General features: G+C 44.5%; 2 protein-coding genes and 1 non-coding gene across 7 annotated transcripts; 2 read left to right on the top strand and 1 right to left on the bottom strand.

Annotated features, from left to right (window-relative positions):
• Positions 1-28260: 28260 nt before the first annotated feature.
• Cpm (carboxypeptidase M) lies at positions 28261-87607 on the top strand. 2 transcript variants are annotated; one of them, XM_057758196.1, is made up of 9 exons: positions 28261-28287; positions 28480-28642; positions 58460-58553; positions 70344-70516; positions 72298-72482; positions 74209-74379; positions 78696-78848; positions 82421-82569; positions 84381-87607. In XM_057758196.1, the coding sequence occupies exons 3-9, from the start codon at positions 58539-58541 to the stop codon at positions 84621-84623; spliced, it is 1089 nt and encodes a 362-aa protein (XP_057614179.1). In that variant the 5' UTR covers positions 28261-28287; positions 28480-28642; positions 58460-58538; the 3' UTR covers positions 84624-87607. The 2 variants fall into 2 exon arrangements, with proteins under 2 accessions (XP_057614179.1, XP_057614177.1); XM_057758194.1 differs by having other exon boundaries at positions 28480-28646.
• Positions 87608-92680: 5073 nt separating this feature from the next.
• Positions 92681-117676, bottom strand: Mdm2 (MDM2 proto-oncogene). 4 transcript variants are annotated; one of them, XM_057758118.1, is made up of 12 exons: positions 117493-117676; positions 117047-117207; positions 116818-116902; positions 112538-112612; positions 109333-109466; positions 108906-108955; positions 102737-102804; positions 102309-102405; positions 101483-101631; positions 96510-96665; positions 95497-95574; positions 92681-94528 (listed from the first exon to the last, which is right to left on the bottom strand). In XM_057758118.1, exons 3-12 carry the CDS (start codon positions 116896-116898, stop codon positions 93956-93958), a joined length of 1461 nt encoding a protein of 486 aa, XP_057614101.1. In that variant the 5' UTR covers positions 116899-116902; positions 117047-117207; positions 117493-117676; the 3' UTR covers positions 92681-93955. The 4 variants fall into 4 exon arrangements, with proteins under 4 accessions (XP_057614101.1, XP_057614103.1, XP_057614102.1 ...); XM_057758120.1 differs by having other exon boundaries at positions 117047-117152; XM_057758119.1 differs by having other exon boundaries at positions 117047-117120.
• On the top strand, positions 105207-105313 carry LOC130866680 (U6 spliceosomal RNA). Its single transcript, XR_009056369.1, has one exon. It is a non-coding gene; the product is annotated as a U6 spliceosomal RNA (small nuclear RNA).
• Positions 117677-144179: the final 26503 nt, after the last annotated feature.

The following is a 144179-nucleotide window of genomic DNA, read 5'->3' as shown; positions in this document are numbered from 1 at the left end:
AGAGACTGGACAGCTCAGAGACCTAGGCTAGAGCCAAACATGACTGGGGGAAAATCAATGAAATGATTCCTAATGATATTCTGCTACACTCATAGATTGGGATTCAACCCATTTGTCATCAGAGAGGCTTCATCTAGAAACTGATGGAAACAGATGCAGACCCACAACCAAGCCTTGAGAGGAGCTTCTGAAATCCTCTGGAAGCAGAGGAAGAAGGATCATAGGAGCCAGAGTGGTCAAGGACACCACAAGAAAATCCACAGCATCACTGGGCGATGGTGGTGCAAGCCTTTAATCCCAACACCCAGGAGGCAGAGGCAGGAAAATCTTGGGTTCAAGGCCAACCTGGCCTACAAGAGCTAGTTCCAGGACAGGCACCAAAGCTACACAGAGAAACACTGTCTCAAAAACAAACAAACAAAACAACAACAACAACAAAAAGAAAATCCACAGAATTAACTAACCTGGGCTCATAGGAGCTCACAAAGACTAAACCAACAACCGGGAAGCCTGCATGGGACTGACATAGGCCCTTTGCATATACGTTAAAATTGTATAGCTTGGTGTTCTTTTGGTTTTTTCTTAAGATTTTTATTAATGGTGTGGGTATGTCTGTCTGTCTCTCTGTGTCTGTGTAAGGGTAGACACACTTGTGTGGGAATGCCCAAAAGGGTCAACAGCTTCTGATCCTCTAAGTGCCAAAGTTAGGTGGTCGTGAGTCACCTGACTCTGGCTCTGGGAATTGAAGCTGGGTTCTCTGGATGAGCAATAAGCACTCTTAACCGCAGAAGCATCCATCCCTCCAGCCCCACAGACTCCTCATTTAGGAGATGGTCTAGTGTCCTAAGGAGGCAGATTTGAATATCATTTTAAAGAGGTCCAAATTGAACCAAGAGTCTACTAGATTATTTAACCAGAGGTCTCCCTACTTAGAGTCCGGAATGTTGGCTAGTTAAGCACACTTGCCATGCCAGTATTCAGCCTCTTGGAACTGCTCCTAGACACCAGTACATCTTAATGCTGCTGTGCTTCTCATCACAGAGACAGTCCAGAGAATGCCACTTCACTGTCCCGTTCTGCATACACCAATGAAGCCGCACAGCTCTGATAATACTCACTGGCATCCCGTGTATCTATGAGGGACTTTTCTGCCTTGTTTTGTGGTCACGAGCACAAACACATCCAAATCAACTCCGCTTAACTCTGCTCCCAAGTCCGGCCACTTCTTTTCAACTGTCTACTGCTCTCTGCGAGATCTTCCTCACCAATAAACCAATAATACATGGTATTGATTGTTGTCTGTTTGCTCCCTCTCCAGTCTCTAACGAGTCTTTCCCATTGCCGTGTTGCCCCCAATGAGTCACATCCCCTCTTCTTTATTAGGACAGGAAATGTCCTGTATACGACAGATTTTACTGATTGCCTTACACACAGAGAGGCTTCACACTGTGACTGAAGCCTCACACGTCTCTAACCCAAGTGGATGAGGTGAAGCGGGAGGACTTACAGAGAACAAGGCATTCCTGGATCTTGTTGCTTCAGTCACTTAGACAGAAAGATTACATCTGACTTTATCAAACCCAATGAATTCCAAGAAGAATTAACAAGGATTAATATGAATTAACAAGACTGGGGGTTGGGGGAGGGCAGAGATGGCTTAGCAGTTAAGAGCATGTACCTAAATTCAATTCCCAGCACCCATGTCCAGTGGGTCACAAAGGCCAGGGGGTGTCTGGTGCCCTTTGCTGGACTCTGCAGGTACTGCACACACATGGCATACACTCACCTACGAGAGAGAGAGAGAGAGAGAGAGAGAGAGAGAGAGAGAGAGAGAGAGAAGCATTTTGCGAGGAAGATGGATGGGGGCATGGGCAAAAGGACAAATGGAACACAAAAGAGGAAGAGTCTGGCAGGGAGGAATAGAGTGGGTACGGAAAGGGAGAGAGAACACAGAAAGAGTACCTCCTTAAATATGCCTTAACTGTGAAAGACATACACTAACAGCCGGGCGGTGGTGGCGCACGCCTTTAATCCCAGCACTCGGGCGGCAGAGGCAGGCGGATCTCTGTGAGTTTGAGACCAGCCTGGTCTACAAGAGCTAGTTCCGGGACAGGCTCCAAAGCCACAGAGAAACCCTGTCTCGAAAAACCAAAAAAAAAAAAAAAAAAAAAAAAAAGACATACACTAACTTGAAACAGCGAGGATATTTAGAAGTACCTAGTTAGTCATGAGTCTACTTTCACGCTGCAGTCAGATGTCCTGGGTCCGCGGGCCCTGGAGCCGTGCTCCTTATCATAGTGGTCCCCGGCATTTGTGGGGATCTCCAGGCGGGGACTAAAGAGCAGCACTGGAATATTTGCGGGGACTAGTACAGACCTACAAGCAACTGGGGCTGGGTCTGAGACTGAAGTCCCTGTCAAGAGCTAGAGGGCATGCGCGAGGGAAATCCTTAGAGGGCGCCGTCTTCAGGTCTCCTTATGCGAGGATACTGTCCTCACACTCGCTCTTTTCTTGCACAGAGACAGCAGTTATGTGAAGAACTCCATTTCCTCCTTTGGTTGCTACAGTCCACGTGAGTAGCTAGAAATGGATTGGTTTTTGTTTTTTTGTTTTTGTTTTTGTTTTTTTTCCCTGTTCTTCACGCAGGAACAGGTAGATTCACAAATGCTCATTCCTGTAAAGAAACCATATTTTAAAGTCTGAAATAAGGACACGGGCCAGGCTGACTTCAAGCCTGTAACCGGCGCTGTCACGTGGGACCCATGCTTACCGATACCGTGCTTGGTTCAACACTCTGCCAGTGCCACTGTGAAGTGATTAGTTTTGAACAATGAGCTTTTTCCATTTCCTGCTGATAGCAACACCATTGCACAGACCGACGAACATGAAGAGAGGGTGCCTATGTCATCTCACACCTTCAGAGGTTCAAGACTGCGTGGCCACAAATGACAATGGCCTTCTCACATGTTGTGGTCAAGGTGATACAGGCCCTCAGTATGCCAGTGACTTGGCCAAACAGAATAAGTCCTCTGTGGAAAAAAAAAAAAAAAAGTCACGTGAATAGATTGGCCTGCCCAAGGAAAGTGAGAACCTGTCTCTTCCATGATCTCAGTGTGGAAGAGTGAAGGTCAATGAGCCTTGCAGGCTCTCCTGCCTTCATTTTGTACTTGGCCCTATAACGGGACAGCGTCCATCCATTGTGGCACCTGGGTCACTGCTTCCACAACACAAGGCTCTCTGTTCTGCAAGGGGAAGGATCATACAGATAAAGAAGGATTATTTTCTCTTCAAGTTTCAGTGTAGCATAGCAAAACAAAATGAACACCATCACTTGCCGTATAAAGAGGACAGTTTCAGAAACACACCATTTCAAAAGAAACTGTAGATGGTGCGATTTTCTCATGAATATTTACAGGGATTCATAGTTAGACGTGTTCCCCCATTTGTTTTGATGTTTCTTGTGAACTAGGCCCATCCAACACCTACAGCTGACTGAGAAAAATGTATGAAGTTAATGCAGAAAGAACCAAGAAGGCCAAAAATCAATGCTTCCATCATGAGCCACTTATGCATTCGTAGGTTATGGGAAATGTGGGTCTTATTTTCCCAGATTTGCAAAGCCGACACCTATCAGAAAAACCGATTCTTACTTGGGCTGATTTAGAATGGGACTCAAAGTAGTACAATGACCGTTCATAGCAACGAACAAAGACATATTTGTGTCTGTATCTGAGGATGCTTGCAGAATCCATTCCACATCAGTAAAGTGACATTTGTTTTCACAGTTGTGTATTTTGCTGAATTTCATAAATCCAGAAGTGAACAGACCTTCGCTTGTAGAGAAACTAATATTAGGAAAGAAAGGATATAGCAATGCTGCCTCATTCCTTAGCCATCTTTGATCTCGCTGAAATCCCCATAGAGTCCAGCATCTCAGCATCTCAGAGGCCAGGTTTGAGCTCCACTTCCTCATCCTGGCACCGATCAAACACTGGCAAGGGAAGGGACTCATCAGCTCTCTCTTTGCCCCAAGATATCTCGCACAATAGCAATATTTTAGCACAGAGGCCAATGGGGTATGAAAGGTGGAATTTCTGACTAGGCAACAAAGAGTTTTCTTCATTATTCATTTATTTATTCTATTAGGTTTGGGAGTAGGCACCATGACACACATGCAGAGGTCACAGGATAACTGAGGGAGCCACATCTCCCCTTCTACCATGGATCCCAGGGATTTAACTCAGATCATCAGATTTGGCAGCAAAGACCTTTACCTACTGCCTTTACCTACCAAGCTATCTGTGACGGTTTGAGTGACAAGGGCTCCATAAGTTCCCATGTTTGGCAACTTGGTCTCCACTTGGTAGAACTGTTTGGGAAGGATTAGGTGTGGCCTTGTTGGAGGAGGTGTATTACTCGGAGAGAGCTTTGAGATTTCAAAAGCTCACACCATTCTCAGTTAGCTCTCTTTTTCTGTGTGTGTGTGTCTGTCTGTCTGTCTGTCTGTCTGTCTGTCTGTCTCTGTCTCTGTGTGTGCCTCCTGCTTCTGGATCAACTATAAGGTCTCAGCTATTGCTTTGAGGCCATGCCTACTTGCCTGCCTATTCCATGGTCCCACCATAATGGCCATGGACTCATGAACCGTGAGCCCCTAAATTAAATGCTTTCTTTTATAAGTTGGCTTGGTCATGGTATTTTGTCATGGCAATAAAAAAGGAACTGAGAGCCGGGCGGTGGTGGCGCACGCCTTTAATCCCAGCACTTGGGAGGCAGAGGCAGGCGGATCTCTGTGAGTTCGAGACCAGCCTGGTCTACAAGAGCTAGTTCCAGGACAGGCTCCAAAACCACAGAGAAACCCTGTCTCGAAAAACCAAAAAACCAAAAAAAAAAAAAAAAAAAAAAAAAAAAAAAGGAACTGAGACTCTGTCTCACCAGCTCTGAAACACATCTGAGTCTCTCTATGAAGGTGGGAACCTATGAATTGACTCTTTTAAAAAACTATTCTGTTCCCTTACTCAATCCTTGAACATGCATGGAGGACTGGATTTGTGGCAGTGACTCCTTGCTACAGCAAAGAGATACTATTTTTTTTAATTTCCTTATTTTTATTTCATGTGTATTGGTGTTTTGCCATGGGCATCAGTCAGTCCCCTGGAAATGGAATTACAGACCATTGTGTGTGCTGGGAATTAAACCTGGGTCTTCTGGAAGAGCAGTCAGGGCTCTTAACCACTGAACTGTCTCTCCAGTCCCTAGTCGTCTTCTTTATTTAACATATGTATGAGTGTTTTGCTTGTATGTTTTTCTGTTTCTTATGTGTGTGCCTGGTACTTGCAGAGGCCAAAATTGGAGCTGGATTCCCTGGAGCTGCAGTTAGAGATGGGTGTGAGTCACAGATCAAACCCAGGGCCTTTGGAAGAAGCAGCCAATGCTCTTTTTTTTAATTGATTTTTATTGAGCTCTACATTTTTCTATGATCCCCTTCCTGCCTCTCCCCTGCCCTTCAACCCTCTGCCAAGGTCCCATGCTTCCAATTTACTCAGGAGATCTTGTCTTTTTCTAGTACCCATGTAGATTAGATCCACGTATGTCTCTCTTAGGGTCCTCATTGTTGTCTAGTTCTCTGGGGTTGTGAATTGTAGCAGCCAGTGCTCTTAACTGTCATCTTTCTTGCCCCCCAGGACCCTACTCCAATACAACTTACATTCTAGAGCCTGAAGTGAGGTGTATAGAAGTTAATAGACAAAAGTTTAGGGGTCTAGGGATAGAGCTCCATGGTAGGGTGCTTACCTAGAATTTGTGAGGCTCTTAGCACATGCAACAAAGTATTTGTTTCTTTTATGTGTATATGTGTGTGCTGTATGTATTCATGTGTACCTGATCATGTATGAGCATGAGGTTATATGTAGTAGAGTACATGTGTGGGTGTGTTGGAGGGACACTGGATAGTTTTATGTCAACTTGGTTGGCACAAGCTAAAGTCATCTGAGGGGAGGGGATGGCAGTAGAGAAAAATGCCTCCATAAGACCTGGCTGTAGACAAACCTGTAGGGAATTTTCTTAATTAGTGATTGAAGGGGGAGGACCATTGTAAGTGATGCCAACCCTGGGCTGGTGGTCCTGGGTCCTATAGGAAAGTAAGCTGAACCAGGCCTTTAATCCCAGCACTCAGGAGGCAAAAGCAAGCAGATAGGGTGAGCTTGGTCTACAGAGTGAGTTCCAGGATGGGTGCAAAAACTACACAGAGAAACCCTGTCTCAGAAAGAAGGAAAGAAAGAAAAAAAGAAGAAGAGAAAGAAAGAAAGAAAGAAAGAAAGAAAGAAAGAAAGAAAGAAAGAAAGAAAGAGAGAGGGAGGGAGGGAGGGAGGGAGGGAGGGAGGGAGAGAGAGAGAGAGAGAGAGAGAGAGAGAGAGAGAGAGAAAGAAAGAAAGAAAGAAAGAAAGAAAGAAAGAAAGAAAGAAAGAAAGAAAGAAAGAAAGCAGGCTGAGCAAACCAGAGGAAGAAAGCCAGTAAGCAGCTCCCCTCCTAGGTCTCTGCATCAGCTCCTGCCTCCAGGTTCCTGCCCTGTTTGAGCTCCTGTCTTGACTTCCTTTAGTGATGAACAGTGATGTGTAGTGTAAATGTAAACCCTTCTTCCGACTCTGCCCAACTCTCTTTTGGTCATGGTGTTTCGTTGCAGCAATAGAAACCCTAAGACATCGTGGACAAACAGGAAAGGTGGGTGATGTCCCGATGCAGTTAGAATAGTGCAGAAGCCTCATGGGAAGCGACATGAAGCTCAGTCTGATAGTGATAAGGAAGGACTATGTAATATTTTAATAGCTAGATATTTTTAAATAAACCTTGACTTACTTTTAGCCAGTCTTTTTGTAATTGCTAATCTTAGAGCTCTAAACTTGAATATCATATACTTTATCTTTATGTCTTGATGTCCTTCTGTATATGTGTTGCTCTTATTGGTTAATGAGTAAAGCTGCTTTGGCCTATGGCAGGGCAAGATATAGCCAGGATGGAAGAGATATAGAAGTAGCTGCTCGAAGAGAAGGACCCAGAACCTTTCCAGTAAACCACAGCCTCGTGTCAATTTACAGATGAATAGAAATGGGATAATTCAAGATGTAAGAGCTAGCTGGAATATACCCCAGTCATGGGCCAAACAGTGTTGTAATTAATATAGTTTCTGTGTGATTATTCAGGTCTGGGTGGCCGGGAAATGAACGAGCAGTCTCTGCTTACAATGTCTTGTTCTCTATATGCCTTAAATAACTTATTTGGCTCTTTATAACTTAAAAAAAATTTTAGTTTTTCATTCTCTAAATATGTATTATTCTAATCTTTATTTACAAATCTTCACTTACTAGAATGATTTTTATCTTTTATCTTTATATTTTTGATGCCGTGAGACAGAACAGTCATATAGGTAGAACTCCCTCTTTCTATTTTTTAAATAAAATTTGTTGGACTTTTCTATTGTGAAGGAGTATTAGCATTTAACATTAATATTTAACAAGTATTTTGTAATTGTTTTAGGCCACCACAGGTCAGAAGTCCTGTATTTCATCTTAAAAACCCCTTTGCTTATTTGTTTGTATTTATAGAGGCCAAAAATATCTTTAAATTCCTTTAAGAGTGTGATGTATGTGTGTATATATGTGTGTGTGTGTATGTATGCATGTGAGTGTATGTATGTGTTTGTGTACACGTGTGTATGTATATGTGTGTGTGTGTGAAGCATATTGAAAAACATAGATGATATCTCTATCTAAAGGGAGGAACGATCATCTCTTTAGGCAGTGAAGCTTGACGGAGCCGATTTAACAGCTCTGTTGTGGCAACTGCTGTAGCTGTGGTTGAAATTTGTCAGTCTTTAAGAGTTGACCTTTTCTGTGTGTGCGAGTGTCACGTGTTATGTAAACTGTGTCAAAATTAAAACAAAGCAAAGCATTGAAATCATAACATAAAACATCTTTTTAGTTGGAGAAAGTTGAGAGGCTGACAGGAGAAGAGGGGAAGTAGATAAACAGAGAAACCCTTTAAGTTCCTTTAAGGAATGTCACTGGCTTAATTTTAGCTTTTACCTTTTGTATTTACATGTTAGGCTTTTTTCTTGTTTCTGTCACACAAGCAGAGGGTCCATCTGTCCCAGGATGCAGTTAAGGACATACTGAGTCTCATATGGGAGGGTCAAATCCCATATTCCTGAGCCAGCTTTTTGGCTTAACCAGCAGAGGACACTCTGGCAGCAGTGGCTGCTCTGTTTGACCTGAGAGGGGCCTTGCTGACCTATTAGCATGCAAGAGACAACTTAGGGATGGGGTTATAAAACCTGATGCATGGAAATGATGGGCAGTGAAAATAGAGACTTGAAGAGACTTCGATCTCTTGTCATCAGGACGTATTCTGGATCCAGGGCCTTTCCAGGCACTCTGCCCACTGCTGCTGCTGCTCTGGCCATCTCTAAGACCACACACTCACACACGCACACACACGCACGCATGCACACACACGCATGCACACACCTCATTAGGGCTAGCATGCACACACACGCGCGCGCACACACGCACATGCACACACACACACACACCTCATTAGGGCTAGCACACACACACCTCATTAGGGCTAGCATGCACACACACACGCACACACACACGCACACACACGTGCACACACACGTGCACACACACAAACGCACACACGCACGCACACGCACACACGCACGCACACACACCTCATTAGGGCTAGCGCGGCTGTCATCAGAGCTTCACAGTCACTGCTCTCTGACTGTGTTCTGTCTCTTACTCCATTTATCTATAAAATCTCCTGTAGTAGTGGGGCATTTAGCTCTGCTAAACGGGCAGAAGCCATTGTTGGTGATTTTACATCTGTACCATTAGACGTTTTCCTCATTCTTTGAAGCATCATGAAGTGAAAGCAGTTTAAGAACTGTCCTCAGTCCCCTACTCACCCCTGAGTCTGCTCTGGCATAGACTGACCAAATGTACAGGGCTGTTGAATCATAGTTGAATCAACTTTATGTTGTGGACCTAAACAATCTCTCAGCAGCTTCACAAGAGCAAACCCACCAATAGGAAACCACTTGGCCCTAGTAGGCGATATATATTTTTGTCTCTAAACACTTATCTATACCTCTCCATGCTTTTAAATTTATAGAACCTTTCTTAGAACCAGATGTTAGGGGAGATTTTCCTAGTGAAAGCAAGCAATTTTTCTAAGCATTCCAGCAATACACTAGAGGAACTAGAACACGGAAGCAAACAAAACATCCAGGGGGATAAATGTGTTCTTTAGAATCTAGCTGCCCCGATCATCCTGAGTGGTGTAACCCAGAATGACAAGCATGGCATCTACTCACTCATAAGTGGGTATCAGCTGTAAGTAAAAGTTAACAGCCCACAGACCCAGAGAGACTAGGTATCAAGGAGGACCCAAGAGGGGCGCATGGATCTATCTCACTGGGAACGAGAACTAGAGGAGCTCTCCTGGTTCGACTGGGGGTGGGTGGGCATGGGAACTTGAAGGATCAGGTTGGGGGTGGGCAGAGGAGGCCAGTATTGAGAAAGATTGTAGGAGGAAGGGCATTTTTTGGTTCCTGGCCACCCAGCTAGCTTAGACCCAAAATAATCACACAGAAATTGTATTCATTAAATCATTGCTTGACCCATTAGCTCTAGCTTCTTATTGGCTAGCTCTTACGTTAATTTAACCCATTTCTATTAATCTGTGTATCACCACGGGGCTGTGGCTTACCAGGTAAAGTTCCCAGAGTCTGTCTCCAGTGGTTCATGGCTTCTTTCTGACTCCTCCCTCTTTCTCCCAGCATACAGCTTATCTTTCCCCACCTAGTTCTGTTCTTCCCTGTCATAGGCTCAAAGCAGTTCTTTATTCATTAACCAATAAAAGCAACACAGAGACAGAAGGACCTCCCACACCAAGAGATGACTAGAAAGGGAGGCTTTAGGGAATCAGTAGAAGCCTAATACAAGGGAAGTTTCCATAAGTCTAGAAGGATCAGGCAGCAATGGATGCCATCCCCTGTGACTGGGTTGATGACTACCCTGGTTGTCATCATCAGAGAGCCTTTATCCAATGACTGAGGGAGGCAGATTCAGAGATCCATGGCCAAACATGGGAGGCTGCCACTTTTAGAGAAATTACAGAGGAGGGGTGGATTGGGGAGTTAGGGTGGGGTAGTAGGAAAAGAGGAGGAAGGAGAGGCTGCAGTCGGGACATAAAATAAATTTAAAAAACAATAATCCAGTTGCCCCATGTTTTACTACCAATTCTTCTTTGCCTCTTTCTTCAGGTGGCCCTCCTGACTGATTTTTCTCATTTCATCTGCATATTACAACCATACTTACTCTTTCTCCCAGACGCCAGTTCAACCCAGGCCAGTGACAGGGTCCTAAGGAGGAAGGTCCAGAGGATCAGAGACAAAGATGACAAAATGGGCAAGCTTGGGAGGTCTTGCACAAGCTGCACCTTAGGGCAACTGGGCTGACTGAGAAGTACAACGTCTTATATACTCCTTCTAAGGAAGAAGTGGGACAAGGTCGGAAGAAACTCTCCTGGCAGGCAGTCAATGGGAGGCATAATACAAACACAGGCATCTCAGGAACCTTACGATGGAGCACACAGTGGCCTTGGGACCATAGCCCCCTGTGGAGAGAGGGATTCTTACTATCAGAAGCCTCAGCTTCTCAAGACCCAGGCCCCAGGCCAATATTGACTCTGCCAAGCATTTTCCAGATTTGCTAGAAAAAAAACTGTTTCTTCCCTGTACATCAGGGCCTCAGGGAGAGCTGTGGACTAGCCTGGGTCTCAACAGGAAGGGATATGAAAGAAAGTCCTAGACAGTTCCTAGGTTTTGGGTTGAGTCAAGACAGGGTTGGGAACAGGTTTGGAGGGGGAAAGTTTAAGAACTAACATTTTTGGATAAACACAGTATGTGTAGCACCCTGCACACATCCAGGTCAAACTGGGCAATGTGTGAGTAAGGGGCACAACATAGCCAAAGATAGAATATGTGCATGTAAGTGACTGGCTTCAGTAACCATCTAGAGGGGAATCATTGAAGGCATCACTCCCTAGCCAGGAAGCCAAGGAACTGGGCACTACTGAGTTGGATGAAAACATAGGCCTGGTATGTCAGAAGACAAAAATGGTAGTACTTAAAGATCAGGTAGGAAAAACTGAGCCCAGGACAGAGGAGATACAGCAGAGGCAGACAGGTCTCCAGCAACTTTCACTGGAGCAGTCTGACAGCACTGGAAAGAGAGTGAGGGGCTGAGGGAGTGGTCAGCTCATCCTCCACCAAACAAGGTGATTCCCAGTACTGTGCTAAACCTGAAGTGTGTGACGTTCTTAGAAGTTTGTCTTTTTTTTTTTTTTCCAAAACAGAATGGCACACAGAACAGATACTCAACAACAAAAAGATGCCGTAAAAGCTTCATTGCCACCCACACAGCTCATAAACCGTGACGAGCCACGAAAGAACTCCTGAAAGACCAGCATTAATAATTTTATGGGGCAGCTCTCCAAGACATCCTGAAAGAATAACTAATAAAAGCAATTGTAAAAGGCCGAACAAAAATAGAAAAACTTGCTGGGAATAAATCATGCCTGGTCAACATGCATGTTGTAATGCTAAGGAAACAATCATAAACAGAGGGTGATGATGTCTGTGGTTACCAAATTCCAAATACAACAAATCCCATAACTTCCAAAACACTTGTCTAGAATCGTGGCCCACTTTTATGTGACTTGTCCACAAGTTGCTACTGAACTTGTGTTGTGTTCCATCTCATTCCACAAATATTTTTAGTGAGAGATAGGAAGAGCCGTGCTTGCTGCTGAAGGAGACAGAAATGAGTCACAAGCAGCCTGGGACTTCTGAAGCTAGCAAGAAGTCGTTCTGCCACCAGGCAAGTTACCACAGCAATAAGGACAGGGACTCCGCTTGTCTGGGTAAAGGCAGTTGCTGTTTTTAGGGGTGTACGAATAGATTCAAAGGGAAAGGAATGAACATGCATATTGGGCACACAGGTAAATAAATAAGTTAGTAAACAAACATTTTAGAATATGGTGGGATAAATAGGAAACTGTAAACAAAGGGTCATTGAATGAATTCTGTCAATAAAAGATTATTGAAAAATTGAGGTTTAAAGACTTGTTAAATAGACTTTCAACAGGTAGGAGACGAAAACATACACTGGGCACAGAAACAAGAGGAAAGTACTTTGGAAGGTGTTCAATCATGAGAAAAGTCCTTGGGTTCTTGAACAAAAACCTCTATGAACAGGGGCATCCTTTTCATCCATACTGTCTTGAGTTCATTTCCTACCACTGAACCAGGTATTTTATAGACACAGTATATATGCCAGCTGGGTGGTGGAACAGCGAGGGAGGAAGGGATGGGTAGGGAAGTGGCGTTCTCTATTTTCTTCCTCTTTTGACCAACATTGTCTTCTTCAGAAAGAGCAGTTGGGGTTAGGCCACCCAGACATTTTGTACAAGGGTTCTTGCTAGGTAGCCCCAGCAAGATTCCTGCTGTACACCCAGCTATGATAAGGGCAGTAACAAGCCCCATGTTCTGTAAACACAGAGGAAGTGTTCCTGGTTTACCACAGACACTTTCCTCCCTTCCCACTTTGGTCTGTTGGTTGGTTGGTCTGGCCATGTGGGGTGTCTGATTCGACCAAGCCACACCCCTGGCCTCCCAGTGTACTTTCATGGGAAAACAGAGATGGGCACCAAGGACACCTGAATAGTAACGGAGCAGATGGTAGCTCCTTGGAACACTTTCCTGTGAAATTCAGAGGAAGCTGAGACTCAGGGAGACATGAGCAGGAAAAACTGGAGGAAGACCATGTGTCTCCTGCCTTCGCCTGGAACTCTGCCTTAGAAATGTCCCCATATGTGTGGGAAGGATGAGAAGGGGAGGCCAAGGGGCTACACCAGTCACATGGTACTCAGGTCCTCGGACCAGAAAGAGCTTGTGCTTGTTTGAATGCTCCACTGAAATCACCTCAAAATCCTTAACAATTTCATTTTGCCTCACACACTGCAGAGGCAGAAGCTAGCAAGCTCAGGCCTCATCTGGGATCTGTACCTTTATGTGATCTCTTGACCTTTTCCTCCCAAGTGTGTCCAAAGGACAAAGGGATGTGGAGCTGACCCACGTGGTCTGAGGGAGGAGCAGGAAGCATTCAAACTTAGATTTCTAACCTTTGGGAAAACATCACAGGTCAACGATAGAGTGATTGCCTAGCATTCGTAAGGCCCTAGGCTCAAACAACCAAACAAGAACATCAATGAAGAATATGGGTGCTGGAGAGATGGCTCAGTGGTTAAGAGCACTGACTATTCTTCCAGAGGCCCTAGGTTCAATTCCCAGCACCCACATGGCAGCTCACAACTGTCTGTAATTCCAGTTTCAGGAGATCTGAAACCCTCACACCAATGTCCATAAAATAAAATTAAATAAATTATGTTTTAAAAAATACGATATACGGCCAGATGTGCTGTGGTGAATACCTGTAATCCCAGAACACCTGAGGCAGAAGCAGGAGAAACCTGAATTTGAGGCCAGAACGGGCCATAGAGTAGTTTCCAAGCTGTTTTGAACTACATGGTGAAACTTGATCTCAAAAAAGCAAACCAAATAAAAGAAAAATCGGGTTTATGTTCTGTTCTCTGATTATCTGTCAGGCATATTTTCAAAATATGACAACCTGTGACCCCAAAGCAGTCAAGTAACATGGACAGCTCCTGACAACATTGCCTGGTGTTCACTGGGCTAGAAAGACCCCTCAACACCACAGCCCTGGAGGCATGCACGCTCGATGGGGCAGGGATGAAGCCCCAGTTCCACATAGTCCACCATAGAGCACGGTCTCCTCTCCCCTCCCAGGGCTCCTGCAGAGCCTTCACTGGCACACACTCAACACGGAAGTATCCGTTCTGTTTCCACCCTTCCCCAGCTGGACACCATCGCCCTTTCCGCTCCAGCCCTAACATCCTCGCCTGGCCCTGCTTTGCCTGCCTGGACTCTGGCCGTATCCAGGTCTCCAGCTCTACTCCCCACTATGGACACAAGCTCCACCAGTGTCTGCAACCATGATGAGAAGCACTAGGTTCTGACCTCCTGGGTTTGCACACACAGGTCCTTTCTGAGATCTGGAAGCGCCCTGCTTGCTGGTCTCAGATCTCAGTGTGACTGTCATTGCCTCGGGACTCTGTATTGTTAGTACTTACTATTGTGCCACCGTGAACCAAATATCTGACAGCAACAACCCAGTGTGGGTAAGGTTTATATCGCCTTATATTTTCAGGGATGTACACCCATCATAGCAGAAAGATTCGGCAGAGCAGCTCAGTCCGTGGCAGCAGAAGCATGGTGATACAAGGGCCAGAGTAGAGAACAAAGAGCCTTGTGCGCACAGATAAGCACTGGAGATGCCAGGAAAGTTTAACACATGGCTCACCTCTTCCACGGAATGAGATGCGAAGCTGCTCTTCCTGAACCAGTGGGAATGAGGTCGGTTTACAACCTGGAGATCCTTTTGCTGTCTAATGAGACAGGTTCTGCCCTTATCTCCCAGAATTAATGTTTTTACTCATTCAAGACCTTTTTCCCTAAATTATTAAAGCATTGCTTTTAAACCATAAACTCACTCTTATGAGTGAGGTCACTTGTACTTTACAACAGCCTAAGGGACCTCTATGTTATCTTAGGGGCAGGTCAATCCCAGCACCCTTTGGGTACTGTCTCTGAGTCAACAGTACCCATTCTTGCATAAGAAGCCAAATGTACTTTATATGGAATCTCAATGTAAACATATCTTAAATTGCACATTTGGGGCTAAGTTAACTGTTATCTGAATACTTTTTTCCAAAATTATGCTGTGTTTAAATATGACAAAGCAAAATGATCTGGGACCGGCTCAGATGTCCTGATCCAGCTCTGGTTACAACAAAATTGGGCTGAGCCCAGGTTCATTCTTCCCCTGCCTGCTTGTGAATTCTGCAGGGAACCACCACAGAGCAGGAGGCAGAGAACAGCAGGAGTCAGTGGACAAAGCATCTCTGCCTCTGAAAGGCTCCTTCGGTTCCCCAAAATTACATGCCCACCTAGGGAGCAGGTGCTTAAAACACAGGTAGACCATTATAGATTCAAACTAAGAACATCTTTCCTTGGTGTGCTATTCCTCCCCCTACTCAGCATGGGGACAAAGCCACTGTGTTCTGACCATATGACCCAGAGGGTGTTACCTGCCGGATCCCCACTAACGCCCCTGTGTAGGTTAATAATGGAAACCTTCTGCCCTTGTTCTCCCTGAATCCCCCAAACCTGGCAGCAGAAAGAAGAAGCAATTCTACTCTTGGAGACCGGCCATTGTTGAGCAACTTCCCTTTATTGTATCACAATATTCCTGGAAGAAACACATTCTAGTGCCCAGAGAAACTGTAAGACTGTGGTTTCTTTGTCTGCTATCAGAGTCTAACGGTCAGTGTGGCGAGTAATTGCCAAAGAAAGCTGGGAATGAAGTAAACTCAACGAGAAACTGGAGCCACAGGGATGAGCTAGGACTCTCCACAATGGGCCAGAAATCATGTTGGCATCTCTCCCTCTCCAACCTCCATCTGAGTGTAGCTTCCAGGAGCTACAGACCACTCTGTCAAGAGCAAGCACACCTTGGCCCCGGGTCCCAGATGCTGAAGGAAGTTTGGTAGGATCTGCAGGGACTGCCACCCCACACTAACCAGGTAAGGCAACAAAGAACTGTCAGCCTAGTCGTCACAGCCCGAGAGCCTTGCACTGATCTTCTGGGAATAAAAAGAGTTGACACCTCGATACCACCTCCAAAACCATGAGCACAGTGTCTTTTGTGAAGCAAGTAACAGACAACTCCATAGAAAGGGGGATTCTGGACCCCCTTGGCACCTAAAACGACTCAGTAGAAACTAGTTCACTCCTTTTTCTAGCCTGGTCTGCCTGTTGCTTTTGAGACATAGTCTTACTATGTGGCCCTAGATAGTTTAGAATGGGCTACTGAGACCAGACTGGCCTCGAACTCACGGAGATCCACCTGCCTCTGCCTCCTTCTCCAGCTTCCTTTCCTAGTTTCTTTACTATTACAAATTAAAACAAGATTCCCTCTCCCTGACATCCAATTTTATACCATTAATAGAATGCTACATAATACATTAATCTCCTCAATAACTAAGTCCATGACCAGCTGCTTCCTATAATTCTGAAGGGGACAGGTTTGGACCTACGTCAGTTTTTCTTATGTTTTGTTTTTCTGGGACCACCCAGGAAACCAGAGTTGCAGTTTGGTTCAACTGAATAGCCTGAACCAAAGAAGTCCCTGGTGTCCTCCAGAACTGGGATTCATCAAAGAGTGTTGAACTGAGAATCTGGAGTGTTGGCATCAGAGGGATGTAAGAGAAAGTGACAGACACCGATTTCTTTTTTCCTACATGCAAGTCAATCATTCACTTCTGGAACACATGTCTCAGTTTCTTTTTGAGGCACCATCTCTTCCTCCAATTTTGGTCCTTTTGGTTTGAAAGTAGTTATCTCCCTTCTGGTTCAGAAGTTAACAAGTCCCAAGTCAGTGAGTTCACTAATTATAGTTGTGGGGTGGGCATGAATTCAAGGTCCTCCATAGCCCCTCCTGATCCAGTGAGTCCATTGTACCGATGGCCACAGTGGTGGGGTAGGCATGGGTACAGAGTCCTTGGCAGCCCCATCTGAGCCAGTGAGGCTCACTCTGGAACTTTGATTTGAGGAAAGTGAGCACTCCCAGTGCTGAGCCTAGCAGGTCAGTCCGGCTGGGAGTGAAGCCAACATGAGCTGAGCACCCCCTGAGGGACTGGGGGGTGCTCATCCTGAAGTCAGCTTCCCATTAAATTTCACAGTTGCTGTGCCCACCTGTGTTCTCTTACCTGAGCACCTACAGCATGTGAATAATCCAACAATTTGGCACACTTCTCAAGACACCTGCTGCACAATCCATTTAATGTTTGTGAGTATTGTTACTATGACTGCATGCACAAGACTGAACTTTGATCTTTAGCAGGAAGGTTATAACGTTGCATGGGGAAGTGCATTTTCTCCTTACTCTTCCTTAGTGTGCCTTGGGGATCTAGTTTGGCCACCAGACAGCTTTAGATAAATTTTACTTCCTCCTGTAGTCTAGGTCAGGATGTCCCTGACACTGGCGTGTAATAGTCATGTACAATTCCCACCTCATCCACTCAGGCCAACAAATGGGAAACAGACATAGGGTTTGCTACCGTTTTATTAAATATGAGATATGTTGGCTGGGAAAGCTGCTCAAAACTGCAAAGAGACCAAGGCTGGATGGCACAAACCTATACTTGGGAAGCCAAAGCAGGAGACTTGTGAATCTGAGGCTAGCCTGGGCTACATAACAAGACTATACACCCACCCCCTATCTCAACGAAACAAAGAAACCAGAGGTTTAAGAACTGTGTGGTTATGCACACCTAGAAAGTCAGCCCCCAGGAAGCTGAGGCAGGAGGATCTGAAGCTCGAGGCCAGTCTAGGCTCCATCTCCAACCTGCTTCTTCAACCCCCGTGCCCACAATGTTAGTAATAGGAAAACAGGCAGGGGGGTGGGAATTCTGTGTAAGGGGGAATCCTGGGTAGGTGGGAATTCTGGGTGTGTGGGAATCCTGGGTGTGTGGGAGCCTGGGTGGGTGAGTGGGAATCCTGGGTACGTGGGAATTCTGAGTGTTTGAGAATGCTGAGTGGGTGGGAGTCCTGGGTGGGTGGGAGCCTGGGTGGGTGGGAATCCTGAGTGGGTGAGTGGGAATCCTGAGTGGATGGGAATCCTGGGTGGGTGGGAATCCTGGGTGGGTGGGAATTCTATGTCCTTTCTACTAAATTTCCTGCAAACCTGAAATTACTCTAAAATTTGAGTTAACTTGTTTAAATGAGACAGACGCAAAACAAAAAAAAATAAAAAATAAAAACATCAAAAACTAGGGGAAAATACAAATTATCAAGTGAAAAAATGAAGAATTGGGAAGAAAACTTTCTCAAGAAGAAAAAAACATTCTGAGAGGCAGCTCAGTGGGAAAAGGCACTTGCCACGAAGACTGCCCACCCTGAGGTTTGTCCCCAGGAGCCACAGGGTAGAAGGAGAAAATCAACTCTTAAAATCTTTCTTCTCATCTCCACATGTACACATGTACACTCACATGTACACACGTTCAAACAAATAACTTAAGAAAAAATTAAATAGGTCAGCAATATCCACCAGAACAGGTCCAACTCCAAGCCAGGGACTTCTGCAAGAGGGGATCCAGACCAGGATTTACAGAAACAGGGCAAAGCCAGCAACCTAGGCCAAAGTAAGCCTGAGACAAAAAACTCCAAGGGAACAGAGCAAAGCACAGGAGTGCTGAGCTACCTCCAGGAAGAGGAGTAACCAACAGGGTAACTAGAACTGTGACACTGACTGTACCATGAAGAACAACCATCCAGTGAGCTTTGGATTCACTGACACCTAGAAGATTATTCAACAGAATCTCAGACAGCTCCAACCACACCTATTAGAGGAAAAGATGAGTAGAAAAGGTAAGATCACACACTACACCACAAAGAGTAACACAATACCAGTAAAACCTAAAGACCCTACAACAGCAAGACCTGAAAAACCAAATATGGATGAACCAGAAGAAAATGACCTAAAAAATAACATCAAGAGAATGTTTGAAATTCTTAAAGATGAAATGAGAAATTCCCTTAAAGAAATTGAGGAAAAGACAAACAAAAAAAATTGGAAGATATCAGCAAATCACTTAAAGAAAACCAAGAAAAAGAAATCAAACATATAAAAGAAACTATCCAGGGCTTGAAAACTGAGATAGAAACAATAAAGAAAAACAAGTCAAAGGAATTATAGAAATAGAAATCATGAGAAAAAGATCAGGAATCACAAACACAAGCATGAACAGCAGAATACAAGAAATGGAAGAGAGAATATCAAGTGCTGAAGATACAATAGAGGAAATAGATTCATCAGTTAAAGAAAACATTAAATCTAACAAAAGCTTAACCCAAAATATCCATGAAATATGGGACACCATGAAAAGGCCAAATCTTGCAATAATAGGTATAGAAGAAGGGGAAGAAGTTCAACTCAAAAGCACAGAATATTTATTTAACAAAATCATAGAAGAAAACTCTCCATACCTAAAGAAAGATATGCCTATGAAGATACAAGAAGCTTACAGAACACTAAATAGAATGGATCCAAAAAAAAAGTCCTCTCACCACATAATAATCAAAACACTAAACATACAGAGTAAAGAAAGAATATTAAGAACTGCAAAGAAAAAGGCCAAGTAAAATATAAAGGTAAACCTATCAGAATTACACCTGACTTCTCATTGGAGAAAATGAAAGCCAGAAAGTCATGGTCAAGCATTATGCAGACATTAAGAGACCACGGATGCCAGCCCAGACTACTATACCCAGCAAAACTGTCAATTACCATAGAAGGATAAAACAAGATATTCCATGACAAATTTAGACTTCACCAATAACTAGCCACAAACCCAGCCCTACACAAAATACTAGAAGAAAAACTCCAACCCAAAGAAGATGGCTACACCAACAAAAACACAGACAATTGATAATCTCATAACAGCAAATCCCAAAGAAGAAAGAAAACATAAAAATTAACATCAACAACGATGAAAACTAAATTAACAGGAGATAGCAATCACTGGTCATTAGTATCCCTTAATGTAAATGGACTCAGCTCACCTATAAAAAGGCACAGGCTAATAGATTGGATACAAAAACAGAATCCACCCTTCTTCTGCATACAAGAAACACATCTCAAACTGAAAGACAGACATGATCTCAGAGTAAAGGGGTATGAAAAAATATACCAATCAAATGGACCTAAAAGACAAGCGGGTGTAGCTATCCTACTATCTAACAAAATAGACTTCAAACTAAAATCAGTCAAAAGAGACAAAGAAGATCATTTCATATTAGTTACAGGAAAAATCCATCAAGAGGAAATTTCAATACTGAGCATTTATGCCCCAAATAGAAGGGCACCTTCATATGTCAAAGAAACACTTCTAAAGCTTAAATCATACTTTAAACCCCACACACTAATAGTGAGAGACTTCAACACTCCCCTCTCACTGTAGAATGAACAGCAGACTGTGTTCCTGCCGCCTGGCTCTCGGCCACCAGCTAGCTTTACCCAAAATAATTACATGGAAACTATATTATTTTAAACACTGCCTAGCCCATATCTCCAATCTCTTACTGGCTAACTCTTACATCTTGATTAACCCATTTATATTAATGTGTGTAGCACCACAAGGTGGTGGCTTACCGGGAAGGATCTTAACCTGCATCCATCTTGGAGAGGAGAGCTATAGCATCTGTCTCACTTCCTTCCTCCTCCCAGCATTCTGTTCTGTCTACCCTGCCTATCTAAGCTGCTGTCCTATCAAAGGCCAAGGCAGTTTCTTTATTAACCAATGAAAGTAACACATAGACAGATGACCCTCCTCCATCATCTCACCACTGGAAAGGTCAATCAGAATATTTCATCCAAACAGAAAAGAATATACCTTCTTCTCAGCACCTCATGGAACCTTCCAAAAAATTGACCACATACTCGATAACAAAACAAACCTCAACAAATACAAAAAATAATTGGAATAACCCAATGTACCTTATCAGATTACTATGGTATAAAACTAGACGTCAACAGCAATATTAATTCCAGAAAACCCACAGACACATGGAAATTAAACAGTGCTCACCTGAATCATCAATGGGTCAAGGGAGAAATAAAGGGAAAAATTAAAAACTTCCTAAAATTCAATGAAAATGACCACACACGATATCCAACTTTATGGGGCACAATGAAAGCAGTGTTAAGAGGAAAGTTCATAGCACTAAACGCCTATGTAAAGAAGCTGGAAAAATCCCACACTAGTGAATTAAGAGAACATTTGAATACTTTAGAACAAAAAGAAGCAAACTCACCTAAGAGAACTAGATGGCAGGAAATAATCAAATTGAGAGCTGAAATCAACAAGATAGAAACAAATAAAACAATACAAAGAATCAATGAGACAGTTGGTTCTTCAAGAAAATCAACAAAATAGACACACCTTTATCCAAACTAACCAAAAGCCAGAGAGAGAATATCCAAATTAACAAAATCAGAAATGAAAAGGGGGACATAACAACAGACACAGAGGAAATACAGGGGATCATCAGATCATATTTTGAAAACCTGTACTCCACAAAATTTGAAAACTTAAAGGAAATGGGCAACTTTCTGGATAAATATTACTCACTAAAATTAAATCAAGACCAGATAATCAAATTAAACAGATACTGCTGAAGAAATAGAAACAGTCATCAAAAGTCTCCCAACCAAAAAAAGCCCAGGAACAGATGGTTTCAGCACAGAATTCTACAAGACTTTCAAAGAACTAATACCAATAGTCCTCAAATTATTCCACACAATAGAAACAGAAGTAACATTGTCAAACCCTTTTTATGAGGCTACAATTACCTTGATACTCAAACCACAGAAAGACATTACTAAGAAAGACAATTACAGACAAATCTTACTCATGAACATTGATGCAAAAATACTAAATAAAATACTAGCAAATTGAATCCAAGAACACATAAGAACCATCATCCACCATGATCAAGTCGGCTTTATCCCACAGATGCAGGGATGATTCAACATATGAAAATCTGTCAACGTAATCCACCATATAAACAAGCTGAAAAATAAAAACCACATGATCATCTGATTAGATGCCGAAAAAGCTTTTGACAAAATACAACATCCCTTCATGATAAAGGTCTTGGAGAGAGCAGGGATACAAGGAACATACCTAAATATAATTAAGGCAATATACAACAAGCCAACAGCTAACATCAAACTAAATAGAGAGAAACTCAAAGTGACCCCACTGAAATCAGGAACAAGACAAGGTTATCCACTCTCTCCATATCTATTCAATATCATTCTTGAGGTCTTAGCTAGAGCAATAAGACACCAAAGGGAGATCAAGCATACAAATTGGAAAAGAAGAAGTCAAACTCCCACTGTTTGCTAATGATATGATAGTTTATGTAAGTGATCCCAAAAATTCTACCAAGGAACTTTTACAACTCATAAACACTTTCAGCAATGTAGCAGGATACAAGATTAACTCAAAAAAATCAGTAGCCCTCCTGTACACAGATGATAAAAGGGCTGGGGAAGAAATCAGAGAAACATCACCCTTCACAATAGCCACAAACAGCAATAAAATATCTTACAGTAATTCTTACCAAACAAGGGGAAGACTTGTATGACAAGAACTTTAAATCTTTGAAGAAGAGACCTGAAAGTGGAAAGATCTCCCATGCTCTTGGGTAGGCAGAATTAACATAGTAAAAATAGCAATCTTACCAAAAGCAACCTACAGATTCAACACAGTGCCCAGCAAAATCCCAGCAAAATTCTTCAAAGAGCTCGAAAGGACGGTACTCAACTTCATATGGAAAAGCTAAAAACCCAGATAGCCAAAATAATCCTGTACAATAAAAGAATTTCTGGAGGCATCACAATCCCTGACTTCAAACTCAGCTACAGAGCTACAGTACTGAAAACAGCCTGGTATTGGCATAAAAACAGACAGGAAGACCAATGGAACCAAATAGAAGACCCAGATATCAATCCACACATCTTTGAACACCTGATCTTCGATAAAGAAGCAAAAAATATCAAATGAAAAAAAGAAAGCGTGTTTAACAAGAGCTGCTGGCATAACTGGATATCAACATGTAGAAGAATGAAAATAGACCCATATCTATCACCATGCACAAAACTCAAGTCCAAATGGATCAAAGACCTCAACATAAAGCCAGCCACACTGAACCTTATAGAAGAGAAAGTGGGAAGTACACTTGAATGCTGTGGCACAGGGGACCAGTTCCTAAATATAACTCCAGCAGCACAGACACTGAGAGAGACAATTAATAAATGGGGCCTCCTGAAAACTGAGAAGCTTCTGTAAAGCAAAGAACACAGTCAACAATACAAAACAGCAGCCTACAAAATGGGAAAAGATCTTCACCAACCCCACATCAGACAGAGGAATGATCTCCAAAATATACAAAGAACTCAAGAAATTGGTCACCAAAAATTACATAATCCAATAAAAAAAATGGAGTACAGACCTAAACAGAGAACTCTCAACAGAGGAATCTAAAATGGCTGAAAGACACTTAAGGAAATGCTCAACATCCTTAGTCATCAGAGAAATGCAAATCAAAACAACTCTGAGATTCCATCTTACACCTGTAAGAATGGCCAAGATCACAAACACTGATGACAACTTATGCTGGAGAGGTTGTGGGGGAAAGGGAGCACTTCTGCATTGTTGGTGGGAGTGCAAGCTGGTACAGCCCCTTTGGATGTCAGTATGGCGATTTCTCAGAAAATTAGGAAACAACCTTCCTCATGGTTTTATTTTTAAAGGTTGATTGTGTTTATGTGTTTGTGTCTGTGTCTGGTCAGGTGTACACAAAGGCCAGAAATAGGCATCCGATCCCTTGGCAACAGAGCCACGGGCATTTGAAAGCCACCCAGTGTGGATGCTGAGAGAGCCAACCTCTGATAGAGCAGTCGGCTCTCTGTTCAGCCCCTGGCATTACAGTTTGAAAATGAGTTGATATTTTAGAGGAATAAAATTCTGCCCAAATACTTTACGTTTTTAAAATGCATATATTCCTTTAGCTGGAAAACCCACAATTAGGAACTTATCCTAAGGAAACAGACATGGTTGGGGAGTTTGCTGTGTCTGATGGTGAAATCCTAGCCGTAAGTGTGCACCTTGATCGCTCCTGTGTGTTCTACAATGGTTGCTTCAAGGAAGATAAAAACTTTTAAGTATCCCTGTTTACTTATAGTCATATTTTCTTGTGAACTTTCAAAAAGTTGAAAAGATTATGGAGGTGGCTCAGTAATTAAAGGCTCTTGTCACCAAATCTATTGACCTGAGCTTGATCCCCAGGCCCCACACAACGGAAGGCGAGAGCCGATGCCTGCAAGCTGTTCTCTGGACTCTGCTGTGCACACCTACACACACACACACACACACACACAAACATAATTAACTGAATGTAAAATGCAGGGTGGGGGAGGGAGGGAGGGAGGGAGGGAGGGAGGGAGGGAGGGAGGGAGGGAGGGAGGGAGACGCCCACAAAGTCTGGTCACACTGTTCTGTCCATTCTTGTTCGCGTCTGCTGGGCTGACCAGCCCCTAGCTGTAGTTCTCTCTGCTCCAATTGCTGCTACTGTTTCAGGGGCCTCAATGTCCTCAGCATGAATTCTCCAGCACCTTAGCTTTTCAGTTCTTTACTATCCCGCTTTTCCAATGACCTTTTACTTCCTCTCCGGTCCTGTGACTCACTGAAGTGACATTTAGATATCATCTTCCTTCAGAACTGTTCATCTTCAATGTCTCTGTGCTTTCTACTCAGCTTTGATTTTATATAAAAATGCCCCTCTTTTCAATTAAAAGAAGTAAGGGAAGAAAGTTGTTCAAAAATACATCATAAAAAAAAAAAAAAAAGGCAATGAGGTGGCTCAGCTGATGGAGGCACTGCCAAGCCCGGTGTAGACCTCAGTTCAATCCTAGGCTCCATGTGGTGGAAATATGACAAAGATTCCTTGCCAGTTGCCTGGCCTTTGGTCTCCACTGGCATTATGATCTGAGCATACACACACCCATTAACAAATAAATGGTTTTGGTTTCTTTTTAAAGAAAGGAAAGTTAAAACACTGCGGCTCAGGGATTACCAGTCAGCCTGTTTGAAAAGTGTCCAGCATTTTGCCAGGAATGGGTTTTATCCGTTGTACCTCCAAAGTTCCTACTTTTTACCTTTTTCATCTGCCTTTTTTTGTTTCACTAAATGATCTGTTTTCCCAAGGAAATAAGCCATAACTATATTCTCACTATTATGACTGAAAAACAGTTTATCAACTGGTCATGATATTCTTCATAGGGTAGGGAGGTAAGATGTCTCAACTCCAGTACTATTGATACTTCTGCCTGAATCTTTGCTGAGGCGGGCAGTGCGATACACTGGAGAGCAGAGGTTCTCAATCTGTGGGTCATGACCCTCTTTGGGGTCAAATGCCTTTTCACAGTTGCCTAAGACCATTGGAAAACACAGATATTTGCATTATGATTAATAACAGTAGCAAAATTACAATTATGAAGTAGCAACAAAAATTATTATATGATTAGATGTCAGCACAACATGAGGAACTGTACTAAAGGGTCGCAGTGTTGGGAAGGTTGAGAACCTCTGCTGTAGTCTTGACAGCAAGCCCTGCGGGAGCACCCATTGCCTCAAGGCCAGATGGCAGGAACACTTTCCCCCAAGTCCTCCAGGCATTGCCAAGAGTCTCTTTGGGAAATACTGCCCCAGAGAGAATCATCCTTGGAGACAGCTTGCTTATGTCAGACAGTTAGGTTTTATTTACTTTGTCAAGATTTGAAAACAACACTGATTTTGAAACTCTAACCTTCACGGTAAACACAACACAGTTTAAAATTACCTTTAAAGAAGAAACTGCAGGCTGGAAATATTCTTGTCTTTTCACAGGCAGCCCTCCAAGCAAGGGTGACTGTTTAAAAGGCAATTGAAAGAGCATAAATACCTTTTCCTGGCTTTGCCGGCCTTTTCAAAATCATGCCTAGCAATTAGCAAAACAAAACACTACCTTTCCCTTTAAATGTGTAACTCTTTGATTGCTGGCCAGGTTGGTAGTACCTGCTGTGTTTATTGGCTATTTAGATGGCTGCTTTAGTGTTGTTCTTGCCCATTCTTGATTTTGTAAGAGCTGTTAATTCTGTCTTCTGGCATGTCAATCAGCCTTTGTTGCTATGACAAAACCTGAGAAAAACAACTTACTAGGAAGAAAGATTTATTTGGGTTCAAAGTTTCAGAGGTTTCAGTACATACACTGTTGGCTGTTGTGAGGCAGGTCACAGGGGCCACTCAGCTCTTTAGAAGCAGGAAGCAGAGTGAGCAGAAAGGGCTAGAAACAAGGCATGTCCTCGAAAGGCTTGCCCCCAGTGACCTGCTTCCTCCAGCCAGGCCCTGTCAGTTTTCATCATCTTGAAATAATACCATCAATTCTGCACACACCAGTGGATCGATCCACTGATGAAGTCAGCCTTCACGATCCAAACATAATCCAGCCTTCAACACAAGGTTCCAATGCAAACCATAACATCCAGTTTGTTTTTTGTTTGTTTGTGTTTTTGGTAAGCTTTATGCCCGGTTTACTCATACAGAAACCATAAGTTTTTGTATTGCCATCGGTCGTTAGACATGGTTTTCCTTTAATCATTTCATGAAAAGGAAGGTCACCTCTGAAACCGTAAACTTGAGGGGGTTTTCTCTATTAGCCTAAACTTTTATTCTTGGCCAGCTTTAAAATTCTCACACTGAACCTTCTCTTTTCTTTCTCTCTCTTTTCCTCTAGAGCAGTGTATCCCAAACCTGATTGCAGGACAGTTCTCTGAACTCTGCTAAGGCTTGCAATGGGATGAGAGATCCAGAATTTTCAGTATGCTCTAGGTGACCTCAATGTCTTTAGACCACACTTGGGAACTAAGTGCTAAATCTTCCGGACTCCAGGCCTCTGATTCCGTTCCTCTGGCTGGTTCTTCGTATCTAGTGTGAACTTCCAGGGCAGTGGTTACAACTTTTCCTCTCCCCTTCCTTCATTTTCCAGGAATAGGGAGGGCAGTCCAAATCAAAGCTGGAGTCACCACCTCCCAGTCTCCAGCCACAGAGCCCTTACCCAGCGGTCTCAGCCTTCCCAACCGCTGCCACCCTTTAATACAGTTCCTCACCTGTGCTGAGCCCCAACTGTAAAATTTTTGCTGCTACTTTATTAGCGTAATTTTGCTACTGTTACAAATCGTTGTGTAAATGTCTGATAAGCCACCTATCTGATATGCAACCCCAAGGGGTCCTGACCCCCTGTTGAGAATCACTGCTTTAAACCATTTGTTCTTTTGTTATTTATGTGCACGAGGAACAAGGTGCTGCTGAGGAAGTCAGAGGACACCTGTGGAGGTCAGAGGACAAGTTTGAGGAGTCTGGTCTCTCCTACCTTTACACGGGTTTTGAGACTCAAAGTCCACTGTCCAGTTTTGTAACCCAAGCAATCTTTACCCTTTGAGCCATCTCTCCCACTCTCAAGGGCCCTTTTGTGCTCCGGGAAGGAAATTTCACCTCATCACTTTGGGTTGGGTCCTCTCGTCACTATTTTAAAAATCTGTTCATGAGTGCTATAACAAATCGGTAGCTTTTGAAGTTTGTTTTCACCAGACCCTGGCAGGCGTCGGTATTTCTCTAACAGGGTTCTGCAAATCCACCGGACGGCGGGACAGTGTATGTGGAGTATGTATGGGGAGTATGTATCAGAGCACGATAGCTCACGAACCATCATCAGATAAGATCTGTGTTCAGCGGTATGGTCTGGGTCACGATCCACTTCTCATCAGTTATGATTTGTGTTCTGTTTAGTGTAAACACAACCCATCCCATCCTCCCAGAAAGCAGCTTTTTAGGAAGAAGCGCCAGAACTGGCCTGAGGAATCCGAGTGCCGACACAAACTTTACCCTGATTTAGTCAGATCTCATCTACTATCTACTTTTGTTGGACATGTTCCTGTACCTCACAAGTTGGCACTTAAGGCGCGCGCGCGCGCACACACACACACACACACACACACACACACACACGTTCTTTCTCCCCACCCCCGGCTTCCCTAGTGGCAGCACAGGGCTGGAAGCCTGGCCCTCCTTGGACTCCAGGTGACCCGCACCGCCCACCGTGGGCACCGTGTCCAGCGCGACCGGCACAGTGGAGGCCGTGGGCGGCTTCTGTGCAGCGTCCGGGGCCGCGGTGGCCAAGGACAGGCCGCACGTCCAACACAAGCGCCGGCGGGTCGCGCACCACCTCCCACCCGCTTCTTGAACCCCGCGGGGCTCGCAGTCCCTGGAGCAAGGGTGGAGACCCTGCCCCAAAGGGGAGGGCAAGGAGCGGCGTGGGCGTGTCTGTGGGCGTTTCGTCCCGGGGAACGCCCCTCTGGCCGGGCTATAATTTTCCCGAGCTCCGGGCGGCAGCCGGCGGGCGGAGACGCGCGCCTGGCAGTGGTGAGACCGGGCATGCGGAAGGGTGCTGCTGCCGGGACCCGGGCGGGCTGTGGGGCCCCAGGGGCCGCCTTCACCTCGTATCTCGGAAGAAGGAGCGTGAAGCTCAGTTGTTTCCCGAGGGCCGGGAGGAAAGGTGCCCGCGCTTCCCCGGGGGTCCCTCAGCAGCTCTTTTCTTCTCTCCCCCATCTCTAGGACATGGACCTCGCGGTCCTGTGGCTGGGGCTTCTTCTGCCGGTCGTGACCGCCCTGGATTTCCGATACCACCACCAGGAAGAGATGGAGGCGTTCCTAAAGAGCGTTGCCCAGAACTACAGTTCGATCACGCACTTGCACAGCATCGGGAAATCTGTGAAAGGTAGGTCGCCTCCAGCGCACGTCCCCAACCCTCAGCTCCTGTTCAAAAGTTCACTGAATGGCAGCATCTGGTCCCCTGTCTGTGACGCTCCCGGGACGCGCTCCACGCAGGTAAAGCATACCTTGCCCCGGTCGTTGGTTTTGTGCTCTGTTTGTTGTTTTGTCCATTTTTGTTGTAAACAGTAAGGGGAGACATTGTTTATCTGAGAGGTGTATTTTCATTCCCTTGCAGAGTAAACAACTTCCTAAGAAGTCACTTTGATCTAAATCAATTCCTCTTTTCGTTGGCTTCCTTACACGGTGATTGGAACTGTTAACTACTGTTTCCTCTGGTTGCTTTTAAACCAGGCATTGCCATAGTTTTGCGGAGTTCTATGCATGTATATTTTAACCCTGTGGGTTAAAGTTATGAGAAAATGCAGTTCTATGACCGAAGGCAGCTTTTAGAATATATCCACTTAAGGGACACACCTGCTAAATAACAATGAATGATATTCTTGGAACTCTCATGTTTATCACTTATTTTGCTTTAATTTAGAAACTCTATATTCTCAGTGGAGGAAGCAGATGTGATCCATAGAAATGAACTGTTTTGGCCGGGCGATGGTGGCGCACGCCTTTAATCCCAGCACTGGGGAGGCAGAGGCAGGCGGGTCTCTGTGAGTTCGAGACCAGCCTGGTCTACAGAGCTAGTTCCAGGACAGGCTCCAAAGCCACAGAGAAACCCTGTCTCGAAAAACCAAAAAAAAAAAAAAAAAATTAACTGTTTGGGTTAAGACACCTAGACACCTAGATGGTGCTTGTGAAAATGGCTGGGACTCTCTGAATGTGACATGAATCAGCCACTCTGATCTACACAGAGAAATCCTGTCTTAAACAACCAAAACATAAAAAGAAGGAAGAAAGGGAGGGAGGGAGGGAGGGAGGGAGGGAGGGAGGGAGAGAGAGAGAGAGAGAGAGAGAGAGAGAGAGAGAGAGAGAGAGGAGAAGGAATAAAATGAAGGAAGGAAGGAGGGAGGGAGGGAGGGAGGGAGGGAGGGAGGAAGGAAGGAAGGAAGGAAGGAAGGAAGGAAGGAAGGAAGGAAGGAAGGAAGGAAAAGAAACTTTTCCTGAACATTTTGCCCTCTGCTGTGGGAGAGTGTCCTCAGCAAGCAGGATTTACTCTAGATTTACTTTCTTCTGTGGTCAGTAGAGACAACCTCCCCCAGAAGAGAGCAATGCGTCTTGGATTTTGTAGATATCCATCACATTCCCCTTGCTGCAATTACAAATTCAACTTTTTTTCCTATTTCACACTGTTTTGTTATTTATCTTTAGTAATTATGATTTGAATTCTCTTGATTTTAGACTCAGTTGTGTATATTTTCTTAGTCATTTGCTTCCTTGGGACAATGGAATACTTTATGGTTATTTCTGTTATACATGATGTAAAGCTATTGATACATAGCTCACATGCTTCTTAATAGAACTGAGTTTTTAAAGATTATTTAATTTTATTCTATGTGTATGTGTGTTTTGCTTGCATGTTTCACTACATGAATGCAGTGCCCACACACTCCAAAGAGAGCATCAGATCCCCTGGAACTGGAGTTCTAGCTGTAGTGAACCTCCACGTGGGTGCTGGGAATTGATCTCCAGTCCTCTGGAGAAGCCGCCAGTGCTAACCAGTGAGCCATCTCTCCAGCCATAAATGTTTACTTTTAAATTGAAACCCACACAATAGATGAGCACAAATGTACTTTTTACCTAGATTCGCACATAGTAGAAGGACCATATTGGACTAGAGGCTTTGAAGGAATTCTTACAACCTATTGATACAGTGTAGATAAATCTTAGGTTAAACAAGAGAAGCAGTTCAAACCTGATGACTGAGTTGGAATATTTTTTTAAAGGCACAAATATTTACTGTCTGTAGTGCATGTGTGTGTGTGTGTGCGCGCACATGCGTGTGTGTGTGTGTGTGTGTGTGATGGACTGCGTATTTGTTGAACAAAGATGAATCCCGTCTGCTGCTTGCCATCAAGTGTCCTCTTTCAGCTATAAATATATTTACTATAATTTCTCAGGCTTAGCTCTCTACACCTCACCAAATCAGTTTGGGACTATTGTTTACTCGGATTTTTTTTTTTTTTAATTTTCTGAAAAGGGTGTTTGTTTGGTTGCTTGGTTGGTTGGTTGGTTTTGTTTGTTTATTGAGGCAAGGTCTCGCTGTTGTGCCCAGAGTCTAGATCCCAGAAACCAAGAGACCAGGCCCAATGTCAAAGCAAAGAGTCTTTTTAATTACAAGTTAACTCCGTCCATCTGACATAGGGGGTGGAGTAGGAGGACCCCAAGCTGCAGTGGGGAAGGGGATATATTGGGAATAGAGCAAGGGAGGTGTCGAGGGGTCTGCTGGCTGAAGGATGCTATACCTGGAGGATGTGGGGGGCAGGGCGGCTACTGCAGTCCACTATTATCAGTAATGCATCTCCAGAGCCCTCAGCTAACTTCTGATCCACCCAGTAGTTAGAGCAGGGGCGGGGGCTCAGCACATTCTGCTGAGTCAGGGGCCTGCATCTTGCTGGGTCTTTTCTGCAGCCTATCCTGGCTGCCAAAGGGGGTGGGGGTGGGGCTGATTTAGGGTCTGGGCCCTTCACTCTCTAACTATTCTGGAACAGAACTCTGTAGCCCAGGCTGGTCTTGAACTCATGGATTTCTGCCTGCCTCTGCCTCCAGAGTGCTGGAGTTTAAGGAAAGCAAATCACTCAAAGATGTTAGAATGAAAATTTAGTTGACCTGGGTCAGAGTTCTAGAGATAGGCTGTACCAGCCAAATAGCCTAAGGGCCTGGCCTGGACTAGGTCAGATAGATAGCACAGAGGTTATCTGGACTGTTAGCCACCTCTGGTCCTGATTTCGGGAGCTTGAGGGAGCCTGTGGCTAGCTGGGTTCTTTAGATAACCAGCCACTTCCAGTCCTGATGGTAACGGGGCCTGGCCTAACAGATAACAGATGACCAGGCTATTAACCACTTCCAGTTTGCAGCTTTCTGGGTGGAAGAACATGTTTTTCATCTATCCAATTGGAAAGACAATCCTGTGTGATTAACATTCTTGGTTCCTCTGTGACCTGTGACCTCAAGGACCTCTGTGTCCCCAACAATGGTCCTCTACCTCAGCTCTCTGTAGTAATGGGATTGTAGGCACGTGCCACAATGCCCAGCAGGGTTGGCTTTCCATAGATTACAGCAAAAGGGCTGTTTCCTACATATAAAATCCCAAAGGAGCATTTGAAATGAGTTATTCAGTATCTGAGTGGAGAATCTTCTCTTGCCTATTATTAAATCTAAGCTTTATTTTATCTGAATAAGCGGTGTAGCAAGGCAAAGGGGTAAATAGAACTTCCCATTTACTGAGTGTTTGAACATAATCTTTCAGTATCACTCACTCAAGCGGCATTATCCTGCAGAATATGTTGAATGGGTCATGGAGAAGTTACATGTGTAGCATTCGTTAGAAGAATCAAACTCAGGGCTGGGGACGGTTTATTCCATGAAGTCCTTGCTATACAAGTGTGAGGACCTGAGTTCAGATGCCCAACACACATATAGATAGGTGCGGTGCCTTCACATGTAAATCTCATCAGGGTGCAGAAGGATCCCTAGCGCTCACTGCCAGAAAACTAGGTGAGCTCCAGCTTCAGCGACAACCCCTGAGGTCTCAGACATAAGGTGAGAAAACAATAATGAAAGAGACTTGCTGTCATCCAGCAAGGACGCACTCATACACAGAGATTCAAACGCAAGTCTACTGATCTTCCAAACACATCTCCTTTCTCTTCGGAGAAACACTTTACCACAGATGGAAGTGGTTACAAGGTATTTAGTTGATTTCTAAACTTTTCCCATTATATGCAGGTCTGTGCTTGCCTAGGAATACGGAAGTAAAGAAGTTAGACGTGACCCCTGCCCTGAAAGAGTTAGGGTGAGCAGGGGGAAAGCAAGACAGCTAGGAAACATGGCCACCATAAGTGCTGGGGTCGGGGACATGGCAAGGCTAAAGGATGGGCAGCCCGGTAGGATGGGAAATGCAGGAATCCCAGGCCAGCCTGGCCCAAATCACACAGTGAAACCTTGCCTCAAAATAAAACATGCCTCTGATTTAAACAGTTTTTTTAATCTTCAAGTCCTCAGTAGCCTCCAGGCAGGACATCAGTGGGTAGTCAGGTAAGCTTGGGCCTGACGTAGAGATGCAGAAGAAGCCTCTGTGACCACGTGAGGATCTTAAAAGCCAGGTCAGGACCTTCTTGCTTCATCTAAGGGAAACCATAACCATCCTGGGGATTGATGCCTGGTAGGAAGGTGACAGCTTCATTTTCTTGATCGGAAAATCTCTAGTGATTTTATATTGGATAGATTATTTTTTTAATTCTATCTCCCCTCTTTGTGTGTGTTTACCACAGTGTTAGTGTTGAGATCAGGGGTCAACTTTGGAAGGTTCGTTCTCCCTTTGCACCATGTGGGTCCTAGGGAACAAACTCAGTTTGTTAGCCCTTTACAAGAATACATACACACACACACACACACACACATACATATATACATGCATACATACATGTTCCATATAAGTGTGAGCAAACAAATATAAAAAGAAATGGACCAATAAGCGAGTCCAGACTAGATCTTAGTTACGGACAGATTTGGTTCATTAGCCCACATCTGTCACCTTTTAGAATTCATTTATGAATGTATTTAATTCATTTGTTCCTTGAGCCCCTGTTGTCTGCTGGAACCCTTCCAGGGGGGCATCTTCCTTCCAGCCTTGGAGCTGAGGGAACTGAAACCCTGTTGTTGTGGTGGGGAAAAGCATTCCTGAAGGACCGTGATCCCAGATCTGACCTTGGGATGCTCGGCAAAGCTGAGAAAGGCTTGAGAGGAAACTGATGCCCGAACAGTAGTCCCAGTGCTCCTAGGCAGATGTGCAGGGGAGAGGAGAGGCAACCCCGCTTGCTCACACAGGCAGTGCATGGTTGCTGGTCAGTGCAGAGACCGGGAGTCAGCTCCCACCTCATGTGAGCCGAAGAGATGGAACTCCCCTTCTACGAGTGGTCCAGGATGAGGGTTTGTTCCAGTGTGTCATAGCATCCACATCATCTTAACCACACTCCCTGGAAAACACAGTCTGGGTTATTTATGTCACTGTGAGCTTTATTTTTGAAAACAGAATGTCCAAAGAACAGTGTTTGAGTCCGGAAAAGATCTTTGACTCCTATAACTTCTCACTAAAACTGGCAGTATTTTTGGTCTCTGGGGAACTGTTTCCCTTGGACATTCTGTTCTTTTCCCTTGGGAAACTATGTCCCTAGAATAAACGGTCTGTGTGATGATGAGCATTGCCGCTGGTCTGCTTCACTAAGTGTCTAGTACACACCAGCCCTTGAATCCTCACTCTTGCCAATGAGATACTGCCATGCTCATTTTGCAGATGAGCAACTGAGGATGAGGAAAACAACTTATCTAGTAAAGAATGGAATTTTGGCCGGGCAGTGGTGGCGCACGCCTTTAATCCCAGCACTCGGGAGGCAGAGGCAGGCGGATCTCTGTGAGTTCGAGACCAGCTTGGTCTACAAGAGCTAGTTCCAGGACAGGCTCCAAAACCACAGAGAAACCCTGTCTCGAAAAACCAAAAAAAAAAAAAAAAAAAAAAAGAATGGAATTTTGTCAGGATTCAGAGACCCGTTCTAGTTTTCAAATAGGTCCTCAGGGACAAGTGGCGTTCCAGACACCATCAGTTCTAAGAATGCTGGTCCACTGGGGTAAGAGAGTGCTGAAGTCAACAAGCACTCAACAAGGGGCAATGGCTACTCAACAGTCTGGGCGAAGATGCCAGTGCAGTACTGGGGTGCAGGGAGCCACTCCTGAGCTGCTGAGGTCCTCTGCATCCTGGAAAGGGGGTTTCCATCTGCACAATTAGTTATGTCCCTCGTCACTGTGGTGGTGGTGTTGGCTGGAGGGAGAATGCTTTTCCCGGTGCACTACAAGCTAAGACAGGAGTGGGTTAAGAGAAGAATACACAATAACCTTTGACTAGCAAAACACTGAGGTTTACTCAGTCGGCATTTCCTCTAAGCAATTACATTACAAGCTGCAGTAATGGTGCGTGTGATCTAGAGAGAAACTGTTGGATGGGGGGTGGAGCTAGGGAAACAGAACATGCTGGCGGAGCAGACCAATGGGAACTTTGTCGTGGCTTTTCTTGTACTTTTTATTTTGACATTTCCCTAATAACAAGTAATCAATTGGTAACTGTTGAAAAAAAATGAGGCCAAGTGGTAGCTTCGCACCCCTTTAATCCCAGCACTCGGGAGGCAAAGACAGGCAGACCTGTGAATTTGAAGACAGGCAGACCTGTGAATTTGAAGACAGGCAGATCTGTGAATTTGAGATCAGGTTCCAGACCAGCCAGGATACACAGAGAAACCCTGCCTCAGAAAAACAAAAGAAGAAAAGAAAGACAGAAAGAGAGAAAGAAGGGAGGAAGGAAGATAAAAAAGAAAGGAAAAGAAAAAATGGGTCTCTAGGAACTGGGCATGGTGGTGCTCAGAATTCCAGGTTCTTAGGAAATTAAAGCAGGGATCCCTTGAGGTCAAAACTTGGGCCAGCCTGGGGTATGCAGACAGGTGAACAAGTCCCTGGGTCCTCAGAAAGAAAGGTTCCTGAACTAGGTAGGAGTTTGAAAACAAGCTGGCAAATTCACTGTCTTACTGTTTGCCTGTGTCGCTAACTGGACACCAGGCCTAGGATTTTGCGTATGCTTGGCAAGCCCTGTACCGCTGAGCTTTGTCCCCAGACTGTCATATCAATTTCTGAAAACTTAGAAAGAGGCCTTCATATCAGTTATAGGAATTGGGGTACTATGAGAATACAAAGAAAACACCTATTCGCGTGTTTACCCCAAACAAACAGATATGTGTAGACAATAAGGTGATCAGTAGTGTTTTAGAACAGAGATCTCACACGTGTCTGGGCTCATGTCTTGGCTCTGCAGCTGAGCAGCTGATCTTGCCCCAGTGTCTTTCCCTTTCTGTGTCTGTTGCCCCTTTTACAAGGTGTGTAATTGTCCCTGCTTCATAAACGACTAGAGGGCTAAACAAGTTGGTGCCAAGTGCACAGAAAACAATACACACATGAACATGGTGGATGCTGTTCCGAGAATTGCTGTGTGGTAGTTCTGGAGTATGACACTGGCTCAAACTTGTTCAAACCTTCAGGGTTCACCAAGGGCATGTTCTTGAGTATAAGCCATGAGGCCAGCCACTGGCCCTTCACCTCATTGACCCTTCTCAGCACCCTAGGAGGCCACTGTACAGCTTTAGAGACTGACCTGTAGTGTTACTGAACTGCTCTGGGCCGCCAGGGAGGTGCTGAGAGTGTGGAGCCCGGAGCGCACACCTGCAGAACTTGGCACTCTGTTACTGACCAGTTTAGGCTGACCCTGTTTCTACACCTCCCAGATGCCAGCACACACTGGGATCTGGGCCACATGCATTACAACACCCAGAACAGGCACATCTCCTGCATAAGAGGATCCTGAGGGCACAGAGTGAAGGCGAGTACCAGTGGAGCTACAATGTGTGGATTAAGAAACTAGATCTCATACCAAAGCTGTGTTATTAGGTAGGTTTAGGTAGGGCCCAACTGCTTGTGGACGTGTGGGGGAGAAAAGGAAAAACAACACAAACAAACCAACAAGAACCCCAGTGTGGTGGCAGGGATGGTTCAGTAGTTAAAACACTTGCTGCTCTTGCAAAGACCCAAAACCTGCGTGACAGCTTACGACTCTCTGTAGATCCAGTTCTAAGGGATTCAGGCATGCATATAACGCACATATATACGTGCAGACAAGCACTCATACACATAAAATAAAGTCCAGAAGCCATCTTCCATATATACCATCCTTTTCTCTCACTAGGTATATGGCTGGGCTCTCGACAGTGACCAAACACAGGAAAATCAGCTTTGTGGGGGTTTAATTTTTTTCCAAACTTTTACAATTGTTTGGAAAATTTCTGTCTCATTCAAATGCTTAACATCACATTCAGGAATAATGTAGTAATCTTGGGGAAGAACACACTCATTTTTCTTGGCTACCTTTTGTCTTCTCCACTGCCCTTCATCATAGGCTTTCTGTCCTACGGAAACTTTTGCACAGACTGCAAAAAGGGATGGAGATTTGCTGCCTGGATTACAAGAGTGCAAAGCAAACAGTGCAGCCATCTGGTTAAAACCACCCAAAACGGCTCACATGACAAATTTTGTTATATGATTTACGTTTTTTTTCTGGTAATCGTTTTAAGAACCTACTTTGGAAGGAACTTAGAAGACAGCACTCAGAGAAGCAAGGCATCATGCATGTTTTCAGATGTTCCTATCAAAAGTCTGTTTCCGTTTATTATAAATCCAAATCCTTCTAAATAGTCACTTGTGCAAACTCCAGGTTCCGTCTAGACCTTGTGTTACATAGGAGATAAGGAAGACTGCTGGACATGACCTAATCCTCACCCCTGAAGGACGCGTCAGGCTGGGGTGCACTTGGCTGCCTTTTTTCTTGTTGTTTTTGTTTTGGTTTTTGAGATAGGATTTCTTCTGACTGTCCAGGGTCTCACTCTGCAGATGGCCGGCCTTGAACTCAGAGATCTTCCTGCCTCTGCCTCCTGAGTGCTGCTACACCACCTCCCAACACAGATTTTTGTTTTTGAGACATGGTCTCAGGTCATACCTCTGACTTCCTGGAACTGACTCTGTAGACAAGGGTGTCCTGGAACCCACCAAGCTCCAGTTGCTTCTGCCTCCTAACTGTAAAGACTTTTTTTAAATTACTTTTTCTAAATGGGTTAGTGTGACCCAAGTATTCAGTGACCAGTGATATCTAATGCCTCACATTAATTTTTAAAAATTAATAATGTAGGGCTGGAGAGATGGCTCAGAGGTTAAGAGCATTGCCTGCTCTACCAAAAGTCCTGAGTTCAATTCCCAGCAACCACATGATGGCTTACAACCATCCATAATGAGGTCTGGTGCCCTCTTCTGGCCAGCAGGCATACAGACAGAATATTGTATACATAATAAATAAATAAATATTTTTTAAAAATTAATAATGTAGGGGCTGGAGAGATGGCTCAGTGGTTTAGAGCACTGCCTGCTCTTCCAAAGGTCCTGAGTTCAATTCCCGGCAACCACATGGTGGCTCACAACCATCTGTAATGAGGTCTGGTGTCCTCTTCTGGCCTGCAGACATATACACAGACAGAATATTGTATACATAATAAATAAATATAAAAAAATTAATAATGTAATATACTACACACCACTGAATTGTACACTTTAAGTTAGTAAATTATGTGGTGTGGGAATTGGGTCTTATTAGAGATTTTTATTTTAAGAAAAAAACAGAAAACCGGTAAGCTTATAACAAACCCCATTGATGGAATACAACTTTTATTAAGAGGATAGGATAGACTTATTGTTTAGACCTGGCACGATGCCCATATCACGTTGTGAGGTAAAAGGACTCAAGTGTAAACATGTTTCTGTTCATCTACAGTTCTGTTCTATGGGCATCACCCTTGCAAGAACCATCGTGCAGCCTGGCCCTGCTCTCCTGGTGTTGGTCGGCAAGTACCAACCTTAACCTTTGAAACTGTTTCATAATTTGTGCTATGATTTTTATCATGATCTATCTAATTATTTCCCATCGGGGAGCATTCAGATAGTTTGCAACTTTTAGATATTTGAGACAGAAGTTATGATAAGGACCTTTGAACAAGCACAGGTGCGCAATCATTTCCCAGGGTGGGCATTGCTAAATCAGAACCTGCACACGTGGATCTGTGCCCTTCTTGGTAATGCAGTGGCCATTACTGTTCATATGAAAAGATGCTGTTTGTGCTTGGGTCGCCACATGAGCAGGGACATATGTCCCACAATCTTAACCAATGCTTGAACTTTTTCTTATCCCTACACCTTAAATGTCGTTTTTATGACTGAAATTGAGAAGAAGTGAGTTTCTCATTTTCTAGCAATAAGGAAGTGTCGGGGACACCAATGAACATACCCAGTTGCTGCCTTGGGGACCTAACCTTCAGCTGGGTGCCCATGAACATTTTTTATACTTTTATACTTTTTTCCAGTTGGCATTCTGTTATAAATGCAGCAGATAGTTTCTTCTATTCTGTGGCTTGTCTACTGGATTTTTTTACAGTATTTTTTACCTTGTGTAGGTTTTTTAATTTATACAAGGTCCTATCCATCATGCTTTCTCTTTAAACCATTACATTCCATGCATCATTTTAAAAAACACCTTTACTCAAAGGTCATAAACGTGGTCAAGCATTTTTATAGCTTCATTTTAGGACCTAAATTCATCTGGAATCTCTTAGAGTGGTTTGCCACCAGATTTTACACCCCTTAGTATATATTTATGAATGTTCACATTCTCAAGTACCAGTGGCTTTCCTTAAGCAGAAATAGCCATGAGAAGTTTGAAAAGAATTGCAAGGAATAAAGTATAAAAGAGAAAAGGAGAAGTGTTGAGGAATGAGGCCAGAACCTAAGGAGTAGACTGAGGTTGTGATGGGTCCAGGTAGGGACAAGAGGCCAGAAGAGCGATCCTGGTTTACTTTGTGTCCCAGGAACTAAGGTACCTCAGGAAACCATGAAGCATAAAAAATGTCACAGCTTTCCAGGAGCCGGATGACAAGTGAGATGATACCCTATTCCAAAACATCCCAGTCCCAGACTAACTGTCAATTACTCCCATTCATTTTGGCTCAGAAAGGTAGCGGACGGTGAACGTGTTTGAACATGTTGATTAACACCCTCCTCAAGTCCTAGGAAGATGATGTTGTGTAGTCGAAGTAGAGATAATGAACGGACAGGATTTGGATGGGTGACTCTTAAAAGATGGCTGAGCTAGACTCTCTAGGCTCATTTGCCCAAACGCCCGCAGTTCCTTTTCTTCACTTAGCATTGGACCCTTGTGGCCTTTAGTGTCTGTGACACTTAGTTCAGAGGCACCAGTCGGCACACCCAACACATCTGTGGACTGCTGTGTGTGTCCAGCCCTGCGCTAAGAGCCTTTGGAGCTCCAGCTCCTTCACTTCTTTTCCTTAGCCTGTAAGTTAGATTTATTTTCTTAAACTCATGCTCATGTGTAAACATTAAATAGGCAAAATGTAATTTTTCAGATCTTGACATGTTACACTAATTCTTTCCTCTCATAGATAAATTACAATTTTCATTTCTCCATAATATTTCTTGAACTTCCAGTTTTTATACTTTATTCTTAGAAAACTCCAAGCATGAAATATGATCATTCCCCATCACCCAGAAACTCTGCCCCCCACCAAGTACCTTCAACATATCCTACCACCACCACCAATTAATAAAATAGAGTATTCCCTGCAGACTAAGACCACACTCGGGGCTCAGAATTATCTGAGAAAGACTAAACTCCCGTCACCGGACATCTGGTCGTGTGGGCTCTCACTCATACAGCAGTACAGAGGGCCCACATGAAAACTCCCACAAGCAGGCTTCTTGGGATCCTCCTCATGCCTTGCCTGAGGGATGTCTTAAGACCCTTCCCATCCTTTAAGTACAAGAAGAATGAATGCCAGCCCTGACTCCATTCTGTCAGATTGTATCTCCATTACAAGGAATCAACCGTATATGCCTATCACGTTATCTTTTCTCCACATCGTCTCCCTCACACTCCATGTAAATGCAAAAGCTGTGACTAAAACCATTTCCCAGCCTTTAGTCTGGGCCTCTTCATGTCATTCTTGCCCACTTATAAGTGTGTTTGATGAGTTGGTGGCTTGAACAATACCTTATCCCTGGTTTTTAAGAGCTAGTCTCTTTCTGTGTGATGGTTGGGTGTGTCTCCAGGCATTGCCCTATGAATGAATCTGTTGCTAGCCATTGCTAACTTGGAGAGCAAGGAGAAAACATTAACAAATCCTCTCATCTCCTCCTTCCCAAGAACGTGCCTCATCCTTCAGGCCACCATTTGCCTGGGTGGTTTGGTCAGGCAAAGATGATCACCCCCTAATTGTGGCTCAGGTCCCCAGATTCCGTCCACTTATCTGAGGCAAGATACACTGTCAGAAGATAAAGGCAGGCCACCAAGTGCTGCAAGGGACAATGCAAAGTTGTGACAGTGTGCTGGGCATGGTGGCACACACCTGTGACTTCAGGAGGCAGAGTCGGGAGAGCCATGAATTCAAGACCAGCCTAGGCTACACCATGAGTTTGTGGGCTAGGCTACATAGTGAGACCTGTCTCAAAATAACAAAAGTTCTGATTTTGCCAGTGAATTTGACATAAACCAGGAGTCCCTTAGCCCACTATGGGAAAAATCTAATATGTTTAAGAGTGTCTTTGGAATGGCCCCTTATGATTTTGATGACTTTCTACTAAGGTTTCTATGTCATTTCAGAGGCCTGATTTATATCAGCCATGCACACATATGAGCATTATGTCAATAGTAGGCCTCTGGATATGGCTCGTGGCCCACTCTTTCTTGAGAATAGTTTGCCAGTGAGAAGTGTGCTATATGACCAAACTGCCTCCTAGCCTTTGTGAAATTGTTGGGTGTGAATTGTTAATTAAATGAGTACAAGCTAAGATGAAGATAAGATACGTTTGAGTGGGTGGGAAAGCTCAGTTGCTGACTGGCATCCGCCTGCATCATGTCCCTTCTGAGATGGCATTTCCCAACACTTTGGAAGGCAGAAGCCGATCTGAGATACAAGCTAATTATAGTTTGATAAAGCTACCAAATTGGGCCTTAAAATTTCGGTGGAGGTGGTCCGTATTATCTTGGATCTAGCCAATGAATGGTTCAAGGCCTTAGCGTGCAGCATACTGAACACAAGTTACATGACAGGTAAATGCTAATGTTGCCCAAGGTACATACAGTCTTCATCTTGGGGGTAGACATGAGATCTGGTGGTTTCCAAAGTAAGTAGTGGATTTTGCCTAGTATGCTTGGGCTGTCTTTAAGAGTGGTGTTGACTTTCAACTTGTGAGCTGACTTTGAATTTACAGACACAAGAGAAAATAAACTATTGACTCTCCAGAAAGCAGTGGCTTAGTGATGTCTGATGTCACCCGGACATCAGTTTGTGGGATGCAGAGAGTGATGGGGAGGGCAATGCTCTTACTTTGTCTCCTGAGTTCAATGCCTCAAGTTTTTTGTCCTAAGAAAGGAGAACATCTCTTCCATCTAGGGTGGAAACAGGGGAAGCCCTGCCATGTATGACGTGCAAGTCCCAGCCTCAGAGAAGAAACCATTTGCTTTTTCCCCCCACCCAAAGCCAGATTTGGAGGAAGAAGCGGGAGGTTGTGATAAAGTTGCCCGGCACCATAATTTATCGATTCCATTTTTTTGTGTTCTCCTTATTTGTTTTTTGTTGTTGTTGTTGTTTTGTTGTTGTCTTTTGACCCACCTTCTCAGGAAACCAGTGGACTAGGGCATGGTTTCTTTCTTCTATTGCTCTTAAAATGTTTGTTCCCAGCAGCTTTTTGGTTAAGACTTAATGTTGTCAGTGCAGCATTTACAACAACTCTGAGAGGAAGGTGCAGCAAATTCTCATAAAACCTCTGCCCCTTCCTTCGGCTCTGCCTTTGCACTTTCAGCATCCCTTCCTAAAAAGCAAGCTCTTTACAGCTGGTGAGCATCCATAGACACACCATAACCAGTAACCAGCCAAGGCCAGGGGGAGCATCCGTAGACACACCGTACATAACCAGCCAAGGCCAGGGTGAGCATCCATAGACTCACCATAACCAGCCAAGGCCAGGCTGAGCAACCATAGACTCACCGTAACCAGCCAAGGCCAGGGTGAGCATCCATAGACTCACCGTAACCAGCCAAGGCCAGGGATCCGGTTACACATCATTGTGAATGCCATGAGCTCTATGTGTTTACTGGGTTCTGAATAAATGCATGATGGCATGGATCCGCTGTCACCACACACCGCACAGAGTGCCCTTGCTTCCCTAAAATCCTGTGTGTCACTTTCTCATCCCTCTTTCCTTCCTAACCCATGATGACCACTAATCTTTTCACTGTCTCTATAATTTTTGCTTTTCCAGAATAGTTTGTCCTTGGAGTCACACAGTAGGTCATTTTTTTCCATTTGGTATCTTTCACTTGGCTACATATGTTCAGTTTCTTCCCTGTCTTTCTATGGTTTGATAAGTCATTCCTGTTTGTTTGTTTGTGTTGTTGTTGTTGTTGTTGTTGTTTTGACCCTGTCCTGGAACTCTCTCTGTAGACCAAGCTGGCCTCAAACTCACAAAGATCCACCTGCCTCTGTCTGCGCCACCACCCAGCTATTCATTCCTTTTTTTAACACTAGTAATCTATTGTCTGCCTTGGCCACAATTTATCTGTTCATGTCCTATGTTTTTTTGTGTGTATGGACATTTATTTTGGGTGTGTGTGTTCAGAAGACAACTTGCAGGAGTGAGTTCTCTTCTACCATGAGAGTTCTGCGGATCAAACTCAGTTCACCAGGCTTGGCAGCAACTATCTTTACCTAAGCCAATTCACCAGCCCCGTGCCTATGTTTTTCTATGGTTGTAATTTTTATTTCATTTGGGTAAGGAATGAGGAGTTTGCTTGCTGAATCATATGGTCAGGGGAGATTTTTTTTTTCTTTTAAACACTGCTTGGCCCATTAGCTCTAGCCTCTTATTGGCTAGCTCTTACATCTAGATTAACCCATTTTTAATAATCTGTGTAGCACCACAAGATGGTGTCTTACCAGGAAGGATTCTAGCCTACACCCGTCTGGGGTCGGAGGAGAATCATGGCGACTGCCTCTGGTCAGAGGAGATTTAACTGTGTAGGAAACGTCTGAGAAGAGCAACGCTGCTTCGCAGGCTCATGAGTGAGCACTTGTTGTTCCGTGGCCTCACCTACATTCCATGCTGTCTCTGTCACAGATGTTGGTGTGTTAGCCAGACACTTTAACATGAAAAACACAGGAAAAGATTGGTCTTGGCTCTCGATCTTAGAGAGGTTCAGTCCACGGTAGTCTGCTCCATAGCCTGTAGTGAGGCTAAACATTATGGCAAGATGCAGCCCAAAGGAAACAGCCCCAGAATCCTCCGTCCCCCCAGCCAGGCCTCCTCTCCACAGCTTCCTGGGTCTCCTAAAACATCATCACCACCTAGAGATAGAGCCTGCAGAACAGGAGTCTGTGGGGACACTTCATCCTGAGGCCACAGCAGTGTGGGACTGGATTTCCTTCTGCATTGGCTGCTGACTGACAGCATGGAACATCTCTTCATACACTTAGTTACCATTGCATGACTCCTTTGGTGAGGTGTCTGTAATATCTTTGACCCACTTTTTAGCCAAGTGGTCTATTTTGATACATGGTCTCACACAGTTCAGGCTTTCAAGTTTACTATGTAGAGAGGAGTGGCCTTGAGCTCCTGATCTCCTTGAACAGAGCAGCCAGTACTCTTAACCCCTGAGCCATCCCTTTGACCTGTGTTCATATAACATGTTGAGCAAACTTTCTGTCGTTGGTTGATTCCTAATGAACCAACTCTTGTCTACGTGTCCTCGACTTACCACATTTGCTGGCTCCCCAAAGAGAAGAATTCCACCAAACACAAGCAGTGTTCAAGTCAAGCAGTCTCTCCAGAGGAGCCAAACTAGAGATTCTTAACATGGCTTCCAGCCTCATCAGCACTGAGATAGTTAAAATATACATGGTGACCTCAGTCACTTCAGAAACAGGCCATGAGAGAAAACGTTGGGTAAGATGTTTGTGTTTGATGATCCAACACAGCCAGCAAAGGTGACTTATCTTACGGCCCTGCCCTCATGGTAGTGTGTGAATGCCACTTCCGGGCTGGGCACTGTCCTCAGGCATCATGCCCTGGGAAATATGAATGAGTTTAAAAATGTAAATTCAGTTGATACCTGATGGTGTGAGCTTCTGGGGCACGAGTTTTAAGGCCTTCAGAAGAGCATGTTGTCCAAAGCCATGCTCCCGTCTCCTTTGCGCACTTCAGTGAGTGTTGGTTTATTCAAAGTGAGTGGCAGATCTTCTGGACCACACGCCTCTGGCTGACTGCTGGCGAAAGGTCTCCATCACATGGTTTGGACACTCATTGTATTTTGAAATATTGCTTTAATTGCTCTAATGAGGTGCTATCCAGGAGGGCCTGAGGTTTGTCCTTTAACTAACACATCCTTACAGTAGTTTTGGTGTCCTTGTAGTTGTTTGTGTTTTGTGGTTGCATGGGCTCACACCCACAGCCTTGAGCACGCAAGGAAGCATCACACCACTGAGCCACCTCCTTAGCTCCCTGGCAGTGTTTTCAGAACTGGGAGGAGTCACATGAGGTATCAGTGCCCTTAATCCCATAACATAGATGAGAAAAGTGATCCACTCAAAGAGATGAAACATCTTGTCCCATGTCACATGGCTAGTAAGCGACAGAGCAGGTTCTAAAGGCTGGCAGTTCAGTTTTGGAACCAGTGTGCTTCATTCAGTAATGTGCCGTGTATAACTGCATAGGATCTAAGGGTTCCAAGACACTGTTTTGGAGGCAGATTGCCTGCCATTCAAATACGGGTTTGCTATCCCTACCAAACAAGTGATCCATTTGGAGATTTAAATGTCAGGATGGTGCTTAGATACGATGGTGGCTCAGCGCTGAGCCCTGAGGGAGCTAGGCATGAGGGTCCAGGCCAGTCTGGGCTGCATAGTGAGACCATGTCTCAAAAATAAGCAAGGATGGGGCTGTGGCTCAGGGATAGAACACTTGCCTAACATGCCCAAGACCCTGGTTACACTCCCCAGCACTGCAAATAAACAAAATCCAGAAAAATAAATAGCAATAACAAAGAGTCTGTCTTTGTCCATTAAATCTATCAAATGTCCTAGGTTGGTCCTTGAAAGAATTTCCATTTGGAGCAACTTTAGACTATTTGCTAGTTCTAGAAATGTCCCATCCTTCATTCAAGACTCTAGCTTGCGGCCGGGCAGTGGTGGCGCACACCTTTAATCCCAGCACTCGGGAGACAGAGGCAGGCGGATCTCTGTGAGTTCGAGACCAGCCTGGTCTACAAGAGCTACTTCCAGGACGGGCTCCAAAACCACAGAGAAACCCTGTCTTGAGAAACAAAAACAAAAAAAAACAAAAAAAAAACAAAACAAAAAAAAAAGACTCTAGCTTGCTTGGCCTTGGAGGGAAAGACTTTCTGGCTCAACCTCAGGGAGGAAAAGCCCAAGAGTAGTTTCTCTTCTCCAGAATAGCTTCCGGGGAAACAAACAAATGACCTTTATTCTTTGCCTCTGAAAGATGAGTTTTCCTAATAGAAGCAAATAACAATAAGCAGACTCCAAATACACACTTTGGGGGAGGAGTAAGGGGCTCAAAATTAACCTAATCATAAATTACAGTAGTATGCACCTATAGACACAGATATGATCTAAGAACACTCACTTTACAGCAGGTGAGCTTGCTCTGCAAGCCTGGCACCCAGTGTGTAATATCTGGACCCGTGTAAAGGTTGAAGGAGAGAACAATTCACAAAGTTGTCCTCTGACCTCTACATATGAACTATGGCACGCAAGTCTCTGTCCTCTCTATAGCAATGTGGGGGAGGCAGAGAGGGAGGGAGGAGGGAAGGGGAGGAGGAGGAAGAAGAAGAAGGCAATGCCAGTTAAGCTAAAAGGATCACATTATCACTGTCATGAGGAGGGCCCTGGTTTCCTCTGGTCTCAACTTCAACAACAGTCTCTCGGTTCTTGCGCTCCCCAAAGAGAAAAATTCCACAAAGCACAAGCAGTGTCCAAGTCAAGCAGTCAAGAGTCTAATTTTAAAGCAAGCAAGGAAGCAATATATCATCAAAGAAACTTCTCTTTGCAACAGATGGAAGCCATTACAGAAAACCACAACCAATCAAAATGCAGAGAACAAGTGACTGCATGGTGCCCAGTCGCAACCAAATGCATCTACAAAGCAACCCCTGCACCTACATAATGCTCAGAGATCATTGTGGAAGAGGGGGTGCGAGGACCAGGAAATCTGCTGTGAGGTTGCATCTCCTAGAAATGTTAGGGAAATAACACCCATGAAATCTCAACACAATGGCTGCCTAAACAAGGCCTGGACAAGGATGGCACTGGCAGACACACGAACTTGGAATAAATCTCACCAAGCACCTTCCTAGACAAGGAACTACAAGCAACCAAAGAATCCTGAGGATGAGTGAAATAGTCTTCCCTAGGGAAGAGCCCCCTGTTGATTATCCAATCCCCAGTGGTCAGCTGCAGAGTGATAGACATACAAGTAGCATTATAGGATTATAATAGCAGTCGAAGAAAAAGAGACCACACATGAGAGAAAATGGGGTGGGGGTAAACACAGGGAGGGCTTAGAGGACGGAAGGGGAAGGAGGAAATAATGTGATTTAATTTTAGTTCCAAAGTAAAAATCTTCGTTTCTTTTTAAATATACTCTTTTAAAAAAAGAGTCCAAGTCAACCAGTAGTAACCCCAATCTTGCTGGTCATGGGGCTTAGATTTCCCTTCTCCTTGTCCTTCCCTTGTGCCTCTCCCAGGCCATGTTCTAGAAAAAGCCCCCTTTACCCAGAACTCAGTCTATTGTAAGTAAGTGCGTAGGATGTAAGAATGTGTTGAAGAGCTTAAGGACACCTAACATTGTAAAGTTTGCTGGGGGGACGGGGGACACAGGTAACAGCAGTCTGCCTTTGCTCCTCTGCTGAAGAGATCCCTAAAAGTAGTTTTGATCTGATCTAGATAACGTTCACTGTCATGAATCATCCTTAAGTCCCATGTTTGCAGCCCTGAGCTGGCACAGTGACCACTGTTACTGTTCTATCTTGACCACCAGTCAGTTACTACCATTATCTTATATTCTATTTTGGAGCCATGAGTTAACCCACCCACAGACCTTTATATCGTATCATTGGAGGCCGGTTGGTTAGTTGGTTAGTACATCCTGGGACTAACCTGCCCAACATTCCCACTGAACCTGAATGCTTCTGTCATATAAAACAGAAACTCCAAAGGACAATACATTGTAGTGCTGGCTGTGATGAGGGCATTTTTTTTTTTTTTTTTTGATTTTTCGAGACAGGGTTTCTCCGTAGCGAGGGCATTTTTAAAATCAAGAGACTGGAGGTGTAGCACACATATGTCAAAGCTTGTGCATAGCATGCGTGAGGCCCTGGGTTTAGCCCCAACACCAAGAACATTAGAAAGAAATCACTTTAAGTACTTGTTTGCACTTCAAAGGATGCTCAATTTCTCATTATTACTACTGACCTGCCCTTCAAAAGAGAACAATTAAGTTGCTATCTCTCCCCAAAGGGTTCAATAAGAGAAGCTGGGGCTTTATACAGTATGAGACCTCTAGAGATTTTTTTTTCAGCTTTGGGATTTAAAAACAAGTTTCCTCTCTCTGTGTGTGAGGAAAAAAAAAAAAGACCAGGAAAAACAAAAACAGAAATTATGATGGTTGGGGCACAATGATTTTATGTTTATTTTTTGAAAACTTGTTACACATGAATAATTTTCCGTTTGTGGTGTATAGAAGGGGACCTGGAAAGTGGACGGTGGCAAGAGGAAGACAGCAAAGGATTCTCCTCAGCTGCCCTCTTTGGTTGATGACACACACCCTGTCTTCCCTAGGTGTCTTAACCATGGTGAAATCAAGCAGACAGAGACAACGTATCCCAACCTGATTCATCCTCAGATATTTTCTTCCCCTTTTCAGATAAAGCTGTGCTGTGAGGCTGCAGGCCTAGTTCAGTAGTAGAGTGTTGACAATTGACCACTTCTGTTCTTGGTAGAACACACACGAAGCCCTGGGTCAGGTGCCTGGCACTGTTTTATGTTTGTTTTTTTAATTAGAAAATCAAAATGGAAAAGCATTTCATTTAGGAATTAATATTCCCCCAAACCACCCCATCACCTGTTCAGCAAAAAATAAAATGAAGCCTAGCTTCGATATTTCTCTGATACCAAAACATCCCATCTATGGGGACAGATGTGTGAGCAAATGAAGCCCCATCCTTCAGTGTGTATTGGCAGAGTCTAACCCAAAACCAGATGTTTGCTCTGGACCTCAGGATTCGCTGTGGACCAAGAAGGTCCATCCCTCCTGGAACTGACTTTTGTCCAGAACCCACCCCAGAAGGCACTTCATTGGCAGGTTGCAGGTGTTTCCATCAATGCTGGAAAAAAAAACCAAAAACCTCCATCTAATCTCTGGGCCAGGGATGACCTCAGCTCCACTAGATCTCTAATTTGCCTGTTAATTTAGCCGCTTTCTGTTTACCCTGCATACATTTATTGATCCTTCTCGGTATATGTGCCAGGATTGTACACAGAGAATCATGATGCCTTGCCTGCATATGTGTTTCCCATGTAAGTGTGGAGTATCTGACCCAGGCTGGGGGAAGATGGGGTTCTGTGGAAGAAGAATCAGAAAGATGTCGGAGGTCAAGTGGCTGACGCACTCAGAGTAAGGCGGAGGCAAAGTGACTGCTGAAAACTCAACATCAGCTTGGTCTACCTAGCAAGTTCTAGGTACAGAGGGAGAGGAGGGGAGGAGATGGGGAAGAAAGAAATGGAATAGTAATGCAGGAGAAGAGGAGGAGGTTAGATGGAAAAGGAATTTTCTTAGATGAGTGGAAGCTGGCCACTGCGGTCACACTATTCGTGCATGTTGGCTCTTTAGGGGGCCGCACATAACGAAGACCGTCTAGAGCCTGTCATGTGACCGAGGGGGATGCTCAAGGCAAGAAGGAGCAGAACCTCGGCAGTCCCAGTGTGCAGCTGAAGGGCTACCATAGCAGATAAAGCAAGTCACAGTTTCTGAGCATGGAAACGTCATGCTCGCTTTGGATCCTTTTCTTAAATGAAGGAAGTGATGTCTGAAATAGAACTGAGCATGTTGCCAAGCAATAGGGTCAACTAGTGATTTGCATTTGTCTCAGCTGGCCAGATGCCAGGCTCCAGACACATCTATCAGCATTTGTTGAGTGAATGAGATGAAAACTGGGGCCGGGCGGTGGGAGGCAGAGGCGGGCGGATCTCTTAAGTTTGAGGCCAGCCTGGTGAGTTCCAGGACAACCAGGGCTTCACAGAGAAACCCTGTCTCGAAAAACCAGAAAAGGGGAAAGTGAGGCAATGCACAGGATGGCTGTTTGCATGATGAACAAGGATCTGATTTTATTTTGAAGTTCATAGCAGATTTGTAAGTGGATCAGTTCCCCTGGCGGCTTCACTGACTTTGTCAAAGCCACTGCTTCCAATTGGTCTCATAGTTGGAGTTTAGTCAGTGTCTTTGCTGTCTACTTCCTGTGGGTGTGTGGGTGTGACTGAGAGAGAGAGAGAGAGAGAGAGAGAGAGAGAGAGATTATGTGTATGTACATGTGTGTGTCTAAACTGGTATCTGAGTTGCAATATCTGTGAGTTAATTATTTGGGGTAAATTTCTTAGAATTCTTTTAGTGGAATTCACAGTACATGGAAAGAGACAATCTAGTGGTTGCCCTATTGTGCTGGGAACAACACAAGTGGAAACGGGCCCAGCCAGACCAGAGTCCACGGCTTTGGAGCACACCGTCACTGTGCTTCCCTATAGGCCCAGAGTAAGAGGAAGCTGGGCAGACAACAGCAACTGCAGCAGAGCCTAGTGGGAAATAGAAAGTCAAGACCGAGCAGTATCTCTCTGTAACCTCGCAACTTACCCCACCGAGCCCCTCCCCTCCCTCTTCCCGCTCCAGTTCTCCTCAGGGTCGGAAAGCTGAAAGTCTCACATTTGAAGTTGGGTACACAACCTTCATTTCTGTGGGTGTTTTGTTATTGTCATATTTGTTTGATATATATATACATATACATCATCTTGTTGAGCAGTAGATTGGAGCACAGCAGAACAGCAAGGGTGCTGGATGCTGGACAGCAGGCACACAGTTTCTGCTGGAGTGACCCTTTGCCCTGTGTGTGCCTGGAGAGCTTATCAAAATCATCACAGAAGCCTGCTGGTGATTCCCAGCACTCAGGAGGAGGGGAAGATAGAGCTTTGTGACTTCGAGGCCAGCCTGGTCTACAGAGAGAGTTCCAGGATAGCCAAGGCTACACACAGAAACACTGTCAAAAAAAAAACAAAAACCACCCCAGAGCCCAGAGTTCCCATCAGATGTTGGTGGGGTCCGGAGATGCGGGTTTCTAACCAGTTCGCAGGGGATAGGGGCTGCCCTGGGTCTATACTTTGAGAATCCCTGCCCTCTGAGGCCTGGGTGTGAATGACTACTACACTAATGCCTACTGCTGGTGGCGATTAGTGCTGAGTGAATGAGTGTGTGCGTGTGAGATGCTCTTAGCTGGAAATGACACTGAGCAGACATGACATTTTCTGCATGCTTTTTGCCTGTTTTGTTATTGTCTGCTTAGCTTTGTGTGTGTGTGCCTGTGTGTATGTATGTGTATGTGTGTGTGTTTGTGTGTATGTGTGTGTATGTGTGTGTTTGTGTGTATGTGTGTGTTTGTGTGTGTATGTGTGTGTTTGTGTGTATGTGTGTTTGTGTGTATGTGTGTGTATGTGTGTATTTGTGTGTATGTGTGTGTTTGTGTATGTGTGTGTATGTATGTGTTTGTGTGTGTTTGTGTGTATGTGTGTATGTGTGTGTTTGTGTGTATGTGTGTGCATGTGTGTATGTGTGTGTTTGTGTGTATGTATGTGTATGTGTGTGTGTATTAGTCTTGCTTTGGTTTTGTAATGACTTCTTTTTCTCTACTTCACGTGCAGAGGACATGTGAACTTTGGTGATGGATTAAATTGAAGACTGGCGTTCTACTGACCTAGACAGACAGTATATAGCTCTCACTATTACTTGCGTGTTGCATGTGATAAGCTACCAGTGCATGTGGTAATTGGATCGTACATAAGGGAATACAAGAGTCACTGTCAGATACAAGATCTTTTCAAGGAAGGGTAAAAAGAACTCTTTGAGTTGATAACTAGTTCCTGGGCACCCTTGTAGCAGCTTTCCCAGTGGGCCAATTTACTTCTGATCTTTAAGGAAACTGAAACCTGGCACACAGGGTGAGCGCTCACAAGCTTTGACTTAGGCCAAAGGGTGATTGTAAAGACAGAGAAATGTGGAAGTCTGAGAAACCGGAAGCTGCTTCAGTACTCTGGGTACCAGATCCTACATTAGACAGACTTGTGACAAACTGCACCTGCAGCTCTCTCTGCTCCTTTCTGGATGTGTCCACTGAGACGTGCGGAGGTCATCTGGTCAGATTGTTACATCAGCACCACTCTGGAAGGTCCCTAGAGCACAGCCCCCGGGTCAGCTGTAAGTCGGTTTCCTCACTGTAAGTTGTGACCGTCACCTACCTCACAGAGGCTGTGGGAATCAGACAGCGTAGAGTGTCAACCTGGCATAGAGCCTGACACTGATAGCTGCGCTTAACAAGTGCTGTCTTAATATGTTGGTGAGTTAGAAATTGGAAAAATGAAAGCATGAAAATAAACTGCTTGGGGCTGGAGAGATGGCTCAGCGGTTAAGAGGACTGACCGCTCTTCCAGAGGTCCTGAGTTCAATTCCCAGCAACCACATGGTGACTCACAACCATCTGTAATGAGGTTTGGTGCCCTCTTCAGGCCTGTAGGCATACACACAGACAGAATATTGTATACATAATAAATAAATAAATATTAAAAAAAAGAAAAGAAAATAAACTTTTTGGTATTTTTATGTTGTCACCTAGCTCCTTTCTCAGTGACTGTACTGTTTAATTTAAAGCTTTTATAAACTAGTCTCTCTTCTCTCTCTCTCTGTCTCTCTGTCTCTCTGTCTCTCTCTCTTTCTCTGTCTCTCTCAACAAAAAACAAAAATCAAAAAAGAGCCAATAAGACAAAAATGGACAAAACCAAAATAAAATTAAACAAAAAACCCCATTCAAAAAAATTTTATAAAACAAAACAACACCGACTTCATTTTGTGTTGGTCAACTACTCCTGGGCCTGGGGTCTGTCCCTGAGTGCAGGAGATTTGCCCAGTGGCACTCCTGATATTCTTTTCCCAGAAGGTATCAATTGCAAAGAGCATCTTGGTTAGGGGTGGGACACGGTGTCCACTGCCTCATCTCAGCATTGCGACGCTGTCTGGCTTGAGCCTCTCAGGTCCTGTGCATGTCGCCATAGTCTCTGAGCTCATGTGTGCATCCTGTGTCTGGAAGACACTGTCTCCTTGGAGTCACCCATCACCCTCTTGCACAGGAGCCCTGAGTCTCAAGAGGAAGGGTTTGAAGAAGACATCCCATTTAGGACTGAGTGCTTCAAAGTCCCTCACTACGTGCATTGTCTAGTTGTGAGTCTGTGTGTTAATTCACATCTCCTGAGAGAAGAAGCTTCTCTGATGTGGGTTGAGTGAGATACTGATCTATGGTATAGCAATATGCCATTGGGAGTTAATTTATGGCTATGTTCCTTTAGTGAAGTTTTCCCTTTAGGCCTATGACCTGTCTAGTCTCAGGTTCTTGGCCATTTTAGCAGTGTAAGGTATGGTCTCCAACACTGAGTGGGCCTTAAATCTAGTTTTATTTTTTTAAATTGTTGGTTACCCCTGTATAACATTTATGCCACTATTGCACCAGCATATCTTACATGCAGGTCACTGTTTTAGCTGACACCCTCTTCTGACCTCCAGGCATACACATAATGCATAAGCATACATGCAGGCCAAACACACCATACACATAAGTATTCATTGTTAAAATGTGTACACATGTATATGTGATCTCTGTGTGCATGTGGTGTGGGAAGTCCTTCTGTCTATGTGTTGCTTTTATTGGTTATGAGTAAAGAAACTGTCTTGGCCTGTGATAGGGCAGAATAGAACTAGACAGGGAAAACTAAACTGAATGCTAGAAAAAGAAGGCAGAGTCAAGAGAAGCCATGTAGCCCCTCCAGAGATAGATACGCTGAACCTTACCTGTAAGCCACAGCCACGTGGCAATAAAGAGATTAATAGAAATGGGTTAAATTAAGATGTAAGAGCTAACCAATAAGAAGTTAGAGCTAATCGGCCAAGCAGTGATTTAAATAATATAGTTTCTGTGTGATTTTTTTTCGGGAGTCTGGGCAGCCAGGAAACGAACAAGCGACCTCCTACAATATGCATAGACACATATGTGTCCTGAAATCCATGCGGAAGTCAGAGACAACTGTTAGGACTCGGTTCTGTCCTTCCATTGTGGGTTCTGGGGACTAAACTCAGGTCATCAGGTTAGTGGCAGGCACTTCTATCCACTGATAGAATCTTCCCATCTCAACTTCATTTTGGTTTTTCAAGACAGGGTTTCTCAGTAGCTTTAGAGCCTTCCCTGGAACTTGCTCTTTAGACCAGGCTGGCCTCGAACTCACAGAGATTCACCTGCCTCTGCCTCCCCAGTGCTGGGACTAAAGGTGTGTGCCACCACCACCTGGCCCAACTTCTATATTTCAATGACTGTTTCTAAACTGTAAATATTTTCCTGATCCCCCAGGCGGTGGTGGTGCACACCTTTAATCCAGCACTCAGGAGGCAGAGGCAGGCAGACTTTTGTGAGTTCTAGGCCAGCCTGGTCTATGGAGTTCCAGGACAACCAGCATTGTTTCACAGAGAATCCCTGTCCCCTGTTGTAGGGAGGGACCCGCTTATTTGACCCAGCCACCCGGCTAGCTTAACCCCGAAATAATCACATAGAAATTGTATTCATTAAAACACTGCTTAGCCATTAGCTCTAACTTCTTAGCACCCCCCACACACACACAAAATAAAATAAAAAATCTTTTCCTGATTCTCCATACAAATCCAGTTGAGCACCCATGTCACAAGCCCAGGATTTCTGTCAAATGCAAGTTAGTAAATCAAATACTGAGACATTTGAATCCATGTTTCATGTCCTCGGTGGTAAGGAGAAAGTGTTGGTTCTTTCCTTCCACCATGACTTGAGGTCAGGATTACACTCAAGCACTTTTTTTTACTCATGGAAATATTTTTCCCTGCTAACTCAGATTTCTTGCGTACCCCTGTTATTTTCTAGAACTGGGAAATAAAGTATTTCCAACCTTACGAGGGGAAAAAAACTTTCTTATTTACTTTGGAAACTATATGGTTAAAAGCAAGTGTTTTGTCTTTTGTTTGCTTACTTGAGTCTACCCTAGAGGGCCCAGTGTTGGGAAGGAGGGTACTTGAAGCCCTTTAAGAGGGACCTCATCCGCCTTCCCACCCTACACCTTGTTTTTTGTTTCTTGTAGTGCTTTTTCTGAAATTCCTACTTTAGATATCTTTCTTACTTGCTAGGGTATAGAAACAGGGTACCCTGCCCAGATAACCTTTTACTGGACCCAGTTCTTTTCCCGGATAACCGATAGGCTCAAAGTATGTCATTCATAATATCAATTTGACCCTGAGGCCCCATTGTGTTCAAAATTATCTTGTGGCTGTCTGTAACGCCTCTACAGGGTTAATTTTCCTTATTCCTTTTGCACCTTCTGATTTCCTTATGATTAAAAAAAAAATCTGATGCTCTTTAAAAAAAAAAAAGAGAGAGGGACCTCATTCCCAAGGAAGGGTTACGCATTCTCCAGGTGACTGATTGCTTGCTCTTCGTTCTCAGACTTGGAGCCGCTGAAGTCGCTCGCAGTTTCTTATCTTGCAGTTCACTTAGAGGTCATCCACACCAAAAGTGGGATTGAGTTTCCCACTGAAGTATTTTTTTTCTCTACGTTTGATTAATTTGATTTCCTTTCTTTTGTACTAAATAATATTGGGTGTCCATTTCAAGAATGAGAGTTTTGTCGTTGTTCACTGTCGTGTATGAAACAAGCCAGAGACAAACAACAGCCGACAAATATGTTGTCAAGATGGTACCGAATTTTCCCCTTACTGCTCAATACAAATCTGTGATTACCTAGAAGCATTTCTCAGAACAAACTCCAAGAACTATGATTAACAGCGCCCTCATCGAATAAATAAATAATAAATAAATAACAACTTTATTTCCTATAAAAATGTCAACTTTGTAGGATTGAAGTTCCAGATGACCAGTGGGAATGGAGAAGTTCTAGTTAACTGATTTCAGGTGGAGAAAAGATGAGATGGGTTTGTTCCTCTCCACAGGGCAAACCCAGAGTCATCCTCTAGAACTGTGTTCAGAAGCATCCTGCGCTAAGCCCTGTAGAGTATGTTTGCCTTTGCTGCCTTCATTCTACACACAGCAGCCCCTACACGGATCTCTAATGTTATACAAACCACACTGCTGGAATTATGTTTGTTTATTGCTTTTCTTCACTAAGTCAGAAATTTAGGCCTGCAAATATAACTCAGTGGAAAACAAGGACTTGGCATCCTGGCACCCTTGTGAAAACAAATGATGTACAGCCTGGCTTATTTGTTCACCCTGAATTAGGGTAAATAGATGGCTTGATATAGTGGCCTCGCTAAGTCGGTGAAGGAGTGGACGGATGGATGAAGAGAACTCTGCATAGCATGGGAACTGTTAATCAGCTAATCCACATTCTACCTATTTTCTAAGAATTGCAGTTTTACTGAGTTTAAAGCATCGCCCTGTCACGGCAGACTTCCCTCAAGGTTTTATTCCAATTAATTATGAGTAAATCCCGAAAACTTGAGTCCAGTATGGTGCTTCCCCTTAGTCCCTCAGGACAATGAGCATCCTCAGGCCTCGGTGCCCTGCCTGAAGGACTAGCTATGAAAACCTGCAGACAGCGGCTCAGTGTTAGCCCACTTGTTGCTGTTTAACTCCTTCCCTAGGCTCTTAAATTCTGCATATATCGCAGTTATCATAGACACGTGAATTGTGTATATATAGATGTATTTATGCTTATGTATATGTGCATAAATATGAAGCACTTTTCATATTATTTTATCTGTATTAAAAGAGTTAGACGATTTTAATCAAAAGAGACTTCTTAATCTGGGCTTATTGGTAGGAAAGCAGGTTAAGGCAGTGCTTTTTGCTATATGACCATGGTTGGCCTGGTACTTGCTTATGTAGCTCAGGCTGGCCTTGAACTCATGGCAGTTCTCCTACATCAGTCTCTGAATGCTGGGATTACAGGTATGCACCTCCCATGCCTGGCTTGACTTCTTAATTTTGTTACCAGCTTGGAAATTAATCCCCTTAAAGAGGAGTCTTTTTGTTGCTTGGAGAAGTACTAGAATTGAAGTCCAAATGTCCAGGATTCAGTTCTTCACTCTGGGAGTCAAGTCATCGTCTCTACTGGCTGTGGTCATAGCAGTTTGTATAATAGCTTCTCATTTGTAAAGTTTGATTGGCAGTCTTAACTCCGTGGTTCATGACAAGAAAGCATTTAATATTACATAACACAGAGCACCAGCTATGCCTGCCACATGCACAACCTCGGTGATCTTGCTTCTGCCCTTGCTTGCCTAAATATCAGTCTGTGGTCGAAATGGGACTCGCAAGCTTTCCTTGGCATTGTTAGTTTGGGCTGTGGTTTCTGGCTTACTTGACAGAACTCAATAGACTCAAAGGCACAGCCAAAGTCAGGCATGGCAATGCATGCCCGTCATCTTGGCACTTGAGAGACCTACATAGAAGACTTGGGAGTTTAAGGTCAGACTGAGCTCAAAAACACCAAAAAGAAAGGCTAGAGAGATGGCTCAACAGTTAAGAACACTGGCTGCTCTTCCAGAGGACCTGGATTCAACTCCTAGCTCCCACACAGCAGCTCACAACTATCTGTAACTCCAGTTTCAGGGAATCCAACACCATACAAGATGAATACATGCACCGGGCGGTGGTGGCGCACACCTTTAATCCCAGAACTCCAGAGGCAGAGGCAGGCGGATCTTTGTGAGTTCAAGGCCAGCCTGGTCTACAAGAGCTACTTCTAGGACAAGCTCCAAAGCTACAGAGAAACCCTATCTTGAAAAGAAAAAAAAGAGGAATACATGCATGCATGCATGCATGAGGTATACATACATGCAATGTATACGCATATAAGAAGTATACATACATACATGTGTATACATACATGAGGTAAACATACATGCATGCTGTGTGTATACATACAAGCAAACACCAATATATAGAAAATAAAAATAAATAAAACTTTTACGTAAACAAGGAGAGGGTGAGATGTACCTCAACGGGCAAAGCACATGCCTTGGTGGTGTGAGAGAGTTCAGTTGAATTCTCCACCACTGAAAAGAACAAAGACAACACAGAAGGTACAGCCAAGGCCGCATCAGCACTTGAATACAAGACTTATTTAAAAAAAAAAAACAACAACAACAACTCTCCCTCCTGAATTACAAGTTTCACTGCTCCTTCTGTCTTTACTTTCTTTTCTGATAAGTTATGGTGCCCTTCCAGTCAACCATCAACTGTGACTTCCTGGTATAATTGTGTGTTTTAGCAAGGCTGTTGCTATAAGGCACTAGGATCCCAGAATGCAGTCTATAAACACTTGGAAAGGAAGATCAATGTAACGTAATATACTGCTCTTTTAAATTACATTCTACAATAATAAATGTTTCTAATAAGTTGATTTTCTTTTCATTCTGGCAGTGAATAATGAGCATTTGAAGCGTGGAAACGCTCGTCACACGAACATAAGTCACCATGAAATTGTAAAGTCGCCAGGGGGGAGAAGCACTTCCCTTCTCGTCCTTTCAGAGTTCATTTGTCATTTTACAAGATAACTTATTTTTCTCTCCTTCTCTCTGAAGGTAGAAACCTGTGGGTTCTCGTTGTGGGGCAGTCTCCAAAGGAACACAGAGTTGGCATTCCAGAATTCAAATACGTGGCTAATATGCATGGGGATGAGGTATGTACCCGGTGTGAATATCTGCAAGAAACTTCCCCTCAGGTTTCTCGTGGTCTGTGTCAACACTGACAAGAAACCTGGACAACTATCATGCGTCGTGCTGGAGCTGCAAGGGCCCGAGCGGTCTTCTCTGGGAGGGAGGCCTGTGAGGAGCCAGTTCTTGCAGCATCAGTGTGGCTGTGCATTTGGTCTCCGGAGAGAGTAACCAGAGATGTTTGCGTGGGGACTCGGAGCTGCCTCCAGCCCTGTCCCTCAGCTCCTTTCTGTGTTGATTGCCCATCTCCTGTCGACATTTAGCAAGTCCAGCACAGAGTTCTGCTGCACTTGAACTCAAAGCAATAAGAAGACACCAATAGCCATCCAGACGCACGGCATCTGGCATTTCTAGTTTTAATTTTTGATTTTAATCTTTATTCGTTTATGGTGCTGGGGATTTAAACCAGGTCTCATGCTTTCTAGGCAGCTACTTCATGCCTGAGCTGTTCCTCCAGCCCACGAGCGTGGTGTTTGAAGCTGTCTGTCAGCGCTCCAGGCTTTCAGGGAGCGAGCTTAGGTACACAGAGCGTTCCTTCCAACCCACCATTCGATGATCACGCTTAGACTCCTTAGTATAATCTTTTCCAGATTAGAGGAGATGAACACTGTTTTTATTTTGTTCCACACAATGCCTTTCTACCACTCTTACAAGAATGACTGGTGCCTTGGTCTGTTTTCTTTTGCAGTGATGAAAACCATGACCAAAAGCAGCTTGGAGGGGGGAAAAAAAAGGTTTATTCCAGGTCACTGAGGGAAGTCAGGGAGGATTTCAGCGCGGGAACTGAAGCAGAGATCTTGAAGGAAAGCTGCTTGCAGCCTGTTCCTTCCTTCCTTCCCTCCCTCCCTCCCTCCCTCCCTCCCTCCCTCCCTCCCTTCCTTCCTTCCTTCCTTTTTTCCGAGACAGGGTTTCTCTGTAACTTTGGAGCCTGTCCTGGAACTAGCTCTTGTAGACCAGGCTGGCCTTGAACTCACAGAGATCCACCTGCCTCTGCCTCCCGAGTGCTGGGATTAAAGCCATGTGCACCACTGCCCCGCAACAGTCTGTTTCTCTAGCTCACAGTCAGCTCCCTTTCTCTTATGTCCCAAGACCAATAACTAAATAAATCTTGTCTGAGGATCAGAAAAGCAAAGCAGCCAGTCACTGGCTCTTACTTTGACCTCAGTTCGAAATGGCGACCCTGCCTCCAGGAATCTCAGAATGAGACTGTGTCTGAGAGCTGTCTCCTCCCATTTTATAATCCTCTCTAGTTCTGGGATTAAAGGCAGGCACCACTACCGCCTGCTTTCTATAGCAGCTAGTGTGGCTACTGGGATTAAAGGTGTCTGTCATTGCTGCCTGGTCTGTAAGGCAATCTTTATTTATTAAAATACAAGTGAAATGCCACTACAGGTTAGCACCCACCACAGTGGGCTGGACCTCCCACATCAGTCTTCACTTGGGAAAATGCCCTGCAGACTAGCCTTCGGACCAATCAAATGGAAGTATTTGCTCAACTCATGTTCCCTCTTCCCATGTGATCCTAGCTTGTATCAAGTTGACGAAAACCACCCAGGCCAGCAGGACTGTTGAAGATGTCTACCTCTTTCCACCTTGGATACTTTTGTTGTTTCTGTATACCAGGACTCCACACAAATGAGGAAGGAAGGGGAGCTCCCAGTTGCCGCAGTAAAGGAAATTAATAGGGGATAAATAAAATTTCCTATATTAAGAGCATATTTAGCCTTTAGGGGTTCCAGAGTCTGTGCATATGGCCGGAAGCACAGGCTGCTGTTACCAAACCATTTGCACTAGCTGGGTAGGATGCTCTCAGCAAGGCTGGACCCTGTGACCTGATTTAACCTCCTCAAGCTCTGGTTCCATAGGACCTGGGCTCCTCCCTTTATGACACACAGGGCCAACCCTCGCCAAGCATGTCACCCAACCCGTCCTGCTGAGAGGATGCAAATACATGCTTGCAAGAGAGGAAACTGGCTTGGGATGGATAAAGAACAATACAACTACTTTTTGTTTGTTTGTTTAATCATAATGGTCTGTTTCTTTAATAGACCTTATGTTGCTGGGAATCTGCCCAAAATTGTTCGTTACACAGAGTGGCTCAGGCTTCTTCTTTTTTTTTTTTTTTTTCTATCTAGTCTATCGATCTAGGGCTCCTGGAATCCTTTTTTAATAAGAGACAGATGGCACTCATTGACTCCAGGAAGTTATTCATTGACTTCCCCGGGATTCAGAGGTTACAGGCTTCCCCGGGATTCAGAGGTTACAGGCTTCCCCAGGATTCAGAGGTTACAGGCTGCTGGTCTCAGCCCTGCCTGCCTGGCTATGCTTGCCTTTTCTGTGAGCCTTCATAAACTCAGTATCGTCTCTCCAGGACATCACTGTGTCCCATCTAACCCAGGCCCTCCCTGGGGTGGAGGGATAGCAGAGAAAGCCTTCGTGTGTTCTGAGTGGGGGTCTGAAGAATTGTGAATGCCGTTTACATCCTGGCTCCTGGCTGTGGGCTCTGCGGGCCTATTAAAGAGATGTATTGAGGTCTTGTGTATTCTGCCCTCCTCCTGATGCCCCTCCTGATGCCTCCAGGAGCTGGAGACCGGGCAGCCAAGGACTCACTCTGAGCATAAAGCTGAGCCTGCCCCACCATGTCCCTCTTAGAACTTTTGGGACTGAAAGTATTTTCTATTCTTGATGACTTCAGTCTTACTGAAAAGCAGCATACCTAACATCTTGGGCAGTTGGTCCTGACCCCAGAATCTTTAGCGTTTCCCGTCATTCAGGACCTCATGGTGAATTCCTGGAGGGGGTATATATACACCAAGCAGCACGGCAAAACAAATGTACCACATGACTTTTTGAGGACATTTCCTCTCCTCTAGACACCACCACATGGAAGGGTGGTTCATAATTAGGTCTGTGTATTTGAGGAGATTAGCTGCAGCATCAGGGCCCATTTCTGTGTCCGTCCATTCTCCCGATGAATTTCCACCTTGTGTCTTTAACACCTTCTTTGAAAACTGTGTATCTTTACATTAAAATAATAATGTTCAGGACCGGGGGGGGGGGATGGAGGAACCAGCATAAGACCAAACTCGACCCTCTGGATGTGGGGGACAGTTGTATGGCTGGGGCAGACTGTAAGGCCACTGGCAGTGGCACCAGGATTTATCCCTACTACTTGTACTGGCTTTTGGGAACCCATTCTCTTTGGAGGGATAGCTTGCTCAGCCTAGATATAGTGGGGAGGGCCTTGGACCTTCCCCAAAGTCATGTGCTTTACGCTCTCTGAGGAGTGGATGGGGGTGGGGTGGGGGAGAAGATGGAGGGAAGGGAATGAGAACTGGGATTGGTATGTAAAATGAAAAAAAAATAGTTTGTTTTTAAAAAAAATAAAATTTAAAAAAAATCTTTTTATGATACTAGGCTTAAAGAAGAGGCAGTTTAATGGTCTCCTCTGCAGAACCCACATTCTGGGGTTGCTTCCTTACAGTGTTACTATGGCCCTTGTCACCTGGTTACTTAATTCTAGAAGTAAGATTCAAGGTGTAATGGTTATCTTTTTTTTTTTTTTTTTTTTTTTTTTTTTTTTTTTTTGGTTTTTCGAGACAGGGTTTCTCTGTGGTTTTGGAGCCTGTCCTGGAGCTAGCTCTTGTAGACCAGGCTAGTCTCGAACTCACAGAGATCCACCTGCCTCTGCCTCCCGAGTGCTGGGATTAAAGGCGTGCGCCACCACCGCCCGGCTGTAATGGTTATCTTTAATTGTCAACTTGTCACAACCTAGAATCACCTAGAAAGAGAGTCTCGAGCCGGGCGGTGGTGGCACACGCCTTTAATCCCAGCACTCGGGAGGCAGAGGCAGGCGGATCTCTGTGAGTTCGAGGCCAGCCTGGTCTACAAAGGGAGTTCCGGGACAGGCTCCAAAGCTACAGAGAAACCCTGTCTCGAAAAACCAAAAAAAAAAAAAAAAAAAAAAAGAAAGAGAGTCTCAGTGAAGGATTGGATACATTGCGTTGGCCTGTGGGTGTGCCTTTAAGGATTGTGTTCATTAAATTAGCCTATGGGTGTGTCTTTAAGGATTGTGTTCATTAAGTTAGCCTGTGGGTGTGTCTTTAAGGATTGTGTTCATAAAGTTAGCCTGTGGGTGTGTCCTTAAGGATTGTGTTCATAAAGTTAGCCTGTGGGTGTGTCCTTAAGGATTGTGTTCATAAAGTTAGCCTGTGGGTGTGTCTTTAAGGATTGTGTTCATTAAGTTAGCCTGTGGGTGTGTCTTTAAGAATTGTGTTAATAAAGTTAGCCTGTGGGTGTGTCTTTAAGGATTGTGTTCATTAATTTAGCCTGTGGGCGTGTTTTTAGGGATTGTGTTAAGTTAATAAGGGAGGACCTTGTCCACTGTGGATGGCACCAATTCCCTAGTCTTGAACTATGTAAGAATGGAGAAGTGACTGGAAGGGTGGCTCACACCTTTAACCTCTGGTCTCTGAGTTCCAGCCCAGCTAGGGCTACAGAGGGAGGGGCCAAGTTAAGCACAAGCAAACAAGCGAGTGTGTGTGCATGTTTGCTTTCTGCTCCTGGCTGTGGATGTGATGTGGCAGCCTCCTTGGGTCCTTTGCTTTGTCTTCCCCAAAACGATTGTAGCCTGGAACTGTAAGCCGCTGTATGAGGCTGCTTCTTTGTTCCCAGCTGCTGAGCCCCGAAATAATAACACAGAAAACATATTATTTGCAATCCTGTTTGGCCAATAGCTTAAGCGTATTTCTGCCTAACTCATATCTTAAATTAACCCATCTCCATTAATCTGCGTATCACCACGGGGCTGTGGCTTACAGGCCAGATTCCAACCGGTGTCTGCCTCTGGCAGGGCTGCATGGCTTCTCCATGACTCTGCCTTCTTCCTCCCCACATTCAGTTTAGTTTTCCCCGCCTAACTAAGTTCTACCTTGCTATAGGCCAAGCCAGTTTCTTATTCATTAACCAATGGTATTCACAGCGTACAGAGGGAATCCCCCATCAGGAAGCCTACTAAACCCCTCTTCCCTACGTTGCTTCTTGTCAGGGTGTTTTATCAGAGCAGTGAAGTGAGACTAAAACACAAGCATTTGCCAACGCAGGTGACATATGTTTGGCTGACATGCATCTTAGGGACTGTTCAGGCCTAATTCAGCTGATGCTGAGCTGAGCTAGCTTTCACTCGGAACTTAAAATAGCCATTTGCAGACGGGTGTTGCTACATAGGAAGTAAGGTTTTTATAAAGCCCATTCTCATTTTGTTCCTTTGTTTGTCTCTCCTTGCAAAGTTCAGATGGATGTACTTGAGATGAGCCCCAAGTGTGTATGTTTCGCTCGTCTTCGGTGACTGTGCCATTGTCTCGTGTCTTTTCTGTGACATTGGCTCAGAGTGCTGCTCTAACTAACCAGTTAGCTCTAACTCTTTTTTGTTTGTTTGTTTGTTTGTTTTGTTTTTCGAGACAGGGTTTCTCTGTGGTTTTGGAGCCTGTCCTGGAACTAGCTCTTGTAGACCAGGCTGGTCTCGAACTCACAGAGATCCGCCTGCCTCTGCCTCCCGAGTGCTGGGATTAAAGGCGTGCGCCACCACCGCCCGGCCTAGCTCTAACTCTTTACAGATCTTTACAAGGCAGAGCAGCAGCTAACACTGACTGGGCATGAGCTCACTAAGATCTCTGGTTGCCTCTGCAGACGGTAGGTTTTGTTCTGTTCCTTTCATGTAGCCCAGAAGGGCAAGGACTTCCTGTTTTTCCTGCCAACTGGCTTCTTCCAGATGTTAATCTTGATGTAGATTTCTCCAGTCTCTACTCTCCTGGCACCTTGAGACTGTCAGAGGGGCTTTTACCTCCATTACCACACACACACGCACCCGTGTGGGGTGCATGCATGACATGTCAGGGGCGATACTTTGCCCACCGTTACCACACACGCCTGAACTAATGCAAACTTAACATGCATGCACTTCATTCTACTACTGGCTTTCTTTGGAGAAAAGGACAACCAATTAAAATCAAGCTTGCCTGCAAGCCACGGCCACACCCTGACACCAGGGTGTCTAGCATCCTTAGCCTCAGTGGGGTTGCCAGAGAGAAGCACTGGAAGGGACCCCTGTGCCTTCCACAAGTTCCTTTCACTGTTTGGTTCCGATTTTCTAGCCTGTGCTTTTTAAATTTTTATAGACAATATTGAGATACACAATCTCTTGTTTCATAAACCATCTCTACTTGTTCTTAGGAGGAGAGACCAAGCAGGTCACCACTGTGCTGAAAAATCCAGTGCCAAGCCTTCAGCTAACCCAGCAACAGAGGAGAGGGAACTAGCTCAGGTTCCCTGGACCTCAGGGCCTATGCTCTAATTACTGTAGAAATAAATACTCGGTGAATATTCATTAAGTTTAACTAGATTGCAGGTTTTTTTTTTTTTTTTAGTGGTGGGTGGGTCACGAGAGTTTTATTTATTTTGTTTCTGAAGTTTATATCATATCTGTCCATAGTACACAGCAATGAATTTTTTTACCATGGTGTTTGCTTGCTATAGACTTAAAAACACCATCACATTTCATACCATTACTTATGTTACTGATGATCGATTTGGGAGGGTCCAGCCCACTGTGATGGTGCCACCCCTGGGCAAGCTACCCACGGCCTCTGCTTCATTCTTGCCTCTAGGTTCCTGCCCTGGCCTCCTTCATAATGGATTACAAGCTCTAAGATGAATTAAAACCTTTCTTCTCCAAGTTGCTTTCGGTCATGCAGTTTATCACCACAGTAGAAAATAAACTGAGACAGCCTGGAAGATGTGTAGTTCAGTGGTCAGGGTTCCACATTAATAAAACCAACCAAATAGTAAACTTTGTCCTTCCAAATGTCACTTCCAGGATCTTTTTCCTATTACTGTCATGCACGCTCATGTAGGCAATGTGAGTTTGTTATGCCCAAATCCACGAAGTCCCCTCAAGGCCAACAAGGAAACCAAGTCCCATATGAAAAGCAAAGAGCTTTTATTTTAATCAAGTTTGCAAACTCGGTCTCTCTGCACATCCAATGTATTGGAATAACCGGACAGCCCCAAGCTCAATTAGAATTGGTTTTTTATAGTAGTAAAGGTGGGGGTGAACCGGACAGCCCCGAGCTCAATTAGAATTGGGTTTTTATAGTAGTAAAGGTGGGGGTGAAGGGTCTCTGAGGTTTAGGGCCCCCTAATTGGCTGACATTTGTATATGGGTGTCCTATTGAGGTGCACTGGCAGGTGACTTTATCTACAGCTCTTGGAATGCCAGGCATTTCTTTGAATGGTCTGCTGTTGGGTGGGGATGGGGCAATCTGTGGTTCCTCCTGCAGCCAGGCATTGTCTCAGGGTAAACTACTGAGACTCAGACCTCTTATTAAATTTATCGATGGCCAGAGTCCCAGGTGATAATGGTTGGAAGTAAAGAACTTCCTTTGGGTGACCTGCCCAGACTTAGCTTATCACGACTGGCCCCCACAGGTTTGGATAACTCCTCATTTGGGGATTTGGACAGAACTAATGATAATTCCAGACGAAGTACCTAACTGATTTGGAGTATGTGTTAGTAGACTGCTTGAGTGCAGCACTTTCTCCCTCTCCCTGGGGCTAATGGGGCCAGGTATCCCAAGTTCTTGCCATAGTGGAGCTATCCGTTCTCACTCTGCAGTCTGCTCAACACTGAAAGTCTTTTGACTAAATTTATCAAGTGTCCGTCTCTCTCCCATGCCTTAGGCCCTCTTGTTTCTTCCTTAGAACAGTCCTGATCTCTTTTTAATATTTATTTATTTATTTATTTATTTATTATATATACAATATTCTGTCTGTGTGTATGCCTCCAGGCCAGAAGAGGGCACCAGACCCCATTACAGATGGTTGTGAGCCACCATGTGGTTGCTGGGAATTGAACTCAGGACCTTTGGAAGAGCAGGCAATGCTCTTAACCTCTGAGCCATCTCTCCAGTCCCCCAGTCCTGATCTTGTAATGGGTTTGTCAACAGTAATTTATTAGCAGTTGTTCATTAGATGACTGTGTACCAGGCTTTTTCTTTTGGGTCACCAACCAGCTCTCAAATTATGACATGGAGACTTAATATTAGTTATGGGCGCTTGGCCTTAGCTCTTATTTTATCCTTTTTCTATTTATCTACATTTTGCCACAGGACCTTTGACCTTTCTTTCTTTCTTTCTTTCTTTCTTTCTTTCTTTCTTTCTTTCTCTCTTTCTGTCTGTCTGTCTGTCTGTCTGTTCTACTTTTCCTGATTCTTCTGTGTCTTGAGTCTCCAGTTCTTTTTCTCCCTCGTTCTTTCCTCTCTCTTTTCTCTTGTTCTCTCTCTAGCCTATATTTCTCCTCCTACTTATTCTCTCTGCTCACTAGCCTCACCTAGGCCTTTCCTGCCTAACTATTGGCCGGTTAGCTTTTTATTAGACCAATCAGGTGTCTTAAGCAGGTGAGGAGAAACAGAAACACATCTTCTCATAATTAAACAAATGCAGCAGAAACAAATATAACACATCTTTACATCATTAACAAAGGCAGCAGAAACAAATGTAGCACATCTTTGTTCAATTAAAATAATATTCCACAACATGTATGCTATGCCAGAAGCTAGGCATGAAGTCCAGAGGACCTGTGGGTCAAGAAGAAAAGGCATATATAGAATGGGAAGGTGGTTTAGTTCAGGGACTACAATCTGTGTTAGTAACAGAGACGTCAAGTTTAATGGGACCACAGCTTAGATGTGGAGACCAGAGAAAGCATGCCAGATGGTACACTGTGTAGGCCAACATTTGACCAATCAGTCAACCCAAACTGACAGCCCTGCTGCCACTGCCACCCCCAGCTGCCGTCTTACAGTGTGGTTGGTTGGTTGTTTTTTGAGATAATCGTCTCGCTACGCCACCCAATCTGGTCTAGAACTCAGTAGTCCAGCTTGGCCTTGCACTCACAGAGACCCACCAGCCTCAGCCTTGGGAGTATCCGGATTAAAGGTGGGCACCACCACACCCAGGGAGCAATTTAAAAACAACTCTCGCGGGCTGGAGAGATAGCTCAGTGGTTAAGAGCACTGACTGCTCTTCCAGAGGTCCTGAGTTCAATTCCCAGCAACCATATGGTGGCTCACAACCATCTGTACTGAGATCTGGTGCCCTCTTCTGGCCTGCAGGGATACATGGAGGCAAAATGTTGTAAACATAATAAATAAATAAATCTTTAAAAAAAAAAAAAAAAAAAAAACACAACTCTCGCTAGTTCAAGCTTTTGCTCTTGTCCTTCCCACTTGCTCTCTCACCGGCACCTGCCATGGGGATTCTTTCAAAAATCTCCACTGTTCCTAAGCGTTCTTTGTAGAATGAGACCCAGACTCGTTTTTACCTGCCTGGTCAGTTCCCACTTGGCTGAGTTGAACTAAACTGATGTGGAATTTTTTTCTGCTTTCTGAGTTGAGTCACCTGGGCTGGGGTGGAGTGGGGGTGGGCGTCCCAGCAGCTGTGTCTCCGGCCCACCTTCATTCCTGGGGACCCTGCTGAGAAACCTACATTCTCTGGAAAGTCGGTGTGGAGCCAGTTAGGCTGAGAGGGGCCATTTCACCATGAACTCTCAAAGTTCGAGCACCCCGAGGCTTCATACTCCAAGCCTTAAATTTAAGGAAAAAGGGGAGGTTTATACTTAAAACATGAATGAGTATTTGAGGCATTTACATTCAGGCTGGGGAGAAGACATTTGAATAATATTTGTCATAAATCACAGGGGCAGCAAATATGGCCCAATAAAAAAAAATGACAGGATTTTGTTTAACTCCCTCTAAGACGTCGTGTGTTTTCTCAGCCTTTTAAAACTAAATGTTGCGTGGCCATTTCTTCGCATTCATGAGATTTCTTTTTAATCTTCTATAGTTAAGCACTAAGAATTTTTATTTTGGATGATTAATACAGGTACTTCTTTGGTTCCACATGGCTTTCCTCTGAAAGAAACACTATTGTATTACTTTATGACAACATGGGTTTTCTTTTGTTTCAAAACTAATACTAGAAAAATAAGCATTGAGAAGCAACCCAGGAACTATCACCCAGATTGACTGTTATTAATATTTTCAAAAATCTTTCTAGAAAGTCATATCTTTCTGTGGTAAGAGAATAGGAGAAATTAAAATAACCTGGCGGGGGAGGCAGGAAGAGGCTGGAGAGACAGCTCAGCGGTTGAGAGCATTGGCTGCTCTTCCAGAGGACCAGGTTTCAATTCCCAGCTCCTAATGGCAGCTCACAAGTCCAATTCCAGGGGATCCGATGCCCTCTTCTGGCCTCACCTGACATGTACATGGTGCACAGACACATGCAAGAGAAACAGCCCTTTGCAAAAAACAAAATTTTGAAATTAAACAAAAAGTTTAAAAATCTAGAATAAAATGTGTAGCACATTCAGTATGTAAAATGTGTCAAATGTAATAATATTAATATATATTAATATATAAAATTGAAATAAAACTAGACAGAGAGCTTGATATTCTGGATTTTTATTATATGTTATTTATTTATTGTGTGTACTTGAGAGGGGGTGTGCGCACGTGTGTATGTGTTTGGGCACACATGTGTCACGGGCTCACATGTGGAGGTCAGAGGACAACCTGCTGGAATCAGTCGGTTTTGCTTTCATTTTTAATGTTTGATTCTTAGTTTTATTTTATGTGTGGGTGTTTTGCCTGCATATGTGGCTGTGTACCACATTAGTGCCTGGTACCTGCGGAGGCCAAAGCGAGCGCTGAACCTTGGCACTGGAGTTTGGGACTCAAACCCAGGTCCTCTGGAGGACCAGCCAGCACTCTTAACCGCTGATCCCTCTCTCCAGCCCCGAAGCTTTACTTTTCATGTCAACAAAAAAATGAGTGTGTTTGAGGAAATAACGGTGCATATGAACATATACATATGGCAAACGCTGTGAACGGTGTGTGGATGGTGGGCAAATGAAGTCCCGTGGCCGTAAGAACATGAAAATCAGAAATACACAGAAAAATAACAGACACGCAAAAGCAGAGACTGTAAAAGGAGACGATGAAGTGCTGAAACCTGCTCAAATCCTGAGCTCAGCTAATAAACTTAACCACATTAAAATCCAGTGTCTGACTTGGCGCTGGGCTTCATGTGCCGTCCTCTTGTCTCTTGGAAGGCGAGGGAATGAAAACAAGAACCGTTACTCTATTTCTTCTTCCAGTCGGGATTATTCCGCGTTCACTTGGTCACACACATACAAAGAGCAGATTTACAAATGAGCTCCAGAACTGTCACAAAAGAATCCTTTTCAGCGTTCTGCTGTGAGCTGACAATTGTCACTGTATGCTTGACACTCAGCGGTCTCACCTGGTGGTGGCACACGCCTCTAATTCCAGCACTCTCGAGGCAGAGGCCGGCAGATCTCTGAGTTTGAGGCCAGCCTGGTCTGTCTACAGAGTGAGTTCCAGGACAGCCAGGGCTGTTATAGGGAGAAACCCTTTCTTGAAAAACAGAAAGAGAGAGAGAGAGAGAGAGAGAGAGAGAGAGAGAGAGAGAGAGAGAGAGAGAGAGAGAGAGAGAGAGAGAGAGAGAGAGAAGGGAAGGAAGAAGGGAAGAAGGGAGGAAAGGAAAAGAAAGAAAAGAAAACAGGTAGCCTCACAAATATCAAAGGTAGCAAATGTGAGACCCCCACAGGGGATCTGTGCTTTGGGGAACTTTTTCCTTGTTTTCCTGACTTGCTAACAGCCCCGTTCTTTGGCACACAGACTGTGGGGCGAGAATTGCTGCTCCACCTGATCGACTATCTGGTGAGCAGTCACGGGAGCGATGCCGACATCACACATCTGATCAACAGCACTCGGATCCACATCATGCCTTCCATGAACCCAGATGGATTTGAAGCCGTCAAGAAGCCCGACTGTTACTACAGCAATGGGAGGTAAAGAGGGCTTGGTCTCCCGGTGAAGCTCCCCAGCGCCTGTGCCCGGCACAGGTGCCCTGAGCCTCTTCAGGCCTCCATCTTGTAGGATGGTACATGGTGCCTCTGCTGACCACTTCTCATCCTCCCTGCTTCGTTCGGCCTCTCTAATCTTCCTCCTGGAGCTCTCAGCTCAGGTACTGCAAACGTCCATTTCCATTCTTCATCCCCATCAGCAACCCAACTCGCTTTACTGTAAAAACCCTTTCCCCAAACGTGTGGCCTGCATTTAGTCGCCTGTATGCTTTCTGATCCTCCGACACTGTACCTTCATGGTACAATTTTTATTTAATATATTATGTTTATTTATTTATTTGTGGGGCATGATCTAGGACCTGCCATGGATGTAGATATCAGAGAATAACTTGTGGGGATTAATTCTCACCCTTCACCGTGTGGGTGGGTCCAGGGGATCAAATTCAGGTCTCCAGGCTTGGCATAAGGCACCTTTACCTGTTAACCCATCACACGGGCCCCATGTCTAACTTCTTTTTTTTTTTTTTTTTTTTTTTTTTTTGGTTTTTCGAGACAGGGTTTCTCTGTAGCTTTGGAGCCTGTCCTGGAACTCCCTTTGTAGACCAGGCTGGCCTCGAACTCACAGAGATCCGCCTGCCTCTGCCTCCCAAGTGCTGGGATTAAAGGCGTGCGCCACCACCGCCCGGCCATGTCTAACTTCTTATTTAATATTTTTCTCTTCGTGAATCTGTGAGCTACCAAGGGCAGTTTATCATTGTGTTTATCACTGTTAGCGTGGCATTGGCTTAGCACATGGTTCTCAACCTTCCTAACGCTGCAACCCCCAACCGTAAAGTTATTTTCATTGCTACTTCACAACTGTAATGTTGCTACCATTATGAACCATAATGTAAATATCTGATATGCAGGGTGCCTGATAGGCTACTCCTGTGAACAGGTTGTTCAGCCTCCCCAAGTGGGTCCTGACCCACAGGTTGAGAACTACTGGCGTAGCATCATACCCAGCCCCTCCAACGTTACCCATTGGTTTATTAACCCAGTACCCTAAGAAGTGTGAATGCTGCAGCATGGTCTGATTGTGTATTTTGTTTCAAAGTCCCTCAGGGAGTTTAGGGCTTCTCCATGCTTAATAGACACATATATTTGCAGTTTATAAATTTGTTGGGTTTACCAAAAATAACTAAGGAATCTCTCAGGACTGGATTCCCTTCATCTTTAACTTTTCTAGCAGGGCTAAGCGTGACCACGCCAGCAATGCGAAGCATGTTTATAGAGTGACCTGCTTCTGCCCTTGGGTGCTGTGTGAGGAGCCACTGCCAACATCATGACAGGAGCTTTTTATTGACTGCTGGTTCTAGAAGTCCCGAATTTAAAAGGGGACAAAGCCGGATGGATATCAGTCCCTGCTCCCTCTGGGGCCTCAGCACAGGTCTGTCTGAGACGGTTAGCCTAGAGCCAAGTGTCTGGCCGCATTCTGACTGTCACCTGGGTTCCTCGTTGTTCTACGTAGCCTCCATGTCTAAAGGCAGTGTTCCAAGAACAAGAAGTCCCAGAAGGCAAACAGTTGTCCAACCCTTGCTTGTGTCACGGTAGCTAATGTCCCCTCGGGAGAGCAAACCACACAGGAGGGGACTGGGACTTAATTCATGAGAGGCCCCACACCAACCATCCACTGCACTTGTATCCACATCTGGGAAACACCTGGAGCCTGAGTCTCAGGCCCCCACACTCACACTCCCCAATAAACAAAATCCTTTCTTTTAAAGGGAAAATTTCAACAATTATGACCTGAACAGAAACTTCCCTGATGCCTTTGAAAGTAATAATGTGTCAAAGCAGCCAGAGACACTGGCAGTCATGAAGTGGCTGAAAACCGAGACGTTTGTCCTCTCTGCGAATCTCCATGGGGGCGCCCTGGTGGCCAGTTACCCCTTCGATAACGGCGTGCAAGGTGGGTGATGTGGCCCCGCTCTGGCAGACCGCTGCCAGCTCCACCCCTGGAGCGGAATGAGCTCTGCAACCTGTCTTTAACTTTCTCTGGCTGGCCAGAAAACGCCTCATTTTCCCTAATCCTGAGCGATTCTTGCTGTTGTTGGGGTGTTTTCTTTTGTTTTGTTGTTGTTTGTTTGTGGAGGAAACGGAGTAAGAATGAAGCTCGTGTGTAACAGAACACCTGGAACAATGTAGCTGAGAATGACCTTGAACTTCTGACCCTCACAGGCTGCACCACCAGGTCTGGTTTATGAAATACTGGGAATCAAACCCAGAGTTTTTTGCGGACTTGGCAGCCTGATCCACATGGCCAGCTTTTCCTGTATTCCATTGTTGTTATTATTATTTACTTATTTATTTATTTATTTTGGTTTTTCGAGACAGGGTTTCTCTGTAGCTTTGGAGCCTGTCCTGGAACTCCCTCTGTAGACCAAGCTGGCCTCAAACTCACAGAGATCTGCCTGCCTCTGCCTCCCAAGTGCTGGGTGGTATGAGCCTCCACTCCCTGGGTTCCTATAATTCCTAAACAGTGGATGTGCAGTGTGGCTGAATGACAGCCAGTAACAAGACACCCGTGGGAGAAATCCTACAGCCAGGTCCACATGGCATCACAGAAGAAAATAAGACCAAATGACTTACCGTTTTTTGTTTTGTTTTATTTTTTAATCTCACGAATGGTGTTGACTCTAGTGGTTCTCAGCCTGTGGGTTGCAGCCCCTTTGTGGGTTGAACGACCTTTTCACATTTTCACAGGGGCTGCATATCAGATATTTACAGTGTGATTCATAACAGAAGCAAAATTATAATTATGAAGTAGCAACAAATATCATTTTATGGTTGGGGTCACCACAACATGAGTAACTGTGTTAAAGAATTGCAACATTAGAAGGTTGAGAACCCTGCTTTGGAGTCTGTTACCCTGTGAGGTGTGTTGAAGGGCCAAGCATGGTGGTGCAGGCCTTTGATCCCAGCACTTGGGAGGGAGAGACAGGCGGGTGAAGGCTTGCCTGTGAACATAGCGAGTTCCAGGGACAGCCAGGACTATATAGAGAAACCTGTCTCAAACAAACTGAAAAGAACTGAAACTAAAGCAGTGGTGTCTATTAACCCTTGGCAGCACCTAAGGGAAGCTGCTAACTCCAGATGTGGCCAGCGTGATGAAGAGCTGACGTCATTTCTAGACTGATTATTGTGTGAGATAACACCCTTGATTGTTAATGAGTGGAAAGAAGATGGGTGTATATTAGTTAGGATACCTATTACTATGAGTAGACACCATGGCCAGAGCAACTCTTATAAAGGCAAATATTTAATTATGGGTGGCTTACGGTTTCAGAGGTCCAGTTCGTTATCATCATGGTGGGACGTGGCAGCACGCAGGCAGACACGGTGCTGGGGAAGGAGCTGAGAGTTCTACATCTTGATCACAAGCAACAGGAAGTGAACCAAGTGTCAAACTGAGCATAGCTTGAACAAGAAACCTCAAAGTCCACACCACAGTGACACCCTTCCTCTGACAAGGCCATGCCTGCTAATAGTGCCGCTTGCTATGGTCTTAAGAGGGCTGTTAATTCAAACTACCACAGGGCATGTTCAGAAGTGGAGACTGAAACTGCATGCACTGTGACTGTGTCAACTGATGTTCTTTCGTGTATTGTACGTGTCCCTTTGTCTTTCTAACACAGCTACGGGGACACTGTTGTCCCGAAGTCTAACTCCAGATGATGACGTTTTTCAACACCTCGCATATACATATGCTTCCCGGAATCCCAATATGACGAAGGGAGATCAGTGTAAGAACAAGCGGCACTTCCCCAACGGTATCATTAACGGGTACTCCTGGTACCCGCTGCAAGGTGAGCTCACCAGCCATTGCCTCAAGTCTCAATGCAGTCCCTCAGCCAGGTCACCATCCCGGAATATACAGGAGCGTGGAGGTGACCTGGAGCTTTGGAGGGTGTGGAGACATGTGCCTCACGCCCACGGCCTCCCTCATTCACTCTGGCATTCGTTCCTTGACTTTGCGCTTCCTGAGTCCAGGAACAATGCCAAGAAAGATGAAAGGCCTCTCGCCCTCTGGGGGATGAAAATCAGGAATTGGGTTACCGTGCCTTGAGAGTCGGAAGAGAGCGTCAGAAAACGCGCAGGTGTTGCGAAGGGGTCTGCAGCCATAGCCAGCACCTGCAGGAAACAGTGCAGACCTTGGAGGAAGGTGGCTCTCCTACAAGGTCAGCTGCCACTGATTATGACCTTGGGGTAGTGGAGCCCTCGCGGCTAGTCCCCTTCCAACTTTTTTTTTTTTTTTTTTTTTTTTTTTTTTGGTTTTTCGAGACAGGGTTTCTCTATTGCTTTGGAGCCTGTCCTGGAACTCCCTTTGTAGACCAGGCTGGCCTCGAACTCACAGAGATCCGCCTGCCTCTGCCTCCCGAGTGCTGGGATTAAAGGCGTGCGCCACCACCACCCGGCTTCCCCTTCCAACTTTTACAGATGAAGCTGGAGATGGTGAGGAAATGCTCTTCAGGCTGGACCAGGGAGTGGGTTCTTGTTTCCCCACCCTTGAATAAGATGGCCACACAAAGGAGGGGCGATGACGGAGGGAGGAAGGGACTCAGAAGGAGGGCTGTTCCTTTGCTGTTTTGGTCTTCTTGGCAGCACTGGTGATTGAAGCTAGAGTTTTGCACGAGCAAGTGCAGATTTGAAGTGTTCTGTCATTGAACTGTCCCCAGCCCTCTTTTTACTTTCAGTTTGAGACAGGGCTTCCTAAATTGCATAGGCTGGCTTTGAACTTTCAAATCTTCTGCCTCAGCCTCCCAAGTAGCTGGGATTTTCAGGCCTGCACTGTGTGGCTTAACTCATATGTACCAGAAAGAGTAATGTCAACAGAAGCCCAGGGGGTATAGAAACTGGGACTAGTCTAGCTACTGAAAAACACAAGGAGAGATGCAGGGAGGGAGGACACGAGGTGTGAGCTCATAGCTAGAGATGAGCGGCCTTTCCTCCCAGACCAGTAGCAAGCTGCAGTGTGCATTTCTGCACAGGCGCCTTCCCCAGCTGTCACTTGGGTGCAGGGCTGTCTAGCAGTCTAGCACAAACTGGTACTTTTGTGTCTGGGTGGCCCACTGCCAGTTTTCCAGATGAAGTCAATAAGCATAGACCACAGCTGATGGTTCAGGCAGTGGGCCCAGCCAGACATGGAGGCACCCTAAAATTCATTCTGCCGTTCGAGATCAGTCCCCCACCTCAGGCCGCCAGCGTAGTCCTGGTGCTCCCCCTTCATCGCTACAAAGGACCTTCTGTTCTGTGGCACAGCTGCCCTTCCTGATCACTGTAACTGCCCAGACAGATGTCCAGATGTGTGGAAACTTCCAAACTTGATGCAAGTTTTTTACAAGTGTGTGTGTGTGTGTGTGTGTGTGTGTGTAAATGGATTCAGAGAGAAATAAAAAATCCGTAAGGTTTACAAAAAAGGGAATTGAAAGGACGAGAAATTCTTTGTCACTAGAATCTGGGTCTACACAGATTACTTGACATTTTGACATTTTCTTTGTGAGGTTTTCTTTTTTTATGTTTACATTTATTAATTTATTTATTTATCCATTTTCTGTGTGTGAATGTTCCCCCTGCATGTGTGGCTGTGAACCACGTGTGCGCTACGCCACACAGGGCAGAAGAGGGCGTCAGCTCCCCTGAAGCTGGAGTTACAGAGGGCTGTGAGCTGCCGTGTGGGTGCTGGGAACCAAACCTGGGTCCTCTGTAATTTCAGACAGCGCTCTTACCACCCCACCCACCCCTCCAACACACAGCCAGCCATCTCTCCACCTCCCCCCCCACCACCATTTTGTTGAAACTGAGCTTCTCCGACACTGGTGGAACTGAGAATGCATTCCTGCACTTCCTCAGGCGGACACTGTGGTAGTGTCTTTTGTCTGAGAGTGACAGATGCAAACTTCCGAGACGGGGTGGAGGTAGTGGCAGATCAGGAAGCAGAGGCCGCTGGCCAGACCCGGGCCGATGCCACCCCCTAGCCCTGTCACTGTGGCCCTGCCTCTGCCAGGACCAGCTGAAGGTGAAGTGCTCAAACACATGAGCCTGCAGGGGGACATTTCCTATTCAAACCATACCAGGTATCAAGAAGTCTACTTCCTCCAAAGCTGCCATCCGGCTGGTAATGTGGCTCAGTAGTGGGCCACTTAAGTAGGTATGATGAGACCTCCACAGTACAGGAGAAGAAGGAAAAAAGGATTGCATTTCATCAAATCTAGATCATTCCCATAAAATACAACATGCTGCAACCAGGGAAGGCAGTTCTCAACTCGCCTCAGTTAAATACATGTTTTTCAAGCATAAACTATAAGACACATAAATCTGGAGATGTAGTATATGAAGCTTCCTGCCTTACAAAACATGCTGGAATTATAACCTTTTGATTAGGGTCTCCTAATGTCAAAGACTTGGAAGGGGAACATGAGCAGTGGCAGCTGGAAGCCACAGGACCCGAGTCTGAACTTCCCTGAAACCAGCAGTCTCTTTTCTCCGAGCTGTAGAAACATTTTGCCGTAACGAGGACCAAAGTCACAGGGCTCCTGCAAGATGGCTGCGCCCCAGTCTCTGCCACTCACAGGCAAGAGTCCCTGGACCTGCATGACTTGATATCAATGACTGCTACCTTAAGGGAGGAAGCTGCGCTCTGAATTCAAAATAGTGTTCCTGGTTTTATTTAATTTTATAGTTTACAGAGATGTTTATTTATTTATTTATTTATTTAGTTAGTTAGTTAGTTAGTTAGTTTTTCAAGACAGGGTTTCTCTGTGTATCTCTGACTTCCTGGAACTGGTCTGTAGAGCAGGCTGACCTCGAACTCACAGAAATCTGCTTGCCTCTGCCTCCTGAGTGCTGGGCAACATCACTGCCCAGTAGACTGACAGAATTTTTAAAGATTTTTCTTTTTTGTGTGTGTGTGCGCGCGCACCACACGTGTACAGGTGTATATGTGTGTGTGCCACATGTGTACAGGTGTGTGTATGTGTGTGTGCCACATGTGTATAGGTGTGTGTGTGATGTGTGTACAGGTGTGTGTGTGCGCCGCAGGTGTGTGCCACATGTGTGCAGGTGTGTGCCACATGTGTACAGGTGTGTGTCACATGTGTACGGGTGTGTCACGTGTGTGCAGGTGTGTCACGTGTGTGCCACGTGTGTACGGGTGTGTGCCACATGTGTACAGGCATGTATCGCATATGTGCAGGTGTGTGCCACATGTGTACAGGTGTGTTGCCACATTGTACAGGTGTGTGTCACATGTGTGCGGGTGTGTGTCACATGTGTGCAGGTGTGTGTCACATGTGTACAGGTGTGTGTGCCACATGTGTACAAGTGTGTGTGGAGGCTAGGAGGAGGAATCAGATTCTTTTTTTTTTTTTTGGTTTTTCGAGACAGGGTTTCTCTGTGGTTTTGGAGCCTGTCCTGGAACTAGCTCTGTAGACCAGGCTGGTCTTGAACTCACAGAGATCCGCCTGCCTCTGCCTCCCAAGTGCTGGGATTAAAGGCGTGCGCCACCACCGCCCGGCTGGGATCAGATTCTTGAAGCTGGATTATGGGTGACTTTGATCCACCTGATGTGTGCTGGGAACTGAACTCGGGGTTTTCTGGAAAAGTGCCAAGTATTCTTAACTGCTCTGCGTTCTCTCCAGCCCTATGGAAATATTTTTAAGAATAATTATTCTGCTGTCCTAGGCAGCCCCTTGCCCTTTACTGTAGGCAGTATGGCTGCTCACTCCACTGTCTTTTGTGATGTAGTCAAGAACCTATTCTTTTTTATCTTTTTGTGGTATTTTTAATTAAAAATGTTTCTGAGAACATGAGTATTGTACGTATATCATCTCTAGTCCTCCCCTCCCGAATAAACTATTCCTACAAAGGAAAAGCAAGCACTCTTAGCATCATCTCCACATGCAATGTAACTTCTGCCCTCAGCCACATCCCCCGTACTTTCCACTTCAAATGCAATTTAGGGGAAAACTCTGAAATGTCGGCTTTCAGAAGATAAAAAGGGTCCTTTCTACCTCTCACTTGTTTGTGGTGCATCATTGAAAACAGTTGGCATCTCCTAGGCACGCAACGCTTGGCTCCCCTCCAGCGTGCAACCCTAACACAAATGAGGTGTGCTTGCTTCTAGGTGGAATGCAAGATTACAACTACGTCTGGGCCCAGTGTTTCGAGATCACGCTGGAACTGTCGTGCTGCAAATACCCTCGGGAAGAGAAGCTGCCGCTGTTCTGGAATGATAACAGAGCCTCTTTGATTGAATACATAAGACAGGTGCACCTAGGTTTGTGTCTCCTACTTCTTGTTAATACGCGGCATGCGTACAATCTTTGCATCAAGCGTACACAAAACCTCCTGGGGACCTGTGGCAGGGCTTTATTTTCAGTGCTGGACTAAGCGTTTGAACTCCCGACATGCATATTATCTGCGCTGTGCAGGAATGCTGCGCCTTGCTGTTCATAAAACAGGATGATTCGTGTTCACTTGATTCGAGGGTGTAAAAGCCCAGAGTATCCCTAACTTTACACATGGACTGATATGTAAATCTGGCAAAAGAGCAGGAAAGCAAGATCGTATTCTTACAACATCTCCAATCAGGAGCCTAGTTTAGCCCTCCAGATGGCTCAGCAGGTCAGCGTGTCTGCACCATGCCTGACGACCTGCGATCAGCCTGGAACTGACCCCTGCAGATTGTCCTCTGACCTCCACACACCTACGCCTCTGACACCAAATAAATAAATGTAAAAATCTTTAAAATAAGACCCAATCTTACCAGCATCTGCACAACATTACAAACACGTTTATTGGCTCTTCCTCCGCCCTTTTAGACGCTCGCTCTGTTGGGTCCTCTGCTGTTAGTCTGACATTCCTGTTTCCCTGACCTTACCCCACGAGTCCCGTGATCATCCCCTCCATCGTAGCTCTCCTAACACTGATGCTTTAGTATGTTACTCAGAACTCCTGTGAGATCACCCTCAGTCAGTATCCTTGGGGAAATCAACAGAACATGATATGGCTCACACCTCACTGCTTTCCCTGCAGACTTTTAATCTGGCATCTAGGTGACTCACAGAGTGCTGAATCAGGGCGGGATTTGCCTGCCTATGACCGTGAAGGAGCTGGGCAACCACACAAATTGTAGCGTCGGTATTGTTAATAGTAATGCAGAAGTAATAATACAAGCCCATTTAATTGGGTTGTATCAAGAATATTACTCTGTCTGCCCATCCCCTTAATCGGATGTGAACTCACAGAACAGTATGTTTATTAACAAATCAACCCTGCCCCCTAGGGGCTTAAGAGAGTAATGTTTTTTCTGATTTTCAGAATTTTTTTTCTGATTTAAAAAAAAAAAATGAAACTTTCAAATTACTGATGTGTGGTTGTTATTACTTAGAAAGTCTCAGCCCCTAATAGTGCCCTGCCTGAGGTCAAAGCACACTTTTGCACTTTCGTTTGTAGGTGACGCAGGCACCCCCCTGGGCTTTGTCACACTGGGTTCTTCCACGTGCTAGGGGGCTTCTGATGACTCATCTGGAAGCCTCCGCTCTAGCACAAGCCTGGCCTAGAGGACAGGAGCCAGTGGAGACCCCACACTGTTTGAGGGCTCAAGGACGTCAGTGTGGCCGGTTGAGAGTCTGGAATAACACATCTGCCCTGCTTCCTGCCAGCCTGTTCTGTGGCTCCAGAGGGGCTGCTGGGACCCACAGGAGACCTTGGTCTGACCTGGGCTGTATGTATGTGTGTGGCTATAGATGATGTACTTAGTGTGGGCTTAGAAAAGTACCTAACGATGCTAAGACCACAGTAGCTCAGGCGTAAGTCTGGATTTCAGTGTGATCAGCTGCAGGCCTGGCCCTCTCCAGACTCTAAGGTGGATCTGAATCTAGAGGCTGAGGAATGGCTCACGACCCCCCTCCTGCACTCCCTAGTACCCGCCCAAAATTAAGCAACTTGGCTCTAAGGAATTGGAGAGGTACCTAAGCTTCAGAATCAGGTTGGATCCAGAACAGGGTGCCCCATGATCAACAGCTTGAAGGAACACTCTCCTGGGGACTCTTCTGGTCTCCACTCTGAATAATGACCCGATTCCAGTTTCTATCGTGGGAACTCAGGAGGCTGTGTGTCTCCGAGCAAAGCTTGCCCCCTCCTACCGTCTTCGGGTTTGACAGCAGGATTTGTTATCTTTGCTTACTAGCTGCTGTGGTTTTGGGTTTTTTTTTTTCCAATCGTTGGCTTTCCCCTCTCCTGTCATCATAAGTCTTTCTGAACCTTTGGGTCCACTGGCCTCTTTTCAGTTTTCAACTCAGCACCCTGAGTAAATAGTAAGAACAAATATAAGGGACTCTGAATAAAAAGGCAAAGAGGAGAAAGCCATGTGAAAATAGGTTTGCGGAGCTACCCTCCACAGGCACCATGGGAAGGAAACGCGGCCTTTGACAGCCCATTCCCTGCGAAGTGAGCTAGGAACTGGACAGGAAAGGTACCAGAAGGCTATCTGGGTCAGAAGTTTGCTTAGTGGTCAAGATAAGGACTCTTTTGCTAAATGTCAAAGCCTCCATCTTTCCCCTTTATCTTTTCTAGAGGACACTGTTTAATGTGTGCCTGGTGTTTTTCTTCCAAGACAAATAATGGTTGAGTGTAGCTATTTGGAGATAGCCCAAGGGCTTGGCATGGTGGCTTTTCATCTGTGTCTTACACATAAACGGCTTCACTTTAAGATGCCCTGGTTTGTCACTGGAGGGACAAACTGCAGTATGTGTCTAGTGTAGTTCCAGAAAGAGGATTTCCTGGGGTGCAGGAGACCCTGGGTGGGGGGGCATAACAGGTTTCATGGGGATTCCAGAAACTGGCATCCAAGGTCTGGCTATGCCACTTCGTTGGCTATAAGAGTAACGAGGTTATTTGGGGCATGAATTTGATTCCATGAACCCCCCCACACAAAGGAAGTTATTTTAGTCACTCAAAGCGGCTTATTCTTCACATCTTCAATAAATATTTCGTTTTGTTTTTGTCTTGGCAATCGCTTCTCATGCTTTGTGGCCATGGTTATGATGCCTAATGCTAGGCAAGAATTTTACCACTTGCTTCCTCCTTTGGCCCTGTGAAATTCTGATAATAGCATTGCCATCCTGCGGCGTTGGTGTGAAGATCTGTTGAGAACATGCACCCAGAGTCCCAGGTATATAGCCTGGAATATAGTAATTGCTCAATAAATGTTGGCTGCTCTTACCAAAATTAAAAGCCCTCAGTCACTTCCAGAGCTCCAGCCACAGTGCAGGCACAATTTTGCTGCCGCTCAGTTTGCTGGTGTGAAGACAAGCCTTCGAAGTTCTCTTAGGTGAGTGAGGAGCTTTGTTTGGGATTTTGTGGGGTTCGCCACCATCATGTGTCAGCACAGTTTGATGAAGGAGTAAACTGCGTGGAAGGACAGGAGTGGGTTCTCGCTTCTGGTCTTCCACTCTGATAATGTGTGCTATAGACTGAATAGCCACAAACCAGGCTTGTAGCGCAACTGTGACTTACAGGCATCAAAATCACTCTCCTGTCTTTAGCACTGTTAGTACAGATGAGTACTAGAAATATGTTTCTAAATCACTAAAGAGCACATTTCTTCCATGAGCCATAAAAGATTTTATTTACTTTTAAATTCTTAAAGTTTATTAGTATTGTGCCAGGGTGCATGCAGAGGCCAGTGGACAGCTTTTTAGGGGGTCTCTTCTTCTCTCTTTCCACTGTGGGACCCAAGGATTGAACTAGGGTCTTCAGTTTTGCCCATCAAGCACTTTTACCCACAAAGTCATCTCCCTGGCCCAGAATCTGGTATTCATATTGAGTTTTCCTTTTGTCTTGCAGGTATAAAGGGTCAAGTGTTTGATCAGAGTGGAAATCCATTGCCGAATGTTATCGTGGAAGTCCAAGACAGGAAACACATCTGCCCGTTTCGAACCAACAAACTTGGAGAATACTACCTGCTTCTCTTGCCGGGGTCCTACGTCATCAACGTAAGTGTGCAGGGCCAGCTACTGTGAAAACACAGAGTGCACACTGCTCACCTAGGACGGCCCAGAGTAGGGGGAAATCTAACTGTGGGCTCAGGAAGGCAGAAAGAAGAGACAGCATCAGACCTGAGATGGGAAAGGAGTGGAGAAGGAAGGAATGATAGGAGCAAACCAGGAAGAAAAGTCATGTTTCCCTAACTGGCAAATAATTCTTAATAGAAGCCAAGTACTATTTTTCTTTCAATTTTTCATGTGCATGCGTGTGTGCTATGACAGACGTGCAGTGGTCAGAAGGCAGCTTTGAGGAAAGGGAGTCTGTTTGCTCCTTCCAGCAAACGTTCCAGAGATTGAACTGAGCCAGGACTTGCAAGGCGAACCATCCTGCCAGCTCGAAATGGCTATTCTAACAAACACATCAGTCACATTATTCAGACTAGAAGCAAGCTAGGGTGAGCCAAGGTGGCCCTGCCAGAGAGGCCAGGGCAGCAAAGGAGATGCTATATTGTCAGAAGGAGTGACGGAGAACTCAGGTTAGCAAAGGGGTGACAGGGATGGTTGGAAAGGAACCCAGAGGAAAGAAGGAAGAAGCACCTGGCATCTTCGCCCTGCCCCCACCCCCACCCCAAGGCCTGCAGGAGAACCAGCACTGTGTGAGGGAGACAGGGAAGAGCCAGCGAGCATCAGCGAGCCAGAGACCATGAATAAAGAATCCCAAGCTTCAGAGCCAGTCCAGGGAGCTGCTCTGAAGAAGGCTGTCACTGCAAACTCTTTATTGCCATTCTACTGTCACTACCAGACACCATCTTGGTGTAGGAACTGGTAGTCCAACCTGGACTCCGGCTGCAACCGTGGCCCAGTTTTTTAGATAGGGCCCCAAAGGTACAAAAAATTAAGATAGACAAGGAGATAAACTAAGAAGCATGGCAAAGGAGCCAGTCAGCGGATTCGGGGACAGCCTCAGAGCTGGGAGAAAGGGTCTGCAAACTTAATTGTTAAGAGATTGGTTTCTAGGGTCCATAAGGGACTCAGAAGAAAGCTTTTCATTCCAGCACTCAGGGCGCAGAGGCAGGTGGATTCTCAGTTCATGGCCAACCTGATCTACACAGCGAGTTCTACGCCAGACAGGGCCTCAAAATACAATGCAATCACAATCTAGCTGAAGATATACAAGAACAAAGCTAGAACACCTCAAGGCTTTTGTTTTGTTTTGTTTTTTTGCTTTGTTTTGTTTTGAAGGAAACACTGGAGGGACTCAGCAGTTAAGAAGCACCCCACCTCCACCCCAACCCCCCCACCCCCACCCCAGAACCACATGGCAGCAGTTCATGACCATCTGTAACTCCAACCCTAGGAGGTCTGATGCCCTCTTCTGGTCTTTGTGAACACTGCATGCAAGTGGTGCATGCAAAATACCCATGCATACAAAAAAGGGGGTAGAACTGTACACTTAGGTCAACGGCAAAGCGAAGGGTAGCAAGTTGGGCAGAGTGCTCACAATCGTGATAACCAATAAGGATACTAGTGTAGGCTTGGTACAAAGGAAGCCATCTTACCTCGCACTCTGGGAAAATGACTGTGGCAGAATGAGCCCCTGCTTCCTCCTTTCTCCTGCCTCGCATCGCCAGATGCTAACCTTGTATCTGTCCTGACTTTGTTTTGTAATTCTTGGCATCAGCAGACACTTGGCAGATTCCGCAGGCACCACCTCGCTCACCCAGACCTGGCAGGCGTCATGCTAGTGGTGCAGATCGGGTCTTCCGCATTGGCCCCACGCATCCGAAATCACTCATGCAATTGTTTGTGTTCCTGCTCAGGTGACAGTCCCTGGACATGAACCACACCTCACAAAGCTGACTATTCCAAGGAAATCCCAGACCTTCAGTGCTCTTAAAAAGGATTTTCACCTCCGGTTGCGAGGGCATCTGGATCCCATCCTCGTATCAGAGCCTTCATGCCCGACGATTCCTCTGTACAAACTAAGGCCAAATCGCTCAGCGGCAACAAAGCCTAGTTTGTTCCTATTCTTCGTGACACTTTGGCACATATTTTTCAAATAAAGTAAACTGTGAAACTCAAGCCCCATCACCACCTAGAATCAGGGACTGGTTACTCCGGGTTAGGGCAACTGTGCCTCTTGTGAGACCGCAGTGGGATAAACTCCACTGTTTTCCTCAAGAGGAAGAAAACTGGATGTTTCCAAGCTCAGTGATGACAAAGGTGATCTTCAGTCTGGACGAATAGAGGCCGCTGCCTCGCAAGAGCCGCCCACATACACGCCATCCAGACATAGTCTCAGAAATCTGTAAGAAACGTGAGAAGCAAAACAAACATTCCTAGAAGGAAAAAAAAAGTTAATTTTTGTACACAGAAACCCAAATGAATGGACACTTCCTGGTTACCCACGATGTACGACCTTCCCATGGTGCCATTTGTAAAGAGCTGGTGCTGCGTATAAGCGGTTTTCCCCAAAGGAAGAAACTTCTAGATAACAGAACTAAGGACGTCTACTCTTCGGTGTTCTAAGGGGAGAAGAGAGGAAGTGTGTGTACTGAGCGGAACACATGAGGTGGCCTCTGTCTCCCATGCCAGTGTCCTTGCCTCCCTGCACCCGGTGCCGCAGTCCTGTTAAGATGACGCCCCATACCATCCTAGTCTTTTGCCTGAGTCCCAGATGCGTGCCCGGCTGCTCACTAGACACAGCACCTGGGTATGACCCGTGTGAACCTCATCACTGAAAGCTGCTGTATGGATCCATCCCATCCTCTCCCTCACTGATGACCCAGCTTCACGGTCTCTTGCTCCTGGATATCTTTTTACCAGGTCCATCTTCCACACAGCCCTGGAGGAGGGGCCACATCTTGTTTCCAACTCAGTAAAACCGCATTCCGCGCATCATCACCCTGAAAGCCTTGCCATTCCTAGACCGCGTAGCTCCAGGCCTCCGGACCCTTCGAACACGCTGGTTGTCTTGATTACCACTTTACAGCAGCCGTCTGCTTCTCTAGGACAGCATGAGCTTTCTGAAGCCAGGATCTGCTTGTTGGGAAAGTCCGCTCCTGTATCCTCAGAGCCTAACACTAAATAGGAAATAAATGGTTGGGGGAGGTGTTTCAGACCTTACCAGAACTGTAGGGATTTGAGCAGTTTTATGAAATTAAGTTTTATATTTCACAACATCCAGCTCACTTGTGTGTACACACACATACAAACACACACAGAGGGAGAGAAAGAGAGAGAGACTTTTCATGGCTACGTCAAAAACATTCCAGAGATACGTGAGTAAGCGCACTGTAAGGACGATTGTTCACCGTTATCCGCACTGCACACTGCCTTCTAGACCAGAAAGAAAAAATTCATACAATCAGCTTGAAGTAGAAATGCCACCTATGGAAGTAAATTTATGCTAACTCATTACAAGAATTAAGAGATCCCAACACTCAGGATCAGGAGACAGAGGCAGGGGGATCTCTGAATTCTAGGCCAGCAGGGCTACACAGCAAGAGACACTGTCTCGAAAACAGATAAGTAGATGAATAAGGATAAAGCTCAAACGGAAAAACCAAGCAGCAGCTCTGGTGTGCGGGTTCCTGGATGCTGTGCATTTTCCATGGTGAGACCTTGTGGGGCTTGGCACATGGGTGAAGGCTTAGATCTAACAGACTGAAGAGACAGACACATGGGCATCTTGAGGCCTTTTCTTGGTGCCAAACATTCTATATTTTAATATCAATAGTATTTGTAGTTTTTAATCACTTCAAAATTTGAAAATAGCGTGAATATCTGGAAAGCATATATTAATAGTTCAGAAAGTGGTTTGGTATAGCACATATAAAGTAGAGAAGACTAAGCCAGGTGTGGCAGGTGATGCTTGTAATCCCAGCTCTTGGGAGGAAAGTCAAGACCAGCCTGGACTATAAGTGAGACCCATCTTAGAAAGACAAAAACAATTAAATTTGTATGCGCAGACTTGGTTTGCCATGGGGTTAGGGTGGTTCTAAATGCAGACACCCTTTCCCTGGGAAGTTTTTAAAGGAAATGAGCTGTTTTCTGAATGGGCTCATGGGCCAAATAGAAAACTTGTTACCGAAATAACTTGCACACAGATGTAGTACTGGAGACTGACTGGCCCAGGGCTTGGCACACACGAGGAAAGTGATCTGAGCCACAGCTACTTTTTTGTTCTGTTACTTTCCATTTTGACACAGGGTCTCATTAAATTGTGTAGGCTGGACTTGGAACTCATTGTAATCCAAGTTGGCATTGAATTCAGTCTGTCTGCCTCAGCCTCCGGGGCAGCTATTATAGTCTGGACCACTACGTCTTTCTTAATATTATTTAAATCAGAAATCTGTATCAAAACCCAGCATAGAGTCAGTTAAACAGAGTGAGGAGGTGTAGCTTGGTGACAGTGTGCCTAGCAGATACAAAGTCTTGGGTTCACTCCCACTCTCAAGACAAAACATGACCGTGAAATTATTCCCTGGTCTGGGTCTTCAGGTATCCCAGCGCCTGTCCCTGTGTGTCCTCTAGCCTGGTGGATACGCTTTGAGGTTCCCAATTCAGGTGTAACCCCTGCACAGAGACGTGAAAGAGCAGGGTGATGGGGACCCATGCTCCACCGTACTCCTGACACAGACCACATTTCGGTGCTCTTCCAGGTAGAGAAAGCACAGCTAGTATTTGGGTAAGTAACTACATTGAAGGCAGTACACCTTATTAAAGGCGAGCTGAAAACTGAAATACTGGTTAGCAAGAATCATGTCATTTTCAAGGAAACTCACAAGTTCACCTGTGTGCCTATTCAAAGAGAGATGGGTGAAATTCCAGCACTCAGGAGGCAGAGGCAGGTGGGTCTCTTGAGTTTAAGGTCATCCTGGCTTACGGAGTCCCAGGATAGTCAGAGCTACATAACAGAGACCCTGCCACACACACACACACACACACACACACACACACACGAAGATGAGTGGATGGTGGGGTATCTAGAGAAACACAATCTGGTGCTTTGCTTTTCACCCAATAAACTGCTGAGCGACTCAGACATGTTTGGCCTCCTCTCTCCATTTCTCAATGTCTTTCAAGAATCGATGCCATGCTTTGTTCTGGAAGTGGTGCACATCAGCGGTACTCTGATGCTGGGTGCAGTCGGTTCCCTGGAGTGTGTACAGGTCCGCATGGCATGGCTGTTCTACCGCAGCAGCAGGTTGAGGCAACAATCTAATGGATGTTTGTGAGCTCACGCCTGCCTTCCTTGTGACCTGGGTGTGTGGGGGCGGTGGCTAGATTAGGTAAGGAACACTGTTCTGGGTACCCTACAACAGAGTTCACATGCCTGGGCTTACTCTAGACTTACGTCACTAATAAGCAGACACTGTACTGTGTTACAGACCATTTTATATCTTAGCACACAGGCCACCCCACAGCCCTCAGCAGCTTCTTGCTGTTTTTTTATTTAAAACATCTCAGTGATTCTTAGCATTAAAAGACCAGTAGCAAGATGCTCAGGTTGAACCGGGTGGTGGTGGCTCACCTTTAATCCCAGCACTTGGGAGGCAAAGGCGACAGATCTCCAGGAGTTCCAGGCCAGTCTGGTCTACAGAGCTAGTTCCAGGACTGCCAGGGCTACACAGAGAAAATGTGTTTTGGAAAATAAAAAGTAAAAAATATGCTCAGATTGTCTAAGATTGTAACATTTGCTGTGGAGGGGCCATGTCTACCTCTGAGCTTATTAAATTTACATTGTTTGTCAATAAGGAATGTTCATGAACTGAATGCTGTGTCTTTCCATTACTTTTTGTTTGCAAACGTAACAAAATCCACAAACTAGAAAACCCTGTCATCAAATATACTCCAGGAGAGACCAAATTTAAGATCTTGGACAAGAATGTCTCAGCAATACTCCTGAAGTCCAGATGGTCCTTCCAGGACAGGGCATGCTATCTGTGACATATCTGTGGCTATGTGTTGCGTGGACAAGATGGGGAAGGGTGCCCCTGACCAAAAATAATCTGGGGCAATGGGCGCAGCTCAGTGTACTCATCAAGCTTGCACGAGGCCTGGATTCAATCTCCAACACCACAGAAACAAAACACTTTGGGAAGATTCACATTGACCCAGTAAAGGATCTGAGAAATCATGCAGGAGAGAAACAGACTTCCCAAGTGCACTTAGCTGTGGAACCATTCCTTAAGTCATCAGCCTATTATAATCTTAGATTTCCAAATCTAAGAATCCTGACCTTAAAAAAAAAAAAAAAAAAGTGCCCCAAGCAACAAGTTTTATTGGCTCCCAAACACACAGCAGAGTTGTAAGGATTTGCTTCCGTCCTGGGAGCTGGGTCAAGGACAGGTCGGCCTGAGTGCAGGTCTACCTTCAAAACTGCTACACAGTCGGGCGGTGGTGACACACACTTTTAATCCCAGCACTTGGGAGGCAGAGGCAGGCGGATCTCTGTGAGTTCGAGACCAGCCTGGTCTACAAGAGCTAATTCCAGGACAGGCTCCAAAACCAGAGAAACCCTGTCTCGAAAAATCAAAAAAAAAAAAACCTGCTACACATGGCCCTTTTGTATGTATATGGGTGTTTTGTCTGCATGCATGTTCTCCTACCACTAATGTGCCTGGTCCCACAAAGGTCAGTAAAGGGCATCTGATTCCCTGGAACTGGAGTGGAGTTACAAGTGGTTGTGAGCCACCATGTGTGTGTGCTGGGAATCAAGAGCAGCCAGCACTCTGAGGAGCCATCTTTTCAGTCCCTAAGTAGGAAATGGCTACACAGTAGTTACCAGTTTAAAAAAAAAATAGTAAATATTTTAAACATAAACATTTAATTAGCACGTGTATGACGTACGTTGTCAGAGGGTTAGGGAACTGCCCCTGACTTTCACCTTGCTGAAGCGGTCTCTCGTTTCTGCTATGATGTGCTCCCAGCCAGCTGGCCAGCAAGCTTCCGATGATTCTGTTTTTGCCTCTCCAGCTTCTCCAATGCCGGAGTTGCCAATGAGTGCCTCTGCACCCAGCTTTCCCCATGGTTCCTGGGGATGGAACTCAGGTCACCAGGCTCGTTTACCACCAAGCCATCTCATCAGCCCAAATATCTCAATTTTAAATTAAGTTGCAAATATTTCTCCACTTTCAAAAGAAAATTGCAATATAATGTGTTAGAAGGCCTTAGGCAGAAGTTCCATGGTACATCTTGCCTGGACTTACATATTTAAATGTGTAGCTATTAAAGTTGAATGAGCTGATGGATCTGGACTACCAACCCAACAATGTTTAAAATTCACGTGCTGGTGGTACACATTTATAATCCCAGCACTTGACAGGCAGAGGCTGATGGGTCTCTGTGAATTTAAGACCAGCTTGGTCTACAGAGTGAGTTCCAGGCAGCCAGGACTACACAAAGTAACCCAGTCTCAGAAAGAAAAAAATTACATGCTGGTAATAGCAGAAAGCTCTTGTTTGGACAGAAGGTAGAGATCAGGGCAGGGCCACTATTGAAACATCCGTCACAAACCCATCTCATAGAGAAAGATTTAAGATGAACTTATCTTTAAATGTTTTTATCACATTTGCGTCCACAATGCATGTCCACATTCCGTGGACACACGTGGCACACACGTGGCAGAGGCAACTTCCAGATGCTCTCCTTCCACCCGGGGTCCCAGGATTTAGCAGCAGGCACTTTTGCCTACTAAGTCAGCCCTAAACTAGAATTTTAAAACATTAGACATAAGGGAAATAAGAAAAAATGAAAGTATGAACAGTTTCTAGATAGCAGAACTGTTTTCTCTCCCTATTTCCTTCATGAGTGTGAGAGAGCTGAATTCTCTCCAGAGCTGAAACCCCAGCCTCCAAATTTGCCATGCTGCTTCTATAATGAGGAAAAAAAGGCAACTCACTAGCTATGTCAAAATTAAAGTATTAACCAAGCAAGGCCTCTGCCCAACAATAAAGCATCGTATTTTGTATGCCCAGTATTTCTTAAGTGAAATTGGACTCGAACTCTGCTCTGTCGGCCAGCAACTTCCCTTCTTGAGCAGTTAGGTCTATCGCTAATGGACACCTGGGCTGTCTTCCCGACACTCTGCTTCCAAGTCACCGTTCCATGCTAACTCTGAAAATGCGTTTTTATAAAAAGATGTCTGGAAACGGGAAGAGGGAATATAAAAGACGGGGATCCTTTCTGCCACAATTCGCAGACCTTTCCAGGTGGGTGGGACGAATCCTCACAACGGGGCAATCTGTACACCAGTAGTGTTCCTTTCACATGCTAAGACGTCTTCTCTGAAATCAGACAGACCTGCAGAGCTCTTTGCATTGCCGTCAACATCCTGAATGCCCAACTGTACGCACAGTGCACTTGACAGCTTAAGGGCGGGCACAAAAGGAAGCAACCATCTACCCAGGAAGAGAAAATCCAAAGGGACCTGTGACCATGTATTCAAAGAGATGGAACAGGAGCTGCCTAGCTGGGTTCTGGAGATGGTTAGTCATGAATGAATCCAATAGAATCCTGCTAAGCTGAGGCCTGTCCTCTTGGCTAAAATCAGTTCTGGGTGGCTGTGCCAAGCCTCTCCTAGTCTCTACACTTAGCTCTCAAGGGTCACTAAACTATCTGTGGCCTTAATTTTGACCTCCCACTAAAGGAAACATGTATTTCAGGGGAAAAAGAAGTTTTAGTATGTGAAAATCAAGCAACCATTTCAGAGGAATCCAGAGGAATATAATTCACACACACCAGTCAACCCATCTACCAAAGGACTACACTGCCAGCAAAACAAACAACGAACCCAGAATGGCCCTCCTCTATCAGAAGGACACACAGGGGACCTAGCAAGTCACATCAGCTCAATGTCACAGCCAGATGGACTTTGCATCCCCAATCAGAAATATTAATTTTTTTTTGTAAATATGTCTTAGGGTTTCTATTTCTGTGAAGAGACACCATGACATGAACTCTTATAAAGGAAAATATCTAATTGGGCTTGCTTACGGTTCAGAGGTTCAGTCTGTTACCATTATGGCAAGACATGGAAGCATGCAGGCACACGTGGTGCTGATGGAGCTGAGTCCTACATCTTGATTGGAAGGCAACAGGAAGCGAACTGATCCAGACGTAGCTTGAGCACAGAAGACCTAAAGTGTGCCCAACAGTGGCACATTTCCTTCAACAAGGACATCTCCCTTGTCTTATGGGGGACAATTACATTCAAACTACCACAAACTACAAAATCAAATTCAGGAGCTAGGAAGACAGTTCATCAAATGTTTGCCACCAAGCCTGATGATCTGAGTTCAACTCCCTGAACCCACATGATATAACCAGTTAACCAACTCAGGAAATTGTCCTTTGACTTTCATGTGCCCTGTGGTATCCTGTCTGTCTCTGTCTGTCTGTCTCTCTCTCTCACACACACACACACAAAGAGTAAATAAACTGAAAAAGCCCTCTAAAAGTTGAGGTTGGGCAATGGTAGAAACATCTTTAATCCCAGCACTTGGGAGGCAGAAACTGGACTATAGAACATTCACAATACAATGAGCCTTCCTAACCTACAGAACATCATCTTTAAATGAGAACACAAGGAATTTTGAATTTAAACAAAAACAGAGATCTAAAGCTCCACTTAGCTTTGGAGTCTGAGGTCCACATGCTGCTTTTTGTGGTCAGCCTCAGGACTTATGCCCCAAGACTGATGCAATTACTTTCTTCCTAGCATTGAGTTTGGGGCTCTGAAGTTTGCATGTGGCTATTGCGTAGCTAGCCTCAAGACCCAGGTCCCAAGCAAAACTAAATTACTTTGTTCCCCAGTGCACTGAACTCAATCACCAGCCCCATTCAGTCAATTCCTGTTGAGCACCTATAAAAATGAGAAGACATCCCTGGCTTCCTAGGGTTTAGTTTCAAAGAAAACAAAAAAGCAACTACAATAAGGCAATACCATTCACTACAACCAAGTGAAGAGTACTAAAGTGGCCTTTCGCTGATGGCCACTTTAGTCTAGGGAGAAGAGCATCCGGCTGCCCATGGCAGAGTGAGCAGGCACAGTCAAACGCAGACATCCAGACTTGTCAGCCACATAGACTGTTACGAAAAAATATGTAAGAGTCAGTGAACCTCTTAAAACAATCCTTTATTTAATAAACCATTTATTAGCAAATAAATAATGTATATATACCAACCTAAATATTTAGGATCTAGTACTGCCCAAGGATATACCTCAGCATTACAAACTGAAAGGGTGAAGCTTCACTTAGTCACCAGATACCAAAGCTGAAGCAATCATTCCTCCTGTTCTCCTATGTAGATGTCATAGACTCAGCATAAGGAGTGGTTTTCTGTTTGATTCCTTTAGCCAACCAGGTTAGTACAAAACCATCCTCTAGTTACTCTAAACTTACAGTCCAGATGATTTTACTTTCTACACTTGAACATGTGAAAAATACAGGGCCCTTCAATCAAAGACTATGAACCAAGAAGTTAATCTACAGGGATGCATGTTTTAAAATGAGTTCTCATTATCCAAGTTCTGAATTAGTCTTTCTGAATGGTTTCTAAACCTTAAGTACAGCCTGAAACTTAGGCAACATTAGGAACCATGGAGCTGAGCCCAAGAAGGTGCTTCAGAATTTCCAACATGAGACAAGAGTGCATCACCTGTCCCTTTCCTCCTGACAAAAGCTGGAAAATAAGGTGCATGTTTTTACAGACACAGCACCAGATACCAGATACAACTCGTACCTTAAGAGTGTGCACACTGGGGGCACGTGTGGAGATCAGAGAACAACTTTGTGGGACTGGTCCCCTCCTTCTCCTTTCAAGGGTTCCAGGGATCAAGCTTATGCCATCAGGTTTACACAGCCAAGTGCCTTACCAGCATCCTCTCTCCAGCCCACACCCATAGCAGCTGGAGAACTAAGGAGTTTCAGAATTTAGTAACTTAAATATTCAATCCTTCACACAGCTTTAACTCCTTATATAAGAGGTATTAAATAAATTAAATGTTCTATATTCACAGAGGGAAAAAAAAGGAAATCAAATACTTCTTATGCAGTCAATTCTCAGAACGGACCCATCATTTGCAGCTGGAGAGAACTTCCAACAGTCCTTCCAGGTAGAATGTACTTAAAATATAAGGAAAATGGAAAAGTAGCTACACAGCCAATGCAGATTACATTGAAACCCAAATGTAAATATAATCAAGTGAAGTTCTCCTAAAAGGAAGGAAACACTATCACCCTCAAGGAGATAAATCATACAACAAATTTTATATGAACTGAGACGCTTTTCTTGCTTTAGTGTATGCAGAAAAAATAAAAACTCATGTTATCTAATTTGGGGGTTATATAGTTAGAAATATATAATTCTATTTCTATGGCCAGGTCAGCTAGCTGAAATAAGTCAGCACGATCATTTGAATTGGTTGTCTGCAGACTGGGCAGGGCTTGTTCCTCTTCTTAAGCTTCTTTGCACATGTGAAACATGACATGAGATGTCCGGTTTTACCATGAACAATGCAACCATTTTTAGGCCGCCCTTGACAAATCACACATGGCTCAGCAGCATTAAGAGAGAAGCCAGATTCCATACTTTCTTCCTTGTCTTGTGTCTCCTCCTTCTCCACCTCTCTGACATCTTCCTGGCTGCTATAAACAACACTACTAGAAGTCGACGGCTGGGAGTAGTCTTCACTCTCCTGTGACGGGGAGGCATGGACCTCTTTATCATCATCTTCCTCGGTGCAGGGCTCTTTAGAATCATTCACTGTAGATTTTTTCCCATCAGGCACATCTAAGCCTTCCTCTGCCTGAGTCAAGGTCTCCAGCTTGGCTTTTTCCAAGATTTCCCCTTTATCTTTTTTATCTTCTGGAAGCCAATTCTCACGAAGGGCCCAACATCTGTTGCAGTGGGATGGAAGGGGAGGATTCATTTCATTGCAGGAGGTACACTTCCAATAGTCCTTCAATAAAGGAAGACATTAACTCTTTAGTTATTAGTCACAGCGAGGCTAGCACCGTCACAGTACGCCTGAGGTAAAAGTCTATCACATAGTTAATTTTCAGCATTTCATGTTTTACATAAAATAGGTAAAAAGCCCATGAGAAATAGTTAATGCTTATACCAGAAATTAGCTAAGAGAACAGATGTTAGACACTTTCCCTGCATGTATACACAAAAATGGAGACATGTGTGAAATATGTGTGAAAAATGTGTGAAATAATAACTGTTAGTTTCTCTTTGACTGCACGCCTGGGATCAATCTCTAGCACTATTTAAAAAACAAACAAACAAACAAACTGAACATCCCAATTTCATCCACAAGAGAAATCTAAATCCATTCTTGTCAGCTAGCTCCAATATACCATTCTCATCACAATCCAGCCTTGTCAATGTTCTCCTGGACTCTTAACTGCTCAGTGTGTCTTCCTTATCCCAATTTCTCTTCACACAACTGGAGAAGCACACTCTCCCGCATCCCTGAGTCATCACTGAACATGTCCTGTATCCTTGCATAAACTGAAGGGTGAACTTCCTAGTGAACCCTAGATAAATATATCCAGTTTACCTTGCCTGGCAAGTGGACTAATGCAGAAGCAATGGGGGTAAAGTCCATTTATTCTCCCACATCGATTCCTTGATTCTGGCTAAATGTGACTTCCACTCATCCCCAAAACCAAAACCAAAAGGTCTTGTTAGACGAGGATGGATGTTTCAGGGGTCCAATATATTCAAGGTTAAATTGCATCCCATAAAACCAAACAAATGTATCAACAGATTCTACTACAACAAAGAAGGAAAAATAAGTCATAAGAGTTTAAAAGTTTTAATTGTATAGAATTAACTCACTTTACAGAGTAAATTAAGCTAACTTTTCCCAATCCTCATCTCAGAGCCGTCTTTATTTCTGTGAAGTATCTGTATACTTACAGCTAAGGAGATTTCAGGGTCTCCCTCAAAGGAGTCTGTATCACTTTCTCCTGTCTGATACACTGTGACTCGATAGACCTAATAAGACAAATTCATTAGCATCAATTTACCACCTCTCAACCAAGAAGGCTGAATTCTTAATAAGTCCTAAACAAATAGCTAGAGCCACTAACTCTCCATGAGATCTGAAGGGCAAGTCAAACGCAGTTCCAATAAAGTAGACAAAGTAGAAGAGTAAACTCTTCACCCACCATGGCAAGAGTTGTTTAACTTTTTTAAAAAAAAGAATTATTTATTTATAATGTCCTGCTTTCATGCATGTCTGCACACCAAAAGAGGGTGCCAGATCTCATTACAGATCATTGTGAGCCACCACCTGGTTCCTGGGAATTGAACTCAGGATCTCTGGACGAACAGCCAGCACTCTTAACCTCTGAGCCATCTCTCTAGCCCAGAGTTGTTAATACTTAGCAAACAAAATATTCAAGAAAACCTATTTTACAAATTCCGAGTTATTAACTAGAAAAAAACTAGAAATGTTAAAAGTATAGTCACTCCCAAGAAAGAGATATACAGGCACCATCTGACACTTTTGTTTGCTGCATGTTTTATATCTGTGAAAAACAAGCTAGTATTAAAAGAGAGGAATAGGAGTAATGACGCTTGCCTTTGATCCGAGCACTCTGGAGGCAGAGGCAGGCAGATCTGGTCTACACAGAGTCAGCCTGGTCTACACAGCCAGTTCAGGATCAGCCAAGGGCTACATGGTGATACTCTGTCTCAAGAAAAACAAACAAACAAATAGTAGAACCAAATGGAGAAGTTTATGGGCATACCATTACAAGAATGTCCATTAATGCCTAAGTTTCTGACTTAGTAATATGAGATTATAATAAACCAGAAGCTGTAATATTTTGCCTTAAGCTCACAAATGAAAAAGCAAAAATTTCAAGTGACTCTGAACATATCACATATCCAATCTTATTAAAAAGCTAGCAACCATGGAAACCCACCTCATCATCCTCATCTGAGAGCTCGTGCCCGTCTTCACTCAGGCTGTAATCTTCGGAGTCAAGAGACTCAACTTCAAATTCTACACTAAACTGATCGGAAACCGAATCCTGATCCAACCAATCACCTGAGTGTTCACTTACACCATCATCAAGATCCTATGGGAAAAGAATAAAGTGAACTTAAAGACATTGCCTCTAGGCCTCAGTAAGAGCTTCCTAATTAGCCGGGCGATGGTGGCGCACGCCTTTAATCCCAGCACTTGGGAGGCAGAGGCAGGCGGATCTCTGTGAGTTCGAGACCAGCCTGGTCTACAGAGCTAGTTCCAGGACAGGCTCCAAAGCCACAGAGAAACCCTGTCTCGAAAAACGAAAAAAAAAAAAGAGCTTCCTAATTGATCCTGGGCCACTATTCCTCCTCCTGTTCATATTGCACAGACTGGCGCAAGGTTAAGGTTCAAGGCTATTACATTAATATTTAATCTTCCCTGCTCAAAATTCTACTACATGAAAGAAAAAGGTCAAAGGCCCTTGGCCCTGACGTTACACTCAGCATGACGGCACTAACATTCCCAAAGGCCCCCAGCTAAACACATCCTCCATCCTACTCAGCACCCACACTCCGCTCAGATTCTGTTTCCTAATTCTTCCACTAACTTTCCCTCCCTAAAGTGATTTGAGCTTCTAAATCCCAGTCACCTTTGTTTGGCTAAACCTCTAACAATACCACATTTAATAACCTTTCCTATTTATACAATTATTGATACACACCTATTAATTAGATGAAGCGTAACTGCAAGCTTCTCTATAAAATACAAAAAAGGCTAAGACTTACCTTAATTACACTATTAGCGTGTCAGAATGCTAGTTACTGCACAAATACAAATCTGGTATTTGGGTTTTTGAGACAGGATCTACCTATGTAGCCTTAACTGGCCTAGAACTGGACGCTGCTTCCTGAATACTGTGATTAAGACTGTGCTGCCAGCCCAGAATAACTTGATTTGAAAAGCTTCAAGACAAATTTTTAAATTTATTTTTACAATTCTGTGTATTTTCAACTGACCCCACGTTTTAGGATTTAATAACTTACAGCTTCAGAACCTAATGTTATTTGTCTGTGCTAAGGGTAAGAACACATACCAAGGCTATAATCTTCTCAATCAAGAGATTCAATTTAAAGGGCTGAGTATGGTGGCGGACACCTTTAATCCCAGCACTCAGGAGGCTGAGGCAGGAGGATATCTGTGAGTTCAAGACCAGCCTGGCCTACAGAGGACAGCCAATAGTCAGGACTAGAGAGGTTCAGTCTCAAAAAAACATAAAAGAGATTCAACTTAAAATCCTACACTAAACTGATCACAAACTGGATCCTGAGCTATAACTGAGAAGAGTACAGTACTTTGAGAGTCAGGGTACAGGTCAGTTTGCTGCCAAAAATCCACTCAACTTCAGATCCATCATTTAACTTCTAGAGAATACAGTCCCTTGAGATATGAAAGGAGTCTGAATTAATATAATCAACAAAAATAGTGTTATTATTTTATAAACTTCAAAATAGGGACTTGAAGTGATGTTGATAAAGCAGTAGAAAAAGCAACTCACCAAGGACTAGCTCTAATTCCTAAACAACTTCCACTGACACAGGTTAGGAGTCGATCCCATCTCTGGTGACCCAACAGTGGTCCTTCACTCAACTCTAGAATCAGACTTACTTTCTGCAGCAGTGGTCTGCAAGCTGTATCTTAACACCAGTGTATTTTTATAAACAAATCTTTCCTGAACAAAGCCATGCATGTGTGTCTACACATCTATGGTTGCTTTTCCAAATTAAGAAGATCCAACAGAGACCAAAGCGAACCGGACCCAAAAGGTTAACTACATGGTGTTTGACAACCCTTTGGTTCTACAGTATCATGAAAAATGCAACACTGTTGGGGACCAGAGATGGCTCACGGATAACAATGCCAAGACTGAGGCACTGAGTTCTCTACCCCTGAAACTTCACCACATGGTGGAAAGAGAAACCGATTACCTCGAGCTGTCCTTTGACCGCGTCACATCCCTTACAAATGCACTGTGGCAGACATAATCCGCATGCACATAAACAAACATGCTGTTTTCAAATGCAATATAGAAAGCTGTTTTGAAGCCAGGTGGCAGTGGCACACACCTCTAATCCCAGCACTTGGGAGGCAGAGGCAGGTAGGTCTCTGTGAGTTTGAGGCCAGCCTGGTCTATAAAAAGAGTTCTAGGACAGTCAGGGTTACACAGAGAAACCCTGTCTCAAAATTTAAAAAAAAAAAAAAAAAAGCTGTTATTACAGTTCAACTCTCAACAAATAAACCAGCATAGTCTCAATTTTATATATATATATATATTTTTTTTTAATTTATTACATATATTCTGTCTGTGTGTATGCCTGCAGGCCAGAAGAGGGCACCAGACCTCATTACAGATGGTTGTGAGCCACCATGTGGTTGCTGGGAATTGAACTCAGGACCTTTGGAAGAGCAGGCAATGCTCTTAACCGCTGAGCCATCTCTCCAGCCCCATAGTCTAAATTTAATATCTCTCATACACAGACCTAGAAATCAGAAGCCTATTTGCTGATTAGCTCTGTGCAATGTAGGTTTGTACATGGATAGTGAATATTGGTGTCATCTTTACTGATACAGAACTCCAACAAAGCTAAACTTCCCAAAGTCGTCTTCAGTGGGGCACAGAAGGCTGAAGTGTATAGTGGTACAGTGCTTGCCTACCATGTGCGAACTTCTTTCTGGGTTTGATCTTTGGCAAGGAGAACGAACAAGGAAGCAATCAAAGCAAACTTAGATTTCTACAGTACGTAACCGAGCTGAATTTCAGTTTCCTTCGTTTATTTAAAAAGTGTAACTTCTAAATGTTCAGTTTGCTTTCTGCCCCAACACAGCTGAGCTGACCACTAGTACAGGGTCCACACCTAAGGATGACGTCAGGAGCACTGCTACTCTGCTCTCCCTCTTCTCTGCAAACATAGGACTAGAAGCAGGGGCTCTATACAGATTGAAGATTAAATTTTACCACCGTGTTCAGCATCAATCTCACATCAAACAAGGGCACTTGTTAAAGATTTCTTTTATGTTTATTTATTATAAAACTAGGGAACAAAATAAAGGCTTGAGGGGGATGGCAGGCTACTGTTGAAAAAGCCCCACCCTCGGTTTCTCAGGAAATTCGGAATCAACCTACCCCTGGACCCAGCAATACCACTCTTGAAAATATACCCAAGAGATGCCCTATCATACAACAAAAGTATATGCTTAACTATGTTCATAGCAGCATTGTTTGCAATAGCCAGAACCTGGAAACAACCTAGATGCCCTTCAATGGAAGAATGGATGAAGAAAGTATGGAATATATACATATTAGAGTACTACTCAACAGTAAAAAACAATGACTTCTTGCATTTTGCATGCAAATGGACGGAAATAGAAAACACTATCCTGAGTGAGGTGAGCCAGACCCAAAAAGAGGAACACGGGATGTACTCACTCATAATTGGTTTCTAGCCATAAATAAAGGACATTGAGCTTATAATTCAAGCTAAATAAGAAGGTGAACCCAAAGAAAAACATATAGGCATCCTCCTGGATATTAACCTTCATCAGGCGATGAAAGGAGACAGAGACAGAGACCCACATTGGAGCACCGGACTGAAATCCCAAGGTCCAAATCAGGAGCAGAAGGAGAGAGAGCACGAGCAAGGAACTCAGGACCGCGAGGGGTGCACCCACACACTGAGACAATGGGGATGTTCTATTGGGAACTCACCAAGGCCAGCTGGACTGGGTCTGAAAAAGCATGGGATAAACCGGACTCGCTGAACATAGCGGACAATGAGGACTGCTGAGAAGTCAAGAACAATGGCACTGGGTTTTGATCCTACTGCACGTACTGGCTTTGTGGGAGCCTAGGCAGTTTGGATGCTCACCTTACTAGACCTGGAAGGAGGTGGGAGGTCCTTGGACTTCCCAAAGGGCAGGGAACCCTGACTGCTCTTCGGGGTGCTGAGGGAGGGGGAGTTGATAGAGGGAGGGGGAGGGAAATGGGAGGCGGTGGCGGGGAGGAGGCAGAAATCTTTAATAAACAAATAAACAAACAAATAAATAAGAAGGAAAAAAAGAAAGAAAAAGCCCCACCCTAGCTTCCTGGCAGCACATCCCTTGGCTCTGCCTCTTCTCTCAGTCATGTCAGTCACGTCTATCCCCAGTGAAAACCCCACCTCTTGAACCAAAATGCTCCTCTCAATGGGCCCGTAACAGGCATTCTATTTATAAGTTTGTTAGAACTTTAAGGACTTGCTGGGCGGTAGTGGCACATGCCTTTAATCCCAGCACTTGTGAGACAGAGGCAGGTGAATCTCTATGAGTTCGAGGTCAGCCTTGTCTACAAGAGTGAGTTCCAGGACAGGCTCCTAGGCTACAGAGAAACCTCTCTAGAAAAACCAAAAAAAGAACTTTAAGGACTAAACCTTGGGGAAAAAAAAAATTAAAACTGGAAAACAGGACTACAGAGATGACTCAGAAGTTTAGAGCACTTGATGCTCTCAAAGATGACCCAGGTTCCACACCCACACAGAGGCCATAACCACCCTCATACTATGGTCCAGGGGATGCAACATCCTCTTCTGGCCTCCAAGGACAGCACATGCATGTGAAACATACTAGCTGACAAAACCCTTACATAAAAAATAATCCTGGCGGTGGTGGTAGTGGCAGCACACACCTTAATCACAGCACTTGGGAGGCAGAGGCAGGCAGATCTCTCTGAATTCGAGGCCAGCCTGGTCTACAAAGCAAGTTCCAGGATAGTCAGGGCTGTTACACAGAGAAACCCCGTGTCCAAAAGACATATGTACCTAAATAAATATATAAATAATACATAATAATAAAACAAATCTAAAGTATTTCTTAAATAATCAAACCGACGCGTACCTGATGCGAGGGGGTCTCTGTGGACTCACTGCTGCTGCTTCTTTCACAGCATATCTCTCTCAACACACACAAAGCCAGGCTCCCGTCAAAGGAAAGGGATCTGTGGCGCTTCCTTTGCCGCTCACCAGGTAGTTCATCTGAGTTTTCTTCTATGTATTAAAGGGAAACAGGTAGTTAAATTCCTGTGCTGTGGCTGATTCAGAAACCGTAATGTCTTAGTTCCTATTTGCAACAAAAGTCAACCATTTACATTCTTAAAGTCTGTGTTTCACTGGCTCTGTCCAACTAAAAACACTAAGTTTCCAATGTTTTTTCTGAACTTTACCTCCAAAAGTTACAATAAACTGGATCCATTTAGAGCTCTTACTAACCCAACAATATACAATATTTCTGTCAACACTAAGCGTTAAAAATTTGAGTATACTAGATATGGTGGTGCACATCTTTAATTCTAACACCTGGGAGGCAGAGGCAGGTCAATCTGTGAGTGAGGCCAGCCTGGTCTCTGCAGAGATACTGTCTCAAAAAAATAATTAAAATAAAATAGAAAACAAGACTTTATCTTCCTTTTATTATAGAACCAAAACCAGGGGTCTAGAGCAATGGTTCTTCCTAATGCAGCGACCCTTTAATACAGTTCCTTATGGTGTGGTGACCCCAACGAAAAAGTTATTTTTGTTGCTACTGTTAGGGATCATAAATGCAAATGTCTGTTTTATGATGGTCTTAGGCAACTGTGAAAAGGTCATCTGACCCCAAAACCACAGTATTAAAGGAAAAACCCCCAAACAACTATGTAATATGCCAAATAATGACTCATATATACCTGTCTCACTAATTGCTCTCCTTCTAGATGAGGTAGACGGTCTAGAAAATGAATCTGAAGATGAAGGCTTCTCTTCTTGTGGCTCTCGCACAGGGTCCTAAACACACAAGAAAACGTAAAATATGACAAAGTAAGACAGCACAGGCTGCTTCGAGCTCTGTTTTATATAACCTTCCCAATTTTCAAGAACTATTTGTCATGAAGCTGGAGAGATGAGTTAGAGATTAAGACATGTGCTGTTCTGGACTGGATAACTTTGGCTCCCATCACTCACGTCTGGGGCAGCTCACTACCACCTGTAACTCCAGCTCCAGGTGATACGGCATCCGCTACTGGCCCAGGAATGCAAGCACTCAAGGACAATACACACAAATAGAAAGTTTTAAAAAGAAACCTTGTAGTAGAGTAAGAAATAAATTAACTATTACCTCCTGACCACTCCCACCTGCAGGCTGACATCTGTTCTCACTCACTGATGTGCCGGAGTCTGAAGACTCTAAGAGAAAGGAAAAACTGACTCAAAACAAAGAATAAGAATTCAACATATACCAGTTTAACCCAACCCTGTACAAAATTTAACCTTTCAACAAGCATTAGCCATGTATGTCCCAAGTGTCATTTGCATGCTAAAACATGGACATAAATTCAACTTTAAAACAGTGATCATGAAGTAAAATAAGCCGGGCAGTGGTGGTGCACACCTTTAATCCCAGTACTTGGAAGGCAGAAGCAGAGCAGGCAGATCTCTGTGAGTTCGAGGTCAGCCTGGTCTATAGAATGAGTTCCAGGACAGGCTCCAAAGCTAGAAAAAGCCTGTCTCGAAAAACCAAAATAATAATAATAATTAATAAAAAGTAAAATAAGCAAAATTTTAAAATATACTAGCAGATACCGGGCATGGTAGTGCACTCAGCACTCAGGAGGCAGAAGCAGGTGGATCTCTGTGAGTTCAAGGCCAGCCTGGTCTACAAAGAAAAGTTCCAGGACAGCCAGGGCTGCACAGAGAAACCCTGTCTTGGGGGTGAGGGAAAGAGAATATACTAGCAGAGGAAACAAAGAAGCATCTTTTGGTAGATGCGGGGGGGGGGGGACACGGGGGACGGAAACTGTCGGGACACATTTTGTAATAGCCTATGCTGAAGCTGGTGTATGACAGGCATTCCAGAGACAAAAACCAGTATTGTGAGAAGGCATCCAGACACACACCGTTACTGTGGCACAAAATTAAACTAATTCATTTACTGGAGCGGAAGCAGGGTCACTGTACAAAGAGTCATGTGTGTTCAGCCAGACAGCACAACATATCATTCTTCTGAGCAGTTCCATAAACTTGCCTAAGGCCATCTTGTAATAGGGTTTTAGTTCAAGAAATAAAGCTCAGCTGGGCGGTGGTGGCGCACACCTCTAATCCCAGCACTCGAGAGGCAGAGACAGGCGGATCTCTGTGAGTTCGAGGCCAGCCTAGTCTACAAGAGCTAGTTCCAGGACAGAAACCAAAAGCTACAGAGAAACCCTGTCTCGAAAAATCCAAAAAAAGAAAAGAAATAAATTTCCTAGCTCACAGAACTATTCTCCCCAGGGAGCAATCATAAAACTCCTAAATAAGGAGTAGCAAATCACTGACAAAACAGAATTTAAAAAGAAGGAAAAAAAAAACCCATAGAAACATACAACAAACCACTGGGCATGATATACACCAATCATCCCCAGTTATTGGGCTGATTCAGATAGGATTACAATTTGAGGCCAGCCAGAGCATCTCAGTGAGACTCTTGTCAAAATAAAAAGTTGCAGAGCAGGTGAATCTCTGTGAGTTCGAGACCAGCCTGGTCTACAAGAGCTAGTTCCAGGACAGGCTCCAAAGCCACAGAGAAACCCTGTCTCGAAAAACCAAAAAAAAAAAAAAAAAAGTTGCAGGTAATTCAGAGGCCTAAATAAGAGTTCTCAATTAGCATGTGTGAGATCCTGAGCCCAAAGTCCAGTATGGAAAAACAAATAAAAGAACACAGAGGCAAGCAAACTTAAGACTAGAAACTGGGTAAGACCAGGTGTTTAATGCAGCTTGGTCTCCAGGACAGCCAGGGTCCCACACAGAGAAACCCTGTCTTGAAAAAAACCAAAAGACCAGAAGTTTGAAATGCAGTGTAGAAGGAGCTGATAAAGAGAATACCAAGAGTCTAACTATGAAAAAATGTGTGATAGCACCCAACAAGAGATTGTAGGAGGGTGGACGCTTTAGATTGCAAAATAATTAATTTAAATGAGCTACTCAGGTAGGCAGTTACAGTTGGTATTTACTTTTACAGTTCAAGCTCTCAAAACATCAAAATTCCAGAACTGGGAAGGACAAAATTACTCAAAATCATAGTCAAATACCGTTCACTGCCACCCTGAAGCACTTCCATCAACAGTGTAGTCAGGCCTGGGCTCTGAGCACTCTGAAATGATGTAGTACCATAAAAACTCTTGCATTCTATGGAAATACACAGATTATAAACCGAATACAGAGACAGGCTGTTTGTTACCTGGGAATTTGCCTTAGTATGTGTAAAAATTACAGGACAAATTAATAAAGTGCCAAGTGTGACAAGGTTGACAACTAATCTAGAATTTTCAAAATTACTTTAACTGAACTAAAATACAAAAATGAAAATACGTAATTTACAGCTGACCCTTTAATTCTTCTAGTAACCTGTCAGTTTATTTAAATGAATGACTATTAAGATACTTTAGCAGGGCGGTGGTGGCGCACACCTTTAAACCCAGCACTAGAGAGGCAGAGGCAATTGGATCTCTGTCAGTTCGAGGCTAGCTTGGTCTAAAAAAGCTAGTTCCAGGACAGGATCCAAAGCTACAAAGAAACCCTGTCTCGAAAAACCCAAAAAAAAAGATACTTGAGTGCTCGCTTCGGCAGCACGTACACTAAAATTGGAACAATACAAAGAAGATTAGCATGGCCCTGTGCAAGGATTTAAAAAAAAATACTTGAGAAAATTCAAAGTACTAGCACAGATTCCATAACTGTGTATTGTGTCACCATTTGACTTTTATTAAGAGCCTTAGAGGTCACCAGTAATCCCAGCACATTCAAGAGGGAGAAGCCAAAAGATTACAAGTTCAAGGCCAACCTAGATACTCTCTCAAAAAAAAGTCTCAGTTATCAAATTAGTCATTACTTTGTTCTGGGTTAAGATAAGATCCTGGTGCCTTTTATAGACACTACTTTGGTATTGAAACCCAAACATATAACAATTCAATGAAATACTATATTATACAATATGCAAAATCTCAATGGTACACAGGAAACAGGTATGTAGTAGTGCAGTATACACAATAACACATAACACAATACACCCTGAATACAGAATGGAGTAGTGGATTACAAGAGTGGTCAATTCAGTCTACAAACTAAACAGGTTTCTGAACACAGTTTAAAGATAACCCTCCTCCCCTTTTTTTGGTTTTTTCAAGACAGGGTTTCTCTGTAGCTTTGGAGCCAGTTCTGGCACTTGCTCTGTAGACCAGACTGGCCTCAAACTCACAGAGATTAAAGGTGAGTGCCACCACCGCCCAGTCTAAGGACAAACTTTTTAAGGTTTATAGTGTTTTGAAGCCTACACCTACCAATATTCAAATACACACTACTAACCAAATATGGTGGTACGTAATACTATAATCCTAGGGTCCTTCAGAGGCTGGAGAAGGAGAATCACTAACTCCAAAATAGTCTGAGATGCATACTAGAAATCTTGTCTCAAAACATCTTTAAAGGTTTGGGAGATGCTATCGGTCTTCCCAACTTAAGTGTTTTTATACTGTAGAAATGATATCATTTATACCAGCAACTACTACAAATCAGTATTTTTCCCCCCTTGGAAAGACTTGTTAAAAATGGATCAAGGGAGCAGACATAGTGGCACACACCTATAGTCCCAGCACTTAAGAGACAGACACAGGTGGATCTCTGTGAGTTCAAGGTCTGCCTGGTCTATATAGTGAGTTCTAGCCCATCCAGGGCTATGTAGTGATATCCCGTCTTTAAAAAAAAAAGGAACGGGGGAGGAAGGAGAAGGGGGAAGGAGGGTTTAAGAAGAAGAAAGACCAACTCTTTTCTTTAAAAAGCATCAAAACAGGGGCTGGAGAGATGGCTCAGTGGTTAAGAGCATCGCCTGCTCTTCCAAAGGTCCTGAGTTCAATTCCCAGCAACCACATGGTGGCTCACAACCATCTGTAATGAGGTCTGGTGCCCTCTTCTGGCTTGCAGGCATATACACAGACAGAATATTGTATACATAATAAATAAATATGTTTAAAAAAAAAAGCATCAAAACACTATTCCGTGTGTGTATCTTTATAGAATGAAAACCAAGCACCTTTACTAAAGTCTGAGCGTGTAGCTCAGTGTCAGTGTGCATGTTAACCACCACAAATAGACAACTGCAAGCAGAGCTAAACTGTTGCTTACTTAAAAAATGGAAAATGATTGTCTATTCAAGAAAGACTAGAAAGGGAGGCAAGAAAAGAGCAAGGTCTGATCAACTTCTAGTAGCCTTTAATATTATTTATTTTTCAAAGAAATTCTAACTGATAACCCAAGGTTTCAACAAACATGAACAGGGCATTCAACTTTGTATGATACATTTTGTATTATACTTTTTATAATAGTTTTAGTTCATAGCCATTTCCTACTCAAGTTTATACTCCTATTATAATTATGCATAAAGTAATTCTTAAAAAGAATCACTGGGCCTGGCAAGACAGGCCAGGAAATAAGGAAACTTGTTGCCCAAACCTTATGACCTGAGCTCACTCCAGAGTCTGATCTTCAGGACCCACGTGACTCCCTCAAGCTGTCAGCTGACTTCATACGCACATCACAGCACATAAAAGTGCTCACAGAAGCACAAGTCAATGTAGGTGGAGTTTTCTGGTTTGTTTGTTTTTTAGGAAAATCATGAGCCTGGAGACATGGCTCAGTGGGTAAGAACACACACTGCTCTTACAGGGGTCCTAAGTTCGGTTTCCCAGCACTCATGTCAAGTGGCTCAAAACCCCCTGTAACTCCACTCTAGGGAATCTAACACCTCTGGCTGCTGTGGACTCCTGCACTCATGTGCACATCACACCCACATACAGGGGACATACAAACTTTTCTCTTTTTCTTTGACAGGGTCTCATTATGTAGACAGGTCCATCTGCCTGTGCCTCCCAAGTGCTGAAACTGAAGGTATGCTTCACCACATCAGACTCCATAATTAATTTTTTTTCAAAAGAGGGTTGTAGTAATGGTTGTACCTTGCAAGAGGTAGCGGCTCACTTACAATAAATAGTCTAGGAGATCAATTCCCTTCTTCTGGCCTCTGTGGGTACTTCCCATTTGGGATGCACAAACATACATACAGGCAAAACAAAAAACACCCACACACGAGGGAGGGAGGGAGGGAGGGAGGGAGGGAGGGAGGGAGGGAGGGAGGGAGGGAGGGAGGGAGGGAGGGAGGGAGGGAGGGAGGGAGGGAGGGAGGGAGGGAGGGAGGGAGGGAGGGAGGGAGGGAGGTTTCCTTGTGTAAGAGCTCTGGCTGTCCTGGAACTCACTTTGGAGACCAGGCTGGCCTTCAACTCAAGAGATCCACCTGTTTCTACCACCTGAGTGCTAGGATTAAAGTCGTGTGCCACCACTGGCCGCAGGGCTGTTGAGGCAGCTAGCTAGAACAACACTTTCCAAGCACAGATGAGTCCCTGGGTCCAATTCCCAGCAGTGCTGAATAAATGAATGAATGCCATGTGGGTTGTAATCCCAGCTACTTGGGAGAGCAGCAAGACTGAGTTTCAAACCAGCCTAGAAAATTTACAGGGATCCAATCTCAAAACAAAGCAAAAAAGTAAACAGAGGCTGGAACTATGGCTCAGTGGTTAAGAGCATTGGCTACTATTCCAGACAAATCTGGATATCTCACAACTGTCTGTAACTCCAGTTTGTAATTCCAGTTCTAGACCTTATGGCCTCTTCTGTCCTCACAGGCACTGCACACAGATGGTACACAGACATACACACAGGCAAAACACTGACACACATAAAAATAAGTAATAATTTACAACAAAAATTAGTCAGCACTGAAAGAGGTGACTAAAATAATAAATAAGAGAACCAGAAACACAAAATACATGCACATAGATAGCACATAGATACATGCAATGTCTCTGTACCGTTTTGTTCTGCCTTTTACTTTACAGTGCTAGGGATTGCAGCAGAACCGCACACAGGCTGGGAAAGCACTCTTCCTCTAAGTATGTCTCCAATCCTTAAAACATGATTAGAGGGACTGGCAGGACGCTTGCACGGAAGCCTAAAAGTCTGAGGAGGATTTCTAGAGCCCACATAAAAAGAACGCCACATGACTCCCACATGGACACCATGGCCCGTGCCCTACCCACAGACATGTATCATACACACACCAAGATACTCAAACACTTTCTAAAAGCTCAAGGGCTCTCAACTACATAGTGAGTTTGAGATTAGACTAGGATACATGAGACCCTGAATCAGAAAGAACTGTCTTCAGAGTTACAGTATTTTCAGAGTATTCAAAATTAACTTACCTTGCTGGCTTACGACCACCAAGTTTCTGTAGATCATTGTATATATTTTCCTTGTAAGGAAAAGAGAAATTATAAATAGAGAACCTAGAGCTGAGTAAAGTTAGATCCCTTACACGCCCAAACAACCAAAGACTGGACAGGCCTGATGGCCTGAGTTCAATCCTAAGAACTCACACGGTGGAGGGAGATATCTTCTGAACGCCACACTCACAAGGAACATGCTCACACACAATTAAACAAACAACAACAAATATCAACAAACGGGCTTGTAATACTCCAGGAATTCAGGTTCCCAAACAATATACTACCCCTCCCCAAAGAAGTATCAGGGCCAGGAGTGCCAGCAGCAGTAAAGCATCTTGTATGCATGGCCACAGTTTCTCTCTGACAGAGATGGAGGCGAGCTGCAGCTTACTGACTTATTTACCTGTGCTCTTTCACGGAGAAGCTTGGCACTCCAAACAAGTCTCCTAGAAGATCATTTGAACAATACACAATATGTTGCTGCTTCTCATCATATAATCGTTTAGTCATAATATACTGGCCAAGATAAAATATAATCTGAAATAGAAATGTCATTTTTAAGTATTAAAGGAAACTAAATATCAGTTTTGCATACATTGAGTAATACCCCCTTATCTAAACAACCACATCCACAATCCTATACAAGACCATTTTGTGTCTAGAAGCTCTTTTTAAGTTGATGAAAACAGAAGTAACTCTTTCCTTCACATTACTTGAGTTTCTTTTCTTTTTTCTCATCAACTTAAATTCTGCTCAGAAATCTGGATACTAACATTCTAGGAAAGAAAGGGGAGGCAAAAATGCAAAAAAAAAAAAAAAGAAGAAGAAGAAGAAGAAAACAATCACCCACAATTCAACAGCTCTGAAGTCATCCCAGAGGAACAGGAAGATCACAATGACATCTCCCATCAGTCTCAGTTATTACTGCAATCAACCTGAGTAGTTCGTGGACCCAATCACTACTATTAAATTAAATAGTAGTGCTCTGTGCTCCATTAAATCAGTTTTAGCACACACTGTTATTCCAAAAGCAGCCCATCAACAAGGTAAGTCTGTAAGCATACTACAGTGCACAGTGCAGCTGTCAGTACAGCCTCATTGTCCCAACACAATTGTTATCACGGGATGGAAATGAAAAGGCCGCCCCTTGGTCTGACACTGAGCACCGCCAAAATAGAAAGAAACATAAAAACGGATGAGGAAACCACCCTAGGACTGACCCCTATTCCAGTGCACTTTCTACTATCCCATACTGGTTTTCACTACTCTCTCAAATGCCCCAGGAGAAAGAACTGAAAACAGGCACAGACAATATAAAGAGCTATAAGTCCCACATCCACGGTCCATCCAACTCTGGGTCTAAACTAACTCCAGAGATCTGTCCTAAACAAGGAAATGTTTTTCCTTGTCAATACTCCTTAAATAATACAGTATTAACAACTGCTTACATCATGTATTAGGTAATACAGAGATATCAAAGCATAAGGAAAACTGTACATACACTGCATTAAAAGTTTTATGTTTTAAAGTAAGGGACTTGGAAGGCAATGCCCTGTGGAGAACAGAAGAACATCACTGAGCCACTGCATACAGCTCAATACAAGCACCCAACATCTTTTTGATGGCTTTGATCTATTTTCTACTCTGTCTACTGCTAAATCCATACTTTTTTGTTTATTTCCTTAACTAATTTTATAAAGGTCAACCCAAAAAGTTAATGACCCTAAAAACATCACTTAACACTTAAGAGACTTAGCAGTTTTAGTAGCTAAGCAGGAATCAGTCAACTTTTTTTGTTGTTTTGTTTTTCGAGACAGGGTTCTCTGTTAACAGCTCTGACAGTCCTGCTCTGTAGACCAGGCTGGCCTTCAACTCAGAGATCCACCTGCCCCTGCCTCCCGAGTGCTGATATTAAATATGTGTGCCATCACCACCCAGTGAGTCAATCAATACTAAAGAAATGTGCCTACATGTCCATGATTACAGACGCTGCTGACAGACAGTGGGACAAGAAAAACAGGTTCCTCCTACAAAGAATCCTCTGAGAGGTTTCTAACAGTACAGCTCTCTTCCTGTCCTACTGACCAGTCCTAAGAACAAAACTTCAGTGTTTTAGGTAAACAAGATAACACTTGTATCTCTCACACTGAAATTGTCTACAACTGCCCAGCACTCACTGAAAACCGTACCTTCATAAACAACTTTAAGGTAAACAACAGTACAATGCTGTGTCCATGACACAGACCACAGGCTCATGGAATCAGCTCACCCGGGATTTCAGTACAGTGCGCTGTACTTTTGTAGCTCTAGAGCACAAGTTCCAACCCGGGACCCAGGGATACCCAAGAAGTCCTTTGATAAAATTAAGGGAATTCAACAATTGTGATGGGGAGGGGGTATGATCTTCATTTTCACTAAATTTGAACTGAAATTTAGTTTTCTCATCAATTATGAATATAGGCAACAAATGATAATATTTGTAATTTCTGTCACCAATAAACAGTTTTTGTACTGTGCTATCCCTAAAAACAAATACATTAACATTTTATTTCATTCCTTACTACACTAAATTCAAACTTACTGTCAGTATTTTGTTTTGTTTTTATGTACACTGATGTTCTGCCTGAATGTATGCCTGGCTGAGGGTGCCCTGGAACTGAAGTTACAGACAGCTGTGGGCTGCCATGTGCAAGTTGGGAATTGAACTTGGGTCTTCTAGAAGAGCAGTCAGTGTTCCTACCCGCTGAGCCACCTCTTCAGCCCCATATTTTGTTAATGTAAAAGGTTTATACTGGGCACATAAGATGGTTCAAAAGGTAAAGGTGCTTCCTGCCAAGCCAGATGATCCTTGTCTGATGACCCAGAATTCACCGGGTAAGAGAGAACTGATTCCTCAAAATGTCCTTTAATCTCCATTATACATGTACATATATACAAAATAAATAAAGCTTTAAAAATTAAAAAGTAACTAAAAGTACATTATCATAAATTTGTTTACTGTTATGTATTTAAATGATTCTCAGAAATTACAAATCTGAGACTTTTACCAATTTGCCAAATGAGCTCATAGCACAAATGCTAAGAATTCTATAACCCCAAGCACTCAGAGGCATGGGCAGGTGGACTTCTGTGAGTTAGAGGCCAAGTCTGGTCTACAAAGAGATTTCCAGGACATCAGAGCTACATAGAGAAACCTTGTCTCAAAAAAAGAAAGTCATACAAATTAGTATTTTTAGCTTCAAAATATAGTTCAAATGGTCACAAAACAGTGTCCCTCCTTATTACAAAATCTTTCTATATAACAAATCTTACCCACAAACTTGAAAAAAATACTACATATGGCTATTAAGACTATTATTAACTATTAATAGTATTAACTATTAAGTATTCAGGTTGGAGAGATGGCTCGGTGGTTAAGAGCACTGGCTGTTCTTCCAGAGGACCTAAGTAGAATTCCCAGGAACCACATGGTAACTCACAACCATCTGTAATGAGATCTGGCGCCCTCTTCTGGTCTGCAGGTATACATACAGACAGAACACTGTATACATAATAAAATCAAAAAAGGAAAAAAAGACATCAATTCTCTATCTCTCGGTTCTGCTCACCTCTTTCATAGTATAAGTATCTTTTTGCGCACCAACAGACTTTAACAACTTCAAAAGCAATGGTTTTGGTCTAACCTGTAGAAGAAAAGAACAGCTGCTGTTATATCCACGAGAGCACTCTCCAGCATAAGCCCACCAAGTCTGTCCAAAAAGAAGCCCGAAAAAGGCAGCAAATACCATTTAACAATTTGTTACAAAGTCAGACCTCAAAAAGTTGGGTTTTACAACACTAAGTGCAATAGACTTCATAAATGGAGAAGCACACATCAAAGAGGAGGAAAAATGCTATAGAAAAAACTATCCTATTAAGCAATTATCATGAAGTCATTAAATACTATTAGTTGTGATCGAAAAACAAACAGTATCAAGGGCCAGGTGGTGGTGGTGCACGCCTTTAATTCCAGACAGGCAGGTGGATCTCTGTGAGTTCAAGGCCAGCCTAGCCTACAAAAGCTAGTTCCAGGGAAGGCTCGAAAGCTACAGAGAAACCCAGTTTTGGGGGAAAAACAAAAACAAAAACAGTATCAAGAGGCTCAGAGATTAAAAGTACTTGTTGCTTATGCAGAGGACCCAGGCTCAGTTCCTAGGACCCACCAACCATCAGGCACCTCACAACTGCCTGAAACTCCAGTTTGTTCCAGGTGATTCAACATCATCTTCTGGCTTCTGCAGGGACTGAACATACATGGGAATATGATACTATTTCCTTTCTCCAGCTCTATCATCTATTTACCACTACAAAATCTAGTTGAGATCCAATGTGTTTAGTAAGTGTACTGTACAAACCCAAAGGTCTGCTTTAAGGAAACTTACAGAATGAAGGAGAAAAAAAATACACCTTTAGGACTAAACCTATCACTAATCTATTATACACCCAACTGCTACAGAACAAATCCAAACCAAAGAGGTAATGAACAATTCAAAGACTACAATTCATGTCCCTCAACTACAGCTCAGTATTTTCTTCCTATGTGATTTACACTTCAAACACTCACTTATAATCATTTACAATGTACCCAAAAAGGCTAGATAGTGCCACAAAAAAAAAAAAAAAAAAAAAAAAGACAGAGGACTTTTATTTAAAGAGCATGCCTGTAAAATCAGAAGAGCCAGAAGGTATTTTTTCCATGTCTAGCCAATTAAAGCAAAGTACTAAATGAACCACAGGAGTGAATATAAAATAAACTTTATTTGTAAAAACAGGTCTTATTGTACCAGAAGCTACAGTCTAGGCTGACTTTAATCTAGCCTTCCCAGTAGTGAGATAAGAACTGGTGGGGCTAAGAGATAACTTAGAGGCTAAGAACACTTGCTGCTCTTACAGAGGCCCAGCACTCACATAATAGATCAAAACCATCTGTAATGAGTTCCATGGACTTTGACACCCTCTTCTGGCTTCTGTAGGTGCCAGGCATACACATGGTACACATACACCCATGCAGGCAAAACATTCACACTCACACAGGTGGATCTCTGTGTGTTCGAGACCAACCTGGTCTTATAAGGTTAGTTTCGGGCCAGGCTCCAAAGCTACAGAGAAACCCTGTCTCAAAAAAGAAAACAAAACAAAACAAAAAAAACCTTTAAAAAAAAAAAAAAAAAAGACAACTGCCACCTAACTGGCAAGCTGTGACCATCAAAGCCTGAATCAGTCTGTTACCATCAGTCATGCACTACTCTGAAGATGTTCCTGTCCCTTACAGCTTTAATGAGCCTTTTGTTTCATTTTGTTTATGCATATGAGTATTTTACCTGCATGTACTTCTGTGCACCACTTGTGTCCTTGGTCCCCAAGGAGGTCAGAAAAGAATGTCAAATCCTTTAACACTGAGTTACAGACGGCTGTGAGTCATTATACGGGTGCTGAGAACAGAACCAGGTCCACGAGGAGTAGCCAGCGCTCCTAGCCACTTAGCTGTCTGTCCCTAGCAGGACAGTTTTTTATGGCTTCACATGGCGCAAACCCTCTTTGTCTACATGGCCTAGAATGCAAGCTCAAGAGGTAGCCTAAAGACAGACCGGACTAAAGTGAATACCACTTCTAGACAGCATTTGGTTTATTTTTAAAAGATTGTTAAATGCTTTAAGGATAGTAAGTACAGCCGGGCGGTGGTGGTGCATGCCTTTAATCCCAGCACTCGGGAGGCAGAGGCAGGCGGATCTCTGTGAGTTTGAGGCCAGCCTGGTTTACAACAGCTAGTTCCAGGACAGGCTCCAAAGCTACGAAGAAACCCTGTCTCGAAAAACAAAAATACACCAAAAAAAAAAAAAAAAAAGAAAGAAAAAGAAATGCATTTATTCCTAAAGAGTACACAAATAGGTTATCAAATACCAAATAGTCAGTACTGTAACTATACATATAAATGGCATTATTCACACAGAGAAATTTGTATTTAGGGAGATGTGTATGCATGTAACAAAAATTAATGAAAACGAGGTCGTGAATTTGCAAAATAGAAAAAACATTGGAGGCTTTGGAAAAAGAAGGAACAAACGGTGTAATTATAATCTCAGAAACAAGGAAGAAGTTTAAAAAAAATATGGGAACCACCTGGACGTGGTGGTGCATGCTTTTAATCCCAACACTCAGAAGGAAGAAGCTGCCAGATCTTTGTGAGTTCAACACCAGCCTGGTCTACAGAGTGAATTCCAGGACAGCATGACAGCACAGCTAAGTCTGTCACAACCCCACATGCAAAAAACGAGTTTTAAAGTGCTACATGAAAATACGATAAATACGTGCATAATCTTCGAACAGATTCTTGCAAAACATTCTATGAAAACTCAGAAGTCATCAAAACAGGGGGCTGGAGAGATGGCTCAGTGGTTTAGAGCATTGCCTGCTCTTTCAAAGGTCCTGAGTTCAATTCCCAGCAACCACATGGTGGCTCACAACCATCTGTAATGAGGTCTGGCGCCCTCTTCTGGCCTTCAGGCATACACACAGACAGAATATTGTATACATAATAAATAAATATTTTAAAAAAAAGAAGTCATCAAAACAGATAAATCTGACTATATAAAAATGTTTTCAGTAGTAAAGACATCAAGTTACATACAGTACTAGTAAAAAAAAAAAATTAACTACACTGAAAATGCCCAGAACTAGAGAATTATGCAAACTACTATGAAAAACGCAAAAGGGAATGAAGGGAGAAGGAAATAGGGAGGAAAAAAAAGGGGGGGGGGCTAAACAGAGACAGAGGTTGAGCACAACTCCGGATAAACGAGTTACTTGACAAATCAAAGGATTGCCTCACCAGAGATCCAGGCCCGAATCCTGAAACAACAGTCCAGGAACAGTAAGACTGGCTCACAGTCTTAGGACAGTTTATAAACAACGAGAAGGGGAGTGTGAAGAATGCCAACAAGAAACGATAAATGTTTAAGGAAGTGGAAAGTTAAAATACCTTGACAGGTATGCATGTAGCGAATCATCACATTCTTCAAAAATATGTACAAAATAACATCAAAAGGAAAAAAGAAAGCTAGTGCTAATTCAGTGCTGGCAGGAGTGAAGACCATCATCACCTTTTGGTGAACCAGTTACCAGTTAGCAATCAGATGTGTTTATTCAGGGCCTAGGATTTCTACTTCCCTATCTTTCTTACAGAATAATCACACACTTATTTTACTGACAAACAGGAGGCAACTTTTACATCTACCAGTAGGTCACAGGGCTAAGAATGTAGCTCAGCTCAGTGGGACAGTACTTATGCACCCACAGCCCAAAGGCTGGGGTCTAATCTGACACCAAAAGCAAACAAAAGCTGTAAAGACTTAAGAAAAACACTCAAATGGTGTGCTCATGTTATCAAATACTCTGCAGTCATTAAAAGTAATTCTGTAAGTTTACTGAGGACACCTTTGTATATTAATATAGAATAGGAGACTTAAGATAAAGAGCAAAGACTGGTACTCTGAATTTTTATTTTATGCATTTCTGTAAGGACTAAAAGCTTCAAGAGTTTATAGTGCCTTTAAGATTACCATTTACACAGCTGTAGAACAAACAAGACAATGCATGTCATAAGCGTTAACATCCACACTTGATGTAATGGAACTCATTTTAAAGGCCGTGTTAGGTGAAGGAGTCAGGTGAAGGACTGTGAAAATACAGATTCTTGCTGTTAATTCCCTAATGCAATCACAACCGAGGAAATTTTCATTAAACATACAGTTACATTTTTAGGGCTGTGCTACAGCTTGGGTTTAAGCGTTTTATTTGACTACCTAGTAAGATAAGTTAATTTTTATACACTCAAGACAAAAATACCAACCAGAGTCTCTTGTTCCGAAGCTGGAATCTGTGAGGTGCTTACGGCACCATCAGTAGACACAGACATGTTGGTATTGCACATTGGCCTACGAGTAGGAAGAAAAAAAAAAACACAGAGACGATAAAAACTTGAAATGGTAAAATACTTTTTTTAATAAAAGAAACAAAAAACGTCTTTAACAGTAGCTTTCGAAAATCAAAAAAAGGACATGAAGCGAGCTGTCCCTTACCTGGATCCACGCAGGAGAGGCGCCGAGGTCGGGGAAGCCACAGGTGTCCCTCTCCGCTCGCCGGCAGCAGACAGCTGCAGAGAAGGCCGGGTTTAAATAGCCCCAGCTGGAGGCAAGTCGGGGCTTAGCTCCTGCAGCAGGCGACGCGGAACGTGTCCCAACTTGACCAGCCCAACAGGAAAAGCTGAGTCAACTCGGGGCAGCCCGGTCCCGCCCCACCCAGAGGTGCAGGCCACCGGCAGCCGTGGTCGCCCGGACCCCTGCGGGGAGCCCCGAGCGACCCCGGAGACCACCCGCACCCCCCGCCGCGGGGTCTGCCGGGAGGCCCCCCGCCCCCCGCCCCGCCAGCCGAGGCCCCGCCCTCCGGCCCGGCGAGGACACCGTGGCCACCCGCCAGCAAACGGTCACCCGGCCTCGTGCCCCGCGCCCCCGCTTCCGGCGCCTACCTTCTCCTGCCCGCGTGGCTCCCGACCCTTCACGGGACGCGCGGAGGCCCGGCGACCATTTCGCTCCGGAGCTCGAGCGACGGCGGCTCCTGGCTGAGAGCCCGGCCGCCTCTCGGCTACCCGGGCCGAGGAGGCCCCCGCCACAAAGCGGAGTTCCGCGGCGCGCGCCCCCTGCCGCCCGCGCGGAGAGTGCCGGAAGTCACGGCCCATCCGGGAACCGGCACGCACGCATGGCACGGCACCGCCTCCTGGACCAATAGAACCAATAGGAGACGGACTTGGGCGGGGGCTCGGCGGCCACGCAGGGCGGGCGTGCGCGCGCGGGTCGTGGGGAGGGGTGGGGGGGGGGATCGCGCAGCGCAGGTGTGGCAAACCGTCTTTGATGAGTTTTGTTGTTCTTGTTAAACCGCAATGGTAACGAGGCAGATTCGTATCCAAGTGTTGCTGCTACCAAGACGGAAGCAAGAATAACAGCTGTGTGGTATTTTAACCCCCCCCCCCCCGCCAGCTGCTGGAATTGTATACCAATGAGTTATTTTCAGACTTTAAAATAAAAATAGGGCTGGGGAGATGGCTCGGTTGTAAAGAGTATATACGGCTCCTTTTCCGGTTCTCATCACCCATAATCTGTAGTTTCCAGGGGAATCCATCAGCCTTTGGTTTCCATGATCAACTAACTGTAGTCGTGTACACAGACACATACTCATAATTAAAATTTAATTTTTTAAAAAAAGCCATAAACGTATACTCCAATGTTCACAAATTTTCTAGTTGGTGGTTATAGAAGGCATTGGGTGTTGAAGCTGAACCCAGATGTAGTGGTGTCTGTCTATAATCCCAGAGGGAGAGAAACACAGCTGACTTTTTTTTTTTTTTTTTTTTTTTTGGTTTGGTTTTTCGAGACAGGGTTTCTCTGTAGCTTTGGAGCCTGTCCTGGAGCTCTGGGTCTACTTTTAAAGATATATTTAAGAACCTGAGCAGGGATGGCACACTCCCTTAATCCCCAGCACTTGGGAGGCAGAAACAGGTGGATCTCAGTGAGTTCGAGACCAGCCTGGTCTACAAAGCGAATTCCAGGACATTCCGAGCTGTTACACAGAGAAACTCTGTCTCAAAAAAAAGAGGGGGGAGGGGGGCTGGAGAGATGGCTCAGTGGTTAAGAACACTGGCTGTTCTTCCAGAGGTTGTGAGTTCGATTCCCAGCAAACAGATGGTGGCTTACAACCATCCTTAATGAGATCTAGCGCCCTCTTCTGGCATGTGGGCATACATGGAGGCAGATGTTGTATACATAATAAATAAATCTTAAAAAAAAAAAAAAAAGATATATTGAAGAATGTAGGGTAAGCCTGGGGGTGACTGTGCATGCCTTTAATCCAAGAACTTGGGAGACAGAGGCAGGTGGATCAGATCCCTATGAGTTCAAGGTCAGCCTGGTCTACAAGAGCTAGTTCCCTAGTTCCAGGACAGGCTCCAAAGCTACAGAGAAACCCTGTTTTGAAAAAAAAAAAAAAGAGAGAGGAATGTAGGGTATCATAAGTCTCCTGTTGGGGCGGTCCTGCATTGATCAATCCTCGGCACCAAAATTAAAAGCCCCAGATCTTAAATCAAGAGTGGTGGCAATTTATACAGTCAAAGATAATCAGAACTGAGACGGGAGGATAGCTTGAGACAAGCAATGTAAAGCTAATTTGAATAACATTGATAATCCATCTCAACAAGAAGGAACTTTTGTTATTTGGGGTTTTGGACCAGGCATGGTGGCATAGGCATTTAACCCCAGCAATAGGGAAGAAGAAACTGATGAGTTCAAGGCCAACCTGGCCTACATAGAGAGACCCTGTCAAACAAAGAAGTAGCTGAGCGGGTGGAGGGCTCTCCTGGCAGCATAAAGCCTTGGTTGGCTCCATCCCCAGTACCAGATAAGTCAGGCATGATGGTGCACATGTGTAGGCCCATCACTTGGGAGGTGGAAGCAGGAGGATCAGAAGTTTGAGGTCAGCCACAGACAACATGAGATCCTGCGTTGAAATAAGTCCCCCACCATTATTAACCTCAAGGAGTTGGTGTGGCTTTTAAATCATTCCTTTATGAAATAAAATAGTTAGATTTCTGATTGTCAGATTCTATACCTAACACCAAATGGATGAAAACTTCAAGCCGGGTGTGGTGGCACACACCTGTGATGTCAACACTCGGGAGTCTAAGAGAGTTTTACCTTGTGTATGTGTCCACCCTGGGTTATGTGGTAAAATGATGGATGAACAGATGGGTGTGAAGGAGGAAGAGAATAAGAAAGAAAGAAACCTCAAGTAGTAGCGTAAAACTCCGGGCCTGGTAGTATGCACTTGTAAGCCCAGCATTCAAGAGACTAGGACAAGAGGATCTAACGTTCAGGGTCAACCCAGGCTGAATAAAGAACAGAAACTGGCCTGGGTTACATATCAAAACTTCATCTCCAAACAAAACCATGTATGTGAGGGGGGTGACAGTTAATCCCCATCAAAGGCCTGTGGGTAATAACCATGGTTATAGTGAGAGTGTTTTGTAGCATGCGTAAACTCCTGGCTTTAATCTTCAGTCTTTCTAGGATTTAGTACTGGATGTTTACTGTGTGTACAAAAGTAAACCAATACATACCTCCCCAAAATAGACTTCATGCCATGCTTTGGGATGCTTCTTACAGGGAGGATAGACACAGTGTCTCTCTGAAAGCCATCCCCTTGTAGTAAATGTCCATCTACCTCCATTAGTACGGCAGATAACAAGCAGTGGCATCTGTCGAGACATGCCCGCCTAAAGACAATCCACATAAGGTCATCTAGACTGCCACCAGCTGTGACCACTCTTCTGAGGGCGGTGCTAACATTCCAGAGTCGGCACAGCAAAACAATCTTTTAACTGTGCATTTGTCCCTTCACCCGTTGGCCACCCGCCAACAGAAGCTGCAAGCCTCAAATAGTACTCAAATACTCTCTGTAGTGCAGAATATTAGCCAAGTTCCAATTGCTGGGCCCTGTGAGTCTTACATTTTGTGAGGTTTCTATGCTTCTGCACACAATAAATTTATTTGCCATTTTAGATTTCAGTCTGTCCACCGTTTGCTGAGTCTTCAGAGAAGAGGGGAAACGGTGAACACACCAGACAAATGACCAGATACCAGTACCATAGACTGAGAGGTGAACAAAGAAAGGCATAGGATGCAATTGCTGTGGTGGATCCTAGCCAAACCCTCTTTCCAGCCCAAGAAAACGATACTAGAAGGAGCAAAACGTTGAGTTGTTAAGTATGGAGTGAAGGAACATCACAGAACACTCAAGAGTGGAAAACCTGGAACTGGAGCTTGATTTGGAGGTAGAGTTTTGAACAGCGAACAAATAACTAAAGGAACAATTAGAGCCAGGCAGTGGTGGCGCAGGCCTTTAATCCCAGCACTCAGGAGCAGAGAGTCCTAAGTTAAGGACTCTGAGGAATGAGAAATCAAACTAGATCTGCCCTCTCTAAAGCAATGGCTCCAGGTAGGGATAGAGGTTGCCTGGCATGAGCAGCCCCTGATGTCACACTGCTGCCCGGGCCATGCCCGCCTGCAGGTGCCTCTTCCTTCCAACTACTGTGGAGGAAATGGCAAGCTCTCTACCTGTGAGTCTCTAATCCCCTAAAAGACTCCTCTGGCGCAGGGAATGATAGGAGAGGCCGTTCTCACTCCCCAGCCAAGTTTCCAGACTCAGGACATCAGAGGCCTACAGGTAGTCCACATCCCCTAACCTGTACAATAGGGGCATTTTTAGTCAGATGTGCTCCTTCTCCTCCCTTTCCCCAAGACCCTCCTTCCCCTCCCCTGCTACCCACAGGGGACTCAGACAGGCTGACCACGTGAAACCTTCCCCTTCCTCTGGGGTTTACAAAAAGGGACACCTGTACTCTGTCTTGTGGGTCCAAACTCTCATCGGAAATCACCATTTTCCCTAGCCATGCTATCTGCCTGTCCAGTACATTAATAAATCACTCACCCAAAAGGAAATCTTGCACCCCAAACCCAGTAAACAGTTCATCTGGGTTCAACCCCCAGTGCCACAAAGAGAAATAAAGAAAAACAGGCCTGCTGCTGCTGCTGTTCGCCTACCATGGTAACCTTTTGTCACTTAGCATCAGGCTTTTTGGGGAACAAGATGACACTTATTTTTAAAATGCTCTTTTGGTTTGGAGGTTTGGGATTTTTTGAGAAAAGATCTCACTATGTGTGCTAAACTGGCCTCAATCTCACAGAGATCCACCTGCCTCTGGGAGTAACACCACATCTGGCTGCTTATGTTCTTACTGCCGCATCCCTGCTGAGAGATGAAGGTAACTTGAGTGTCTTTACTCTGTGTGTGTGTGTGTGTTAGCGCTAAGCTACATGTAGGGTGCTAAAGCCTAATTTTGGAGGCCTGAGATTCTGGATTATGCGATCAATAAAATTCATTTGATAGAATTTACCATAGAGCCGGGCGGTGGTGGCGCACGCCTTTAATCCCAGCACTCGGGAGGCAGAGGCAGGTGGATCTCTGTGAGTTCGAGACCAGCCTGGTCTACAAGAGCTAGTTCCAGGACAGGCTCCAAAACCACAGAGAAACCCTGTCTCGAAAAACCAAAAAAAAAAAAAAAGAATTTACCATAGAGATGCTTAAGGAAGTGTCTTAGTTACCTTTCTATTGCTTTCAAGAGACGCTATGACCAAGGCAACTTATGAAGCCTAACTGGGGGTTGCTTACAGGTCAGGGCATGAAAGCGTGAGTGGCACGGAGGGAGCACGGCAGCAGCAGGCACTGTAGCAGAGCTGAGAGTTCACATCCTTGTCTATAATTTGGAGAGAGAGCTTGGGCCTGGCATGGACTTCTGAAACTTCCAAGTCCATTCCCCAGTGACACTCCTCCAGCAGCCCACCTCCTAACCCTTCCCAAACAGCTCCACTAGTTCAATGGTCTCGAGCCCTTGGGGGTTTGACAGCTCTTTCACAGGGTCTCCTAAGACCATCTAAAAACACATATATTTACATTACGATTGCTAACAGTAGCAAAATTAGAGTTATGAGGTAGTAACGGAATAATTTGGTGCTTGGCCATCAGCACAGCATGAGGAACTGTGTTAAAGCATCACAGTTTGAGGAAGGTTGAGGTCCACTCCACTTACTGCAAACCAAACCCTAAATACCCGAGCCTGGGGCGACCATTCTCATTCACCCACCACAGGGAGGGACGGGGACAAGAGAAGTCATCTTTTGAAGGAACAACTTTCATAATCAATCCAAGCCATAAGATCAGAGCTCAAGGCAATGGCACATGCTGAAGGTGGACAGCAGTCTCACCTCTACTGGAGTTTCCCCCAGGCCAGGCAGGCCCTGGAGAAGATGGGGATTGCAACGAGAAACATGAAACTTTCTACTGGCCTCCACTCGTAGCTCCAGTTGCTGCAGTATGGCATTTTTCCTCCAGAAATAACATGCTCATGCAATCACCACCTAGGACAGAGGTCACCGTGGCCTGATAGACATGCTAACTCTTTAAACAGAGGTAATGAGGTCTTATATAACGATGCCGAAGGAGCTATCAGTACTCCTTAGAAGGGTGGATGGAAGGGTCTTGAGAACCTCACCTGGGGTCCCAAACATTACCCCTTCTTTTTCCTTCCTCAAATCACTGCAAGTGATTTGGTGAGAGACTAGAATATATACTATCTATCCTATATAGCATAGGGAGGGATAGAATATATACTATCTGTCCTATACAGCATATAGGAGGGATAGAATATATACTATCTGTCCTATACAGCATATAGGAGGGATAGAATATATACTATCTATCCTATACAGCATAGGGAGGGGTAGAATATATACTATCTATCCTATACAGCATATGGAGGGGTAGAATATATACTATCTGTCCTATACAGCATATAGGAGGGGTAGAATATATACTATCTATCCTATACAGCATATGGAGGGATAGAATATATGCTATCTATCCTATACAGCATATGGAGGGGTAGAATATATACTATCTATCCTATACAGCATATGGAGGGGTAGAATATATACTATCTATCCTATACAGCATATGGAGGGGTAGATTAACTAAAGGAGGACTCTGTGATGCATCTTCTTTTAGGTTGTTATCCACAATGAGGTGAGGCTGTGCAGTGATGCAGCTGTTTGGGGGTAGAGGGCACTCATTCTCCTATAAATAACCCTTCACCCATGTTCTGAACGTGAATTCAAGAAACTCATTGTTTTGTCAAGTTGGATTTTGTGGTATTAAATATTAAAAATAAAAAGGTAAAGCGTCAGTCTGCTGATTCTGAGAGGAAGCTGAGAAATATTTCTTTTTATTGAGGTTTGTTAGAAGGCCCTCAAGGTCAGGACTGGGCCTCTAGGAGAGTGGATCACACTAGACGGATGGAAACAATACACTATTTGAGACCTAAACACCATAGAGTCTGAAAAAGAGAGATCGAAAGATTTCCCTTGAAAGACTGGAGAGGACATTCGTTCAGACTGTGTGTGGAGGGGAGGAGACACTGTCGTGAAAGGAGGCAGGATAGGGGAAGACCAGATAACAGACTCCTTCAGAGAACCTCTCCACCGGCCCCCTACTCCCACTCCCACCCTGGAGTCTCAACCCAGTCCCCAGGACAAGGGAAAGATCTAGTTTTTATAACCTTCTAGGGATGGCAGAAAGATTCACGTCACATGACTTAGCTCAACATTGTGTGTGTGACAAAGAATATGAAGAAACCCAGTAATGGCTAGGACCATAGATCAGGATCTACCCTTAGGTCACAGCCCAGGCTGTCCTGGAACTAGCTCTTGTAGACCAGGCTGTCCTGGAACTAGCTCTTGTAGACCAGAGATCCATCTGCCTCTGCCTCCTGAGGGCTGGGATTAAAGGCGTGCACCACCACCACCCGACTCCAGACAAGATTCTTTTTTTTTTCCTTTTTTTTTTTGGTTTTAATACATTTTTATTGATATTTATTGAGCTCTACATTTTTATCTGCTCCCCTCCCTGCCTCTCCCCTTCCCCATTCAGCCCTCCCCCAAGGTCCCCATGCTCCCAATTTACTCAGGAGATCTTGTCTTTTTCTACTTTCTATTTCCCATGTAGATTATATCTATGTAAGTCTCTCTTAGTGTCCACATTGTTGTCGAAGTTCTCTGGGATTGTGATTTGTAGGCTGACTTTCTTTGCTTTATATTTAAAAGCCACCTATGAGTAAGTGCATGTGATAATTGTCTTTCTGGGTCTGGGTTACCTCACTCAAAATAATGTTTTCTAGCTCCATCCATTTCCTTGCAAAATTCAAGATACCATTTTTTTCTCCTGTGTAGTACTCCATTGTGTAAATGTACCACATTTTCCTTATCCATTCTTCGGTTGAGGGGCATTTAGGTTGTTTCTAGGTTCTGGCTATAACAAACAAAGCTGCTATGAACACAGTTAAGCACATGTCCTTGTGGCACGATTGAGCATCCTTTGGATATATACCCAAAAGTGGTATTACTGGGTCTTGAGGAAGGTTGTTTCCTAATTTTCTGAGAAATCACCACACTGGCATCCAAAGGGGCTGTACCAGCTTGCACTCCCACCAGCAATGCAGAAGTGTTCCCTTTCCCCCACAACCTCTCCAGCATAAGTTGTCATCAGTGTTTTTGATCTTGGCCATTCTTACAGGTGTAAGATGGAATCTCAGAGTTATTTTGATTTGCATTTCTCTGATGACTAAGGATGTTGAACATTTCCTTAAGTGTCTTTCAGCCATTTTAGATTCCTCTGTTGAGAGCTCTCTGTCTAGGTGTGTACTCCATTTTTTTTTTTAGATTATGTGTTCTTTTGGTGACCAATTTCTTGTGTTCTTTGTATATTTTGGAGATCATTCCTCTGTCTGATGTGGGGTTGGTGAAGATCTTCTCCCATTCTGTAGGCTGTCATTTTGTCTTGTTGACCATGTTCTTTGCTTTAAGAAGCTTTTCAGGGCTGGAGAGATGGCTCAGAGGTTAAGAGCACTGGCTGCTCGTCCAGAGGTCCTGAGTTCAATTCCCAGCAACGACATGGTGGCTCACAACCATCTGTACTGATATCTGGCGCCCTCCTCTGGCGTGCAGGCAGAATGTTGTATACATAATAAATAAACAAACAAACAAACAAATAAATAAATAAATCTTTAAAAAAAAAGAAGCTTTTCAGTTTCGGGAGGTCCCATTTATTAATTGTTTCTCTCAGTGTCTGTGCTACTGAGGTTATATTTAGGAAGTGGTTCCCTGTGCCAATGCGTTCAAGTGTACTTCCGACTTTCTCTTCTATAAGGTTCAGTGTGGCTGGCTCTTATTGAGGTCTTTGATCCATTTGAACTTGAGTTTTGTGCATGGTGATAGATATGGGACTATTTTCATTCTTCTACATGTTGATATCCAGTTATGCCAGCACCACTTGTTAAATATGCTTTCATTTTTTCCATTTGATATTTTTTGCTTCTTTATTGAAGATCAGGTGTTCGAAGATGTGTAAATTGATATCCAGGTCTTCTATTTGGTTCCATTGGTCCTCCTTAAACAAGGTTCTTAACCCTCTGTCCCAGAGGAAGCTGTAAGGAGGCGTGACCTAATTCAGGCTATGGGATCAGTCCAAAAGTTGCAGACCTATGTTCTAATACGTGGAATTGTACTGTGTTTTGTCATTGGTACCCCGGCTGGTCACCCATCTCCCTAGGAAAAGGGAACACGACATGAAGGCAGAGAGATTACTTTAATCTAGGAGTTCCAAGCAGCTCAGCATTGTGGCCCAAATACTGTGTGTCTAGAGGTTGTGTGAACAAGAGTAGAGATGATACACATACTTTGGAGTGGACACTCATTATTCCTTTAGATTGCTTAACCTCTAACTTCCTTCTCTGTGCTTAAAGCATTCTCTGTGCATGTTTCAGTGGAAGGCAGCAGTGTCTCCTCCCACTGCTAAAGCAAAAGTCCACCTGCTTGCTTTCCCAGTTCCAGGGCAGCTAAGACAAAGGGCTTGCAAGCTACCTGCACTTAGATCAGGTGCTAATAATGGGAAAGTCAAGATCTCACAAAAGATTCTGGAGCGGTGCAGCTCTACTGCCCAGTGTCCTACAAACGATGGGGTGTTTTCTCTGGGCTGGCTTGGGTCATACCTTTGGATGCGGCTCTGACTGTGCCTGACTCCTCTCAACCTGCTCAACTCCCAAACTATCTCTTAGAGTATTCCCTGATTCACTGAGTTCATCCCTCCCCCAACCCCGGGTTTTTCAAGACAGGGTTTCTCTGTGTAACAGTCCTGGCTGTCCTGAAACTCACTCTGTAGACCAGGCTGGCCTCGAACACACTGCGATCCACTGTCTCTGCTTCCCAAGTGCTGGGATGAAAGGTGTGCACCACCACTGCCTAGCTGAGTTGACTTTTTAAAACATATTTTCTCTCCTGCATCACTCAAAGTTAGTGCTGCTTTCTGCTGCTTACAACTAAGGATCATGACTGATGCAATGTTTCTTTTACTTTTTCTTATTTTTTAGTTGATTCATTTTATTTTATGTGTATTTTGTCTGCACGGATGTGCACCACATGCATTCGTGGTGCCCTCGGAAAAGAGGGTATCCCCTGGAATTGGAGTTACAGATGGTGTGAATCACCATGTGGACCCTGGGAACTGAACCCAGGTCCTATGCAAGAGCAACAAGTGCTGTTAAGTGGCTGAGTCTTCTATCCAGCCCTGATGCAATTTCTTATTGAGTGAATCAGAGATAGCAAAACCCCAAACTAGTTATATAAATCTAATTATACTATTTTTGTTTTGGTTTGGTTTTTTGGTTTTTCTTTTTTTTTTTTCTCCAAATATTTACTTATTGATTATAGATAAAGTGTTCTGGCATGTATTCCTGCATTCCATAAGAGGGCACCAAATCTCATTATAGATGGTTTTGAGTCACCATGGGGTTGCTGGGAATTGAATTCAGGACCTCTGGAAGAACAACCAGTGCTTTTAACTTCTGAGTCTGAGTCATCTTTCCAATCCAGTTTTTTTATTTCTCAAGACAGGTTTTCTCTGTGTAGCTCTGGCTGTCCTGGAACTCACTTTGTAGATCAGGCTGGCCTCGAACTCACAGAGATAAGCTTGCCTCTAACTGCCGAGTGCTGGGATTAAAGGCATAAGACACCACCACCAGAGGAGAGAGAGGAGGACTTGCATGTTGACTTTACAGGAAAAGGAATTTTCTTTTCTTTCAGATCCTCCGGAAGTAGAATTACAGATGTTTGTGAACTACCACGTGGGCATAAGGAATCGAACCTGGGTGCTCTGGAAGAGCCATCTCTCCAGCTCCACACGTTCCACTGCACTGGCTACTGAGAAGAGTTTTGTAGCTGCCTTCCAGAGCTGGGGTGGAAGTGTTTATCCGTGGTTTAACTTTGGCTTTAAATGGGAAGAGGTGTTGGGAAAGGCTAAGAAACAAGGTCATGTGACAAGAATGAAAAGAACAGAAGGGAGAAGAGGGTGGGCAGCAAGCGACCGAGTCGTCGTCCCCCCCCCCCCCAGGGCCTGGCCCTTTCCTTTGCAGTTGCTCTAATGTTTTCTTCAAATACTTAGCAACTGCAACTTCCCTTCTCATTAGAGGAGGAAAGGAAAGCAAACACAATTACAGGCAGAGGAGTAACCCCTGGAGCCACACAGAATGGTCTCTGTTTGAAAGAAGTAATTCTGGTGTAGCAACCTCTAAGTCACCCGGATCTTAATGCTCTGTCTTTCCTTCCTTCTCAACTGTCCCCTCCCTGGGATTCTCACTGGTCACTGTGATGATTAACAACAGCAGGGTCTCTCCAAACTCTCCGGGAAGTCCGAGAGTGAGCGTAAATTCTAAAGAGCTCTTCCTGTCAGTTCTTTCCTACTTAAGAGATTTCCCTGAACTACTAAGTAATGGTGAATACTGGTAAATAAATTTGTGGGAATTCATAGATTTGATCACCTGCCTTAAGCTTTGTCATAGTCCAGACCAGTAGAGAATGCAGCGCCTGTCACCAACCTTCTCTTGGCTGCTGGAGACCCTGTGACCAACAACTGGGGGACCGGCCTGCCTGTGGCCAATACCTTTGCTGTCTGTGTCTCACTTTTTTTTTTCCTACAAACGCCTGTTGATGTGTTTGTGAGACTGTCTTGGCAGAAATGAATACAGTCCAAAGAGACTCTTGCGTCCTTCTCTCAGACTACAAGCAATTAATTGAAAATGGAATTCCCCAAGGAAGGGGGAGGGAAAGGCAGAAGTTTGGTGAAGCCCAGGGAGAAGCTTGTCTGCAGGAAAGAGATTTCACTGTTCTGACACTGTCCGACCAACTTATCCTTTGTGAGACAAGGGCTCAGGGGCTCAGGCAGTGACGGGCAGATGGTGAGCAGGCTCTGTCCTGACCAGAACCTTGAGTGTTCGCCGGAGCGGAAAATAAAGTTAAGCCTGGCAGTGCTGGTACACCTCGGGAGTTCAAGGCCAGCCTGGTCTACAGAGCAAATTCGAGGATGCTGGGGCTACACAGAGAAACCTAGTCTTGAAAAACCAAGGGAGAGAGAGAGAGTCTGGATTTGAGTTTACTCTGTAAAAATAACAGCAGTTATTTGCCTGGGTGTGACTGCATACAGCATATGTGGTCAGTCATGTGATTAGTACTGAGTGCACCCTCATCTATGTTCTGAATGGCTGCTATCCTTCCCAGGAAGGAAACATTTTAAGAAGGAATTTGATCATGACCTTCAGTTCATATGCTATTTGTATTTTTTGGTATACTGCAGGCATTTGGACTATATCTATCTGGACTGCTCTATCTATCATCTATCTATCTATCTATCTATCTATCTATCTATCTATCTATCTATCTACCTACCTACCTATCTACTTATCTATCTCTATCTATCTGTCTGTCTGCCTGCCTGCCTGCCTGTCTGTCTATAATCTTTCATGCTTGCAGTGGTGTGAGGGGAAATGACTGTCTGATTGCTATCCAATCACAGACTGTGATGAGGCCTTTGAAGACAAGGAACTCGGCTCCTCAGAGATCAGCAGGATAGTGAGCACTCTGATGGAGACCCTGTGAGTCAGGATCCCTGGTGACTCAGGGCCACAGTACAGTCAGTATCACGCTCTCATGTGTGTCATCCTGTAACATTTTAGTGTGTGCTTTGTTCTGGTCAGTAAACCAAGAGCACTCCTTCTGCCTTTCTGGGTGTGGTGCAGTGTGTTGCAGGCATGAAATGCTTTTTGCTCTGTTTTGTTTTTTCTCTTTCTTTTTTCTTTTTCATTTTGTTTCTGTGATGGGGCCTCACTATGTAGCCCTGGCTAGCCTGAATTCAGTATTCAGTATTCAGACCAGGCTGGTCTTGAACTTACTTGCTTTTGCCTCCTGAGAACCTTGCAGGAATTTTTTTTTGGTTTTCTGAGGGTTTCTCTGTCGCTTTGGAGCCTATCCTGGAACTAGCTCTGTAGACCACAATGACCTCGAACTCACAGAGCTTCTCCTGCCTCTGCCTCCCTAGTGCTGGGATTGAAGGTGTGAGCTACTGCCCGGCAGCAAGAAACTCTTAATCCATGGCTTGCTGTAGCTGGGTGCCTGGGTGGCTGCCCCTGACGGCCTCCTCCCTTGTTCTCTTGCTCCTCATTTTTCCCTCTCCCATGTTTCTCCTACTGTTCATCCTCTCCGTCTGCCAGCCCTGCCTATCCTTGCTCCTGCCTCATTACTGGCCGTTCATCTCTTTATTAGGACCATCAGGTGTTTCAGACTGGCACAGTAACACAGTTTCACAGAGCTAAACAGATGCAACATAAACAAAATTTACACACCCGAGAATAACATTCCCCAACATTATGGTCCTTCAGGGTTCCTGCTTCACAGAAGAAACAGACATTCTACAGCACACAGAAGAAATCAGCTGACTAACTTTGCCAGAACAAGGCAAAATAGGTCTTCAAATTTCTTGCTTCACTGAAAAGTCTGCCAGATATTGTGGGCCTGTAGGTTGAAGATGGATGCCCCAACATTACAAAAGAAGTTTGGGTGCCTGTCCAGGCAGCGAGATGTCCCTGTCATTTCTAGAACTTTGGAAATTGTTTACAATGCACTTCCTGTTTACTTAGGTAATATTCTATCCCTCTAGGATCTTTGAAGGAGATAAGACAGATAATTATAGTTATGGTTTTCCTTAGTAATGATAAAAATAAATTAGATATAAAGCTTTAGACTCACAAAGATAAAATAGATGGTAAAATATTTTCTTTAACTTTGCCAGATACAAATAGACTAAATATTGGAACTGTAATTCTTGCTTGATACCTGTTTTGTTATATGTAATTTTACTATGTTAAAGTTAAAACCTTCCTTTTTATTTAGACAGAATCGGGGAGATGATGTAGGATTCCTCTCTGTATGCTGTGAATATGTTTTATTACTATTGTTTAATAAAGAAGCTGCTTTGGCCTATGGCAGAGCAGAATATAGCTAGATAGAAAACTAAACTGAATGCAGGGAGAAAGAAGGCGAAGTCAGGCAGATACCATGAAGCTGCCCAAGAAGATGTGAGGTAACAAACCACAAGCCTCCTGCTAAAGCATGACATAATAGAAATGGGTTAATTTGTGATATAAGAGTTAGTTAATAAGAAGTTAATAAGATCACATCTCAACTGCACACAGGAAGCTGAGGGACCAGCCAGGAAAAAGTGGGGTGAGGCCCACCCTGAAAGATGTGCTTTCTCCAGCAAGGGTGCACCTTCCCAAACAGTGCCACCTACTGGGAGCATGAGCCTCTGAGGGATATCCCTCATCTAAACCACTACAGTCAGGGTTTAAAGCTAGCCTGGTCTGTGTCAGTGGGTCTACAGTGACACCCTCTCTATAAGTAATCACATAACCGAGGGATGCAATGAGCCATAGGAAGAGCACCAAAAAGGACATTTGGACATTTTCTTGCTTCAACTTCTAATTTAGGGGGGCTGGAGAGATGGCTCAGAGGTTAAGAGCACTGGCTCCTCTTTCAGAGGATCCGGGTTCAATTCCCAGCACCCACATGGCAGCTCACAACTGTCTGTAACTCCAGTCCCAGGGAATCTGACACCTTTACACCAACTCACATGAAATAAAGTTAAAAAAAAAAAAAAACTTCTAATTTAGGGTACCTGGACATCTGACTATTCTAGTTATCATTTATTTTCCCTAGCTAATTTAATTTCATTTAAATTTGTCCTCATCCAGGGCCAGCAAAATGGCTCAGCAGGTATAGGCACTTGCTGAAGTTTGACCCCCAGAACTTGCATGGTGGAAGGAGAGAACTGACTCCTGCAAGTTTTTCTCCGACCTCCACATGCGTACTTTGAGTATGCATGCACACACACACACAGACATGCACATATACACACACACAAATGCACACACATACAAAGACATATACATGTGTATAAACACATATATGCACATGTAAAAACATACAAATATATATACACATGCATACACACATATATACACACAAATACATACACAATGTACACATAAAAATACATACAAATTAACACTCAGAAAATACATATACACATGCATATACACATATTTACACATAATTATACACATACAAATACATATACACATGTATATACACATATATACATACAAACGCACTAAATAAATAAATGTAAATAATAATTTGTCCTAATTTTTAAAAAGATATGTAATTTTTAGCCTTGTGGTTTTGTTTAAGATTTGCTATAGTTCTGGATGTTGATTTGAAAGCTTTACTGCTCTCCTGACTTGAAGAATTTCCTCCCTCATACCTCAGGCTACAGGAATGTGGCCTGCTAGCCTGTAAAAAGGTGGCTCGTCCTCTCCAAGGGCTGCTTCCTAGACAGAGCGTTTATTCACTGGAACCAGGACTTGGCTGACATACAGTGAATGCTGTCAGAAGGCGGAGGGAGGAGACAGGAAGCCTGATCTAAACTGTGGGTAAAGCAAAAGTCTTCAGGAAGGTAAAGTTCAGGCTGAATTTTTAAGAGCATGTTTAAAAACAAACTATAAGATTTGTGACTAATATAATATTGAAAGACCCTACAGACCCCCTCCTCAGAACCCGCAGCTAGCAGGCTCCTGGGAGAACGTCCTGTTTGCTTGAAAGATTCTCACGGGGAGAACGTCCTGTTTGCTTGAAAGATTCTCAGGATCAGCAGCTAGCCTGCTCTCGTGAGAGGAAAACAGGATATCTATAAGATAGGACATCTACAAAGCAGGATGACTACAAAGTAGGATATCTATAAGATAAGAGCAGGATGTCTGCTGCCAAACATGCATGCTGGGAGAGGAAAAACCATTCATGCCCCCCTGCCTCATTCCGATAACCACGCTTCTGCTTCTGTAAAACTTGCTTTTGCTGCCCTCTTTCCTATAAAAAGATCTCCTCCCAGTCTGCAGGCGTGCAAGTCCTCCGAAAGACTTTGCCAAAGCCCGCAGGTACCTGTGTCTACCTAACAAACCTCTTGCAGTTTGCATCCGACCCGTGGTCTCAGCCTGGTCTTTGGGTCCGGGGGGTCTCCACCTGAGGGAAGGTCCCTACCGGGGTCTTTCATTATACTATAAACTTATATCACTTTGTTATATCACTTTGTAAGTGACAGATGAAAGGTGGCAAGGGGTTTGTAATTAGGGACATCCACGGTGACACCGCTCGTCAGTTGATTTTGAATGTTATGTTGAAAGCTGTTTCAGGGAATGAGGGTTCTCTGTAAACGACCAACAGGATTTTTCTGGGGGGTAGGTTGTTTGTTTTGTCCTTTTGAGACAGGGTCCTACTTATATAACCTTGGCTGGCTTAGAGGTCACTATGCAGACCCGGCTAGCCTCAAGCTCACAGAGATCTGTCTGTCTTCTCTGCCTCCTGAGTGTTAGGATTAAGATGTATGCTGCCATGCCCATCACCAACAATAAGGGCTTCTGTTAGTGTAACTCTCTCTGCTGAATAAAACCATCACTGCTACACAGGATTATGTTGGCTCTGCTCAGCTAATAAAACAGCACTGCTTAGAGCAGACATTTTTCTGCCATGATTCCTCTGGACCTCCCCTTCTCCACCTAGCTCCTAGCTTTGAACCCAATGTGCAAACCTGTGTTCCTGTTCTCTGCTCCTTCTTCAGCTTCTTACTTTACAGAATGGTCCATCCCTAGAGAGCAAAACCATGCCGCTACGTATTAGACCTTGTCTTTATCATCTCTGAGCTCATAATTCCTTTCCTTTTTTACAAGACAGGGTTTCTCTGTGTAGCCTTGCTTGTCCTGGAGCAGGCTGGCCTTGAACTCAGAGATCCGCCTCCCTCTGCAGGGGGATGATGATGACGGTGATGGCAGGGATGAACTCAGAGCTTTGTGTGTATTTTAGTTAGGGTTTCTATTGCTGTGAAGAGACACGGTGAGCTCAGCAATTCTTTTTATTTTTCGAGTCTGAACACTGATGATTCATTCAATCATTTATTTTGATGTTTTTTAAAATGTTTATTTCAACTCCCCAAGCCTGTATGTAGTACTGTAATTTTGCTTATGCGTGGCATCTATTCTGGTAAATCCCATTTTCATGTAGCAATGTTCAGTATATTTGAGCTCTGTTAAAGACATCATCACTTCTCTTTAAACATAAATAAGTAAATAAAACCAAAACAAAACAACAACAAAGCCTCTCCTGATGAATTAGGAGAACAGAAGCAACAACCTCTCCTCTGATTTACAAATGCCAGTCGGGCAGGGATTGTGCATGCCTTTAACCCTAGCACTTGGGCGGCAGAGGCTGGCAGACAAGTTCCAAAACTACAGAGAAACTCTGTATCAAAAAACAAACAAACAAAGAAAACAAAAGAACGGTCAAACCAAACTATCAACAGGTGACATCTCTTTCTAACAGCCTACATTTTCATTAAAACTTAGCATCAACATTAAAATTAATATAATTTTTTTAAATTTTTTTTTTACATTTCATTTTACATTCCAACCAAAGTTATCTCTCCCATCCCTCCTCCTTACCACCCCTCCTCCTCTCATCCCTCCTCCCACCCCCTTTGCCCTCCCCCCAGTCTACCCCTCATTCACTCTTCCCAATAGGTAAGGGCTCCATGGGGAGTCAACAAAGTCTGGCACATTAAGTTGGGGCAGGACCAAGCCCCTCCCCCCTGCATTAAGGCTGAGCATGGCATCCCACCATAGGAAGAGGGCTCTAACAAGCTGGCTCATGCACCAGGGATAGGTCCTGGTCCTACTGCCGGGGCTCCTCAGATAGTCAAGCTTCATCACTGTCTCCCACATATGGATGCCTAGTTCAGTCCCGTGGAGGCTCCACAGCTGTCGGTTCAGAGTTCATGAGTTTCCGTGAGCTTGTTTCAGCTGTCTCTATAGATTTCTTCATCATGATTTTGATCTCCCTGAGCACAGCAACTCCTGTAAAGAGAAATATTTAATTAGGGCTAGCTTACAGTTTCAGAGGTTTAGTTCAGAGGTACTAACATGGTGGGACACGGGGTAGTGTGCAGGCAGACATGGTGCTGGAGAAGGAGCCGAGGCTTCTACATCTTGATCCACAGGCAGCAGGAGTCTGAGTCCTACTGAACAGACTTAAGCTTATAAGACCTCAAAGCTTGCCGTTAGTGACACACTTCCTCCAACAAGGTCACACCTCCTCCTAACATTGCCAACTCCCTATGGGCTCTATTTTCTATCAAACCACCAGTATGCAAATCAAGCAGTCTACCACTGAGTTATCCTCAGATCTCAAATTATTTTTTGCCTTGAATTCTACTTTGTCTGATATTGGCAGGAAGCAAGATTTCCTTCTTCTCTCTTGTTAGGAAATGTCTAATGAAAAAGTTAAACTTTGTCTATTGAAAGCTTTGTTTTTTTTAAATTAATATGAACTTCACATGGTTCAGGTTACTGTATGTTTGAATATCATTAGGTATTAATATGAACTTCACATGGTTCGAGTTACAGTATGTTTGAGTATCCTTAGGTATTAATATGAACTTCACATGGCTGGGGTTACTGTATGTTTGAGTATCCTTAGGTATTAATATGAACTTCACATGGCTGGGGTTACTATATGTTTGAATATCATTAGGTATTAATATGAACTTGTAGAGATGAGGCAAACAGGCAGGCCTGCTTTTCGTCCTGCTCAGCTCCCGCATGGCTAGCTTTACACCCGAAATAACAACACACAAATTGTATTCATTTAAACACTGCTTGGCCCATTATATCTAGCCTCTTCTTGGCTAACTCTCATATCTTGCATAACCCATTTCTAATAATCTCTGTAGCACCACGAGGTGGTGGCTTACTGGGAAGGATTCTAGCCTATGTCCATCTTGGGCTGGAGCTTCATTGCATCTGACCCACTTCCCTTCTTCCCAGCATTCTGTTCTGTCTACTCCACCCACCTATGTTCTGACCTATCAGGCCAAGCAGTTTTCTTTATTAATTAACCAATGAAAGCAACAGATAGATAAAGACCCTCCTACATCATGAACTTCACATAGTTCGGGTTACTGTATGTTTGAGTATCCTTAGGTATTAATATGAACTTCACATGCCTCAGGTTACTGTATGTTTGAGTATCTTTAGACTCTTGTTCTGTTTTCTTTCTGCTCAATTCTCTTTGTTCTTCCTTTCTCTCCAGATTTCCGCTGAAGAGGTAAGGGAGATGTTGGTGCCGCTAGTGTGCATCCAACTCTTGCTCAGGTGGGAAAAGAACTCGCTGCACAAGTGTGTGGTTAGGTAGAGGATGGCCAGGTATGGTGGTGGAACACACCATTACCCCAGCAGTCAGAAGGCAGAGGCAAGGGGATCTCTGTGAGGTCAAGGCCAGCCCGGCCTACGTAGTGAGTTCCAGGACAGCCAAGGTGACACAGTGAGACCCTATCTCAAAACAAAACAAAACAAAACAGCAAGAAAAACAAACTAGTAGAGACCGAGGACCTGGGTAGAGCCCCAGTCATGCAAGCACGAGAGCCTGAATCCCAACCACCCACATAACGAGCTGGTGGTTGCATCTATAATCCCATGAGAGCCTGAGCCTGAATCCCAAACACCCACATAACGAGCTGGTGGTTGCATCTATAATCCCAGAACTGGGCAGGGGTTTAGCCCTGGACCTTTCTGACCAGTCAGCCTCCCACAAAAGTAAGTCCCAGACACCAGTGAGAGACCCTATCTCAAAACGTGGAGAACAATAAAGACAGCCAGTAATCTCCAGCCTCCACACATCTATATGATCAGCACACACCTTCAGGAACACATTCATACATCATACACACACAGACACACATGTACACACACCTTTGGGAACACAGACAGACAGACAGACGAGTGAGAATGAGATTGAGTCAGGCATTCTTGCATTTCTCCGACTTTGAGTGAAGTCCAGGAAGCTACCAGCAGATGAATTCTGGTCCTTTGTTATCCATGTTTTCCTGGCCTATCCCAAAGGAACAGAAGCCAGGGAACTAAGTACAAGATAGCTGGAGCTTTCAGTGGATAAAATTCAGCCTTGAATTTTAGAAAAAGATTTGTGTGGTGGGCTGGAGAGATGGCTCAGCAGTTAAGAGCACCGACTGCTCTCCCAGAGGTCCTGAGTTCAATTCCCAGCACCTACATGGTGGCTCATGACCATCTACAACGGGATCTGCTGCCCTCTTCTGACACACAGGTGTACATGTGGAGTACTCATACATAAAATTAAAGTTTAAAAGATTTGTGTATGTGCGTATGTCATATGTATTGAATCTTCCAGAGCTAGAGTTACAAGTGGTTGTAAGCAACCAGACATGGGTCCTGGGAACCAAACTTGAGTCCTCTAGAAAGACAACATTCTCTTAACCAGCGAGCCCTCTCTCTCTCTCTCCAGCCCTTCACCAGTGAGCCCCCTCTCTCTCTCCAGTCCTTCACCAGTGAGCCCTCTCTCTCTCTCTCTCTCTCTCTCTCTCTCTCTCTCTCTCTCTCGCCCTTCACCAGCGAGCCCCCCCCTCTCTCCAGCCCTTCACCAGCGAGCCCCCCCCTCTCTCCAGCCCTTCACCAGCGAGCCCTCTCTCTCTCTCTCTCTCTCTCTCTCTCTCTCTCTCTCTCTCTCTCTCTCTCTCCAGCCCTTCACCAGCGAGCCCCCCCCTCTCTCCAGCCCTTCACCAGCGAGCCCTCTCTCTCTCTCTCTCTCTCTCCAGCCCTTCACCAGCGAGCCCTCTCTCTCTCTCTCTCTCTCTCTCTCTCTCCAGCCCTTCACCAGTGAGCCCTCTCTCTCTCTCTCTCTCCAGCCCTTCACCAGCGAGCCCTCTCTCTCTCTCTCTCTCTCTCTCTCTCTCTCTCTCTCTCTCTCTTTCTCTCTCTCTCTCTCTCTCCAGCCCTTCACCAGCGAGCCCCCCCCTCTCTCCAGCCCTTCACCAGCGAGCCCTCTCTCTCTCTCTCTCTCTCTCTCTCTCTCTCTCTCTCTCTCTCTCTCTCTCTCTCTCTCTCTCCAGCCCTTCACCAGCGAGCCCTCTCTCCAGTGCTTCAACCTTGATAACTCGTTTATTCTTCCCTCTTTCCCTCTGCATCTCTCCACTAAGATAATCATAACAAAGGCTGGGGTTCCGCAAGAGAACTAATAAGTAGTGCTAGAGGGAGACTTGCTTGTTCGTTCCTTCATTCACTATTGAAATGCCCAGTTTTGGATACATCAAAAATAAACCTCTGTGGGCTGGAGAGATGGCTCAGAAGTTAGGATCACTGACTGTTCTTCCAAAAGCAACCACATGGTGGCTCACAGCCATCTGTAATGAGACCTGATGCCCTCTTCTGGTCTGCAGGTGTACATGCAGGCAGAATACTGTATAGATAATAAATAATAAAGAAAACATTTAAAAATAAATAAATAAACCTCTGTGAAGCTGACATTCTACTGGGGGTAGGGGGACAATGAATAATCACTATGACTACATTTAAAAAGCATGTGATAAAGTTATAAATTCTGGGGGCGGGGGAGAGAGATTCAGGCAGTATAAGTAGGCTAGAGCACTGAGGGAGGCCGAGGGAGCTGTATGAACACGGTAGAACATGGAGAACCGTGAAAATGGTAGAACATGGAGACGTGGTTCTGGGACAGCTCGTGAGATGACAGAACACGGAGACATCCTTCTGTAACAGGTCACCTGCAGTTTGGATGCTCTGGGGAGGGGTGGGATTCCATGGAGGACAATAAGGAAGTGAGAAATAGGCAAAGGGCAACCCAGGGAAGAGCTCAGACAGAGGCTGAGAGAATGTCCTAAGATGGGCCTGCTTGCAGTGACTGGAACCAAGGAGACTAGGTGAGGACACAGAGCACATGTTAGAGGTCCCTGAGGGAATGTAGCTGAGGCAGAAGGGCTTCAAGGGTGACTTGACAGGCTCACTCTGGCTATGGAGAACAGGCTATGGGGAGCAAGGGAAAATGTGGGGAGATCATTGGGGGACAGCTGTAGTAGATGGGTTCCGGACGTTTGGCCAGTTTCCTGCCAGACTAGAAGGCAAGTAAGAAGCATCAATAATGACCTCAAGCTACCCGTGAGCAAATGTTAGCACAGTGTGGGGCTGAGGACACAGCACGCTCGGTGTCTCCTGGGGTCCTCTGGTTGACGGAGTTCCATACGCGGTGACCCAACCTTTCTGTCCTCTTGACTCTGTGCTCTTTCAGTAAACTCCAAGATAGCTGAGAAAACAAGCCTAGGAATTCAAATCCCTAACCCGAAGACCCACTTTAAAGCCAGCAAATAGGGCTGGGCTGAGTTAGCCAAGCACGAGGCTCCTCAGTCCACTCATCTTGTGCTTAGAACTTCGGCTGTTTCTCCACAGGGTGGGCCAGTCCTCCGTGAGTGTGTGAGAACCGCTGTTCCGGTTCTGACCTTTTCATAAACTATAAAACACTGCATTGACTCCGATGTGGTGGTGTGTGCCCGGAGCCTCAACAACTCAGGAAACTGGAGATGGATTCTAAGTCAGAGGCTAGCCTGGGAACCTTACCCAGACCCTGTCTCAAAATAATAAATAAAATAAAATAAAATAAAATAAAAAAAGAAGAGTCTAAGGATATAGCTTAGTAACAAAGATACAGCTTAGTGGCAGTCCCCTCCCTGACATCCTCCAAAAGAAGAAAAGAAACCATTTGTAAACTGTAAGATCGGGAATTGTGACTTGGTTTGACTCGCTGACTCCGTGGGTAGGGAAATCCCTGTAAGGCTTGGGGGAACTTAGGCTGCCGGGGGCCATTGTTGGGTGAAGCTGGAGTGTGAGGACCTTGAGAAACCTCACCTTGGCAGGTTCTGCCAGAGTTCACCAGAGCCAGACGGTACAGAGTCGGGGGAGTGGAACTGTGGCTCAGAGATTCCTTGGCCAGTTTCAATGTAGGGAGCAGAGGAGATCGTGACTGAGGTCCTGAACCCTGTGTGACTTGCCCTGTTGACGTGGGCGTGGTCAATCCAAGGATTCCGAGGCCCAGACCCACGCCCTTTCCCGTGTGGCCCAGGCTCAAGGAAGAGCAGAGCTTTCTCAGGAGTCTACAGGAGTGTTTACGAGTGACTGACCAGTGTGAGTAAACCTAGCAACTCTGGCTTCCCCACCCTGGATGTTTACAGCCTGACAATGCTCACCTAGAGAAAGCCCTCCCCGTGTGCTGTACGGAACAAACACACTGAGGTTCCAGGTTGTAATGGTTTAGAAAACTCTCAGCTGATCCCGCCTTTACCGTACAAGTGTCTGCCCTTTCTTCATCCCTGTGCTCACTCCCACTCAAGAGTTCCTGGACCCAAGCTGCTGGGGTCTCGGCATTCCAGAACATTATTGAACTGGTCGGACTTCCCTTTGGGCCATCAGGTCACAAAACGACGTGGAGATTTCTTTTTTTTCCTTTCTTTCTTTTTTAATGACTTATTTATTATGTACAGTGTTCTGCCTGCATTTATGCCTTCAGGCCAGAAGAGGGCGCCACATCTCTGTGCATTTTTGGTTTGTGGAGACAGAGTTGCTCAGTAAGAATGGAGCCTGACCTGGAGCTCACTTTGTAGCCCAGGCTGGCCTTGAACTCATAAGAAATACACCTCCCAAGTGCTGGGATTAAAGGCGTGTACCACCACTGCCCGGTGAGAGCGCCAGGTCTCCTTACAGATAGTTGTGAGCCACCATGTGGTTGCTGGGAATTGAACTCAGGACCTTTGGAAGAGCAGTCAATGCTCTTAACCTTTGAGCCATCTCTCCAGTTCAAGACTTCTTATTAATTATGAAAGCTTGGTCTTAGCTTAGGCTTGTTCCTAACTGGTTCTTATAACTTAAATTAACCCATATTTTCAAACTATGTTCTTTCACGTGGCTCAGTTACCTTTACTCTGCACTGCCCATCCTGCTTCCTTTGAGTCTGACTGGCGACTCCTCTCTTTCTTCCTCCCAGAATTCTCTCTCTGCCCTGAAGTCTCACCTATACCTCCTGCCTAGCTATTGGCTGTTCAGCTTTTTATTACACCAATCACAACAATACAGTTTTACACAGTGGAGATGAGACACTTAGGTTTGCCGTCCCTGAAAGGAGCACTGAGTACAAGCACTGACGAGCACCGAGTACAAGCACTGCATGTCAGCCTTGTGACATTCCTTATGAATTCAAAGAATGGCTCTGAATGTGGCTGAAGAGCTGTCTATTCAGTCACCCCACAAAAAACAGGGCTGCAGGACCCTCCCCCCCATTCCTTAGAATTTCTTCCCGTGCCTCCTGATATGTGGTGTGTGAATTCTAAAGACCTGGGCTTTGCACATGAGAACCGGTACAAGGCAGCATGGGAGGTGAGGGGTGGATGGATATATAGATGGTTGGAAGAAAGGGCTTCTGTATTAGCAGGGCAAAAGAGATTCTCATTCGAGCCAGAGTATACCCAGCTTACCCAGAAGCAACAGCAAAGACCACTGGCGCATTCCTGGAGCTGACTGTACTAGGGTCTGCTCATAAAGACCAGCACCCCACTCTGACGGCTGTCTGCCTGTGTGCTAGGAATCTGCCGTTTCCTCTAGAGCAGCGTTCTCAGCCTTCCCAGTGCTGCGACCCTTTAAAACAGTTCATGTTGTGCTGACCCCAGCCATAAAATGATTTTCACTGCTACTTCCTGTCATTTTGCTACTGTTGTGAACTGTGATGTAAATATCTGATATGCAGGATAGTCTTAGGTGAAAGGGTCATTGACCTTAAAGGGGTCACGACCCACAGGTTGAGAACTGCTGCTCCAGCTTTCCACACTTCACACTGAAGCTCTGACCTCTCCGTCACTGATGAGACTGTTTTCTTGTTCTCCCAGTTCATCTTGAAGTGAAACTGGGGAGCAAGTGGGGATGGTGGTGAGGAGTTAATGGGCACAAGGACGCAACACAGGAGTACTGTGCAGTTAGCATGCCTGGAGTTGGGGTGCTGTGCAGTTAGCATGCCCAGAGTTGGGGTGCTGTGCAGTTAGCATGCCTGGAGTTGGGGTACTGTGCAGTTAGTATGGCCAGAGTTAGGGTACTGTGCAGTTAGCATGCCTGAAGTTGGGGTACTGTGCAGTTAGCATGGCCAGAGTTGAGGTACTGTGCAGTTAGCATGGCCAGAGTTGAGGTACTGTGCAGTTAGCATGGCCAGAGTTGGGGTGCTGTGCAGTTAGCATGCCTGGAGTTGGGGTGCTGTGCAGTTAGCATGGTCAGAGTTGAGGTGCTGTGCAGTTAGCATGGCCAGAGTTGGGGTACTGTGCAGTTAGCATGCCCAGAGTTGGGGTGCTGTGCAGTTAGCATGCCCAGAGTTGGGGTGCTGTGCAGTTAGCATGCCCAGAGTTGGGGAATAAAAAGAGGACGGTGAAGGACAAAACAGGCCTTTGCACCTGGTGGGAAAGTTTGCTCCTGGTTCAAATGGCTTTATTACTCTATCCAAGTCTATATGGCCACCAAACCACTCTCTCCTGTCAATCCAATGGCCCAGAGTTTAGTGCTCCATAAACAGAAGAACGGCTAAGACCAGGGTTCTACTGGTCTATTCATAATGGGTTACATTTAATTGTTTCTCTGAGCCCTAAAACCCAACAGAGCAAGTCCTCTCCACCTGCCCAGATAGAAGCACATGGATGTGGTGCTGGCGGGATGGTGCAGTGGTCAGCGATACTAGCTGCTCCTGTAGAAGACCTAGGCTTGGTTCCCAGCATCCACAAAATTCCAAGGGATTCTACACCCTCTTCTGACCTCTGTGGATGCCAGGCACATACACGGTGCACAGGCATACATGCAGGCAAAACACTCATAAAATAAATCTTAAAATACTTCGAGAAACAAAACAAACACAATGACATCCAGATGTTCAGGGATACACCCACAGCTGCAGGAATCAAAACTAAAAGCACTGTCAGCAAACAGAGTTGTCCTTCCCAACCTGGAGAGGCGGCCTGCGGCCTGGAGGAGAGGGTGCTGCTGCAGTAGCCACAGCCTGACAGCCATGGCTGGACTGGAACAGGAAAGAGCTCGGACGAGACACAAGCAGCCACATCTGTTCCCTGGATCAGAACAGCGTAAGATTCCCCAGAAAGACCTCAAATTTGCTGGTGCTCCACTCGTGAGGTGGTACAGGACCAGCCCTGACTATACGGTGACAAGGACAGAGAACCACTCACTTAAAACTCAGCGTAGAAGTGAGCAAGAGTGGACACTTTGGGGAAAAGCCGATCATTTCACCTTTTCTGTCTTTTTTCCCTTCCACATTTTTTTTTTTTTTTTTTTTTTTTTTTTTTGGTTTTTCGAGACAGGGTTTCTCTGTGGCTTTGGAGCCTGTCCTGGAACTAGCTCTGTAGACCAGGCTGGCCTCGAACTCAGAGATCCGCCTGCCTCTGCCTCCCGAGTGCTGGGATTAAAGGCGTGTGCCACCACCGCCCGGCCTTCCACATTTTGTTATATAAAACATTTTAAGGGCTGGAGATGGCTAAGTGGTCAAGAGCCCTTGAAGAGAAGACGGTATCCACATGGCTCACAACCATTTAAACTCCAGTTCCAGGGCATTCAATGCCCTCTTCTGGGCTCTGTAAGAACCAGCCAAGCTTGTGACGCAGACATACATGCAAGCAAAACACTAGACACATTAACTTTTTTTTTTTTTTTTTCCTTTTTGAGTCTTCCAAGTGTGGTCAGGGAGTCTCAGTGAGTCTCTCCATAATTCTCCAAGATGTACAGGCCATGAGGGTTGGCCTGGTTCTTCAATTCCAGTCTCATTGCCTCAGGGAGTCCGATCCAGGCTGTGTCTTCTCCTGTGCTGAACGTAGTACTGATTTCTAACTGAGAAAAGAGGAACTACAGAGAGAGGAAACTGACTTTGGGGTGAGTCAGACACAGGAAGAGGAGAACGAAGACACACGCTAGGTACAGATGATTTGGTTTGTAAGGAAAACCTTAAAAGTTGAACATTTAGCTGGGTGTGCTGGTTCACACCTGCAATCCCAGCACTCTGGAGGCGAAGGCGAGAAGGCTGCGGCCTCTGCAGTTGTCGATTAATGTTGCTCAGAAATAAGTTTTAGGACATTGGTGATTTTATTTTTTTTTTATTTTTTATTTTTTTTGGCTTGCAAATATTTTATTGAGTATTTTTTTTCTTGCTGATTTTT

Source organism: Chionomys nivalis, chromosome 25, assembly GCF_950005125.1.
Source record: "Chionomys nivalis chromosome 25, mChiNiv1.1, whole genome shotgun sequence".
Taxonomy (NCBI): Eukaryota; Metazoa; Chordata; class Mammalia; order Rodentia; family Cricetidae; genus Chionomys; species Chionomys nivalis.
This window is presented reverse-complemented; position numbering and strand designations above follow the sequence as displayed.

Coding starts and splice junctions, on each gene's coding strand:
- Cpm (XM_057758194.1), top strand. CDS start 28,483: ATGGACCTCGCGGTCCTGTGGCTGGGGCTTCTTCTGCCGGTCGTGACC. Junction 28,647..58,459: donor GGGAAATCTGTGAAAGGTAG/GTCGCCTCCAGC, acceptor CTCTGAAGGTAG/AAACCTGTGGGTTCTCGTTG. Junction 58,554..70,343: donor CTAATATGCATGGGGATGAG/GTATGTACCCGG, acceptor TTTGGCACACAG/ACTGTGGGGCGAGAATTGCT.
- Mdm2 (XM_057758118.1), bottom strand. CDS start 116,898: ATGTGCAATACCAACATGTCTGTGTCTACTGATGGTGCCGTAAGCACC. Junction 109,467..112,537: donor ATACTTATACTATGAAAGAG/GTGAGCAGAACC, acceptor TTTCTATTTCAG/ATTATATTTTATCTTGGCCA. Junction 95,575..96,509: donor TCTCAGATGAGGATGATGAG/GTGGGTTTCCAT, acceptor TTGTCTTATTAG/GTCTATCGAGTCACAGTGTA.